This window comes from Sceloporus undulatus, unplaced genomic scaffold (assembly GCF_019175285.1).
Source record: "Sceloporus undulatus isolate JIND9_A2432 ecotype Alabama unplaced genomic scaffold, SceUnd_v1.1 scaffold_20, whole genome shotgun sequence".
Classification (NCBI taxonomy): domain Eukaryota; kingdom Metazoa; phylum Chordata; class Lepidosauria; order Squamata; family Phrynosomatidae; genus Sceloporus; species Sceloporus undulatus.
The window spans coordinates 1,220,310-1,364,488 of record NW_024802942.1 but is presented as its reverse complement, the minus strand read 5'-3'; the positions used below and the strand labels follow the sequence as shown (position 1 = coordinate 1,364,488).

The 144,179-nt window shown below is 41.2% G+C and overlaps 1 protein-coding gene across 7 annotated transcripts; it reads right to left on the bottom strand.

Annotated features, from left to right (window-relative positions):
• Nucleotides 1-32,193: 32,193 nt before the first annotated feature.
• Nucleotides 32,194-132,217, bottom strand: LOC121917492 (trophoblast glycoprotein-like). Of its 7 annotated transcripts, none has more exons than XR_006101043.1 (4): nt 130,511-131,481; nt 127,418-128,886; nt 121,397-121,456; nt 32,194-32,212 (listed from the first exon to the last, which is right to left on the bottom strand). XR_006101043.1 is itself a non-coding variant. In XM_042443507.1 (3 exons), exons 2-3 carry the CDS (start codon nt 128,542-128,544, stop codon nt 121,453-121,455), a joined length of 1,131 nt encoding a protein of 376 aa, XP_042299441.1. In that variant the 5' UTR covers nt 128,545-128,886; nt 130,511-131,480; the 3' UTR covers nt 118,105-121,452. The 7 variants fall into 7 exon arrangements, 2 of the variants coding, with proteins under 2 accessions (XP_042299441.1, XP_042299440.1); XR_006101042.1 differs by lacking the exon at nt 32,194-32,212 and adding an exon at nt 68,934-69,013; XR_006101044.1 differs by lacking the exon at nt 32,194-32,212 and adding an exon at nt 69,458-69,475.
• Between the last annotated feature and the right edge of the window lie 11,962 nt (nt 132,218-144,179).

The following is a 144,179-nucleotide window of genomic DNA, read 5'->3' as shown; positions in this document are numbered from 1 at the left end:
TGTGACCTAGACGTAGTCATCTTCTTCATCAAATACAGGGGATGTTCTAAAACATTCAGTTGATTTATATCTTGTTCTGTTGCTGAAGTCTTTGTTGCAGGAGAACATTTCATATCCCCCAAGTTGTGTGGTATTTCAGAAGGCAAAGAAACAAATGCTTCCACAATCAAAATGGAATAAATTACCTACCTTTCTGAGGAGCAAAAGGGGGTAGGGGTGGTGAGTTTCAAAGCAACAATGATTTTCAAACAGATATCTACATAAAATTATTGTTCATTTCTAATCTGGGATCAGATTGACTTTTATTGTCAATATGTCCTCATTGGGTTCTTTTTCTCCTTGCCTGAATGCATGCCATCGTGTGTGTGTGCATTTTCTTTCAAACAGAAATCAAAATAATAGAATGGCGATTTTTCCTTTGGTAATTTAAATAAATGCTTTTGCATTGAATTGAATCATGGAACAAAATGTCTTCTTCTTTTTACAGCTTTTTGTCGCAATGAGTTTATATTATGCCAGTCAAGTATGGCTGTTTCAAGAAATAAAGTTATCCCAGTGAGAGAGGGGCTTGGTTATGGCCAACAGGCCGATAAAGAATATACTGCATTTGGATACCCCAAGAAATGCAATTGCTGGGGCTACCATTTTCTCACAGCAACAGCTTAAGAGGGGATAGTTTATCCCTTTCATTGGAGGATTGCAAAACAGCAGCCAGGAAACACGATACCTTTCCCCTTGAGCTGTTTTTCTTCATTCGAAATATTTCTCAAATTTTGTTCTTTTTTCTTTGTAGGGCTACAGTGGAGTAATGGTATCTTTTTTCTACTTCAGACAAATAGAAGGTTAGAGGAGGAGATAGGGAAGTAGTATGTTCCACTTCTTCAGGATTTTTTTTAAAAATCATCCCCACTCTCTGTATTTCAGTTTTTCAAGGTTTGTTTGTTTGTTTGTTTATTGAGGGGGATAGAAAATGTAAACCAAGCACAGATCTCATAGTTGATTTGTAATTTGGTTCTTAGACTTCTAATGACAGACAGTCACTACTTAGAACATAGACGTTCAAAGCTAGGTCCAGTTTTCATCCAGACTAGAACTGAAAGAGGACTTGTTAATTAATACCAGAGCTGGCAATTGTATGGCCCTCCAGATATTGCTAGACTTTATGTCTCAGCAGCCCTACCCAGCATAGCCAATGGTGAGTAATGCTGGGAGGGGAAGTTTAACAACCACTTGGGGGCTTCCTGATTTTCACCCTTGGTTAACATTAATATAAATCTCATTTATTTCAATGGATAAACTGTAGTGGGGACTAAAATTGGATTTAGCTCTGTGTGTTTTTCAGTGGTTAACAGTGGGCACTGTGCTGAAATTCCCCTATTCTGTCTTCTGCTGCATTATCCTCAGGTTGAGCACCCTTTGCCTTTTCTGAGAAGACTGAGGCAAAGAAGGTGTTGAGTAATTCTGCCTTTTCTCTGTCTTCTGTTAGTATTTTGCCATCTTCTCCATGGAGTGACCCTACCGTTTCCTTCTTCTTCCTTTTGCTGCGGACATATCCAAAAAAGCCCTTTTTATTGTTCTTAACCTCTCTAGTAATCCTGAGTTCATTCTGTGCTTTAGCTTTTCTGACTTTACCCCTACATGTGCTTGTTATTTGTTTGAATTCCTCTTTGGTGACTTCCCCATTTTTCCATTTCTTATACACGTTCTGTTTAAAAGTTAGCTCAGTTGAAAGTTCCTTAGTCATCCATCCTGGTTTCTTGAGACACCTCCCATTTTTCTTCCTCATTGGAACTGTTTGAAACTGTGCCTTCAGTATCTCCCTTTTGAGAAACTCCCATCCGTCTTGAACTCCCTTTTCTTTTAGTATTTCTGACCATGGGATCACCCCCAGTATTTCTCTAAATTTACTAAAATCCACTCTCCTAAAATGTAGAAGGCGTGTCTGACTATGCCTGGCTTCTCTTTTCCATTGTATAACAAACTCCAGGAATACATGGTCACTTCCACCTAAGGATCCCACCCTTTGCACTCCATTAACTAGGTCATCCCTGTTGGTTAGGATCAGATCCAAAATAGCTGGCTGCTTCTTCCACCTTTTGGACAATGAAACTGTCTCCAAGGCAAATGAGGAATTTGCTAGACCTTGAGGATTTGGCTGAGTTTGACTTCCAGCAAATATCAGGATAGGTGAAGTCACCCATCACTACTCCATCTCTCCTTTCTGAGAGTGTGGTCATCTGTTCTAGAAAGGCATCATCCAATTCCTCTGTCTGACTTGGGGGTCTGTAGTAGACTCCCACAATAACATCCCTGTTGTTTCCCTCCCCTTTAATTTTTATGCAGATGCTCTCCACCTGGCTTCTAGGATCAATGTCCTGGATACCTTCACTGGTGTAAATAGGGATGCCATATCCCGCCTGTAGGCGGGGCAATCCCGCTTTGGGCAGTGCCGACCTGGTCCCGGTCCGGTTTAGCGCCAAAACCGTGACGGCACCACCCGCGGCCACCTCTGCCCCTGTGCACGCCGCGGGGGCCCCCAAGACCTCGCTGAGGCCTGGGAGCGCTCTCCGTGGTCGGAGCTCCGGCCGCGGAGACGCTCCCTTCCAGGCCCCAGCGAGGCCTTGGAGGCGGCTCCGTGATCGTGGAGTCCTCCAAGGCCTCGATGGGGCTTGGGAGGAGGAGGAGGCCGCTTGCCACCACGGCGATGGCTGCGATGATGGGCGCCCCCCGTGCCCCTTCCCGGCTTGAGAGGAGGCCGAGGCTTCCTCCCAAGCTGGGAAGGAGGACAAGGTTTTAAAATGTAGGACCTTTTTAAAAATTTCCTGGCCAGGAAATTTAAAAAAAAAAGTCCTACATTTTAAAACCTTGTCCTACATTTCCCCAGTTTGGAGGTCCTCAGTTATGGCAACCCTAGGTGTAAATGTCCCTGACATATAAGGCTATTCCTCCTCCTTTCCTGTTTGGCCTATTTCTCTTGAAAAGGTTATACTCTTCTATTCCTACATTCCAATCATGAAACTCATCCCACCAGGTTTCAGTGATGCCTATTATATCATATTTGCTTTGTTGTACTACGAGTTCAAGTTCAGCTTGCTTATTTCCCATACTCTGTGCATTAGTGTTGAGACATTTAAGACCATGTGTTCCCTTTACTGGCTGCCTATGCAAACATTTTTTTTCTCCCACTGTTGGGTCCTTGCACTGTTTGTCTTGTTCCCTCTATGTCAGTTTGGCTATTTTCTCCATCCCTGCTGTCTCCCTCCCCCACATAACTCAGTTTAAAGCCCTCCTGGTCAAATTCTTGAGACTACTGGCAAAAACGTTTCTGCCAACTGGCATGAGAGGCAACCCACCCCTTGCCAGAAGTCCTTCCCCATGGAACCTCAGTCCAGTCCAGGCCCAAGTAATCCTATCATTCCACTTTTTTCAGTTGCTTTTAAAATGCCCTACTTTCTTCTCTTCCTACTTTCTCCCCCATTTCCTCAGCTTATTTCAGTTGCTGCAAAGTGAGTTCAAATTTGCACTCAGTTAATTTAGCAATGGGGAGAGGAGAAGGTGGTATCTTTTCTGTAAACGCAGGTAATAGCAAATTATTGCAGCCTCTCCTAGTTTGTGTGTTCTTTCTCATTAATAACTCTTGACCACACTCTGATGTTGCTTGGCCACACGTATCCCAGTTTCATCTGCGAAATGCAAAGCTGAAAATGATTAGCTGTTCTCTAAACAACAGCTGTCTTGTCGCATAGCTATTGCATGCTTTTTGTGACATAGATGTTAACTGTAATTCACAAGCAAACAAGCATGGATTATGGAAAGAACTTTTAAAATGCTGTATTTTTACACAAGTTTAGAAGGTTTAAAATAAAAAGGGAAAGGAAGGCAAATGTTATATCCCTAATTACTTTGCAGGACCTAGAGTTCTCAAGCAGATGCTTTGGGAGTTTATGAACATAATTTATAATCCCAGGTAACTCTAGATCTGTCAGACTCACCTATGTCCAGTAAACAGAACAGATTGTTTCTTGGTGTGGGTGTAGGGAGTGAAAGAGCACTTCCCACACTATACACAGATGGGTAAGGGCAAGACAGAGACATAGAAAATGAAGTTAGAAATGCACAGACAGGTTTCCGTGAATGGCAGTCTAATAAAGAAGGCAATTCTCTAAACACCCTCTCTCCATTTTGCTTCTAATTACACCTAACTGCAAGGTTAGTGCTTCACATTAGGGGCACTTTAATTATTCTCTTCAGTGTTGACTTTCTACATTATGATCTCTTTACACACATTGGAGGAAGCAGACATTTAATTCACCAGATGGCATTCAGTAAATCTTGACAGTTACTCTCTGAAATGGAGCAGCAAGCACTGGCTGATGTTCTCCTTTTTTAAAGCTATAGTTTTGGAAGTGTTTTTGAAGAGAGGCAAAAATGATACAAAAAAGAAAGCCTGCCCTGGTGTCAGAAGGATGAAATAAATTGTAAAAGAAAAAAGAAAAAGAAAGAAAAAGAAAAGAAAAGAAAGGTTGATGTTTATAATTATGAGTAGTTTGTGGTCCAAACAGCAGTAGTGGGGGTGAGGCTTATCCTGCAACTGCTTGGACTTTTTGCCATTGGTGCTTGTATAACTAGAACAAGAGTGAGAGACTTTTGCTTCTCCAGATAATCCTGAAGCTCCAAGCAGAATTTTTGTTGTTGTTGTTGTTGTTTGCTTTGAAGCCATTTCTGACTTATGGAGACCCTAATGCAACCCAGTCACAGGGTTTTTGGGGCTGAGAGGGTGTGACTTGCCCAAGCACATTTCCATGAGCAAGTGGGGAATCAAACCTAGATCTTCGGAGTCCTAGTCCTACAATCAAAGCACTATGCCACACTGCTTCTCCTGGGCAGAATGGCCAGAATTAAAGGATTATTTTCCAGTGTCCATATAGTAGTAATGCTTGTATTAGGCTAACCAAAATGGGACAAAATTAATTGTACGGGATTATGGGGGGGTGGGTATTTGTAAGGGTTTATGGGATTTGTAGTACAAAATATCTACCATGGCGCTGCCTTTCTGCAGTGGTGGGACTGTGTTCTTTGTGAAGTAAGAGGCTATGCTGACAGTAGCAGTGTTGCTGGTAGGGTCTCCCATGTTAAGACAGGCTTTTGCTGAGAGGTCAGACTAAGGACCTTATGGTATGACATAACTCCTACTACAACAGTATAAAAAAATCCAGATTGCGATCTTTCCTTGTGCATCTTCATTCCATTCCATACAATGTCCAATTGCACCAAAATCTTATTGCACACAACAGCATTTGGGATTGCCCACCTACTCCTCCTCCAAGACATTGCCCCTGACCCTTTTCATTGTTTGGCACGCATGCACACACACACAGAGATCCTCCACCTTCATATAAATAAAGACAGTCTTACCTTCAAAAAGGTATTTTTTCCCATTGTTGTGGGAACTTCTTCATTGAGATTGATCACAGTTTACAGTACATAGTTGTGGGAATGGGATGGAATATAATACGATCCAGAAAAATGCATGACCCTCACCCTATATTTTCAAAGAGCTGCATAAGGTGATACAGGCCTTTCAGATCTTAACAGTGGTCAGTTAGTGTTGTTGTGTGAAAGCAGTAAATATGCTTATCAAAAGTCAGGATCTCAGATTATTTTTGTTACATGTGCAGTAGTGAGAACTCTTGTATTAATAAATGGCTATGAAGCTACTGTCTTTGTTCATATATCTGATAGTGGATTGAAATTTGGGAATATACTTCAGCTCAACTTTCTAGTTTTCTTTTGTAACCAAAGCAAACGCTGTTGGAGAATTTGAGAAAGGAAGCAGGAGACTGACTTACTGAATTTTGCAAATTCTTCAGACAACCAAAGAGGTAACTGTATTCATGGAAATTACCTATTGCCCAATATAGATGAAATAGACTACGTAATTGGAAGCAGAAGATAGAGATGCTCAATTGTCTTTGAAAAAACAAGACTAGGAGCAGATTGTGGCACAGTTCATGAAGTGCTGATACCAAAATTAGAGTACAGCTAAAGAAGAACATTAAACCAATCATCATGCTAAAATACAATCTGAAGATCATCCCTTTAGAATTAAAAAAACATATTAAAATATTTGCACCATTAAATCTAATTGACCGGGAACCAGATGAATTCTGGACCAAAGCCAGGGACATTGTCAGGGAGGGCTGCAAAAAGACACTGCCTGAAGTCAAAGAGAAAGAAAAGCTTCCCTGGATGACAGATGAAACTCTTCAAGCAGTTAAGGACAGAGGAGAAGCAAAAGTGAAATGTGACAGAAATAGGTTCAGAACACTTGAATGCAACTGTTCAGTGACTTATGCACAGGGAAAAAAGAACTATTGTAATAATCAGTGCAGAGTAATAGAAGATAACAACAACAACAACAACGGAATAATAAGAAATCCCTCCCACAAGATATGAGAAATAAAAGGCAAATTTAAATCAAGGATGGGGATACTATATGACCAGCAGGGAAACATATTTCATGATCAAGAAAAAAATACACTGAAGTACTATATAAAAGTGATGAAAGGATGACAGGTTTGAAGCATTTGAAGCTGAACCCACAATTTTAGAAAGTAAAGTGGAAGCTACACTCAGACCACTTGGGATAAATCAATCACCAAGAACAGAGGGCATACCAATAGAGCTGTTTCATGTTACAGAGACGGAATCCATTCAAATTCTAACCAAAATCTGCCAACAAATATATTATTATTATTATTATTATTATTATTATTATTATTATTATTAACCTTTATTTATAAAGCGCTGTAAATTTACACAGCGCTGTACATACAATCTTTTTAATTGGACGGTTCCCTGCCCTCAGGCTTACAATCTAAAAAATATGGAAAGTAAAATGATGGCACGCAGACTGGAAATGTGTAATATACAAATCTGCTTTGCAAGAAAGGGGACACCAGGAATTGCAACAACCACAGGATGATTCCATTAATATCCCATGTGAACAAAGTGATGTTCAAAATTTGGACCCAACTCATCTCATTCCATCACTCACTGAAAACCCAGAAATGGTCTGTGGATGGAAGTGAGCTGCTTAAAAGGTCAGGGTTTTTGGGTGGTGTAGTGGACAATTATGGCAACCCTTAGATTAAAAACAAGAGCCTTACATTTGGAAGCTATATTTTTCTTGCTGGCATTAGCACTTTTAGTATTGATGCACTGACACTCAAATTGTACAGTTCTTATTGGGGGTTTTTTAGGATGTAAAGAAAAGATCCCCAAAATGGCTAAAGCTGAGTTACTGTCTTGTTTTTCTTTTCCAGTCTAAATGAAGAAGCTTTATTCTGTTTAGTATTTTTTACATCACTGATTTTTTAAAGCAGAAAAATCTCTTGGGAATAATGTCTGATACCTGTTGATGCTGCAGCATTGGACAGATCCAGGCATTATGGAAAATGCATGGTTGTTGCTCAAAACAGCAGCTTCACAGTGTCTCCTTATTTCACCTTGAAACTATTATGTAAAACTGAGTACAAATTTCTGAATATCCATCTGATACAGTTGGAAAGAAACTTCTGCATACCCAGAACACAATGCTATTATGCATTTTATTTTATAAGGGAGCTTACCCCAAACCGGTGTCCCACAGATATGTTGGACTTTAAAGGCACCAGGTGGCTGAGGGGGGGGGGGCGCTATACCATAAGCTACTGGGGATGTAGGAAGAGAAACAAAGCTACATTTTCAGTGGGTCAAACTATATGATACACTTAACACTTTTAGAGAATCATAGAATAAAAGAGTTGGAAGAGACCTCAAGGGCCATCCAATCCAACCCCCTGCCATGCAGGAAATCCAAATCAAAGCATCCCCGACAGATGGCCATCCAGCCTCTGTTTAAAGACCTCCAAGGAGGGAGATTCCACTGTGCACTTCCAAGAGATGTTGTGTTCCTACTTGTCGTGAAGCCCTTACTTGTCAGTCGTTCTCCTAATTTGAGGTGGAATCTTTTTCCTGTAGCTTGCATCATGGTCGGGTCCTAGTCTGGAGCAGCGAATACCAAGGTTGCTCCCTCCCAATATGACATCCCTTCAAACTTTTAAACAGAGCTATCATATCACCCCTTAAACTTATCTTTCCGCTAAACACCCCCCAGCTCCCTAAGTCGTTCCTGTAGGGCTGCCTCCAACCCTTCACCTTTTCAGTTGCTCTCCTTTGGAATTGCTCCGTTTCTCCAATCTTTTTAAATTGTGGTGCCCAGAATGACCAATATTCCAGTGGGGCCTGACCAGGCAAAATATAGTGGCACTATTACTTCCCTTGATCTGACAACTATTACTCATGCTGTTTGGCTATATTCTCCATCCCCTGTGTCTCCCCTCCCCCACATAACTCACATAACTCCGATCAAATTCTTGAACTATTGGCCAAAACGTTTTCTTACCAACTGGCGTTCGAATGCAACCCCCTCCCTTGCCAGAAGTCGTTACTTCAGGAAACTCTGTCCATGATCCAATCCAAAGCATTCTTTCGCGGCATCCTCTCGGCGCCTAGTTATCCATCTGCTCTTTTCTTTCCTTTTTCTGGACCACTGCCTCGACGGGAGAAGATGAGGAGTGATTACCTGTGCATCCATCTCTTTCAACTCCTACAAAAGCCTCATAATCCCTTCTGAAGGCTGTGCTTGCAGTATCATTGTTCCCACTGAACCAAAAGAAAGGGCTAATGGTAGTAGGCTTGACAAGTTTGTCAGCCTCTCTGTCACATCCCGGATCTTGCCCCGGGAGACACGCACACCTCCCAAACCTCTTGTCAGGCCTTCAAACCATTGGTAGTCGCCTCTCAGCCAGGAGTCCCCCCATCATGACCACCACACGCCTCCTACCGGTTAGCAGAGTGTTCCCTCTGGTGGTACTCCCAGTGATCCCTGCTCTGTCCTTGACGTCTGTCCTTTGCCTGCTCTTCCTCATCACCTCTGATACAGGCAGAGATTTTCAAATAGCTCTGTATGTTTGCAATCTCCAGAACATCCCTGGTTTTCCTCGTGCTTGTGTGTGACTTTCCCCAACATATACTTTTGTAGTATGTGAAGTGCCTCCTCCTCCTCACAACCTCCTCTGGTGTTTCCGTCAGGACCATTGATCCTTCTTCGCTGGAAAACCTCTTGCTCCCTATGATGTGAAGTGTATTTACCTGGCCTCGCTTCTGTACTTTCACTTCTAAGAGGGCCCCCAACTTGCACTTAGTGAAGTGAGTTCTCCACCTCCCTAGGCAAAATACTAAACATCCCATCAGTGTGCAGGTGATGCAGCCGGGGCCTTCAGTTCCATACTGAAAAGCTTAAGGAGGCACTGAACCAAGACTGTGCGCTTCCCATGCTAAACACCAGTGTACAAACTCCTGGGGCCTCTGTTAAGAGCTCCTCAACTTGGATTCTCGTTATGTTACAGCACTTCGGCTACTAGCTCGTCAGAGCAAGTTTCTGATGCACTCCTTGAGCAAAGTTCCACAAAAGCCCCTTAGGAAAAAAGGGAAAGAAATGTGGTCGTGTACATTAAAGGAGCCCCCTCTAACAAGTTCTCAGGTCAACTTTTTTCTTTGTTCTCCAAACCCTTCTATAGAAGAAAAATTAAAATTCGCATGTCTTCTCATCATGAGGCGTGAAAGCGGTTACCCGCCTGTAATGATATTTCCAGTTATAACTCCGACAAGGAGCTATCGCGCTTGCCTTCCTCTAGCCCTCGGTGCGGACTGACAACTTTTTAAAACAGTTCTTATTATATGCCTCTTTCCCAGCCTAGAGGCTCCTCCCATACCGATTTTTTCCATGTTATCTCTCCCATAACCACTACAAACGACCGCATGTTAAAGCCCGATATGTGGTGCGAAAACATAACATGCTGTTCCATTACAGTTGTATTTCAACCCCTCTTAGATCTTCTAGTTTTGTCTCCAAGGGGACCGGCTGGTCTTCTTTGTCCTTGTGTGGTGAATCTAATTTTCTTAAACTTGGACTGCTGCTTGTGGGAGGAGCTAGACCCTAATTTGCCAACCAGCTTTTTCAGGCTTGGTTATACTTTCTCTCTACTGTGTGCTATGTTCCCTTTCGTTCTAATGTTCACTTTTTGATCAACTCCACAGTACGACGTCTGACTAGTGCCTTTTTCCATTAACCTTCTTGTGTAAACTGTTTTTGTTGGCCTCTTAAATAAAACATTTTTTCGAGCCTAAGCTTTTCTCAGACTATTTCATTTGTATTTTTGTTATGTTTCTCATCCCCTAAATCTCTTTGCTTATCATTCTGCCTCAGCTTTTCATCTTTCATATACCTTGGGGTAATTTTAATACTGTGTTTTCTTTCCCACTTCTAGGCTATCAAGGGATGTTTGACTAGTGAACCCTAGGTGACCCCCTCTGGCATCCCTTGTGGAATTTCATAATGAGGGCCAAGGCAAGACATTTGTCTTTCAAGTCAAAGAAACAAGACAGTTTTTCCTCCTCCCTTATTGCGATAAAGAAACAGTCTGGACGCAATTGAATCGTACTGGCAATGGGACATTGCTCCGCACACTGGACGGAAGCAAGCCGTTAGGGTACCCAAACACGCCATATTGGCACACAAGTTGAAAGTAAGTGAAGGTCTGGGGCCCTCATGGGGAACTCAAGCCTTTTACTGCCTCACATCTGCTTGATTTCCTACTTTGTTTAATTGATGGGCTGCCTCTTTCAAAACTGATGCCAGTTGCTCCATCACAGTGGTTCTTCCAACCTTTGTCTTCCAGATGTTTTGGAGTTCAGCTCCCATAATTCCTTCCACTGGCCAAGTGGGGCTGGGGCTTCTGGGCTCTGACATCCAAAACAAGTGCAGGACCAAAGATGGCAACCGTGCTCTGTCATAGTGTTCTTCATCACTAGTCCCTTAGCTTTCCTTTTATGCTCTCATAAATGTCTAGGGGAGCAAGTAAACCTCTTCCCACACTGTTCTGCTCACAGTGTTGCCTGTTGTCCTTGAGCAGTCGCACCCTGCCACAGGCAGCACCTTCAGGCTGCTCACAAATAAGTCTGGGCAGGGGGTGTGATTCCGCAAAGGATGATCTACTGATACAGGGCCCATGCGCCCCCCCTTCCAAAAGTGTGAGGAAAATGTTCTGAACAGGGCTAAGTCAGTGCTCTGTATCTCACGGCGTCAACATCCACAGTTTGAATATTTACAAATATAATAAATTCCAAAAGTAACCTTGATTTCTCATTTTATATAAAGGGCCACCTTTTTACTATTGTTAATGGAACTTGAGCATCCACTGATTTTGTATCTACCAGGGTCCTGGAACCCGCCAGCAGATACCCAAGAGCCCGGACCCTGTATCTCTTTTTCACCCACCCCCCCCCCCCCACCCCCCCCCCCCCCACCTTTCATCCCTTTCATGATGAATAATGAAAATTGATGAGGAGGAGGAAATAATCGCTGCCAGACCAATACCTCCACTGCAAACCCACACTAGCACCCTCCTGTGTTTTAATACACTGCTACTCTACAACTCTGGTCCTCTCAAGTGTTTTTGGAATTCAACTAACCAAAGGCCCTCAGCCCACTTGACCAATAGTCAGGAAATTCGTGGAGCTGAAGTCCCTATAAACATCCTGGAGGACCAAATTTCGAAAAAAGCCCATTTGCTTGTCCTGCACGGTACCAGCCAGGAGTTTATACAATAACAGAAAGAAATCCTTGAAAGGAATCAATTTTTCGTTTCTGGACTTGAGAAAGAATTAACTCAAAAATAATTATTTGAATAAATAGAATTTACAAATGCAATGAACTATTATTTTTGTAGCAGGTAAAATTTTTGGGGGCAAAGTTATTTTTTATTTTACATTAAATCACAGACATCTAATTTAACAGTTGCTTACAGTTCGTTCCCATGTTTGTTTCTAGTTGTCTTTCCTTTAAAACAAAATTCCCTGTCCCAAAGCAAGACCCTTTGGGTTACAAAATCAGACTCGTTCCTGACATACATAAGAGACTTTTGCTGTTTTGTTTGGATATTGGTACAAAGTCCCTAACCTAATTGGTCTTCCAATGCATCCCTTTCTTCTGAACCTAGTTACTTAACTAAAGTTTGAGATATAATCCTTTCTACTGGAGTCAAAAATCAATGAGCTAGATAAGGGCAAACCAAATAAAATGTTGGTGTGAGGTTGGTTTAAAAGACCTAGTATCCACATAATTTTATAAGCGGTCTCATGTTTGTTTTTGTGTTAATTGATCACGACAAGGTTTCTTGTTGTTGTTTTTTGATTAAGACATATGTCTTTTTTCAACTCAATTCCTTTGTTCACAGTCCATGTTTTTTAAAAAACAAGTAATTTTTTTAAAAAAAAGCTTTGTTTTTTTGAATTCATCTGCCTGGTAAACCATGATTCATGAGACAATTGCTTTCCCTCCCTGCGCTCCACCCCGGCCCCCTCCCCCCCCCCCGGCATCCGTCGTGTTTTAAAAAAAAAAAAAATCATCTTGCATAACAAGAACCAAATAACCCTTTTTTTATAGTTTTTATACAAATTCATGCCAATTTTAATGCTGGTTAATTTATTTATCTTCTATGTATTTTTATTTCACTAAATGAATGTACACAGGTGTGGTAAATAGGGAAATCTTTGTGCCAAGCCCACTGGAGAGCTTGCCGTTTGATGGTCCTCATGGAAGACCCTTTTTAGGACATTGTTAGAGACACATTTTGGTTTCTGGGTGTGAAAAGGGAAGGATTTTTTGGTTGTGTTGCCATGGCCTGTATCCCCCCACCCCAAAAATCGAGGTGTTTGGCCTGAGCATAGGATATATTATCTGAAGGGAGAAATTAATTGTGTATATGATTTGCCTCATCTATCTCTTTTGAAGAGAAAATTTAAAGATCTTTTGCCTTATACGCCTTGTTCAACACGGTGTCCCAGCAAAAGAGGCTCCTTTTTGGTTGTTGTTTGTTTTTTGTTGTTGTTGGGTGCCCTTTCAAGTAAATCCCATTTTCCTTGGTTTCTTTTCTGAAACGTTATGGCCAATCTAAGAAGAAAGAAAAAAAAAAGAAGAAAGAGAAGAGAAAGGAAAAAGGAAGAAAAAGAAAAAAAAAAAAAGGCCCCGGACCCTATAGTGGGGTTTTTCCTTGGGAAGAATTTATTCAAGAGGAGGCCCTTGCCAATTAATTGCCCTTCCCTCCCTTATTATTATTAGTAATCTTTATTTTATTGTTATTTCTCATGGGCCCTCATAGAGTGTGACTTGTCCAAGGTCCCCACTGTTGTTAGTTTCCACGGCTGAACAGGGGAGTCCAAGCCTTAAGTTCCTCCTCAAAACAACTATGGCCCAATGCTGTGCTGGTTCTAATAACAACCAAGAAGAAGAGCTCCTTAGGGTTTTTTCTCTATTTGGGTCATGCGCAAGAATCCCAAGTGTTATGAGGGAACAGCCAAATTGTCTAATAATTTGGAACCAAGAAGGATGTTGATTAATAGCAGTGGTTCCACTTAAAGAAATATTGTTTTAAGCTTTGGACGTTGTTCCCCCAAAAATTTATGTGTAGACAGGGTGAATAAATGGTTGCAAGTTATATTAATTTTATATTTATTAAAGGTAAAACATTAGCGTGTAAGCAGTTTAGACTAGGATGTCCTAGTCTAGCCATAATTGTCTTTTCACAGACATTCATGGTGCCTAGGAAGAGTTACTGTAATTTTTCCTGGCGTATAAGACTAACTTTTTATTTTTTTAAACCCAGGAAATCTTCTCCAAATCAGGGGTCGTCTTTTATATAAAAATTACGCCAGGGGATCAAGCCTGATTTATGGCAGGTGGGTGAAAAAACTTTTCCAAGCTGCACTGGGGTGAATTCTGTAGTCAACCCGTATAATGGTTTTGGGGGAAAGCTCAAAAAAACGGCCCGCGGGGGGGTCTGGAAAAAAGAGCGGTGGGTTTGCGCTACTACTCTAAACTGCCTCTGATAGTCTTGGAGACACGGAGGGCCTGAAAGCAGGCAGGGAAGAGCTTGTCCCAATCCAATCAAGCTTCGTATACAAACAAATTTTTCCCTCCCTGCTAAGTACTCTTTCCATGGTACAAAAAAAGCATTTGAAATATTAAAATTACCATATGGAAATCAACTGATGTTGTTTTTGTTAATTTTTTTTAATTTTTTAATTTTGTGTGTGTTGGGAAGACGGGGTAAGTCTTTATTTTAATAACGGCGAGGAAATCCCAAAACTATATTTTTAAAAGTAACCTGAAAAGGTGGGGTGGGGGTCGTCGCTTTTATTACGCCCAGTGCGTCAATATGGCGGAAAAATACGGGTAAAAGGAACATTTTTTTTCATACTTATTAGGCACATTTTCAGTTGTAAAAAGGGGAAAAGCACCGCCTTACAAAATTTTGTTAAAGTAACACGAGCACCGAATTGCTTCCCCATAATATCAATCTATTGAGGAAATTCATATAAAGCTGGTTTAATGCCGATAAGAAAAAAAAAGGTGAAGGAAAAGAAATAAAAAAGAGGGAAAAAAAAAATTTGGTTCGATGCCAATTCAGCGTTTTGATAGCATTTCAGATTTTTTTTTTTCAATACATTGTACTAATTCCAGCATGGCTTTGTAATAGTTTGTTTCAGAGAGTAATTTCCAGCTGCAATCTGTGCAGAAACTACTTCGCTAACGCTCCATCGTGAACAGGCCATTTCAGGCAGAGGTAATGGTAAATTTAAAAGTATTCCTCACACACATTTTAATAGGTGTTTGCCACAAGGTATAGAAAGGAAGGCGGTATATAATCTTTCCTTTGGGAACAATTAGGAAACTGGGCTCCTAAACCAGGGGCAGTCTGACCGATTTGTTATTAAATAGACATAATGTTTATTTCTGTTTTCCTCATCCCACTGAAAAACTTGAGAAAACAGGTTTTTGGCACAATAAGACAATGTAGGGAGGCCCCAAAATTGAACCAGTTCTGGCTGTGTGCCCAGGCCTTTCTAACTACATTTAGATGTATTTCTTCTACTTATTACATCTGAGGAATCCAGAAACCCCAGATAAGCGTTCTCCCCTGGAGAATTTCTAGCCTATGCCTAGATCTTTACTATAGCCTATATCTTGATTTTGATTTGCTGGCTCTGTGTTCAGTTTTAGAAGCAGATTTCAGTCATGCCAATGTCTTTTACATGCGACATGACTTATAATAATCTTTTTTAATTGTTTTAATTTATACTAAATACAGACCCCTCTTCCTCTCCTTTCCAATTACCATTCCATTTACTAAAACTACAACTGGTTGGCAAAGCATAATGAATTTTCCTTCCTATGACAGGAACCCATTGTCACATGGTCGATTTTCAAGATGCAAACTGGCCAGGGGTCAGCAGTAAATGTTGAGAAACAAGAGACTAAGGGGCAGGAAAAAACACAACATGGAGGATGAGAAGATGATGTCACTCTTGACACACCAACCCCCCTTACCCATCTCTGCTTGGGCCTGTTAGTAACACAGTTTTGGTGGTCCCTCCAATGTACCAAGGTCCGTTAGGAGGGAATTTTATTATTATTGTTTTTTAGCTTTCAACCCCAAATATTGCAAGAGGAGAGGCCCTGCTAACGAACGGCCCTTTGCCCAGAATCCTCTCCCGATATGTATACGGAGGTAGACCAGGGATCCCCAATAAATAAAGCTGAGACGGATATTAAATAACTAGGAATGCCTAATTTTAATTGAAACAGGGGGGGAAAACACATGATGGGTTTGCATACCACTCTCAACAGCACACACCTCAGGACTCAGGGAAAAATAGGGTCGGAAAATGGGAACAGATTTCAGGCCGTTACTAATGGAGAGCTTACCAGAAATGTAGTTCCCTTCCGGAAAAAAAGGGCGAATGGGGTGCCTGGACAGTTGAGACAAAGCCCCCCTGCTCCGAACGCTGGGAGTGAGAGAAATAGGCCGCTACAGGAACAGGGTCCTGACTGACGTGGATGTGGTAGACCTTGAAAATGGCCCGCGCCGAGCACCAAAGGTGGGACTTTTTTGTAAAGGCCCAAAATCTGGCCGGAGGCAAAAGAGGCCTGGCTTGGCCCGAAACAAAGGTGTTCTAAGATTTTTTCCCCTTTTTTCACCTGGGTGGCCTGCTTAGATAGTATAAAGGGCTTATTGCACTCGGAACAATAGGTTCGAGGAGGAGGTTTGAACAAAAGCTTTCAAGGGAAGGCATCCGTTTACTCCCTTAAACTCTTCCCCCCCAGCCCCTTTTGAGATAATCCCTTCCATAAATGCAGACTTTTTCCCGGACCCTCCCTGAGATGTTCATATGGTGTGCTGTCCCCTTAAGGGGAAGGGTGTAACGAATGTACCCCGAGCTCGCTTTGGCGCAAGTAATGGGAGGGAACAGGCTTGCTAGAGTTCCATCCCAGTGGGTTCATTAGGTTATCATGGATTTCCAAATTTTATATCGAGAGCATGGGTATCATCAACAGAGCCTGGGCCATCAAATGATAGCACAAACAGCATTTGGGTGGAAGAAAGTTTTTTTAATTGTGTTTTTTGTTGTTGTTTGCGTGCCTTTCAAGTGGTTTCCAACTTATGGCCAAACCCTAAGGGTGAATTGCTTGGCAAGATTTTTTTTAAGAGGGGGTTTGTTTGCCATTTGCCAAATGCTCCTGAGGCTGAGAGAATGTTGACGTTTGCCCCCAGGGTCACCGTCGTAGGTTTTGCCCAATGGTTTTTGAAGCCCCAGAATTTGGAACCCTGGGGCCCCTCAAGAGTATCCCAACACTCCAAACCTTTTACCAAGTTACAAACACCACAAAACACACAATTGGGCTCTCACACCGTTTTATAATAATGGATATATTTTTATATAACCGCACCCATTTTTGTTGGGTTACTGGGACCAGTAGTTATTACATTAGAACAAAGGAAAATAATAGTTTAATCCCAAAGTTAAGTGTTGCAAAAGTTGCCCTGTTTTTCCCCTTTGCGCCTTTTTCAATTGTCAGACCCATTTTCCCCCTAGCTAACACCTCCCTAGGAATTGTGAAGTCTTCTTCGGACCCAGAAATTAAAAAAAAAGTTTAATCAGAAAGAGGGCCATTTTTTAACAGTCGGGCCTCTTCTGTATATGACAGATTTTTAAATACACAGAATTCCAAAGCAACCAACAGTTTGGAATGTCCATTCAAAAAAAAGTATAATTTTTTTGTTTTTGTTCCAATATCAAACCTGGATTTGTTTCCATTGTTTTTTAATACGGGAACACCAAGAGAAAGACCATTTTGCTTATTCATTTATATTTAATGAGACAACCCGAGCATGCATGGGATTTTGTTATCCCCAACGGGTGATCTTTGGAACCAAAACCCCCAGCATATAACAAGGGTCCACTGTATAGTTAAGTTTTTTGGCTATTTTCAGTTTACCTTTTTATGTTAGGAAGAGGGAGATATAAATAATTTTAAATGTTTAAAAATGGCCATTTAAATTTAAGGCTAAGTCCCTCTGCTAAAAAACGTTACCAAAATCCAACAACTGATTTTTTGGTGCATTTTTCCCCAATCCCTCCCCCCTCCTTTCCTTGGTCCTTACTTCAAACATTGGAGAGAAAAGAAATAGCGGTGGGTTTTTGTGAAACCAACGCCTGTTTCTCGTCCCAACCTCCAAAAAACTCTTATGTTTGTTGTCCCATGTTTCTTTTTCTGACACTCAAATACTTCTCCTTGTCATCCCCGCAAAAATGAACAAGGACTGTTTGCAACAATCCCAAGAACACTAGCTTTGGTGAATAAAGAAAGTGGGCTTGGAAATCCTGTGGCGCGGTTACAAATGCAATAACTGACCACCAGTACAGAGATACATCAAGTGAATTCCTAGGCCCAACTCCCACCTCCCCCCCCCCAGCCCCACTTACACCAGGAAGCAGCCTACTGAGATTCAGTGGGGGCTGTTTTTCAATTGCCTGTTATCGGCCATAGTGGGAACCTAGTTTCCCCAAACTGCTCCCCCCATGAGGTGGATCTCTAGTGCACAGGCAAAGGGTAGCCCCCTATCAAAAAGTCCCCTCTTTGACCCAGCGGCTGCTCCATGTGAGGGGAGTGGAAATGGCAGTTAGCAATCAACAAGGGGAACAGATCAACATCACTATCACTGCTTCCCTAGTAAAATGGAAACTGGGGGGAATTTCCAATAGTTCCCCCACATGTCCAATCCCCAAAATAGGGGCTATGTAGGGATTGTGAAATGGCACACAGTTTTTATGCCATACCTATCTCCCCAGGGTTCATCACATTTCCCTTTTTTGCTTTTCCTTGTTCCCAGAGGGGTTTTTGCTGTGGGTGAAAGGGTGGGGTGAGAATGTCAGTCAAATGCGTCCCCATGGTAAACAGGGGAAACAGATCCATTGATCACAGGTTGGGCTGCTTGTTTCGGTAAATATAGGGGAATTTGGGGGACTTTCATGGTCCACTTACGTGGGTCCCCTAAACTAGGGAAATATGTTTTGTTGTTGTTGTTGTTGTGTTGTGTTGTTGTGGTTGTTGTGTGTGCCTTTAAGAAGGAAGTTGTTTCCAAACTGGTGGCAAACCCCTATCCCTCAGAAGCGTTTTCTTGGCAAGATTAATGTTACAGAGGTGTTGCTTTGTTTGCTTTTTGCCCTTCCCTCTTGAGGTAAGAGAGTGTTTTAACTCACCTAAGTGAGGTTCTATGGCCAGAAAGGGATTTGAACCCTGGCACCAGAGGGCCTAGCCGTGAAAATATCAAAAAAAAAAACCATTATACATCAAAACCATTGCCATCAGGCTGGCTTGTCGGGAATTTGTAATGGGTTGTGAATTAATCCAGATAGTTTACAAAATATGAAACTAATGAAACTCTAGTGTGGTTGCAATTTTGTAATTCCCGCAGGATTCTAGCTAAATAAGACATTCAAACTTCTGTTATGAATAATGCTTTTTTTTTTAGCTGCATCTATTTTTAAAAAACTTTTGTATGCCTTGAGTCCCAGAGTGCCAAAAAGATGCAAAATGAATTGATGATGATAATGGTTTTAATTAGAAATTAAGTTTTTTGTTTGTAACCCCATTAAATTAGGAGAATTTCCCATCTCAATTGCTTCAATTAATTGTAATTTTGGTCCTATTGGTGCCCTGTAGGAAAAAGGTCTGGATACAGCTTTTTGGAAGGTTTTCAAAGGATGGAGAATTCCTAAGGATCAAAGCATCAACAACTCAAGTAAAAGGGAGCTTCCAATTTTTGTGCAAAAATGAAAGCTGGTGGTGGGGTTGTGTGGTTAGAAGAGTGGCTGGACCATGATTTTTTTTGAAGTTCCAGGTCTCATTTCCCAATGAAAACGTGGCCTTTGGGTTGACCTGGGAGAGTCTTTCTAATCCAAGTGTGTAAAACCATAATCAAATTACCTTGTGGAACTATAACTATAACGCAAAAACTCCCAGAATGCAAACCCATTTAGCATGGTCAATGATGTGCATAAAACTTGGAGGTGAAGGGAGCGTGTGGGAGGTTATAGTTTCAAAAAGGGAACGTTTTCTAAAACTTGTTTCCAAGTTTCTGAAGTCTTTGAGCTAGTTCCACAACAGTGTTTGTAAAAGTGAGGAGATATAAAAGAGAAAGATATATCTTAAAATTCTAATTTCAAGTAAGCACAACACCATGCATAATTTTAAAACAGAGCAATTATAATAATTCCCTTTTCAATCAAACTGAGATCCTAATTTTACAGCGGAAAATAGATTAGGAACAGTTTTCCGAATAATTTTTTCCTGTTTGTTATATCTTTAAAGCGAGATTGGCCATGTTAAATTGCATGAAGCTGGTTTAAGGAGAATATTATGGTTCTTTTCTTTCTCTGAATTTATTCTCCCAATGAATAACCCTTTGAGAAGGTAGGTCAATGTGAAAAGTTAGCTAACTGGCCCATCGTCCCACCCTTGGTCAGTTTGAACAGCTTACTGGAGATTTAGTTTGGAAAATGAAAAACTCGCCAGGTTCCCTTAAAACCCCATAAGACATTATAGCTACTGTTTTCCTTCAAAAAACATGGATAGTAAAGGTAACCCAAACTGTGGGCAAAAAGAATTGTCCTTGCTGGGATATTACCCCATTTTTTTAGTTCTACTTTTCCCTGTTAGAGTTACTTTTGTAGGAGTTTTGAGAATTTCCAACTAATAATGAAAATATTGGTTTACAATAATATGGAGGCTTGTTAGTGGTTCCTTTCAGCAAAGTCCCTTGCAAACATGTTCTTATGGACACAATCAAGAGAGAATGAACCAGTTTCAGAAAGACTGGGGATGTAGAAAAAAGTGTCTCAATGTTTGGGTTTTTTTTCATAGGGTGTCCCACAAATTCCCACCTGTCAAAACAATCCGTTGGCTTTCAACCTTTGTGAAATTGGGGCAAAAAAAGCAAAAACAAGTCCATAGGACGTGAACCAAATTGAAAACATGGAGGATAGAAAGGCAAAGGGACAGTCCAGAAATAATATCATTTTCTTTTCCTCTGAAGAGTTTACCAGTTTGGAGATGGGTACATGAACCACCGTTGGTTGGCTTTTGTCTAATCTTAAAAAATAATTCAAAAGAGGCGCATGTTCACCTTCCAGAGCCAGAAATCTTCCAAAAACCATGGAATCCAGATACTGAAATGGCATGTGAGTGCAAGAAACACTAATGGTGGTGCCCACCCAGGGGTTTATTTTCATTTTTAAAGCACATTTTAAATTTAATTTAATTAACTTGAAATATATCCCATATTTTTGTTTACCTTTTAGTAAAACATAATTTGGTTCATGAGTTTTGCAACTTAACAGCTTTATAGATTTGCAATTTGATTGAGTCCAAAGTTTGAGGGTTGGAGGGAAGTACTTCGGGTGAAATAGAAGAGAAGGTCCTTGGCCCCCCTCCCTATGTTGTGGTGCTTTCTCCCCTTTCACAGGCAAAGGAAAAATGAGGTAGACTAGTCCCTCGGGAACACTCGGAAGTGGTACCATGGCAGCAGGTTTTGCTTTAGGAGCCCAGTGGGGGCTGTGGTTTTAAAAAAACAAAACTGAAGATGAAGCAATTCTCAGAGTGGTCCAACTCCTGATATATTTACATTGTATAAAAATGCACTTTTGACAACTCACTTTAACTAAACCTGATTGAAACTGCCATTGCCCCCCAATCCTAAAGAAACAGTGGGATGTTGTAGTTTTTTTCGCCGGGGCAGCCAGCAATCTTTTGGCAAAAGAGGATAAAGACCAGGTTAAAATTGCAAATACAAGGAATCCCATTAGGCGGAGGCCTACAGCACTTAAATGGGGTTCAAACTGCATTATTTTCTTACAGTGTAGATGCCACCCTCTGACAACAAATAAGGAATCTTGGAAAGATATGCTTATTTTTTACCTACATTCATTTTTCCAGAAGGTCCCAAAACAAGCAGCTTCTGCAAACCTTTTTCCAGTTGAAGGCCCATCAGCATACAAGAATTCATGTGGGAAGCCAGTTGCTAGTGTGGACAAAAATAACTTGGGGATACTTCATTTTTATTGTTTTCCAAGGTACCCTTGGGGAAAGAACAGTTTCCTGGAACCTCCTTTTTTTCCCATAATTTGACTATCTGTTTGGTTCACTGGTTCCCAGAAATGTCCCCCGTAAGCAGGCGATTCTAGCATTTGCTTCCCCGCCCACTGTTTTTAAAATAAATGCCAGTCCTTTCCTTTCCACTTGTTTCACTAATTAAAGGCCTGTTATGAAGAAGTATGGACCTGTGGCCCTTTTTTGTGGGAGGCTCCTATTTCCCCCCAACAAGATTTTTGAAGTAAGGAATGGTGCAGTGTTTTTATAAATAGTGTTTGTGAATCATTCTCCCCCCCCCTTTGTTTTTTTTTTAACACATGTAGGAAAAAAAGTCCCTGACTTGTTCAAGGCCCAACTTCACGTCCGAGCTATCATGTATCATTGTCATTACAACAACTAAAAAACAAGAAACCAAGTTCCCAGAAACCTTTTCCATTAACCCGGAGATCCATTGGCCCCCTGGAAGACTTGTCCAGTTATTTTAAAATGATGACCAATAAATGCAGTGATGGCCCGAAACCTAATGACACCGGTGGTCCCATGCTGACCACGCGTAGCCATTTTGGGTGACCACGCGGCGCGCCCCCCCAGGGGACAAACCCCCTTTTGGGGGGCCCCTCCGCACCCACTTGCCTGGTTCCCCCCCCCCAGAAATTGGGGCATTTGTCCCGGGCCCCAGCCCTGCCCGGGCCGGGGCAAAAACTCATGCAGCCATTAATACCGCCGGCTGGCTAACACGGCTGGCCGGCCACACCCCGCCCTCCTCCCTCCCTCCCTCCCTCCTCCTTGGCCGCGCGACCCCCTCGTTGCCTCCCACATTCGCCTCCTCCCCCCGCCGCCTCCCCAGCGCGCTTGCTGGTGCAGCCCGCGTCACTATGCCTGGGCCAAGGCTGGCAGCCCAACGCGCTCCTTCCCCCCTGCGCGGCCCCTGTTGGCTGCGCGCTGTGCCGCCGTGAGGGGCTTAAGAGGGGCAAGCCCCGCTCGACCTTCCCTAAGCCTTCTGGCCATGGCAGACCGAGTAAAAAAAGGGCGGCCCAGTTTCCAGCCCCAGTCCTGCATGGCCAGTGGTCAGGAGCCCTTGGAGGAAGGAAGGCGTAGGCAAAGGAGTAAGAGAAGGAAAGGAGGAGGCAAGGAGGAGGAATAGGCCTCTTGGGGCCCAAGGGGGAGGGAAAAGGTTTTTTTTTTTTTAATTTTTTTTAAATTTATACAACCCCAGCCTGGGTATTTTAATTTTTATTTTTAATTTTATTTTTTAATAGATACAACCCAGCACTTGGTTAGTTTTTATTTTTATTTTTATTTTATTTTTTTGTTTTATTAAATAACAAGTGTCCTCCCCTTGTTTGAACCATGTCTAAGAAAACATGCATTTATATTAACATTTTTTAAAAAAGCATTATTTTTTTTGGCGGTGCCGCCATTTTTTTCAAAAAAATGTTTGTCCTGACATTTTGTAAATTAGGTTTTTTTTTTTTTTTTTTTTTTGTCGAAGGGAACACACCAACGCCGAGTTTTTATGATGATGCTCAATTTGTGTGCCAAGCATTTTTTGACACAGTAGGCCAAGGGAAACCAAAATGCAAAAGGGCCCATCACTGACAATAAGGATGCAAATTCTGCCAGTGTTAACTTGGATTCAGAGGTTTGGGAAAGTTATTTTTTTTTATATTAATAAATCCCTGAAAATTCCCACGCCAACATCAAAACACTACTGCTACGCTGGGTTGACAGATTCTGGGAGATGCAGTTGCAAAAGTTAACTGGTCCATGCAGGTGATAAATATGGATTTCCTAATGGTAAGGGGTGTAGGAAATTAATTTGACCCTGATTTATTTTCCAGATTTAATAATCAGGAAAAATTAGTTTCTCCAAGATTTTTTCAATTCCCCAATTAACTTATTAGAAGTGTTTGTTTAAAAAGTAACGCTGGTGCGCTCAATTACAGCAATGGAGAAGTAACTTGGTTAACATTTTGCCTTTGGTTACTCTGTTAGTAACTTTTCTATTAAGTTTTGTTATTTTTTCAAGGGGAGATAAATAAAAACCTTAGGATTTATTTTAAAAAATGGCACAAAACCAGAGAAATTCATCTGAATATCTTTAAAATGGTCTTTTAAAGTAATTAGACACTGTTATTCATTCCATCAAGAAAATAACCCTTCTTTTTGCCTTGCTCTCATAATATTAAAAAGTAACTAGTTACAAGTATTGTAATGAAATCACTTTGTCATATCCAAGCTCTGAACTAATCTTGTAATTTGTGTAAGCAAATCACTAACCAAAAAAATTGTAACATTTCTGATGATTGTTGAATGTTATTTGTCAAGTATATGTGGACTGCAATTCCAGAAATTTATTAGGGAATACATCTAATTGAATTTAGTTTATGCTGCAGCTTCTTTCTTTCAGTTAGTCTCAAATGTGCTACAAGATCCCTTTGCATACTGATATTGCAGACTAACATGGTTATGTCTCTGAATTCTCTCCACACTGAATTGTGGTGTTACTTTAGAATATAAGGTAAAACTGGTTAATTTGTGACATATATATCCATCACTGCACTTTCCCTCTCCCCTAATGAATATTGCTGGCATGTAAGATTCCCAGCTCTCAGCCCCTGGATGTTCTTCTTCAGTCCTCAGGCTGTAGGGAGGGAAGGAATCACTGGGTGAGAGCAGTGACTTGAAAAGTGTAAGTATGTGTATGTGTAAGTAAACACATGCATATGCTGGCACTGATGCAGAGACTGCTTTGGAATGATTGTTGTGGAGTTTCCAGGAGGCCCATTTGGCCCCTTTCTCCATCCTCCCCGAACACCAGCAGGGATCATCCCTACATCTCAGAGTTTCAACCTACAAATTTCACAACCCATTATGCTCCTGACTTAGCATCCCTATCTTCCAAACATTATTTAAGTGGTTTTGTGTCACACTGCTTTCAGTACTGTGGTTTTGCTTTCTGCTTACTTCTTGGGAAAAGTTTCCAGGATTTTTTTACTGATTTGCAAAATATGAGATAAAGATTCATTGGGTGGCTAGGGAGCAATCGTTTTTGTACTTTAGCAGGGTTTCATGCTATGCTGCTTGCTTTGACCAGGTGCAAGAAAAAGTCACTTCATTATGGTGGCGTTCTTTCGAGTTTTGGGTCCCACCCTTTACTAATGTGCTTCCAATTAATGGTAAGAGCAGCTAAGATACTGAAAATCTCCTTAATCTTAAAAACAAAGGCCTGCAATTACTCTTTCTGTCTTCTCCACCTGCTCCCCTCCCAACTTGCATTCTTTGTTTAAGGTTCATTGCCAGAAAGGGATTTTATGTCCTATAATATTTTAAGAAAACTCATTTCCCCCTCCATAATGGAACTTTTAAAATAACACACCCGGAACCATGCGTGTGAGGTAATCTATTATAGAACTACTTCCATAGAGTTTTCCAACCAGAACACTGGAGCCACAATCTAGTTCTATTAATATATTTTTAAAAGAAACAACAGCAACAACAACAACAACAACAACTACAACAACTACAGGACTGGTGAGACTGGAGAAGAAACAGCCCTTGTCCTTTTTGTTTTTTAACACATCATTTCTTTGCTTCTTACTTTAGAATAATTCAGTCAAACTTTCCTTGTTGACATGGTCATATTCTTTGTTCTAATCTAGGTGGCCTTTTCAAGATAGAAACAAAGTAAAGATTTTAAAGGTTAAAATCTACATCCATATAAATAACACCTGGTTCCATGGGAGCAGAAGCTATTAAGAGACACATGCCCGTATGGCACAGGTTTTTGAGTCCACCAAGAATATTTGGTACTAGAGACTTCACAAGAAATCTAGGCATACTTTCAACCATTGGTAGCTTATGGACTGGGAGGGGTGATGGTGCTCCCCCAGAAATAGGGGTTCTCTTGTTTTCAGTTCACAAGCCATCACAACTTTCAAGACTATTACCGGTATCCTGTTAGTGTCAAACAGATGTGTGAATCACCCTACACACATGGGACAAATTATTTTTCATTGTGCAATGAGCGTTTTCTACTAAGACTGCTAGAAGTGTTGTGCATTAAATTAGGAGTTTTAAAGTATGCGTCCATTGCTTTTAATATGTACTGGTTTTACATATATAGTTTTTAAATTGGTGTTATGTGTTTTAAACTGGTGTTGTGTGTCTAATCTGTTGTTGTATTTTAATCTCTTGTTGTTCCTCAATCCATAAGGAGAGGCAGGTAAGAAATAACAACAACAATGGTAGCAAAGTTGTACATGAGGACCGGCCCATTTTTTTACATGTGTTGTGGAATACTGCTGTTCTGCTTGGAGGTTGTATAAAGATGGCATAGCATATCTCCATAAATGGATATTTACACCACACTGAGAGGAAGGTGAATTGCAGCCTCTAATTCAGGGGTAGGCAACCTTTTTGAGCCGGGGGCCGGGTTGCTGTCCCTCAGACAACTGGGGGGCCGAAGCCAAAAAATAAATAATTAAATAATTTTTTTTAAAAAAAATAAATATATAAATAAACCAGGACAAATGTAGGACAAAATTTTCAAATGGAAGACACTTTTTTAAAAAAAAATGGAGGTCACGCGAAAAAATTTGCTGATTTTTAAAAAAATTGTAAAATAAATGCATGGTTTCTGAGGCTTCTATAGACAATTGCCCCCCAAAGGCCCCGGCGGCAATCGGCGGCAGGACTGGGCTGGGGCCGGTTCCAAGGCCTCGCCGGGCCGCATCCGGCCCGCGGGCCGCAGGTTGCCTACCCCTGCTCTAATTGCACCAAGAAATTTTAGGTGGGTTACAGACCACCGCCGCCACTTGCTCCATGAGGGAGCCGTAGCAGCCACACCACGCGGTTCCCGCGCAGAGCAAAAAAGGAGCTCCAAAATGGAGCTCCTTCTTGTGGCGCCTCTATGATGTCGTGAGGCGCCGCTGGCGCATTCGCGACGTCATAGGCGGCGCGACACGTCTGGATGCTATGCGTCCGATATGTAAACATGGCGGCCCCCATGTGGAAGGGGCGCTGCCATGTTGTATGTATGGAATAGGTACTAGGGTTAGGGGGGTGCGGAAGCACCGCCCCTTCCTAACCCTAATACGTATTCCATATGTATTTTTTGGCGGTCTGTAACCCGCCAGTGTAAATTGATGTTAAAACACACAACCTTACATGCCAAGATATTTAAAACACTAAATATCATGGCTGTGGCTTAATAGTATATACCCTTAATAGTACAGTGGGAACCTTCCATATCCACAGATTCTTTATCCATGGATTCAACCATCCAAACTTTGATTTTGCCATTTTATATAATGGACACCCTTTTACTAAGCCATTGCATATTAGCGAGGAGCTTCCTGGAACCAAATCCTAGTGGGTACCAAAGATCCACTGTACAGTGCTTGTGGAATCTAAATGAATATACCTTCCACATAGGGTTTGGAATTGGCTTGCATCCCTATCAACCTCAGCCTGATTTATAGGTCTGGCCAAAGACATTGTCCTACCAGAGATGGATCAGCAAATGGCACCTCCCCTAAGTCAAGTGTATGCAAATTTGTTGGCAAATTTGAGGTGGACGATCCCAAAAACGCCTCTCCCCTTCCTTAAGCAGTAAAAATTCAGAATGCCTGAGGTATGGATATAGTATTCCACTGATACATCTGATAAACTAGATTGGAATCAATGAAAATTCATGGTAAAACAGGAAAAAAAGGTGCTACACGTCTCCTTATTATTGCTCTTCCCTTGTTCTTATACTTGTTTGTCCCAGTTTTACTGAAAATAGACCAAGAGCTCTGTTCCCAATTGGATGGTAATACATTTGGCAATCACATGAGATGAGAGATTCAAGTCTCCTGAGCCACAGTTTCTCATGGAAACCTTAAGCAAGTCACTATCTCTCACCATCTGTCCTATGGGGAATAATATTTATGGGGATGCTTTAGGGACTGTTGAGATAATGGAAGCAAGTGCTTTGAACACAGAAAGGGCACAACACAAATGTGAAGGAGGATTAAATAGTTGTCCCACATTCCTGTTACTGCTCATAAATACATTGCTCAGTAGATTTTTCTTTGAGGCACTTTGAGTTTGTGTCTCCCAAGGAGAAATCCAGAGAAGTCAAGAGAAGAAAGTTGCCGATAATACTTGTTCTCTGCAAAGTAATATCTTGACAATTTAAATCATAAGGTGAATGTTCAAAAGACAAGAGCCCTATTCAGGCAATTTCCTCATACTGTATGTAAGATCTAGGTGGCTTAGTAGTTAAGTTGCCAGTTCTGACGATCAGAAGATTGGAACATTGGCAGCTTGAGGCCCAAGTGCTGCATGATGGGGTGAGCTCTCAACACTAGTCCCAGCTTCTGCCAACCTAGCAGTTCAAAAGCATGCAAATGCAAGGAGATAGATAGGTACCACTTCTCAGTGGGAAGGTAACAGCGTTTGGTGCAGTCATGCTGGCCACATGACCACCAAAGCAGTCCTCGGACAACGCTGGCTCTTTGGATAAGAAACGTAGATGAGCACTGCCCGCTACAGTCGGTGACGACTAGACATTCATGTCAAGGGACTAACTTTACCTTTATCTTTAAGATCTACAAATGATTAGCAGTGTGTGTGTGTTTGTGTGAATCTTGATCTTCCAGAGTTAAGAAATCTTAGGCATGAGTCTCCTTGAATAAAGGAGAATCTTTTCACCCAACATTTACCTTTCAGTATAGAAAAGGATGAGAATAGGATAGGGGAGAATGAATGTGTATACAAGGGGAATATAACAGAAGCACTAAGCCTGTAGACAGTCTCCATCCCCAGCAACTTTCTAGGTGAAAGCATCCTCCCCCAGCAAAACATATTAATAAAAAAACCAAAAACAAAATGGAAGTTCAAATTAGAATCTTTGACCCTCACATGGCCAAATGAAGAAAGCTATTAAATGGCCAACACAGCTACCCCTGCATTTTAAGGAAAGGACATTCAATGAAAAGACTTTAAAGATATTCCCTCAAATCTTTCTTGAAAAACAAGGGGGGGAAACAAACAAAAAAATTACCTGTCTACTAATGGAAAGGTTGTTTCTATGTAGCATAGCAGGTGTTTTTTTTAAAAAAAGTTTCCTTCTATATTCCTTTCAGTTATTGGTTATCTGTTCTGAATCCTATTTAGAGATCTCAGTAGGCTTTTAAATCATGTATAATTGTACACAGGCCTCAGGGCAAGGCACATTTTTCTGTCTTATATCATTTCTTTTATTACTATTATGTACTGTTGGTTTCAGTTTTATTCTCCTGCCACAGGGGAAAGTTGTAGAGGGTATGACTGGTTGAAACATAATGAGCAATATAACTATAAATACACACCTTTTCTTGGTATTCTGAGACTTGTTCTTTTTTGTTTGTTTCTTTTATATTCGGGAGGAATTCTGCCAGTTTTGGTTAGTTTCTCCCCATAAATATATTAGTCAGCACTTGGTGTCAAACTTTTGTTGTCAGAACTGTTCTCCTGATGAACTTTAAAAAAAATCTGTGTCTTAAACCACTACCTTCCTGTTATTAGTTCTGTTGACTGGATATTCTCTCCTAGGAGCTTTCCCTATTTCCTGCTTGTGACCAGAAGTGTACCTTCGGTGTATCTACTAATGTGGCAAATATTGTCACATCAATTGCAATTTGACCCATAAATTCATGCCAAATTGACTTTATGGGGCAATCCAGCTTTGAAAATTGGTAAGGACTCATTGGTAAAGAACAGTGTCTATTCAAGAAAGTTTTTTAAGCCAGCAAATTGTTGAAGATGTATTACTGTTAATGCTTCCTTAATGCATATATTTTGGAATTGTCCCATAATAGCTATATGTCAGGAGGAAATAGTCATGTAAGTAAATTTTGTTTCAGAAAGTTATTTGATATTCAGGAACTTGGCATGCTCTTTGGAATTATTTACCTATTTCTTGGAAATTAACTAACAGCCAACTGAAGTGGATTTTTTGTGCCCTTTTGGTTGGTAAAAGTTTGATGATTGGGAATTTAATTTTTCTCCACCTGTGACCCAATGAATAGAAGAGTTAACAACACTTGCAACATCTCAAATGACGTATGGACAGAATTTACAAATAGACTTAGACATTTGGTCAGCTGCTATAGAAATTTACAATGAATGTGGTCATTTTTCCTTCTTTTGTGTTTTTATTTTCCTACTTTTGTTATACTAGAGCATTATTGTATATAACCAAGATCCCTTTTGAATGTAAATGAACATTTTTTAAAAAGGCACATTCAGAGCTTGGGAAAGTTGCTTCTTGAACTACAGTTGCCAGAAACCACAGGCAGCATGCTGGCTAAGAGATTGTGTGAAAGTAAAATGTCCATCCTCTGATATTCATCCTGTAACTGGATTAGTGTTGTTTTGTGTCTTTAAATCATTTCTGACATGTGGCAACCCTAAGATGAACCCCTGCTGGTGTGTTCTCAGCAGAATTTATTCAGGGGAGGTTTGCTATTGCTTTCCTTTGATGCTGAGAGAATATGCCTTGCCCAAGGTCACCCAGTGTATTTCTATGACTGAGTGGGGATTCGAACCCTGGTCTTCCACATACCTAGTCCACCATTCAAACCCATACACCACCCTTGACCCACTCTGTGACTGGTTGCTTTACCAAACTATATCTGATTTTATTTAATCGGTATTCTAAATTTCTCCCAGTATCGCATGACACGTGGTTTACAAACATAGATCAGAAACATAGATTAAAACATGATTCAGCTGAACACAATTAAAAATTGTTAACAGTTAAACATTTTGTTTTTTCATTGTTGTGATTCCTGCATGCATCCTACATTTCAGGGCTGCCATTAACCACAGCAATACAAATTTTCTAGCAGTTTCTAATTGTTTCTTCTTCTTTTCACAGAAATTGTACATCTCACAGGATTTTGAAATTTTACTGTTTCAGGACCCCTTCCCCCAAGTTATAGAATAAACAAGATGTGTGCATGAATGATCAACACTAGCCATTGAGTGATAGCTTTTCAGTTGTATATTGCTGAGCATATAAATATGCCTCAACACTAGACTTGTTTTTTATCTGGATAATTTCCAAAGAGCAATACAAACACATTAGTCACTATGCCATATTTTTACAGTCCATTAAACAACATAAATTTCATCAGGAACTACTTTACACTAATAACCCCAATTATTTCCTTTAAGATAAAAATTGCTGAACTAACATTAACAGGACTGCTTGCCAATATGAGAGAAAGTGGGGAAAAAGGACCATTCCAGGTCAATAAAAACAAATGTTGGTTGAGCTAAATAAATAAAACTCCTTCTTGTGGGTTCATTTTGTCATGGTCTATCTACAATTTGATGCAACTGTAGAACTGGGGTGCACTTAGAAATAATGATAAGACAGCGTTCAGTATGGTAAAGTGGATGTGAGGAAGCTTTGGAATCAGGGAACTATCTGGTTCCAATTTTAATTCAGCTGTTCCTTGACTGGGTGAACTTAAGCCAAGCCTCTTCCTATGAATGGCTACTGACCAACTAGAAAAGTCAGCAAAGCCCATTGAATCTTAGCAGATCCTATGCTGGTGGAGCATTAAATCCACTTGTAGCATTAGTCTGACCAAAAGAAGCTATCTAAGGTATTGAAACTATGTTGGAGCTAGTGTTCAGCTTCTAGGGATGAATTCATCACCACACAGACATGGAAGTCCCCAGCCACCACTGCCTTTGCTTACCCTTCTGCTTATGCACATGCATGCACACACACCCACTAGTTAGAAGAGAAAGCAAATTCCAGAGGGTCATTACAGAAAGGATTGTGCCTGTCTCTTCCACTTTCCTTTCCAAGGACAGGGCAGTGGCATTTGGGGTGAAGAAAGGGCCTATCATCTCCTTCTGGGCTTTATGAATACTGAGGGGTTTTATGAAATTAGGTTACAGATTCCTATCTCAGACTTATGAAACCCAAACTATCACTGTTTTTTTAAAAAGCAAACTAACATGCTGTGTGAAGCTGAAGGCTTTCATGGCTAACATCCATAGTTTTTTGTGGGTTTTTCAGGCTATGTGGCCATGTTCTGGAAGAGTTTATTCCTGACGTTTCTTCAGCATCTATGGTTGGTATCTTCAGAGAATGCGGGCATGAAAGAGAGTGGGGTATATATGAGGGGGTATCCAAAAGCTTTATTATCACCATGAAATAAAAAACATACAATAATCACTTGCAGTGGACAAAGTTAGTTCTTCTCCACGTAGTCTCTCTGCAGAGTAAAACATTTTTGCCAGCGTTTCTTCACCTGTTTCAAGTATTCTTTGTAGAAGTCGTCCACTTTGCTCGAAAACCACTGTTCCACTTCGAAAATGACATCTTCTCTGTCGTCAAATCACCGACCATGAAGTGGTTTCTTCATCTCAGGAAAGAGGAAGAGGTCGCTTGGTGCAAGATCAGGTGAATAAGGTGGATGCTGCAAAAGTTCATAGCCTAACTGGTGGGGGCAACAATGGATGCTTGGGCCGTATGGACGGGTGCATTGTCAGCCAGGAGATGGACGCCTTTGCTGATCATTCCACAACGTTTTGTTCATCATGCAGGTTGATGTCTTCTACAGCCTGTGGAAAGAAAAGTACTTTAGATAAAGATTTGATATTTGCACAAGTATGCATGGTAATAACACTGATTATGCACAAAAAGTTTCATGTAAATATCTCTATAACTTCTTTATGATAATTAAAATTTTTGGATACCCCCCTGTCTGGGTAGGGAGGAGTGGTTTCCATGTTGATTTCCAAACTAAAATGTTGTCACTGCTGTGACTAGACAGCCAGAATATGTCTATTTATTATATATCTGGAGTATTTATACCACGCTTTTCAGCCACAAAGGCTACAAATGGTTAATCTGACCATTTCTGGCCCTCAGGCTTACGATCTAAATAAGACAGGACACACAAGAAAAGGGGCATGGCAGTCCAAAGAGGGATTAGGACCAGCAGAAACTGCCTCTTCTTCTCTCCCTCTGAGTCCAAGGCAGTGGCAGTTGGAGTGGAGGGAGGGCCTTTCATCTACTTCTGAGCCTAGTCATAGTAAAGTTGTACCTGCCTCTTATTCTCTCCCTCTGAGATCAAAGACGTGATAGTTGGATGGAGGAAGGGACTTTCATCTACTTCTGACTGTAGTCATGATGGAGCTGTGCCTGCCTCTTCTCTCCATCTGAGGCCAGGGCAGTGGCATTTGGGGTGGAGGGAGAGTCTTTCATCTGCTTCTGGGCAATATGAATACTGAGGGCTTTATAAAATTAGCTTGCAGGTTCCTATCACAGCCTTAAGAATCCCAAATTGTTACTTTTTCCAGCAAACTAACATGCCTCCTCCACTGCCACATCTTCTCATGAATTCTGAGAGTTGTGGTCTAAAGAAGTTATCTTTTCCAAGCTCTACACCAAATTAAGTTCTCCCTCCCCCTTTTCTAAATCAGAAGAAGAAGAGCCCTGGTGGCGCAGTGGTTAAATGCCTGTACTGCAGCCACTTACTCACAAATCACAAGGTTGTGAGTCCAATACCAGCCAGGGATTCAGGCTCAACTCAGGCTTGCATCACTCCAAGGTTGCTAAAATGAGTGCTTGTTGGGGGCAATTAGTTTACACATTGTAAACCGCTTAGAGAGTACTTAAGTGCACTGACAAGTGGTATAGAAATGTACTTGCTATTGCTTGCTATTTCTATAGTGGAACAAAGGGAGACAAAGGAAAAAATTATGAGTGGGTTTCAGTGTGTGAAAGGACCATGAGGTCAGTTCTGTGGCAGTGAAAACAAGGTTTTGATCTGGGCATATGCTCAGCTAGAGGCAACATTATTGGCAATTGTAAGGTAACCAGTTCAAGTTATTTTGCACCCAAGTCCAGTTGTGGACTTCTCAATTCTACAACAAGCCAACCAACACATAATGTAGATTCTGTATGCCTTGGATCTGCTCACACCTGGTTTAGACTTTGTGGGATGTCAATGGCAGCTAGTGCCTTCCATCTCTATGGAACAATGTGCTGGAAAACTTGAAATGAGGTATCTAAGGTGGTGGGTCAGAAATATGTTCAGCACCCTGGATAGCTCCTTTGTAATCTTCCTTAAAATACTGGCCACCACTGTGGGAGTTAAAATAAAGCTAGTCATTTAGGAGCTAGCAGACATCATGCATACATGCTGTGGTCTTTCTCCTATTGCAATTTTGTTTTCTGCTGAATGTTTACAGTTTAAGAAGTTTGGACTTAGATGATTCACATCATGGCCTTGATTCAACATCATATCAGTGTAGTGTGGACCAATGCTATACTAAGCCATGTATCCTCCCTCTAACTTACTGAAAAGCCCTTGAAGCTGACCTGCATGCCCATTCTGTGCTTCACAACAAACAAGCAGGAGCAGAGAAGCATCCAGTTGCATCACCAAAGCCAGATGCACAATGATCACAGCTGAATTGAGACTTCTGGAGGACTTTGGTGCTTCTTAACCCCAGTATTATCATTTTACATCTGGCTATGAGGTCTTAGAGCCAGTCACTTCTCTGATCTTGCCTGCTGTCTGTGAAGCCTGGAGTGATACTGAAGGGCAGCTCCATACACTTATTAATAAGTTGGGGGAAAACTGGGTACTGTGAAGGGAGGAAGGGACTACCAGACTCTGCAGAAACAAACAAACAAACAAACAAACAAAGGACATACACACATAAGGGACACTGTGTATGTGTCTATGTGGTGGGCAAGAGTGAGTTGCAAAGGGTGATGTTGATGAAGAAATGAATGAGGGCTAGGGGTATTGTGGATGGGGGTAGGGAAACAAGTGAGATATGTTTCTTCTACCTGTTTTAAATAGAAATGTAGCTCTGCAGCCCTTGTTACTGTGGAAGACAGTGGCCGCTGGTGGCTTCCATGTTAGGGGTGTGGATACTTTTAAATGAGCTATCTAAGGTACTGAATCTATTTTGGCTATAGGGTTCAAGTTGAAGTGTGCAATAAAACCCAGAACAAAATCTCTGCATTCCTGACATTGATGCCATCACCTTCCACTGGTAGAGGAATGAGAATAGTTACCTTCCACCAGCAAAAAAGAATTGTCCCCTCTGAAATCAATTCCTTGGTTCTGCATCAATGACTGAGGGAGCATCAAAAGGTGCCTTGAAAAGAGCCCTACAAAGATTTGGCACTGGCCCTGAGCCTATCATTCTCTTCTGCTTTGCTGGTTTGGGCAGAGGATGGTAAAATATTTGGATTACTTTGCCTAACTGGGGGAATGCTGGAAATTATAGTCCCCAGAAGTATTTTTCTGTGCCCTATATTTTCTCATTCTCTCTCTCTCTCTCTCGCTACAGATTCACAATTACAAAAGACACACAGAGTTAAGGACAAAACCTGCACACAGCTTTCCCTCCTAAGGATTGGAGAAGAGTTACAAAATGCTGGATTCAGCAAAAGAAAAAGAAAAAGAACAAGAGAAAGCAGCAAGGAAGATTATTTGTTTTACCAGCCTCTTTGGTAAATGAATGGATTGTTACCATTTGATTTCTAATCTAACCTCATTTTCTTTGCTTCCAGCTGCACATGCAAAAGCATGGTTCTTTCTCAGGAAGGTGAAATAAAATACTTGAGACCACTGAGCCCAGACATTAAAAACCTTTGAAGCAGAAACAGTGTTTTCATTGCGCAAAGGGGTCAGCCCAGTGAGCCTGACCAAGAGCCTTTCGGGCCCCACATGCAATGGAAGTAAATAATAGCAACAATCCCAGAGATGTGAGGGGCTTGTGGAGTTAATGGAGCAGGAAAGTGGCATGCTTAGATTGAATTGAGAAAGACAGAGAAGAGAGAGAGAGAATGGTTGTGCTTTTGTGTGTGAAGGAGGCATCTAGATTTTCTTGGTGGAATGGGATAACAAGAAAATAAAAACTCCAGGAATTGATGTTATCTTTAAGGTGGACACAGCAGCCCTATTATCCACAGTCCATGATGCTCCTCCCTTTCCCATTCAGTCTTCTGTGTTGGGAGGACATAGAGTTTGCTTGACCATTGGTATTGCTGAAAGGCCAGTTTGGGAAATGATAGGCAAAAGTGTTAATCTGAATCCTCCAAAGTAACATATTTTGTGGCATAGTAGTGTGAAGTGTGACAAGATAGGAATGAGGTGAACATTGAAAGTGGATCTGTAAAAAGCAGGTCTGGCCAAAGACATTTTCCTGCCCAAGATATGTGGCTAGTGCCCAAACCTTGCCCTAATTCCACATGCAGAAGCTGAACAGACGAGCATTTCAGTCTTACTTGAGCACTAGTGGTGTGATAAGATTCTCCATCGTATTTGAGGGCACAGACTAATTTACAGGATGAATGGCAGGCTCCATCCCACAACAAATAATTCCTGCTTTCAGCACCCACTGCCTGAGGCAGTAGAATCATGCTGCCTAATGATGGGCTGTGGCATCACTAGGGGTGTGTGGTGTGTGTGGACTGCACCAGGTGACACCCTAAGGGGGGGGTGACACCACTGCTCCTAAAACATCTACTTTTTGGCAGAAATGGGCTGTTCACCTGCTTCCCTTTAAAATGCTTTAAAAGATGATGGGAGTGGGTAATGCTCTGCGTGAGGAGAAAGGAGAGGCCATTGTATTTTTTATTCAAATTTCAAAATTTTAAAATTTAATTTTGTAAAAAATTGAAATTTTATTTTTTAAATTTTTTTAAAAAATTCTTTAAAAATCACATTTTAACCAAATCTTCACTATGCCTATGTAAATACTTTAGGTTGTGAATATGATATTGTAATTTGAAGGTACAATTTTAATTTTGCTAGTTGTTTATCACAATTATTAGCACTGAGTGCTATATGGGAGTTGCAATTTATGAGTGACATTAGTGCAAAAAAGGATTGCTAAGGATTCCGTATGGTGTGAAATGGGAAGAGGTCAGGGGTGTGTGTGACACCATCAGTTACCACACCGGGTGACACCAACTCTAGGGATGCCATGTTAAGGGTTAAAAGCCAACTAACACGAAATGTTTAGATGTGTGGTGACCATGAGCAGTCAGCACCCGGAGGACAAAGCTGATGAGCTACAGCTGCTGATCATAGCAACAAGGTCATTCTACTGCCTGCGTGCAGGAAGCCTGAAGATGAACATGCGTCTGTTTAGACAAGGGGACAGTTTTCTGTGTGGGACAGGAAGAGGCTGAGTTTGTAGGACCACATGGCATTGTGTCTATATAAACTCAGGGACTTCCGGTAATTGTTGTGGGTTTTTGAGAGAGGAGTGGATTGTGAGTTCTGTATATTAAAAGTTGCGTTGGTTATTTGGTTTGCGCTTTATAAATAAAGATAAGCACTTTTGGGAGCTTGTCTTGTCTGGTCGTTTATCAGCAGAAGCCTGGAAGTAAAAGCTGGACAGTTCCCGGTGTCCTGTATTCCATCATTCCTGGAAGACATCCTTCTGCTGTTATCTTCGCTGAGGGCTGTGAACATGCTTCAAAGATTTGTCAAATACTCTGCTATATTCTGACAATGGTTATTGCCAGCAGTTGTTGACATGCCAGTGCTGTTGGACCAGGTCTCTTTAAAAGTATGTCATATTACAAGGATATCATCTACTTGTTTGATCTCAAAAAACTTGTCAGACTCAAAAGTGGGTTCATTCAGACATCCATACCCACCAATTATCTGATTAATCCTCTGTCATGCCACTTTTTCAGCTGCTTTAAAAAAATCTGTCCTTCTCCCGCTTACCCCCTTTGTCCTCAGCTTACTTCAAGTGGTGCAAAATGAGGTCAGAATACAAAAGTAATTTGCACTCATTTAACTCATTCAGGGTGGGTAGGTGAAATCTTCTCTGTAGACTCAGACAAAAGCCTGGGTGTTCTTCCTCATTAAAAACTTTCTCTATCTTGTCCACATTCTGATGTTGCTTAGAGGCATGTGTCCTTGTTTTCTTCTGAGAAATGTTGGTGCATATGGATATCTCATGCCAAATTACAATCGATGCTCAAGAAAACAGGTTTGAATCATTCATTTGTCATTAGGAAAGTTTTGTTCAAGAATTTAGAAAACTACTAATGAATTGCAAAGAACCCATATTGCAAAGCATTGTCTACCTGTCTGCCTTACCAGCTAAAGATTTACCACATACCCGAAGCCAGCTATTTTCATCTTGAATTAAAATTCAGTTAAAAACTCACAATCATGTTACATACAATGCTCACAGCTGGTGGAACATGAAGAGAAAAAGATATCTTTAAAAAACAAACCTTACATACCTGGTATACCGAAGATTATTCCACAGTCCTGATATTGCTGAGGAGCAGACCCATATTGGTTTCACTACCCAACACAACTCGTTGGCTATGATGTGAACAACATACCCCAGAAAAATCACAATGATATGAGGGGCTGATAAAGGGAGAGATATTTATTAAGATAACATTTTGCAGCTGTATATATGCAATCTGTTGTATGTGAAGTTCAAAAAAAGAGAATATATAACATGACAACAATTATACATTGCCTCTGTATTGTCACTTGCATTTTGTGTGGAAAAAATTATCCCACTTAATGTTTTGAGAATGCATGTAAAGTGACCTTCATTCAGTGGCAGGCATTTCAGATGCCAGTGAAAGGATTATCTCTCTCCCATAGGGATCAGTGAGTAATTTTCCTTGGTGTAGCATAAAGTTTTTCCAGGCCAAATTGTCTCCTCCTTACTCAGTAAGTCAAATTTGCAAATTTCTCCCTAAGAGATCACATTAAGTGGGAAATTAGCGTGCCTGATAGTGAGAGGGTGAGACAGGCTACTGCAAATATGACTTGACTTTCTAAATTTAGGGCTTGTTTGTATCCGTTTTAAAATGACTTCTAGAAGTCTGGAGCACATGCCATATTATTAAAATCAGAACATTTTAAAAACTGAAATTGAATGATCTCATTAAGACCTTAGTCATGTCCTATTTTAATATGTATTGGATTTCTTTTTCCATTTGGAGTGATATTTTACTGTGTAAAATTAGTCTTCTCAGCCTTTTCCCTGCAGCCAGATGATGAGAGTGAATTGTACAAAAAAAGGAAACAATACTAGGAACAATTCATTACTGTCATGTCTCTCAGTGGCCTAATAAGTAAGAGTGGTAAAGTGACTTTTAATGGGAGAGTTAGTGAGCCAGAGAGTGAAAGAGATTGTACACATGATCTTTGCACATGTCGTTGTAACAACCCACAGTAATTTAAGATTACAGCTTTTGTAATGTTGAAGGCAGCACTGTTATTACAGCACATAGAAATCTTATTTTAAGATTGTTAAAATAAAACCTTTGTGTTAAGGTATATGGTGAATAACCCCATGAATTGCCAGGGTCCTGATGACTTACCAACAGGGATCCAGGACCCAAAGTGGAGTCTGCTTCTGCTCTTTGAAAATCTTTGTTCTGTTGTCGGGTGGAGAACATTTGTCTCCACTGCCGAATGTTTTAAAGGCTAGCTGGGAGTTTAAGACTATGGATTTTATCACACGCACCTTTAAACCACTGTAAAAGTTGGAAAATAGCACCTTTGGCAATACCTACCTCACAATGTTATCCCTATCTCATTGCTGCCTTGTCCTCAAAGCATTGTTAGAGCACACCTCACCACTGATGGGGACAACCCATTAATAAGTTCCCAGTCATGCTGGTATATCCTTCCCCAATTCAACAGTTTTCAAAGACTAATGCTCCATATTTGGTTTCCTTTAAAAGAGAGAGTTTTGTAAAACTATAGCATCCTTGGAATATTTTATTTATTTACACATGTTAGGGAATAACATAATTGGAAGACAAACAACAAAAATGGTGCAAGGCTGCCAATTTCCCATCTCTAGAGTGCATTTCAAGGCACCTTCACCTGGATTACAGTTCTCTCTCTGTGTGTCTTCCAAATGATAACCATTTTTAATGGTTAGTGGTTACACTGCCCTGAGATGCTGAATTTAGGGAAATTCATTTTTCCCTATAACTTTCAACCCACAGAATTTAGAGTTGTAGCATTCTGAGTACTGGTCACACATGACTGGGGATTCTGGAATATGTAGTAGAATAAGTAACTTTGAAAACCTTTGAATAAACTGTGATTCTCATACCTGCAAAAATACAGTATACAAGCCAGTCTTGTGGCTCGTCACTTTTTATAGTTAAGTGAATAGCCTGCATACAAGAAACTAAAACCAAAATCACTACACATGTATAACAACAACAAGAACAATAATTACTTCTATCCCACCTTTTCCCCAGATTGGGACTCAATTAAAAAGGAATCTATTCAGTGGGATGAATGAGATGGTGCCTCCTGGACATGCATCCTGGATATGCTTCATGTTGTCATTATGTCTCTTGGCACACCATGGGGGCCTCATGCACTGGATTAGTGCACACAGCAGTCATTCAGGGCTCTTTTCCAAAAGGGGAGTTCTGACTCACCAGGGCTGTTGCAAGATATTTTGCTGCCTGAGGCAAAGAACAGGAGCCCCTTTCCCTCCATTCTAGATGGAGAAATGAATTGGGTCCTTAGCACATGAGGGCTTTTGCAGCTCAGATCCAGAGTCACTGCGGGTCCAGCCATGCGTATTCACATTGTAACGTGATGTATTATCAGACATGATTGCTTTCTATGGGGGGGTCGTTTTGAGGCGGATCCACAGTCAATTCAGAGTGACTCCTGCCACCTGTCCCATCATCCCCTGCCTGCTCCTTCACCCTGATCTTGCTCCCCAGTGACTCCTGCGACCTGTCCCATCATCCCCTGCCTCCTCCTTCACCCCAATGAAGGATGACAGCTAAGGAGGGGGCAGAGAAGGATGACAGCATCCCAAGCCCCACTGAGCATGCACAAGGGTGCCAATTCGGATTGTTGAATCCCTCTGGTGTGGTAATACAATGTGCACTCGCTCCGCTTTGCCCAAGTAGAGACCACAATTTCATTCCTCAGGTATGATAATACATCACGTGAATTGCCTTGGATCCGAAGTGACTCTGCTCCCCCCTCGCTTTGAATTGGAGCTTCTGTTTCACATGTGATAAGGCCCTTGGAGTGACGTCTTAATTTTAAATCAACTGTGGTGAATGGGCATTTCCTCTACCACACTTGAGAGTGTTAAGCTATTACAGTAAGTGGGCTCAGGGAGGGGCAAGGCAAGCAGGGTTATCTCACCCCTCTGAATTAGGAGTGCCAAGCCAGGACTATCACAAGCCCTCAGACTTCAAAACTAAAACCTGAGTCCTATGTCACACGGGACGGCCCTTGTGATGTCCCTAAGCATGATACATCAACTACATTACACAGAGCAACAACACCAAGTACTCATGCACACTTGGACTATTCTGGCCAGTCCCTGGAGTATTCTGACACCAATTCTCCCAAATAACCCATTACCCTTTGGCTCTCTTCTCCACTGATGACATGCAACTGCTTTCCCACAGTCCCTGTTCATCTTCCATTTCACATCTGCTAATAGAGGTATAGCCAGATGATCCTGTGATTCCCCTGCCCCATGGTTGTGGGAGGAGGAGGAGGTTTTAATGGCTGTATGAAATGTCTGGGGAAGAGTTTTGGTTGCTGTGGTCGAGGTAGGGAATCCCAGTCTTGGGAGCTATCAAAAATAGGCAGGTGTGAGGTTAACTGAACTTACAGGGCGGCATCCAGTGTCCACCAATCTTTCCAAGGTGCAAATAATAATAATAATAATAATAATAATAATAATAATATCACATTGACAAGTCTTGTGGAATTATCAATATTATTATGATAACATTAAAAAAAAATCAAAGCAGAAACCCAACACCAACCCAACCAAAACAAAAAGCAAAAACTAATACTCTGTATTCCTTAGTATTCTGTTTGTTCTTTTGGGTCTCCTCCCTTCTAATGTTATTTTAATGTCTCACATCTTACATAAAATTTGTTGGTGTTTATGAAGCTTCTTGTATTTTATCTTGTGTGTACGTGCCTTCAAGTTGCTGTTGACTTATGGCGACCTCCTGAATTCCATAGGGTTTTCTTAGGCAAGGAATATTCAGTCTTACCAGTTCCTTCCTCTGAGAAATAGTCTACAGCATCTGGTATTCACTGGCATTCTCCTAACCAAGTATGAACTAGAGCTGACCCTTCTTAGCTTCCAAGGTCAGATGGGAGCTGGTGACTTTAAGGCATTTAGGTTTACTGGGGTAAAATTCCAAATTTTGAGGATTTTTCTCCCCCTGTTTGTAGGCTTCTTAATGTTGCTGAATGTGAACAAAGCATGTGAACAAGGAACATGTGCACGTGTGTTGCAGTGTCATACACTAAGCATGCAAATTATGCTCATACACCACTATACAGCTTTGTTTCCTACTTGGAGAAATAGAAATAATTGAGTAGAGGCCATATGGCACACACAACTGTGACTATGAACAGAGATGAATGGCCAGAGGGGCACATAACTCATGTCCAGAGGACTGTAATATGCATTAATGTGCTTAATGGTCACATAAATGTGTCTTAATGTGCTTAATGGCCACTACTTCCTGACTGCACTGTGGAGCTCTTTAGGGTTCTCACTAACATCAAGTATTCAGTGGCTGGTCGGCATGGTCAGCAAGTGTGTTGTTATCATAATGTGGCTAGCAAGCAAAGTTCCACATCCCCTTCAGTTTGGTATGTGTGTATGGAGTGGGGGGAGGTCTTTATTATGTCACCCAGAGATGGCACCCTGAGATTGTACAGTCCTAGGAGAGCTGGGAATTGTAAAGGTAATAGAGGTCAGTGGTGTGGATGTGGAGAACTGCTAAAGAATGTGGCACTGAACTGTACAAGGAACTCAAATTTTATTTAATTCTCACTGGAACCCCTGCTTTATCCCCCATGCTGAGCTTATGCTAGACAATATCCATGTGTTCCAGGCCCATTCCTACAGCCATTTATGTTATTTATTGTATATTTTATTTAAAATATTTATATCCCACCCCACATCATAAAATCTCCAGTTAGCCTACACAATTTAAAATTAGAACAATAACAATTTCAAGCCATAAAAATAATCTCAACATTCTAAAAGCATATTAAACAACAGCATCATTTGAAAAGCTAAAGTTAAAGTTAACATAATTTAATACTGTATGTGTGTATGTATGTGTGTGTGTGTACACACACACACACACACACACACACACACACACAGAGAGAGAGAGAGAGAGAGAGATTTGAATGAAATCAGTATGTCCCAAAGGTATTTATTACAAAGACAAGTTTTAATTTAGGACTGGAATGAAACTCATGTTGGCCAAAATTGGCCCTCCAAGGACAGCATATACCACAATTGGCTTGCCCTGGCAATGAGGTCTAGAAGCATGCCTTGGCAAATTTGCTTCTCAGACATCAAGTTCTGAAGCAGATTCCATGCTTGGATGCCATGCTTGGACAGTGACTTTGGAGATGCATGGAATATAACTATTTCATCTCTATTTTGATCTGTTGAAAAGACATATGAGTGGTGCTTGGATAATAAACAAAAAGAAATACAATTATTTCTCAGCAGCAGGTAGTGGCTTGATTTGATATATTGTATATTGTGTCCATGAAATTTCCCTGACATAAATTTAATTGCTAATCTCTCTCTAATTAGATTAAGGTGTGCTTCATTTTATCACAGCCATGCCTCCTGGGGTCTTTGGAAGAGAACAGCAGCACTAAAGCTATTGCTATAATAGCCAGCATTTTCAGAAGATATCACTCCGACACACAGATGCTAGTGTATATAGGCCATTTATTTTGTGAACAGCTAAAGGGAGGGGGATATGTTCATTTGGAAATAATCAACAATACACTCTGCTAAGAATTATATGCAGGGAAAGCAACATTGATACTTTTCAGCACTTTGGTGGAAATGTCACATCTTTCCCTCTGTTTTCACTTGGGATTCTGGAAGGCAAAATATTGAAAACTATTCTGAAAACTTCAGTTACTGCACAGAATTGCTCTTGTCAGCTTTTTCTCCTCTCTCTCTCTCAGGACAGGCATATCATTTTATCAAAGTAGAAACTGAATGTGAAATGAATGGAGGCAGAGTGCTTTGAGAAGGTATCAGAAGTAGAAAAATGTTTTCAGTAGTGAAAACAATGCCCTTGGTTGCACTGGCCAAGATACTTCAAGGGCTTCTCAGAGAATCTTGCCCCCAGACTTGTCCCAACCTGCCCTCTCTACTTGTCCTCTATTCTTGTGCCAAGGTTGCTGTCTGCATCTACCACTGCCACAGGTTGGTCACTTCAGAGCTCAGAACAAGGCACCCAGCAATGATCATGTTAGCACACCCTGCATACCCCACACTATATTGTGATGTCCCCATATTTCAAATTCCATATCTGGAGACAGCATGCTTTTGAGACATCAATGATTTTTCAGGAATATTAGGTCAGGTTCCCAGGAGAAAAGGAGCATCCAAATAATGGGACAATCAAATTGAGATGGGTATACTAAGTCCGCCTTCCTTTCCTCACGTTATCTGCATTTCCTCTTGCACCTTGAGACCAAAGGATCTCCTTGTACCCCAAACAGTAAGCCAACCTCCCTGCCTACCCACTGTTGTGTTCCCAGCCAAGCTTCTCTGTCCATCCAACCTGGGGATGTCCTGATCCATCTGCTGTTTTTGTCACAGTAAAATTAAAACCACCAAGCAGTCCAGAAACCCATTGCTCATTCCTGAGAAAGCCATGAGGTCTTTGTCACAGTGCTTGAGATCATTAAGTACACCCGCACAGGCTAGTCATCAGGTATAAGTATGGGTCTCAGAAACCTGGCTTTTGCATGCTCACAGTACACAAACAGTTGTCCCATATATGCAGCTATGCTGCCCTCAAACCTTCCAGTCTGAGCCATTCCAGCTTTCCATGGTCTACTCATCAGACAGGTAATTATTACTCCCTGAAAACCCACCAAACGCTACTATCCTGTTTCCATATTTTCATATTTCCATTTGGGTTAACTCTGGATGTGGTATCTGTGTGGATTGCTATTGTGTATGTGTGATTGCAGTCTGGATTTATTTCTTAATAAAACTCTTTTAATTCACCCCAAATCCTAGAGCTCTCTTAATCATTACTGGTATAAACAGGTACCAACAGTCCTAAAGGTTACCCAGCCTCTTGCAAAGCCAATTTCCCCAACATTTGAGGTAATGCTGATAGTTGGTGGGGACTCCCAGTCCTTTCCGCCTTTCTTTGGGTAACAATAATTGACCTCAGAGTGAGTGACTGGTGACGGTGGACACACAGGATGGTTCAGTTGGATGCATGTGCAGACATCTGTCCTAGTATGGGAACAGAGGGCTCTGTTCTTACTGGACTTAGAGGTAAATTTTTAAAATTTGTGTTAAGGGTGTTATACCCTGGTTCTAGTGCAGAATGTGGTGGACATTTGTCCAGACTGCGTGCATCAGAACCAGGGTATGGGCCATATGTTGTTCATGGCCCATGCAGACAAGGCCAATGAGACCATTTATGTAGAGTGCATCCACATTGTACAAATAATGTAGTCTGACACCCCTTTAACTGTCATAGTGCCCTCCACTTTTATTTGGGATTTATTTGGAAATCCTGGGATTTGTAGTTTTGTGTGGCACCAGCACTCTTTGGCAGAGAAAGCTAAAGAACTTTAAAAATTATCTGCGATGTCAATCTGCATTATTTCTACAAAATAGATGCACCCATAGCCTTACAGCAAGACTACAAGGTTTTACTGAATACAGAGCAGTTAGGAATTTGTAATCCTAGGTTACAAAACCATAACTGCAATATAGAATGCCAGCCAATATTAGCAGTTTTTAAAAGAGAGGTCTTGTAATATATGTGTGTTCTCCTCTGTTCACATGTTTTTGCAAACTGGATGTGCTCTCTGTCTGTCTTTTTAATTCCCAGTCTAGCAGTGCACATCTTAATCTTGCAAGCCATTTACATGTCAAAATAGAAGGAAGAACATATACCAGCCACCCAGGTCACTGCTGTTAAAAGAAACAGTAAATGCTGTGTAATCTTGTATATCAAATCTTTCAACAGTTAGCAGAGCTTTTTCTTAGCCTGATTTACTCTTTTTCTCACAAGCATAGCCATGTTATACCGAAGACTATAAACAATTGAGTTTCTTTATTCCTTTACTGATCTTAGTTGTAGAAGAGGCTTGACAACTGTGCCAATGGCCAGTTTTCACCCCTGTGCTCCCAAGGAGACCACACTGGCATGTTTCCAGAGACTTGGAAGTGATGCAACATTTTTTCCTGGTGTATATTTAGATAATATCTGGCCACTTGGTGTTTTTGATTTCAGCTGCCAGAAACCTCAGCTATCTTGAACAAGTTGAGCATTGGAAGTCCAAAAGACCTGATGCATCCTAGGAAACCCCAGTAAGTCCCTGGGGCACCCCCAATTTAATATTTTACAAGGTCATTTTTTTGCTTCTGATGATCAAAATCAGGCCAAAATTGCTGCAAAATGTGGTAATTTTGCTCCCTTACCTTCCCTGTCCCCCCTAAAAGCAGCCAAACATGCCCCCCAACTGAAACTGAAACTGATATTGTTACACTTCTGTTTTTAGCGGTGTGGTGTAGTCTATCAGTCATTAAAGGTGTATGAGCATGTATGCAGTAAACTGTTCCTTCCTCTGGTATAATTGCCTAGACTGGTTGTAAGAATTTCAACAAAATACTACACTATATAGTCAGCCTTCCATATCCATGGATTCTTTATTTAACCATCCACTACTTGAATATATTTTAAAAATACATAAATTCCAAAAAGGAAACCCCAATTTTGCTATTTCATATATGGGACACTATTTCACTATGCCATTGTCTAAAATGAGACCTGAGCATCCATGGATTTTGGCATCCACGGGCGATCCTGGAACCAAACCCTAGCAGATGCCAAGGGCCCACTGTACTACAATCTTGATTGCTGCACTATAATTGTTAAGGAACCGTAGACATATTCTCAAAGCAAAGATGGCAAGGGAAGTGCTACACAAATGCAAAGGATTAGAGGTTTATGCTTGGATCACTATCATACCTGGAATTGCTGTAGCTGTCTCCAGGTGTTGTCCATTTCACATTTTATATTCTCTAACTTTTTCAATTTGGCAGGACAATCCAGATTAAATCTCTGTTGCTCCATTTATTCAGCTGCTATTATAATGACCCAGTTTCTCTCTCTTCCTCCCACTATCCCTCTTTGTCTTCAGATTAGTTGTTGCAAATGAACACATTATTATTATTATTATTATTATTATTATTATTATTATTATTATTTCCTGCCTTTCTTCAAATATAGGGACTCAAGGCATACTTAACTCTGCAGGGGATGGGATAGAGGAGAGGAGGTGTTGGCATCCTGTAGCCTTCCTTGTAGTCTCAGGCAAAAGCAAACTCCTGCAGCCTTTCCCAGTTTGTGTATGCATCCTCATTAATAGCCTCTGTCATCTTTTGATATCATTCTGATATTGGTTGGCCACATTTGTCCCAGTTTTCATTTGTGGAATATTGGAATGTATGACACTCATGTTTCTTTGCATGGCTGAGAGGCAATCACATAGGAAAAATAAGCAGTTCTCTCTGTATGTGAAACAGCCAACCTTTGGGAGGAAGAGGAGAAGGAGAACAGGGGAAGAGGGGAGGATTTGTTACTTAAATTTTGCCCATTAATAATTAATAAATCTCTTCTCCTTCTTGTTTCAGAGGTTGCTATTACCAGAGATGAAGCCAAATGCACAAGCAGCTGTGGTGGCCAAAAATTTCAACATGGAATGTGCTGCTGACGGGGAGTGAAAAGGCTGAGGCTGGTGGAGTACAGCTCTGCCACCCAAACTACAAAACATGGAAACAGCTACAAGGAACCTTTAAGGAATGGTTTCCTTTTTAGGCAAATTATTAGTGACCACAAGAGAGAAAAAGTGATTAGATGAAAGAAAGTTGCAGAGTTCCAGCTGTAGTTGAGGGATGGATTTAACTCACTATTGCAGCCAGGGAAAGGTAGAATTCCTTGTTCAATTCCACATATGGGCTAGAAAATAAGGTTGTAACTTTGCTTTGGCTTGTCTTCCGTCATGCACTGTGCCCAGGGGAGCTCTCTCTCTCTCTCTCTCTTCAGGACCTTTCTGTTACTCTACATTAGACATAACAGATATGTGAAATCGAAGACTTTCATGGCCGGCATCCATAGGTTTTTGCGGGTTTTTCGGACTATGTGTGTTCTAGAAGAGTTTCTTCCTGACGTTTTGCCGGCATGTGTGGCTGGCATCTTCAGAGACTGCTGGCATTGAAATGAGATATGTTTCCAAAATTTCTGCCATCACAGATCAACCAGGAAGAGCTGAGTTCAAGTCTCACTCAAGCCATGTCTTCATAGCTAAGCTGCTCATAGAATACAGCTCAGTCACAACTGAAAAGGAATAAATAGGCTGAGAGGCAGTGGTGGACCAAGGTCACCCAATGGGTTTAAGGACTGAGCTTAGAGTTGGAACAAAAGACCTAGCCACTCTCTCATGCCAGCTACTGTGGAGGATATATGCATGTTGTCCCTGGGGTCCAAGTTAATTCCGCCATTAAAACCAATGGGTAATCAGAATTAGAATAACTTGCATCTCCTGGGATGTTCATGAAAGTACTGAAGCTGTAAATATATCCAAAAATCTGAGGCCAGACAGTGAATGCATCATCTGCGCTCTGGATGATTTTGTCTGGGTAAAAAGCAGCAGCTTCTGTCAATAAACTATGTCTATATGGCATAATCTATAATGAAATGAAAGAAGAAAATATGGTAGTGAAAAAAAATGGCTCCTTTCTTGAGAAACAAGATATATTGATTCTTCTAAATGCAGGTGATGAATTTTCATTTAACTTTAATGAAAAAGCTTTGTAAAGACATGCTTTTTTCTGTTCAGGTATAGTACAAGATGACATGGGTTAGTAAAGTTTAAAGGATACTGAGAAATATTTCTTTTATACCCTCAATGCACTTTTTAATTGTTTTTCTTCAGATACTAGAAATAATTTTTAAAAGTCTTCTCAGATTACCATTAACTTCAAAACCATTCTGATGGAAAATATTATAATTACTTTCCCCCTGTAGCAGTGATAATCATAAGGTCCTTAAGAAGTGGTGTTTTAGCAGCAGGTGCATATGTAATATAATAGATAGTATGATTTCATCACACACAGGAGGGAGTGGAAACATATGTCAGTTGCTTCCCAAGTGACAAGGGAACAGAACCTGTCAATTGCAGTGGCTGATTCCTGGTAAATGGGGATTGGGGTGGCTGGCTGGGTGGGCTGGGATTTGCTGCATACAGAAGTTAAAATTAGAGTACCTCCCACCCCTACAAACAATTAGTCATTAAAACCTGCTTAAGCATAAAGGGTTTTTTTTACTTCATATTAAAATGTATTAAAATAATCAATGGTGGTGTGTTGCTGTTATTTCCTTTCAAGTCATTTCTGATTTATGACAATCCTAAAGTGAACCTATCATGGGGGTTTTCTTGGCAAGTTTCATCAGAGGGGGATTGCCATTGCAATCTCTTGAGGCAGAGAGAATGTGACTTGCCCAAGGTGACCCAGCGGGTTTCCATGGCTGAGCTGGAATTCAAACCTTGGTCTCCAAGTGTCCTATCCCAACACTCAATTATTACACCACACACATACTTTAAAATCATTTATTTAAAAATCATCTGGGTGGACCTTCTGGAGAGACTGGTCCTTCTTGCTCTTTTAAACTCATTTATCCAGCTGATGGATCTCCTCTGTCAGGCCATTCCACAATCTAGGGGAGGCTGACAAAAATGTCATCTGGGTAACCGATGTCAGTCTAGTTTTGAGTGACTGAAGTAAATGTCCCTCAGAAGACCTGAAGGTACAGGTTGGATTATACAGGAGAAGGTGGTCCTATAGGTAACTTGCATCCAAACCATTTAGTGCTTTCAAGGTGATAGTCACTTTGTACCTTGCCCAGAAACTATTAGTCAGAATAGACCATTGAAGTAATTGTTGAATGATGAGTCTCATTGATTCAGCTGATCTTTTCAAGCTGAAATTAACAATAGGATTCAGACCTAGACCTGATGGGACTTGCTGTTCAACAATGTCTGGGTGACCATATGATCCCCTCCCGTGAGGTAGCTCTTAAGGTTTAATTTCATATTACTCGATGAAAGAAATTTTGTAGCTTTTTTAACAGCTGGAAGATAATAATCAAATCTATTACATTTTATCAGCCTGTGAATCTCAGGTTATATGACTGTAGTGGCACTTAACTATACTTGGAAGCAGAAAGAATGGAGCAGGGGGTGGCCAATGTGACATAACTAATACAAATTATACAGCTGAAAAGATTAATAGGCAGTTTGCTTAAAAGCTGCAGAAAATGTAAGCAAAGAGAATTCTGATGGAGAGAGCACTTGGTTTATGATCTCAGCATGTCTTTCTGTTTCATATCCAGTTGATATATCAATGTTAACAGTATGCTTTTGGGATTCTTTTAAAAAGGATGTGGTAAAAGAGCATTATGGAATCTTCAAGAAATAATGCATATAGAACGGTACTTAATTTAACCCATGAGATGTAACAGCAGTTGTAGTTAGCTGTCTTTGAGTCAACCCCGACTCATGGCGACCCTTTGGATTGGACAGCTCCAGTCTCCCCTATCTTCCACTGCTCTACTTAGGCCTTGCAGATTGAGGCCCATGATTTCCCTGATTGAGTGCAGCCACCTGGCGTGCAGTCTTCCTCTTTTTCTACTACCTTCCACCTTCTCTAGCATTATTTTTAAATTCCAACACAGATGTTGGAGATCTGTTTGTGTCCCTACTCACAAATGCACAGACTAAAAGTTGAGGGACTTTCCCATGTGGCTGCAAAGAATACTAGCTGGGTGACACCTCTGGTCCCCAAATGTCTGCCTTTTGCCACAAATAGAATAATAGAACCATGGAATCATAGAATCATAGAGTTAGAAGAGATTCCAAGGGCCATCCAGTCCAACCCCATTCTGCCATGCAGGAAATCACAAAGCATCTTTTGGTTGGCCAATAAAGGTGTCACTGATGGATTTTTGTTTGTATTTGTTAAATGGCCAACACAGCTACCCCTGAATATTTTCTATATAGGAATTATGATTTACAAGTAACATTATTACAAAACAATACACACACACACACACACAAAGGATATTGCATGGTGTTATATAGGAAGAGGTAAATGCAGGGATGACACTGCACCGGCTGATGACAAGCCTCACAACACCACTAATGCCTGTCCCTTGAAGGAAAATTGGAAACAGACAGAAGATCACTTCCAGTTTTGTGGGGGGAAACCCATTTTGTCCCCTCTCTTCTTTTTTTCATTGAGGTAAGATGTACAGGGGCACACCTTGTTTTAGAGGAGAATTATACACCTTAAAGGAGTGATTCTCCCTTTTTTGAAAAAAAGACGGGACTTTTGTTGAGCTCTAGAGTTTACAAGATTTCTTGTATGTAGCCTGAAGGATACCACCCTTATAGTGAAGTCCAGTGTTCAGTTTCCTGGGTTTTCTCTGAACTCCTTTCTGGAGTGACTGGAGAATTTAAAAACAGGCAACAAAATGAACTGGCATAAAGTCAATAGGCTCACACATGTCTCTACCACACATACACCAGTCCTGTGTATCTATGTGCCCTTACCTTATTTTCCCATCACAGTCATGTAAAATGATCTTATATGACTTTCCAACAGGAGCCATATCCACCCATTAGAGTAAGTAATAGCAGGGAAACTTTCCCAGAACTCTTTTGTCATGTGAATAGTAGACTAGTTTAAAAATAAAGTGGAAGGGGTGGGGGAAGGGCCTGGATGTAGTCAATCCCCTTCATAGGCAGCCATTTATAATAGACAATGTTAGTCTGAGAGGTGTTATTCAGTAGAATGAATTAACTTTGGTCTCACTTTTGCAGTTATCTTGTGCTTGCTCGTACTTGAAAGATGGCACATCCTTTTGACTTCCTGCACACCTTTAGCTCTGCTCATCAAACTGGTTGATTTATTAAAATGAAAGGTAGGGAAGGAATGTGCTTGTTTTGTTTCATGCTTCTGCTGACCTTCGACAGATTTCTGAATTTCTTCTCTCCCTAGACTGAGGAACTAATTGTTTTGGGATAGTTTTTCTTGCTCGACTGAGATCTTTTCTTGCTCCCTGGGTTCCCCAGTGACATCATTACATAGCTCTTACAGCCAACCGTTTCCAAAGGGATTGCTGTGGGCTTGCAGAAAGGAGCATAAATCCAAAACAAAACACACCAAGTGTCATCTTCAAATAGAAGCAAGGCATAGGTGAGTGGCCTGCTCTTATTATACTGTAAGAGGACATGTTGTTGTTTAAGAGCATCTTTAGGTTGTAAAGAGGTAGCATCCCAGTAATAAACATTGATGGTATTGCAGTCTTGCTAAAGATGAATGCATTTAACCTAAGACAAGAAACAAGCCTTTTAGACTATGGTAAGGCAAAGAAGAAATCTGGGAAGAACTTCTTAACTACTGTGGCAGTCTTGTCAAAAGTTACATAACTATGTATTGTATCACCCTCATTGGTACATATGCATGAACATTTCAGGTTGCAAGTCTACCTACGCTTACCTGAAAATAGGTCTCAGTTGGACTTATTCCTGAGCAGCTATGTTTAGGGGGTTATTCACAATGTAAAAATAATCCAGGACGAATCCAGGTTAAATCTCCATTATTCACACATATCCCGAATATGCACCTAATTAAGTGTGTGTGTGTGTGGGGGGGGGGGACTGCCAAAGAAACAGTTAATCCAAGATAATTGGGGTTTTCCTCAAGTTTTTTTTTAAAAAGATCTAGTAGTGTGAATAGCCAATGCAAATAGACCCGAATAGACCTGGGATAAAACACCAAATGGCTTGAATGTGTTCCGAATGCATTTGCATTGTTGACTCCATCTTCATTTGAATGCTTGCAATGGAATTTGCAGAGATGCACAGTGATGTGGTTCCACAGTGTGAATAACAAACCCAGAATGTGTGAGTGGGATGATTTGCATCGTAGTGCTAAAAAAACGACGTCTTAATGATTCCTAGGATTGCATTGGTGGGACAGTTACAATTGTGGCAATAATGTAGCAATTATGACTATGTGGGGATTGTGAATACATCTCAGTTATGGATGCATAACTTCCTTTCTTATTTCCTAAGAGAATGAGTCTTGTGGGCACTGTGGCTCAGCAAACATGTATCCTGTGCACAGATAATCTTCGAACAGTCTTTAGTGTAACTGTTACTGTGAGAGTTTTGTTCTCTTTTTAATTCCAATTCACAAGTCCTGGGAGACAACATGTAGAGCTGTGTGGTGCACTTCCCTTCATGTTTCTGACAGGATCATATAATCAACCAAATCTACAGGGGAAAAGAATTCACATGTTAATTTTTGGATAACAGTGTCCAGAAAGCTGCCTGGCTGTGATATAGTGCAAAAGAGTAAGTTATTCAAGCTCCTGAATTTGACATGGTCATATCTGTCCAGTGACAATTGCAAAGTCCCCATGATATGGCTTTTGGCCCTGAATGATTTTATTACAAATCATTGATTTAATTATCAGCCTTGTAGTTCCGTGTGCAGAAACTGTTGGCTTAAAGTGAACTTAAAGGTCAGACTGGCATACACGGGAATGCAGTAAATTGTACATAAAAGCATTATGCAAAAGCATTTGTGTTTTGCCTGGTGGATCTCTCCCCCCCCCCCCTCTCTTAATCCAGCCATTGATTAATGCTTGAGCTTTCCAAAACCCATTTGGAATCAACTGGGCTTTTCTTTCATTCTTGTGGCTTGAGGTAGCCCAGCCAAAACTGCAAATACTGGCAAGCAGACGGGAGAGAAAAGTTCAAAATATCAGACTAGGATTGAGATGCTGACTATGTGAATCACATGAGAAAACTTCAAGTACACAATGTTTCATCGAGCCCACAAAGAAACCTTTCAGATCTTGCTTTCGAGATGGGTGATGCAGCTGATCTGAATGCAGGGAGCCAGAAAAAACAAATCCTGATATCTGTCACACTGACAACATTCTGTGTGACAACAACATCTATTGCCTAAGAAGATTCTTCTTTCACGAAGAGATCAGAAACACAACAATGAGACAGATTCTTGCAGAGATCCTATCATAAGCTAGTTCCAGAAGGTGGCTAGGTTTGGCATTTGCCAGGGCCCCAAGAGTAGCAGAGACTTCTCCCTAATAGTGCAATGCTACATGAGGATACCATGGTCCACAAGTGTCACCTTGCCCATTTGGCACAGAGTATCCTGAAAGACCAAATGCCTTCTATGAACATTTGCAACTCTTCCAGGCCCTATGGGAACAGTGAGGGCACCAAAGCCTGCTACCAGCACATGTTATATCCCAAAGTATATATAATGGGCATGACCATTGTCACCCCAAAAAAAAAAATTGTTAAGACTGACTATGGTGGAAAAAGTATTCACAATTAATTGTTGCCAGGTTTTGGGGTGCGGGGAGGCAGTTTCTTGGCAGCTGGGAACCCCCTGTTAGGAAGAATAATAGATTGGGAAAAATCCTGCACAATTTTCTTCTGGTATCCAACATCCCAAAGTGTTGTACAGTAATCATTCTTTAATGAAAAACACACGTTGTTTATACAAAAGCCCCTTTTCTGCACAGAAAATATGTTAAACAGAAGGGTATGCTGGTATATGTCACCAACACAAATCTGACCATAATATAACTTATTTATATCTGTGTTAGAATCATACAATCATAGAGTTGGAAGAGACCACAAGGGCCATCCAGTCCAAGATGATTTAAATGCTGTTTAATTTACTACAATGTTCCACCTTTTAGTCAGGAAGCAGATTTTTTTTAAAAAAATTAATTATTGCCTATGGGACCTGGAATGAAGATAGGTCTAATGGTTTTAAATTACAGGAAGGTAGATTTCAATTGAACATTAGAAGGAACATCTTGAGTGGTCACCGGGACAGCTATTGGTGACCACACTACTCCTATTTCAAAATCTCTTCACTGGCTGAATATTAGTTTCTGGGCACAGTACAAGGTGTTGGTTATGACCTTTAAAGCCCTACATGGCTTGGGTCCAACCTATTTGAGGGATCACCTCCTTCCATACAATCCTCCCTGCACATTTAGGTCCTCTGGGAAAAACCTTCTTCAACCAATAAAGACCAGGTTGGTAGCAGTGACTCTGGGGATCTTCTTGTCAGCTGTTCCCAAATTGTGGAACTGCCTGTCAGAGGAGATCTGGAGCATCACTAATCTTGACAGCTTTAAAAGGGCTGTCAAGACAGATTTTTTTCTGACAGGCCTTCCCTGAATAATCCACCCGGTCTTCCGTGGTCTTCCATGAATACAGACTATTATGAAGATCACACAAACTGCCCACCCCATGATCTATGACTGGCTTGGTGCTTGATTATTTTAATTATTTTAACTGTTTTAATTGTTTATGATATTTTATTATGGTATAGTTGCAGGGGGGGAAGGGAAGTGATATTATGTATTGTAATATGTACTGTATTTTATATTGTACTTTATTTGTTATTGTAAACTACCTCAATCCCAAGGGAGAGATGGCATATAAATAAAAATTATTTATTATTATTATTATTATTATTATTATTGACAGTGAGAACGGTTTCAAAAATGAAACCAGTTATCTATTGTGATGGTGTGGTGTCCGTCTCTGGGCATCTTCAAAAGGAGGATGAACCGCTACCTGCTGAGGATGCTTCAGATCCTGCACTGAAGAATATAGAGCCATGTCTTTATTAATTATAAGGATAACGGATTATAAGGATCTGCAATGAGCAACAGCTTGTATGACATTGTTAACTCTTCTCCGAAGAAGAGAACTGAACTAACTCTTTTCATTTTCCTCCTCCCCAATCCCCCCCAATACAGAATGAGAAGCAAATCTGATTTTTGAAGGTATCTTAATTCTAGATCTCTTATAAGGTTGAGCTACATCCCTGTTCCCTTGCTATATTCAGGAAGGAAACAACAGTGTTGAAGTTAGGATGCCAGGATGTATGCACCCCTGATACTGTGTGCCCAGGCATGTCTTAGTCCCAACATCCATACACCAAATGTGGAAGTGTAGTGCATGTCTTCTGTGCTCAGTTTGTGCAGGGACGTAGCTAGAATTTTAGGAAGGGGGGGGGGGTCCAGACTAAATGCCACCATTATAATGGGGCTTGAGTGCGGCATCGCAGCAGCACACACCATTCATTTTTCTAATGGAAGGGGGGAGGTCCGGACCCCAAGAACCCCCCCTCCCCGGCTATGTCCCTGGTTTGTGGGTGTTTAGGATGGGAACTGGCCCAGGTTCTGTTCTTTCTTTTTGTTTTGCATACATGAATAGGACAGTAACTTAGCTTTTAATGAGAACAAGAATCAACAACCATCCAGAGATGAAATGTGCTTTCTTTCAGCTTTGTGGGGGGATACCAGAGAAAAGACATTTATAGCACCAGTGTTTTAACTAAGAGTAGTATAGATTCAGACTCTCACTGTGGTGCTCATAAACTTCAAAAAGACAGCACCTTCCATCCAAAGTGCAAGTAAATAACGTGTTTGCTGCACTGAATGTAGCTAGTGTTGATTGAATATGAAGATACAATTTTTTTGTTTTTTGATAGCGCCACTGTGTTTTGACAGTATAGACTTAATGTGACATCCATTATATAGAAGCTTGCAGATACAGGAGTCTAGCATAGCAGGCAATCTATATTTTATCCTTTAGGGAGAAAGGAAACCAATGCTTGCAGGACTGAGAGTACCTAATTGATCATTCAGCTTGTTTTGCAGTCCCTGTAGCATTGCTCAGTGTCTGCTAGTGCACAGTGCCTATATTGACCTTCTTTAAAGGGGGGTGGAGTGGGGACAGACTACATGGCAAACAATTAATCAGTTTGTCCTTATTGTTTCACTTCTTCAATAGATCATACATATGCCCTGGTGTTTTATTTCAAATTTTCATGTGTGTGTATGTGTGCACGTGTATGTTGAAGTGTTGCAGACTGAAGAAGTTTTGCAGAGTGGAAATATGAGGTCAGAACTGCATCCAGAAATCTATCATTTTTGATTTCTGCATTTGTTTAGAGGGCACCAAATTCAGGAGGGTATCAAATACAAGAGAGGAAAGGGAAAGGTCATTTCCAGGTGCAAAGAAATATACTAACTGAGCACAACATCTTTCATATCCCTTCTTCAAAAGCACCACTAGGTACAATGAACTTGAGTTTTTGACCTTGAAAGCTAACTCTGTCACAAACACGCAGGTAAGCAAACCATTAAAGAAAGCATTTGAAAAATGTTGTGCTCAATAAGTACATCTTGGTGCACCTAGCTTCCTTTCCACTTTCCCACTTCTTCTCATTTTTGCATGTTCCCATTAAGGCTTTAGAGCAGAGATAGCCAACACATACCCTTTAGTTTACATGTTCTTTTATGTGTGTGTGCGCGCATGTGTCTTCTGTTACTGTTTCGGATTTTAATGCAGCATTGCTGAATTGCTGCAGCATACCTTCCAATCATCCTGATTTGACAGGGACAGTCTGAATCCATAATCTCTGTCATTCCACGTTTTCAGCTGCTTTTAAAATGTCCCAGTTTCTCTCTCTTCTCCCACTTTTCTCCTTCTGCTTATATCAATTGATGCAAACTGAGTTAAAAAAGAAAAGCAGTTTCACTCAGCAGTGGGGAGTGGAAACGAGCGGAGTAGGTTCAGGAAAAGGTAACCTGCTGCAGCCTCTCCTTGCTTATTTGCTTTAGAACCGTTATAACTTTTTAGGCAAACTGTTTTCATTGTTCTTTTAAAACTGTATTTCCTGAGAGAGCATCATGTCAGCTTCATGTCCTTTATTAAAAAAAACATATCCATATCAATATCTTAAGAGTACTTCCACATCATCATGCTTTTTTCATTCTAAGCTGTTTCATTATGGTTAAAGTTCTGCCATATACTTTTTTTTTCATTGGTGGCATTCCATATAGGTCTTCTTAGCTACTTAATTTCACAATCAGTGGTCAATATTTTTGTTTTAAACTCTCATATTTAAGTTTGCCTGCAATAACTGAATTCCAGGTGTCCAGTAGGTAACTGAGGCTGCATCTGCACTGCAGAAATAATCCGGTTTGACACCACTTTAACTGCCATAGCTCCATGCTATGGAATTCTGGGAATTGTAGTTTGTTGTGGCACCAGAACACTCTGACAGGGGAGACTAAATAGCTCATAAAACTACAGTTGCCAGAATTCCATTGCATGGAGCCATGACATCTAAAGTGGTGTCAAATCAGATTATTTCTGCAGTGTGGGTGCAGCCTGAGATAGACCATCATCCATTTACTGTATATTGAACATTATACAGTAGTATGCAAGATTAGCAGTGAATATGTTTTGAAAAAGGTAACTCCAAACCTGCTCTCCTCAGATATCATATGGACAACACAGATCATTTATTCATTTGATTGATTGATGTACTGCATGTCATTAAACCTCTCTGGATGCTTTACAAAAGGAAGATGCTCATATATAAAGTATAATAAATAGCATATTAAACCAAAAGTTGAGCCAACACGGTGTGGTGATTTGAGTGTTGGATTAGGACTCTGGGAGACCAGGGTTCAAATGCCTGCTTGGCCTTGGAAACCCACTGGATGACTGTGAGCAAGTCATACTCTCTCAGCTTCAGAGGAAGGCAATGGCAAGCCCCCTGTGAACAAATGTCAAATAAACCTGAAGATGGTAATGAACTGAAGGAAAACAATGATGACAGTGTGTGTCTATAGGTACCGTTCCTGCAGAAATTGCCACTGTTCATAGGGATGCACTCCCATTGACTCATATTGTTCTTATCCCAAGACCTTTGCAAAGCTATGAACTATGTTTCAAGAAGTTTCCTTTTATTTTATTTATTAAAAGATTGGTAGGCATATCCCTCCTCATTTAGGAAGACCACCTCTAAGTCATACTGTCTCAGCCTCAGGGGCAGGAATGCCAACCACCCCCTGAACAAATCTTGCCAGGAAAACTCCAGGATAAGGTGACATCCCATTTGAAGCAGAGCATGGCTAATGAGCACATGTCCTCCCACATTCAACAGATGAAATCTCAGTATGGTCAATATGGGAAAATGTGTTAATGGGAAAGAACAGACAATCTAGGGAGAAAGTTTTCCTTTCTACTGAGTTCATTGAGTGCAACTACTTTTGCACTTTGAACTCAGTTTGCAACAGTCCAAGTAAGCTGAGGACAAAGTGAGGAAGTGGGAGGAGGAGAGAAAAATGGAAATTTTTAAAGCAGCTGAAAAGGTTAAGATGGCAGAGGATTAATTGGGACAGTCTGCGTGAGTGTGATTTGCCCACGGTCACCCAGTGGGTTTACATGGCTGAGCCAGGATTCGAACCCTGGTCTCCAGAGTCATGGTCCAACACCCAAACCACCATACCACCCAGAATAGAAGACTATTTATATCTGAAGCAGGAAAGATTAACCCCATAACCAACAAGTTCCCACTGTGTTGACTTCTTCCAGCTCTTGCTCTCCAGCACTCACCCAGACTATCTGCCAGAACAGACTGGTCTTTAATGCTCTTTTAAATTCAGACAGCATATTCAGCTGTTGAATCTCTTCCAGCAGGTCACTGCATAATCTAGGGGCAGCTGAAGACAATTGCCAGCCTAGTCCTGGCTGACTGGAGTAAATGTCCCACCGAGGACCTGAGTGAATGGGGCAGATTATTTGGGAGGAAGCAATCCCAAACCACATGTGAAATAATCAATAAAATATTTGATTTTTATTAAAAATAGAGAGAGAGAACTCTTCATCTTAAACTCTTTTGTTTCAATGACTATAGTGTAAACCAAAAGCAGAAAAGCAAGTCAGCTCCAAATCTGTAGGGTAGTGAATTGGCTAGCTCCTGCCCAAACATAATATTGGCTGTTGTGGTGGTGGTGTTCCTTCAAATTGTTTCCAACTTATGGTAACCCTAAGGTGATCCTATCATGGGATTTTCTTGACAAGTTTTTTCAGAAAGGGAGTTGCCATTGCTGTCCTCTGAGGTTGAAAGTGTGATTTGCCCGGGATCACCGAGTAGCTTTCCATGGCTGAGCTGAGAATTTGTCCCTGGATTTCAGAGCTGTAGTCCAGATCTCATATCACTATCAATGTTGACTCTCTTAACATTGGCTGTACCCTTGCCATATTTGATGCCTCTACAGTTACAGCTTATATGGTTATTATTGATTATACCAGCATATTTGCTAGGAAGGTTTAGAGTCAAATGCAAGCATTCTCTATGGTGGCGGCCACTGTGGTGGGATACAGAAAGGAAGCAAGGGGGAGGGACAATAAGAAGGAAACAAGAGAAAAACAGCACAAAGTACATAGGCCCTGTACATACTGGCACTTTGTGCTAGCCTGAGGGTGGAGTCAGGGCATTGCATCCAGATGACGCACAGCCTTAACAATGCCACCAGGGTGCCAAGATGCCACGCACCACTCCAGACGATATAAGGTGTCATGACGTCCCTCTCGTGGTGCATCCAGATGACATAGTGCCGAAGGGGCGCCATATAGCTATTCTTTTTGCAGCTCCTTTTTGCACCCTCGAGAGGCCAGGTTGGAGCCGTGGCAGGAGATTGCTATAGCCACAATCTGGCTGAAGAAAGAGCGGCTACATGCCACCCCTTCAGGGCTGTTTGTACAGCACCTTTGTCTCATAAGCAGAGCCTACAGTAGTCTCCTTAGTCTCATAAGCAGAGCCTAAATTTATTTATATATCATATAACTTTTTAATACTATATACATTATAATACTGGAATAAATGGTACAGTTTTTCCAGTAGAAAGTTCAGTATGAAAAGTGGTCTTACCTAGCAATGTTCTGAAAATCTCTTTTTAAAATCAGGATTTGAAATCAATCCGTAAATCCTGAGATGACATTTGTTCTGAGATTGTGATTCATTGGTGCATCGTACTGAACGATCCTTCCATTCACACTTGGGAAATCATTTAATTGCTGGGCTGGATATTGCCTACAGGTTAGATTTATGGGGTGTTCGTTCTTCTTTTCCAGTCTCCCTCTCCCTCTCAGCTACCTAGTTCAGTTCTTTATCAAATCTTCTTATAAGTGAAAATGTAATTGTTGATGACGGTGCTCAACAGGATACTGTTAGGCCCATCAAAAAATTCTATCCATCATTCTACCACTTGGGAGTACTAAGCCTATTACCAGAGAATTCAGCTCTTGTTATATTTTAAGTGTGTATTTGAAAAATAGGCTATTAAAATAATGGATGAGCTCTGTAGAATGTTCACCTTTGCATTCAAATCTAGGTGTGCTAAAAAAAGAGAGAGGTTTCCAAATGAGGATAACGGTGCACAATTAAAGTATTATGAATTTGATTAATCCTTTTCAGGCTTATTTTTAGAATTTATTCATTAAGCTGCAGCATTGAATAAGATGCAAAGGGCTAATCTCTTTGTATTAAATAGCCTTTTGTCAAAGAAAAAAATGTATTCAGGGAAATTAATTATAGCATTATTGAACTTTGGACCAAAGTTATATTCCACCCATCACAAGAAATACTTAGGTATACCTCCTACTAATATCTGTGTGCATATAGCAAATGACAAATCTTGATTTTCAATTTTTTTAATCATCCGGCAGTTTTTGTTCCCCCTAATAACAGTAGCATTATTTTTTAGTTTCTAGAAATCAAAGCATTGATTGCACATAGATAATGAAGAGGTATTTGATAATTCCCAATATTCTTTATGATAGGAATAGCATTTGCAAAGATACATTTGGATTACAGCTCCCAGAATCATTAGTTATAACTCCCTAGAGAGTCAGAATTGTGTAGTACAGTGCGCCCGCGCCATACGCGGGCATGTTTACGCGGTTTGAGAATACGCGCTCAAGCCGTGGGACGCACGTGGGGCGGAAGGGGCGGTGTGTCCCATTCAATTGCATGAAAGGGTTACTGTGAGCCATAATGATTAGGCATTTAAACAGGAAGTGACATCAAAAAGATAGTCAACAAGTGCTGTAAAGTACTGTAGAATGCCACCAGTTTATGTAGACCTTGTGAACCCCTAGATACTTTTAACATAAACCTCTTCCAAGTCAGGTGTCAATCCTCAGGCAGGGTGGCTGGATTCTTTGTGACATAGAGAGAGAGGCAAGGTCTAGTGGCTTCACGGAGCCTTTGCTAGAGTAGTGACGAGCATTTTACCTCAGAGAGGGTTGTGACTAGTGTAGATGGTGTCCATGTATATATTGTTGTACACAGTGGAACTCCTTCTAAGAATAAAAGCCTCATCTGAGGCTGTTTTCCCAGCTCACAAGCTGCTGACTACAGTCACGAAGGGGGAAAATATGGTGCCAAATGTTGGCATGTTGCCTCATTCACTGCACAACATCAAAAGCATTTTAACATGCTCAACCATGGAAGCCCATTGGCTGACCTTTGGCAAGTCACATTCTTTCAGCCTCAGATGAGACAAAGACAAAGCTCCTCTGAATAAATCTTGTCAAGAAAGCCCAATGAAAGGTTTGTGTTATGTGTGTATGTGACTTCAGGTCTCCTGTCCACGTATGGTAACCTCATGGATTTCGTTGGGATTTCACAGGCAAAGAATACTCAGAGGTGGTTTTGTACTGGGTTTTATTTGGCCCCTGCAATGGTTTTTTGGCCACTGCATCACACTGTTGATTTATGTAGACCTTGTGAACCCCTAGATCCTTTTAACATGAACCTCTTCTAAGTCAGGTGTCAATTCTCCTATGTCTGTACACTTCACTTTTCCTGGCTAGATGTTGGACCTAAGGAAATATGTACATCACAATCCCACACATAGTTGTTCAGCTTTCCTACTCTGCCTTCCAGAAACCAACCAAAGATCTTAGCCACCTCTCCAGAGGGATGACTCTCACAGTAGACTTCCTTGTGGGGGAATATAACACCTGCCTTCAGTTGTGTCATGAGGGCTTATTAGAAATTACTGCAGTGCTTTCCTACCTTGCAACAGGGTTTGCATTGCCCGGTTCAATAGTTCATGAGAGTTTATCACATGGGATGATTTTCTCTTAATTTCGAATGAAAAGAAAGTGGGGCCAGAACGCATTCACGTGAATTCACTAGTTCTGCGAATGTACATGAATTCAAATTGCCCAAAAATAGCTTGCCATTGCCCGAAATTGTGTGTGGTAGTCTATGGTTGTGTTTGGATTGCCATTGGATTATGCTTCCAATTTCCCTTGTCTGATAAACTTCATGGTGTCAGCCCCCCTTTGACCTCCTCCCATACCACACCATACAGAATCCTTAGTAATGTTTTTGTATTAATGGTCTTCATAAATTGGTATGCCTGTACATCACTGAATGTAATGGTAATCATTGTGAGAAAAAAACCTAACAAAATTAAAATTATACATTTAAATTACAATATCATACACACAGCCTCAATGTATTAACATGTACATAGGAGTTTATCACATGCGAGGGCTCCCGTCATTCTCCTGTTGCCCAAAGTCACCAAACTGTAACGGGAGCCTCCCGGTGAGATCACTCAGGCGCTACGTTTCCGTTTTTGTCATGAAAGTGTCAGCATAATTGTTAGAAAAAGGGTCCTTTTTTAAAATAATGGATCAAATCATTATTAAAAAAGGGCCCCTTTCCTAACAACTACGAAAATGCTTCCATGACTAAAATGGAAGCATTCCACTTTAATAGCGCCAGGCGCGATCCCACCAGGAGGCTCCCGTCGCAGTTTGGTGACGTTTGGGTGACAGAAGCATGATGGGAGCCCTCACGTGTGATAAACTCCATGGTTTCACGTGGTTAAAGAGAAAAGTTGGTAAGATGTGATGATCTTAAAGAAAATTTTAAAAGAATTTAAACAATTATTTTAAAAAAATTAATTGCTTTAAAATAAATACATTTAATTAAAAAACAGCAACTGGGGCCTCTCCTCCCTCCTGCCACTGAGTCTTGCCTCACTCACACCACCTGTTCAGCATTTTAAAGGGATGCAGATGAACATCACAGCCCAATTCTGCCAAAAAGCAGATGTCTGGGGAGCAGTGTCACCCTCTCTTATGGTGGCACCTAGTCCATCTGCACCCCCAAAATCCCCTAGTGATGCCCCTTCCTCCCTTTCAGAAGACTAGGAAAGATAATGGCAGGGGAAAACCCACACTAAACCAAAGATACTGTCTTTTATATCTCAGCAAGCAGTGTGCACCTGCCAGGATTCCAAAGAGCAAAGACCAGGCAGGGCATGCACACAGCTAATGCCTTTCCTTTCTGCCACCTAACCCGCCATTTGGACCAGGCCTACCACCATCACTCAGGTGGAGAGGTGCAATGGAAAGGTTTTTAACAAGCTCAGCCTCATAATAAACTCATAAGTTTTCCACTGTACTCCATCCTTTCACTGCTCTAATGCAGTTGCATGGAAGCTAATAAAGAAAAATAAAGATTATGATAATAAACATTGCTCTGTTCTGTGCAGTGGTAAATGGCTATTAAACATATTTAAGGAAAGCCACTATTTGAGATGGTGAATTGATGGAGAATATACATAACTCTGTCTGTCTGTCTGTCTGTCTGTCTGTCTGTCTGTCTCTCTCTCTCTCTCTCTCTCTCTCTCACTTTAAGAAGCTAATGCTTAACTTCTATGTGAACACCAGCTCTTTTTTGTTCTGATCTCAATAAGCTTGAAAAGCACTGTATTCATTTTAATTTGCTTATTTAAAAAGCTGCAGTGAGTGTTTACAGTAGCCATGGTGACAGATATATCAAAATAATCCTACAGTTTTGCTCTTCTTCATACTACCCTAATGGACATAACAGGGATAGCTGAGCCCTCTTGTGTTATAAATTATACTAATTTCTTTTCTTAAAGGAATGTGTGGCAAATATTTTGGACACCCAGCTGTAAAAAGATGTGCATTGTTAACCTGATAATGAGAAAACTGGTCCTGAAACGTATTTAGGTGACAGAGATGCTGTAATTGTAGTTGAAATTGTTTCTTGGATTTACATGCTGTGTGATTACCTGAGGCAACTGGGATTTCTATGGTAAGCAGGTTGAGCCCAAGATATTTACTGTATATACTCAAGTATAAGTTTTAATATTGAATAAGTTGTTTATCATTTTTCTCTTTGTAAACTGAATTTAATTATTGTACTATAGTTTAAGTATTTATTTCAAATCTCTTTTAGATAAGTGTAAGATAAGATGATGTCAGATGTTATTATATGAATCAGCAAAAGTTTGTCCTCAAGGAAAATTGGCTTCCCTGGCTCAGAACCTTGCAATGCAATTTAGTGCATGCCTCCCCAGAGGTAATTTAGTGGGACTAAGGCTGTACCGGCAAAGCAGAAAAAATCCAGTTTGACACCACTTTAACTGTTGTGGCACAATGCTATGGAATCCTGGGATTTATAGTTTGGTGGGCACCAGAGCTATTGAACAGAAAAGGCTATATAAATGAAGCATATAAATAAATAAAACAAAAATGGTGTCTATGTGTCCATAAAGTGGAAGTTAGCCCTTCCTGGTTGGAGGGAAGAGAAAGGCAATCTTGGTGCCCTCATCCAAGCATGGCCTCGGCATACTTTGTCCCCAGTCCCCAGAGAGAAGCCAAGTGTCTACACTGCAAAGGCAGTTCAATTTGGCTTATTTCCTCTAGGCTAAATGAGAGGGAGGGGATTTGGGGCCTCAGTGGCCTAACACCAGGATGAATTGGCTTGGAGAGAGCCTGCCTCATGGTGAATGACCAGCATCGCCAAGAGGCTGTAAGGATGACAAGGAAACATGCCAGATGGTCTTCCAAAGTCTTCTTCGTGAAGTGGTGCCTCAGTGTCCCCAATACTTCAGTCCTCAGGCTGAGACCCAGCCGAGTTTGATGGATGGATACTCCTCTCATTCTCCCAGTTTTCTTCCTCTCCTGCTCCACACCAAAAGCACCCAGAGCCAAAGGTTGTGGTGGATGAATGCCCTCAAAGCTGGACTCCCAGGAGAAGCTTCTCACTGTGTGTGTCCTCCTCTCTTCAAGGAAGCAGCCACTTCTGGAAACAGGAGCTTCATGGAATTGAGGATCCTTTTGGGCAAACCCCACTGCTGTTGCAGCTTCATCCTTTGGATGTGAAACCCCAGACAACTGTAGGTATCCTGAGGTAAAAACAAGACTTCCTGCTGCAACGCTTGGAGGCACGTCCTGGCGGGAAATATTGCATGAAAGATGTGAGAGAACTCTGGACAGTTCTGGGCAAACCCCACTCATGCTGCAGTCTCTTCTTGCTCACATGCTGTTCCAAAAACTCTGGGTCCTGAAGGTGGAGAAAGGGGATCACCATGTGAAAGAACTCAAAAGGTGCCCTGTTGTGCTGGAGGGGCTTGGAGTGTGGCCCAGGAGCCATTGCACTCAGAGCCTCCACATAACGTTGCCCCCCCCCCCCCGAAGGAACTCAGGTAGCAATGCTGCATGCACACCACCATCCTCGTAGCCTCCTCTGCAGGCACAAATGGAAGGAAGGGTGTTCAGTGCTGCAGGGGCCTGGAGCCAGAGAGAGGAACCTTGGGCAGAGGCTTTTAACTAAAAACTGCCTCCGTTACAATGTTTTAAACAGTTGTTGGCAATTTAATCACTTATTGTTGTTGGCTTTTTCTGGAAATGGGTTTTGAGCTGTCTTTCTGGAAGAAAGCAAAATATTCCCCCAAATTTAAATTACTCCTTCAAAAATACCCCCAATGTGGGGAGGAGGGGTTGCAGATTTGCCCTGTTCTCCCCTCCAGCCAATTCAGGTCCAAGAAAGTTCTCTTCCTTTAACAGTAAGTAATGTGGACATTATAGTCTGGTCCACTTTCAGTCATAGAAAAAAAATTCCTCACCTGGGGCTAAAATGGCCTGGGAGAGGGCAAAATCTGCTGAAAATGCCCCCAAGCCTGCTAAGGGGCATTTTGAACAAAACTATTTGAAAGCATCTGCAGATGAGGAGCAGTCCTCTGGACATTTGGGGCCAGGGAGATCATTACCTTGTCCAGGGGCTGCAGTCTTCTGTTGCCCCCCAGCTCTTATTTGATGAACCTGCCACAAAGAAAGAAGAAAGGGAGGGAAATGCCTAGTCGTGAAGCAAATAATGGAATAGGTGGCGGGATGGGGCTGGCACTCTGCTCTTGACCCTTACAGCAGCCACATGGCAAGGAGGAGAGGCTGCAACAGTTTCCTTTTGCTTACTGGGTCTCTGGACTGTAATAAAGAATTGTTTGATTGCTTTTGCCTGAACCAACTGGGAAGGGCAAGACTCCATTCCTCTCCTCTCCTCCCTGCCAAATCAGCTGAGTGGAAAATGCTTTTACTCATTTGAACTCAGTTTGGAGCAACTGAAATAAGCGCAGGACAAAAGAGCGAAAGTGAGAAGAGGAGAGAGAAACTGGGACATTTTAGAAGCAATGGAAAATTAATTGGTACTGTCCCTGCCAAATTGGGACAGTTGGAGGGTGTGTCATTGCCACATAAGAAACCTCTTTAGGGGCTTTGTTCCCAACGGAGGGTGGGTGAAGAGACCATGAAGTGTGAAGGGGAGAATGGGAGGTCTTCTTAGCTCCTTTCAGTGTTAACCAATGGCTGGGATTCAGAACCCTGGACAGTGAATTTAAAGCCCTAATCTAGATTTAGATCTACTAGTTCACTGAAATCCATTTTACAGAATTTCCAGCCACACCCAGGCAGGGTTTGGTGAGCCAGAGTAAAGCCATCTTTGATAGTGCTCTTACATTCATGTCCCCTCCTCTTCCTTTCATGTCTCCTCCTCCACCTCAAATCTTAAGACAAGGAGAACATGTTTTGCAAGAGGTGGCTGTGGGAAGGTATTGGGTGTCCCCAAACATTGCAAATGTCTCTCGTCTGGCTCTCTTCCCAGAGACTAGTTCTACAGACCCCTATTGTTGAAAACTGCAACTCCTTGCTCTTCTGTTCTTTCGTCTGATCAGTATATGGACTGTAACCTTGTTGATGACCAATTGAAAACTGGCAGGACCATGCTTGGGATGTAATATTTACCTCTAATTAAACTCTTTCCTTGGCTGGTTCAGGGTCCACCCACAATATCATGTCCCCAAGGGGAACACCATAGACTGGGGTTCCAGCCTGAAATGGCAAAATCCAGGAGAAAAATATTCTTTCAGTGAAGTATATCAACTATGTCTTTATATGAAAAATTATGCTTTGCCTGCACTCCACTTATTTCTCCTGTGTAGTTTTAACTACTTTTGTTAGTACCACACCGAGATAATAAATGGTTTGCAGGCTACAGTCTTTATGTGAAAAATACTGAATGCACAAGGGCATTTTGAAAACTTTGTTGGGTGGTGGTGGTGGCAAGGGTAGTGAAAGCAAATGACTCTTCCAAAGGACCTTGTCCTTTAGGTGCTTTTTATGTTCTCTAAATGATGACAAAGTACAAAGGTTTTCTTCACTGGGAATTAATTAATTTGATTAATTAAAATGAGCTAATATTTTAGAACCAACTGAATTCATGTTATCACAGTGGAGCAGATTTCAAAATAGTAACATCCAGACAGTCTTTCTTCCAGACTTAAAGGGTTTATCAATAGGCCAGTATGACATTAACGGCAATGCTGACCTACTTAGAAGACATAAAATGTATAAGATGGGCACTTCTCTTTCACAGAAGGAAAACTGGAAGGAATGATTCAGGAACAAGCAGAAGCAGAAAACAGAGCACTGCTTGCTCCTTGTATAGTTTTTCACTTGCTGGAGCAGCTTATTTTCTTTCAGTCAGTCTTAGAATTGAATGAGTGAGTAGTTCAATATGGATATACTCCACTGTGGGCAGCACATGAATGATGCATAATGTAGCCAAAGTACATTTTTAAAAGCAAAGCTTTCAAACTACAACACTATTTTTAAAAACAAAAAACAAGGTACTGATTGCACTAAATGAATTCATGTTGATTTCCTCTTTGCTTATTTTTCCTGTCAAAATATATCAGAGTTGTCGTCTTTAAAAATTAGTTGGTGTAAACTGGAGCTTTCAGCATGAATATTTCCCATTGATTTGTTGGGTGATCACAGGGTAGAATATGTCTTTATGACATGACCAGCTGGAATTCTTAAAACTTCAGTCTTCTTATGGAAAAACCATCATGCGCCTGTATTCTGACCAACTCTTCCTGTAATTTGTCTATAAGTTCTTTACTGTGATATCTGAGCCCATCAGGGGATGATGTTGTGGCTTATGCCTTCCCAATAAGCCAGAGAAAGAAGCCATGGTTGTTTTGTTCTATAGAAGAAACAGGATAGGTTTTGTGAATGTCGGGCTTCAGTAGTTAAAACTCAGCAAATCTTTATTCAGTAACTATAGGTCCACATGAGGGACATTCATTGTCAGAACTAAACAGCAAGTGTTAAAATTGCCTAATTAAAACACACATAATTTCAAAATATTGGTGGGCTGGTATTTCATTTGTTACCTACTCAAAATACTCTGGTTCTCTCCTTTCCAAGACTGTTTTCTTCTCCATCTTCTCCCTAGCCAAACAACCTTGGATGTTTCAGTCCATTCCTGCCACCTCTATTTTATTATCCTGCCACCAGTGCAATAACCATTAACTTACATTGTTATGCTGCATCACCGTAGCTCAGTCTGCCCCTAATTCATGGCAGTGAATGCAAAAGCAGCACCTGACAGGTTCAGACATCACACAAATCAGTCTTCAATTAATCCTTCACTCTCCTTGTGACCCTGTGTTGGTAGTGGTGATAGAGGGACAAATAGATATGATTTCTAAAACATTGTAAAAGAAGCAGAAACTATAGTGCCACCAAAAAAAGAAAAGAAAAAGCAAACCCACAGCAAGAAACTGGAAACATGTCTCATGAAGCTTGGAGGATGGTTGTTTTATTACTAAATAAAAGCCTGACATGTTTCAGCCTGTACAAACTCTTAAGGCCATCAATAGTGAGTTGAACTGAGACAATGGTTTCCAGGCACACACCACACATCATATTTTTTTTTAAGGCTACTTAACACCCCAGCCCCATAGGGCTAGTAGAAGGGCCAGGTATCATTCTGTGAGCTTGGAACTAGAGAATTGATCCCAAACTCTCTCTGTTATTGGTGATTATGAGGAACAGCAACAGGAGCAACAGTGTTAGTGCAGAGAAAGTGCAGAAGACCTTGAAAGATTCAACATATAGAATAGCTCCTGTCAATCCTCAGAGAAGAGGTGTAGTGGTGGTAGGGGAGTTCTTGTTGAGTGGGACAGAAGCAATAGTTTGTGGGCCTAAAAAAACTTTCAACCTCCATTCACATGTTTTCATTTGTCCAGTAAATGGTCTGAGAGTTTCTAGTCCAGAAATGTCTGAGGTTAGATTCTAAATAGGTATCTACAGGCCAAGGGCAATGAATAAATATAAATATAATAAAGATTTATGCAACGTTACATTATATCTTGTCATTCTCTAGATTTGTGAGTTGCTCTTTAATGTTTTTATATAACATCAAACAATGGGATAGCACTAAAGCAGGGTACCATGTGTTTTGGGGGGATTGGATTTATTTGTTTGATACTTAGAATTGTATTTGATTCTGTGTATGTGGCTTCAAGTCACAACCTCATGGATTGTATGTGGCCTCAAGTCGCAACCGGAAGTAGTTTTGCCAGTTCCTTCCGCTGAATTATAGTCTACAGCACCTGGTATCCATTGACGCTCTCCCATCCAAGTACTAATCAGTGCTGACTCTACTTAGCTTTTAAGATCAGATAGGAGCTGGGGCCTTTGGGGTGTTTAGGCCCTCAGGGGTGTACTTATATTTTGACTAGATTCCTCTTGATTTAAAGAGCTCTTTTTGAGCATGTATGAGCCAATTTAACTAAACAAAAATTTCCATCAGAGCCATCAGGTTCTGAGTTAAGAGGGCCATTGGCCATATTGCTCGAGGATGATGGGATCTGTAGCCCAATGCATCTGGTAAGCACCAGATTAGGGAAGTCTGCTCTACAACAATGCTTTCAGCATTTTTGCATGTATTTTAGATAACATCTACTTGCCCTGTATTTTTCTTCTTCTTTATTCACTTCAGCTATTTTTGTACTGTGTAAGACTGCTCAGTGATGCACACAATGGTTATTTATTGTTTTGTTTAGGGAACTTTGCATTCCAAATCAAGACAATGTTTTTGCTTCACCAGTTCTCTCTAATTGCTACCAAAATTTGCCTTTCTCTCTTTTTTATAGCCAAAGTTCACAACAATTTACATGCCCTTGCTCAGAAACACTTAGATTGACACATCTAAACACAGGGTAAGAAATGCACACTATTGTTCATATAATCCACCTCTCTTCCTCAGTGAGTCAAGAAGTATTTTAGAATCTCTGTTCAAAACAGAAAGAATAACTTAAGGCACACCCTCTGCTAAAGTTTTTATTTGCTTATTCATCTGCTCCTGCTGTTTTCCTCCTTGCAATGCAGCAGTGAAAATCATGTAATAATTCAAACCAGAGTTTGGAAGTATTATTTGTGGACTACAACTCCCAGAAACCCCCAGCCAGCATTACTAGTTGTATGCTAGTTGGAGGATTCAGTGCATTAAAGTCCAAAGAGTAACTGTGTCAAGTAAACTCGGGATAGGTTGGCCAGATATGCAAGTGGACAGAAATCCTGGCTTTTTAACAGTTATGTAGGAGATTTTTCTGAGTGCAGTCAAAAAGTAACTTTTCCAGACTCTGTTCTCAAAGTCTACAGTCAGCCCTCCATATCCTCGAATTCTTTATCTATGGATTCAACCATCCACAGCTTGAAAATATTAAAGTGTGTGTGTGTGTATATCCCCCCAAAGGCAAACCTTGATTATGCTGTTTTATTTAAGGAGTTTAGTGCATAGAGGGAAAAAAGCAACTTACTGCTGCCAAATTCAATTCTCATTCAGGCTGCATCTGGGTATTATCAGACGCATTTTGCTGCCGACACTGCCGGCCGGGTGCAGCCCGGATAATGTCCGGCTAGAATCCAAGCTCAGCCGGCCTCTTTTCAAAACTGGGAAGCTCTCAGCTTTGCAAATCAGCCAGCTGAGCCTAGATTCTATCCGGAAGTTATCCAGGCTGTACCACGCTGGTGGCGTCAGTAGCAAAATGCTTCTGATAATACCTGGATGCAGCCCAAATTAGAATTGAATTCGGCAGCGGTAAGTCTCTTTTTCAAGATGTGCGCTTAGGGTTGCCATATCCCAGTTTTACCCGGGAAAATCCTGGGTTTGTGGCCCTGGGAGCATCCCAGCCCAGTTTTGGCCATTTGTCCTGGGCCCCTAGGGGCCCGGGCACTACTGCGCCTCTGTGGTGCTTGCCGAAGGCCCACAGCTCATCTTCCTCTAGGCTTCTCCATAGGAGAAGCTGCAGTGTCTCCAACTGCCCACAAAGGGCAGTGTCTGGCCCAGAGGAGGAGGAGCCCAGGTAGCCCTGGGCAGGGCTGTGGGGCGTCGGGGAGTTTGGGGACGCCATTTGCTACGTATTTAGCGCGGCAGCGGTGGTGGGGGAAAGAGAGAGGCCTGTGTAGGCCTCTCTCCTTTGGCAGGGGGCTTCCCTCCCCTCTTCGGCTCCGCCGGCTGCCTGGGACAAAGCCGAGGGGGAGAAGGAAGCCTTGCCACGATGAGGCTGCCTCCCCTTCTTTGGCTCCTGCCGCAGCATGAAGCCGGAGAAGGGAAGGGACCTTCGCTGAGGTGAGGCTGCCTCCCCTTCTTCAGCCTCGGCTGCAGCATGAAGCCGGAGAAGGGAAGGGATCTTTGCCGAGGCCAGGCTGCCTCCCCTTCTTCGGCTCCTGCCGCAGCATGAAGCCGGAGAAGGGAAGGAACCTTCGCTGAGGCGAGGCTGCCTCCCCTTCTTCGGCTCCTGCCACAGCATGAAGCCGGAGAAGGGAAGGGAGCCTTGCCTGTTCCCCTCTTCCTCCACTTGTTCTTCTTCCTCTCTTCCTCCTCTTCTTCTTCCTCCTCCTCCTCCTCTTCTTCCTCCTTCTTCCTCCTCTTGTTCTTCCCCTCTTCCTCCTTCCTCCTCCTCCTCTTCCCCTCTTCCTCCTTCTTCCTCCCCTTCTTCCATTTCTTCCCATCTTCCTCCTTCTTCCTCCTTCCTCCTCCTCGTCTTCCTCCTTCCTCCTCCTCGTCTTCTTCTTCCCTCTTCCTCTTCTTCCTCCTCTTCTTCTTCCCCTCCTCTTGTTCTTCCTCTCCTCCTCCTGTTCTTCCCCTCTTCCTCCTCTTCTTCTTCCCCTCCTCCTATTTTTATCTTCTTTTTCCTAGTTTTCTTCTTTCGCCTCCTTTTCTTCTTTCTCGTTCTCATTCATTTTTCTCCTCCCCCTTCTTCCTCCTCTGTTGTTTTTGTTGTGTACCTTCAGCTCCTTTCCAACTTATGAGGACCCAGTGAAATGCCCAAATGTGCTTCATGTGTGTTTTGGAATGGAGTGGGGTGGCTTGGCCAGAAAGGAAAGTACATTTCTGCCATCTGTCTAGGAATAATGGCAAAATGTCCTCCATTTTGATCATGCCTAAGAAACATGCATTTATATTAACATTTAAAAAAAAATCATCAAATTTTTCACGTGTCCTCCATTTTAAAAACATGTCCTACATTTGAAAATGTTGTCCCACATTTGTCCCGGTTTGGAGGTCCTAACTTATGGCAACCCTATGTGCGCTAAACTCCTGAGGGACACCACTTTACTATGTTAATGTACTTCATAGGACTTGAGCATCCACAGATTTTGGTATCCACATAGGGTCCTGGAACCACCCCCCAGCAGATACCATGGATGTGCTATACTTTGAAACATTACATTCTATTTTAGAATTTACCCCCCCCCAACCTCTTATGAAACTGCCTTGATTGTATGATTTGAACTTCATGATTCTATAACTAAAGGGCTGAACAGATTGCCCCTAAGTGATGGCCTGCGGCTGCCTCTTTCTTCACTGGATCAGGGCCGAAGCACATAGTTGCCCTTTGAGCCACGGAAAGGGTGACATTGCCTCCAGTACTGTAGCTTTTTGGGACTCCTTTGGTGTTGCATCATCTGGATGCAGCGCCAGTGGAGTACTGTGATGCTGCCCTCCATGCGGTGGGGCACGCGGCATCATGCTGGCATAGAGGCAAGGTGGGGGCATGCGTCATATGGACGCCATGCCCCCACTCTGCCCCGATGCCAGTCTTTATTGCCGGTCTGCACAGCCTCTGAGTTGACAAGTGTGAGAGGCTAGGAGAACTTCCCCAGAAAAAGGTTTTATCCACAAATACCCTCAGACAGTTTTGGCATAATTTTGGGGTCCCCAGACCAATTTAGGACCAGGAGAGGTCTTTTTCTTAAAAAACAAAACAAAACAAAAACAAAAAACACACTTCCTGTTCACTTTTTGTTTAGAAAAAACACCTCTTCTGGACTTAAAATGTCCCCGGGGAGGCCTAAAATATTATTTGGGGACACTGAGGTCATGTTGAGGGGAAAGGATGTTTGGCTCCAGCGGCCCCCGAGGACCACTAAAAGAGTCTTAGGAGCCAGTTCTGGACTGACTACACTTTGCCCACCCCTGTTCTATTAAGCTACTTATAAAATCCCTAAGTATCATGTTATTTTATATTTGGCTGCAAGTGATAATGTATAAAAGCTTTTTGCAATATCCTATACATTCATAGAAAGATTAAAACAAAAACTAATTAGGATCTAGCTACTGAAGGGAGATATTCACAAGCTCATCTATTTCCCTTGATTTTTTTCTGAACTCTTTATATGCATGCCAGTTTATTCAGCTATATTAATGAGCACAGGGATCTTTTGATTTCTTCAAAAATCCTATATGATAATACACACACACACACACACACACACACACACACACACACACACACCAGTGCTTTCCAACATCAAGCAAAAATGCATCTGCTTAATACAGTAGCATGCCAGTAATGAAATGCTTATTACTTTATTGCTTTATAGCATCAGTATTCAGTATCAGATGGTAGTTTTAGCTTTCTTTCTACACCAAAAGGCCTTCACTTTAAAAAAATAAACACACACAGACTATACCCCAATAGAACACATAGGTACATATCTCCCTCCCACTGTCCTGATTTGATAGGGACAGGCCCAATTCATCCTCTCTTCTCCCACTTTTTCAGCAGCTTTTAAAATTCCCAGTTTGTCTCTTTTCCTTCCACTTTTCCACTTTGTCCTCCACTTCCTTCAATTGTTACAGACTGATTTTAGAATGCAAAAGTACTTCTCACTCAGTTAATTTTCAGGTTGCTGCCACACTGCAGAATTAATGCAGTTTGACACCACTTTAATTGCCATGGCACCATCCTATGGAATCCTGGGATTTGTATTTTGCTGCAGCACCAGATGTCTCTGAAAGAGAAGGCTACATATCTCATAAAACTACAGATCTGATAATTTCATAGCATTGAGTCATGACAGCTAAAGTGGTGTCAAACTGTATTAATTCTCCATCTAGATGCAATTTCAAGGGACCCAAGTAGGACCAGGCAAAAGCAAAATGGTCCAGCCTCTCCAAGCTTTGCCATCTTGACTACACTCTGATATAACACATGTCCTGGTTTTCATCTGTAAAATGATGGAAGATTATGCCTTTAAAAAAATTGATTTGCTTTATTAAACACTACCATTGCTGGGTATCACCAATAGACCTGCAGAATGCAGCAACTGTCTATTTTCTCCAGTCTCTAGGCAACCTTAATCTATGCAGTATAATGTCCAAGAACAGTAAACAGTGTTGTAGTTCATCCATTCACACAAGAGAGAGGCCCCAGTGAAAAGCAAAGGGACTCCCATGAGAGAGAAAATAATGAAGCTTATCTTGATGAATCAACAAAGAGGGCCTGCTAAACCCAGGAGAGGAGGAGGTGTTTTCAAAGGAGAGTTTTCAGCCTATGCTCTGAAGATTTCTAAGGCCCATACACAAATCTCTGAGTCATAAATCCTGTTTATGTGTGTAAGAGAGGGAAGGAGAGCGAGCATCAAACCCATGAGTAATTGTTATTGTGAACTATCAGCATACACAGTGATACTAAATGGCCAGCTTCATAACTGAATTGACCTCCTCTCTCCCTTTTAATTATAAAATTAGAATATGACAGGTATCCTGCTGTTTAGTCCCTGCTAGCGTACACCTATTGAATCAATTGTTGAATAGTGAATCAACACAAAGTTAAATCTAATCAATTTGGTGGGTCTGCTGAAGTCATGACTATCAATAGGATTTAGGATTTAACAATAATCATAGGATTTAATCATAGAATTTAGGCCTATAAGTGTAGGGTTGCCATAGTGCCGGACCTCGAAACCGGGGAAAATGTAGGACAAAATTTTCAAATGTAGGACACACAAAAAGTGTGTCCTACATTTGAAAATTTTGTCCTACATTTTACCGCGATCGCGGCGGGGAGCGGAGGCCAAGCGGCAAGGGAAAGCCTCCACTTAAGGAGGCTTTCCCTCCCCGCCTGGGCCCCGCCACGATCGGAGGCCAGGATCGGGGCCTCGCCTCGTTCCTGGCCCCCTCAGGGACCAGGAAGGAGGGGGGAGGCCGGCGACGATCGCCCCGGCCTCGCCTCCTTCTTGGCCCCCGCGGAGGCCAGGAAGGAGGGAGGAGGCTGCAGGGAGGCGGGGAGGTTGGCGCGGCTGCGCCCAAGAGGCGCCGCCTCCCTGCAGCCTCCTTCACCTCAGGCCTCGCTGCACTCCTCTTCCTCCGCGCGGCCATGCGTGGGGGAGGAGGAGGAGGGCAGCGAGGCCCCAGGGTTGCCCAGCAACCCCGTTGCAACCGGGCTTTTCCCGGTTTTTGGCTGCACCCGTGCCGTGACCGGGCAGGTGCAGCCAAAACCGGGAAAAACCCGGTTGCAACCGGGTTATGGCAACCCTATATAAGTGTTATGGCTTCTCAGTGGGTATTCCTATTTGGAAAGCTTTATGCTAAAATGGCAGGATATAAGTGTTAGATAAAAATACGTAAAGAATCTTAGCTTTGATTTCAAACAAATTAAGAGAAACCTGTTGTCTATTTACCTTTTTCTTACAGGCAAATACTTCACAATCACATCTTAAAATTGGTGCCATGAAACTGACCCAGCAGACATTTATCTTTTCATCATATCCATATTTTTCTGAATTCATCAGTGTTGCCTCGAAGACATTCCCCAGAATGTTTTACCAAAATCCAAAATCCCTGGAATTCCCCAATATTTATTATTATTATTCAGTCAAAATCCCCAGAAAGAAATTAATTAAATTCCCCAGATTCTGGGGAATTCCCTGGAAATTGGCAACACTCCAGCTGTCCTGAATTGGCAAGGACAGTCCCAATTAACTTTCTGCTGTCCCACTTATTCAACTGTGTTTAAAATGTTCCAGTTTCTATCTCTTTCTCCCCCTTTGCCCTCAGCTTGCTTCAGTTGCTGCAAACTGAGTTTGAAGTGCCTAGGTAATTTGTACTCAAACAGCTCAGCAGCTAGAAAGTTGAGGAGGGAAAGGAAGCTTGTCCTTCCTAGTAGGCTACATCAACAATAAACTAGCTTGTGTGCTTTTCCTCAATAATATCAGATCCCTTTGCATACCGTATATAAGTCGAGAAATTTTTGCCCCAAAATTGCCCCTAAAACTTATAGAAGACTTATAGAAGGGTCAGTGGATCAGCAGTACTTAGAATGGTCCTAAAGAAAGTAAGCCTGGTGCCCCTATCTCCATTGAACATCAATTCCTTTGCCCCTCCAGTCGGTTTTGCAAGCCTTGGCTTCCTAGCGGAAAAACTCCCAGTTTAAAAGCACTTGCATATATCTCTGCTCTGTTTTGCAAAAATCTCTCTGTTTAAGTACAATTGCTTCTGTTTTGCAAGACCTGGCTTCCTAAGGAAAAAACTTCTCCATTTAAATCCAATTACTTCTCTTTTGCTCCCTTTTGCAAGACCTGGCTTCCTAAGGAAAAACCTCTCCATTTAAATCCACTTGCTTCACTTTTGCTCCCTTTTGCAAGACCTGACTTCCTATGGAAACAACTTTCCATTTAAATCCACTTGCTTCCTTTCTGAATCTGATGTTAAGCCTCCAGCACCTGGGGATTGATTGGGAGTGGTCTGGAGAAGGAGAAGGAGGGACGGAAGTAGTATTTCCCCCTTTCCATCCTTCCTTATAGCCCCCTAAATTTTACCCTCAACTTATCCACGGGTCATATCAAAACCCAGGATTTTGACCCTGAAACCTTCCCTCAACTTATACATGAGGTCAACTTGTACATAAGTATATATGGTAATGTTGCAAAACTGAGAACTTGTCACACCAGTCAACCACAGCGACAGAACAGACCAGGGGGGACCCAGATCAGATGAGAACACAAACAGTTTGTTTATTTGTCCAAGAAAAGCCGGCCACCTCAGAAGGAATTCACATTCCAACAGAAATTCTGAGGCCTCGAGGGAAAAAAATGGCTATCTTTTATAGGAGAACAGACAAAGTTGATCCTCTAATACATTTCATTGGTCATAGCAAAATTTAAACATACAAGATTTCCTACAATCAAGGAACAGATACAAGCATATATTAAAATATAATTAAGGCACATTTTTCCCTTATCTGTTCTGATGTTACCCAGGCCTCCTTGTACCAGAGAAGCTACATCTCTTATCTGTAAGTTATCATGGTTTCAAATCAGCTGCAGACACCTTGATGAACAAATGTCCTTCAAAGTATCAACCTGTATTCTAACACTCTTCTCTGCAAGTCCTCCCCATCATTCTTTTGTAGGGGCCTCAATTCCAAATTCCTTTCTATGTGCCCACTTTGGTTCACTATGGCCTGGTACAGACGGGCCCGAAAGGGCGGGCTGGGGCTGCCTTTCATTGCTGCACTGCAGTGCCGCAGCAACTAAATTGTGCAGTGTTGCTGTGCAGCAAAAAAAAAGGAGCGCTAAAAAGCGGCTCCTTTTTGCACCACTGCAAGCAGCCTGCAGCGGCGTGAACAAGTCGCTGCTGCACTGCTCCATTTGGAGGCAGCACAGCAGCGACATCATTACTGCACACAGTATCTATATGGTGCTGCGCAGCGATGGCGCCCTAGTCACATGCTAGGGTTGTGGGGCATGTGGGCAATCCGCCCCAAGGCAACCCTAGCACATGACGAGGGCGTCATTCAGGGGCCCGTCTGTACCGGGTGTATATTTTTCTACATTTATTTCATGTATATAAACTTTATTTATTTCATGTATATGAATATGGATTATTGAATTCTAACTGCCACAGTAATAAGGAATCTTGAAAAGTATAATTTGGAGAAGTACTTAGAATTCTCAAGGTACTCTGAAAAGAAATGGTTGAGGATTACAGTAGTGTAGTTTCATTTTGTTGTGTAGACAGTCTGGGTACCCAAATTTTAGTTCATGGAAGGGGACTAGAACCCTAACAGAGAATTCTATATACCATGCCAAACAACAAATCCCAAGATTCCATAGGATGGATTCATGTCAGTTAAAATGGTATGAAACTGCTATAACTGTTCAATCTAACCAGGGAGTTGTAGTCCAAAAAGTTTTTTAATGCTGTGATTTCCTGTGTTTAACCCTTCCGGGCTGCTTTGCTTCAGACTCCCCTCCCTATTTCTGCTTGAATTCATACCAGTGTTCTGGCATATATTTTGTCAAAGAAAAGCAGTAGGCTGAGCACTTCCTTTGTTTCCTTCCTTTCTCTGATGCAAATTGCCAGAGGCATCATGCAAATTGGGAAAGGGCCAGTGAGGCATTATTACGCATGGATCCTAGATACAGGTGCTTGCTCTGGATTGACTCTGACATGGAAGAAATTAGTGCTTCTTAAATCACTCTCTCTTTCTCTCTTTTTGAAGCCAGTCAAGCATTTGGATGTTCTCAGTGCCAGACCTTCCCAATCTTCCAAACAGTCTTCTCTCTTGCTCTTGTAAGACTTACTGGGCAGTGATGGTGGCAGAGGGAGCCACCATTAGGTCATGTGAAACAGACAATTCAGATTTGGGTTTGTGATGAAATTGCACCAAATTGTTAGTCTACTGAATATTCCATTTTTTTCTGCCAGAGATGGTGAGAGCTACTTGTGGGGTTGTCAGTTTCTTATGCCACAGTAATTTGACTGAATTTGAGGACTTTGCTGTTGATGTGTGCCTTCAAGTTGTTTCCAATTTATGACAACCCTAAGGCGAACCTATCACAGGGTTTTCTTGGCAAGATTTGTTCAGAGGAGGTTTGTCATTGCTGCCTCCGGGGCTGAGACTGGTGACTTGCCCAAGGTCACCCTTCATGGCTGATCTGGGAATTGAACCCTGTTTCCCAGAGTTGTCATCCAATGTTCAAACCACTACACCACACAGGCCATTGGCTTTGAAGACTATGCTCCCTTATTTATTTGTGAAGGTGGTGTATGGTGGCACTTTTTAGTCCACCTCAGGCAACAAAATATCTTGGGCTGGCCCTGGAAGCAGCAGTATGTGAGCAGAGGAACTATGGAAATGTTGTCCCTCTGTTTTTCCTCCCTCTTTACTTTAATTTAGAAATGATCTGAATGAGAAACAAAGATCAACTTCTAGATTGGTGAGGTACAGGAGAAATGCTTAGGATTTAGGTGATGGGAATACTGGCAGGGAGGCACTCCAGGAATCAGGGGCTGCTGTGACACTGAAGAATTAATGCACTTTGAGACCACTTTAACGGTCATGGCTTTATCCTATGGAATCCTAAGATTTGTAGTTTGGTGAGGAACCACCACAGCTCTCTGACAGAGACTGCTATATATCCAACAGAACTATACATCCCAGAATTCCATAGCATTGAGCTATGGCAGTTAAAGCAGTGCCCAACTGCATTATTTCTGGAGTGCAGATGCAGATGTTTGAAGTGAAATGTAGTCTTCTCTGTGCTGGATTTTAATCTAAACTGAAAAATATTATTGGGGATCCCAAAGCCTGCCTTTTAAACTTTACAAGGCCCTGGCTCTCAGTCTGATCTTAGTGAGCTTTTCTCAGCAGCCCAAGTAGTTAGCACATAATACGCAGTGGAAGTAACCTTTCTTTCAAAAGAGGGTCATGCGAAAGCTGTATTGTGCATTAGTACAGCGATAACTTTGACGGTGAGTTTTATGAAATATTTAGACACTACCAAATGTTAAACAAACAAAACAAATGCCATTAATAGTACTTTCCTTCCAGTAATAACTTTTGACTCTAGCTACAGAATCAGTGGTTTGCAGTGCTGCTATTGTGGTATTGTTGTCTGAGGACATGGGGCTGTTCATCATAAAACACTTAAACTTCTCCCTTGTTTCTGATCAACCTAGTGCGTGTTTGTCCCTGTCTTTCTAGTTGTCAGGCTCTTGAAATAGTATGTGAAGAGCCTGGCATTTACACCACTGTGGATGAAGGGAAACCAAGCTTGTGCTGGCAGCTTCTCTTCATACTTAATTAAATGGTTTCCTGTTTGAATTATGCCATTCTTGTATCTGTCCTGCAGTGGATTTCTTATAAGAACGTTTGAGACTATGCAGCCAGTTGTTAGATGTTGACTCTGGAATTTGCTTTGTATGCATTCCCAGGATGGGAGTTTTCATCTCATCCTTGGTAATCACTGATTCAAGTCTCATCTCAGTCATAGATCCATTTAGGTGGTTTTAGGCAAACTATTGTTTTTCAGCTGCAGCTCTTCTATACCACAATGTGCAGATAATTATATTGGGCTACCTCACAGGCTTGGTGTGTGAAGATTTCTAATAATTCTTGAAAAAGTCCTTAGAAGACTCAAATACATTGTATCAACTGTTCTTATACTGCAGGTGTAAGTAGGTAAGGTGGTCAAGGACTGCAAGCTGAAACATGTTAATAAATGGTGTGCATCACCTTAGAAAGGAACATGCTGTAACTTGTGAAAAGCCCTTCTTTTGATTTTATTTGGCTGATGTCATTGTTTTTTAAAAGAAACATAAGAGGAGCACAAGGAATTGCTAACAGTACTGGGCAGTCAAAAAATCACTGAAGGATTTGGATCATATTTTGGCACAAGAAGACCTACCATAGACTCAGATAAGAGTTCGGCTCTCTGAATATGCTGAATTGCATATATGGGAGTTAAAAAAAAATCTCCCCTGGCATTTTGTGGAGGAGATTTTCAAAGAAACAGACCAATACTTGGAACTCTCTGAATAATATCACTAAAAGGTGTCATGTGAGTAAAACCCAAAAGTACACTGCATATTACGGGGGTGGATTACTCTGACACTGACACTACAGTGTTTTGAACCTGTGTGGAATGAACATTGTGGGAAAGCATTCTAGCACATATTCAGAAGTGGAAGTGTGGAGGGAGTCTGGTGAGGGGAGGGGCCTCCAAGGTCCCAATTGCCCATCCCTGTTTTAACACCTTGGTACATTTTAGATGTGGGTGCTCCACAAAGTATGGAGTTCTGGATATGCAGATCAAGCTGTCCAAAGAAGGGTGAAAACTCTGGAAACCATGCCCTATGAGGAGTGGCTTAGGGTGCTTGATATGTTTAGCCTGGAGAAGAGAACGTTAAGGAGTGACACGATAACCATGTTTTAAAATGTGAAGGGATGTCATATTGAGGGCAATGGATGCAAACTACAGGAGAAGAGATTCCACCTAAACATTAGGAAGAACTTCCTGACAATAAGAGCTCTTTGACAGTGGAGAGTGGTGGAGTCTTCTTCTTTGGAGGTTTTTAAGCAGAGGCTGGATGGCCATCTGTGGGAGTGCTTTGATTGTGTACTGTATTCCTGCATGGCAGAATGGGGTTGGACTACCTTGATCTTTCAGAAGTTAGTTGTGACTATCTTCTTTTAGTGGATTTAATACTAGAGTTCTACACATGTCTATTCAGAAGTGTGCTTTACAGTACTGAGTTCAGTTGGAGTTATTCCTAGATACAGTAAATGTGCCTAGAATTACAACTTCACACTTAATTAATTTAGCTGGATTAGGTCATTGTCTATTTTTATTTGTATTACAGTAATAAGCAAAATGTTCAGGAAGAGGTGGCAGCCTCACAGCCTAATGGTAGGGCCAGCCTGGATTCCCATACTCTGAGAAAGTATCACTGAAAATACCTCTGTCCACTATTTATCCCCGTTTCCTTCCCTGCTCCCTCTTCCTGTTGTCTACCATATGTCAAATTTATGAATACAAGCTCCTCAGGGCAGGCACATAGCATGGAGGAAAAGTCAAAATGATTTGTAGATAATTCATCACAGTACTGAGATGGAATCCAATATGTGCCAAAAGAACCATTTGAAGAAAAGGGGGGAAATCCAGTAAAAAAATCCCCTGAGAAAAAGTTTGTGAGATGCTCTTGTAATATGCTGTTGTCAGATTGGTACAACCTATTTCCTTTTCCTCTCATATTTTAATTTTTGTACTAATGGCACATCTCATTGGTTTCTTTATTACTTCGTTCAATATCCTCACCGCATTATTAGGCATTAAATGGCTTTATTCTCCATTCTGCAAAATCTGTATTCAGTATATTTTCACAGATTTCCCTATAAGGATTCTTACAAGAGTTGCAGCAGCCACAGCATGAATCAAATTCTAGGTGATGTGCATGTTTATTTGCTTTGTGTAGTCAGTGGTTTCTATGGCTACTGCACATCTGCTTAATGCAGTTTGCCATGCATTTTTGCTAGCTGTCTCAGAGTAGATATTTAAAGCATATGCTGTACCCCTTTGACTAAGCACAGCAGCCTACCTGACATGAAACTAGTCTTGTTCCAAGCTGCATGTTCTGGAAAGTGAGTATTGAATACTCCAGGTGCTGTTTTTGTGCTTTGTGACAAATCCCGCTTTTTGTTAGTGTTCCTAGTCTGTCTTTTTTAGTAGATAAGCTTGAGTACACGTCCACTCTAGGGGCACTAAAAGATGAGGTTTATATTATATCATTACCCTGTTTCACTTACAGAATTTTACCATGTCTAGATGAAGTTGTCCAGTGGACATGCTGCTAGGGGATTTTGAGAGCTGAAGTCTCCCAAAAGTAACTTTTCCAAGCTTCCAAAGGGTATTCCTTTTGTAACCCTTCATTGTGTTGCACCACTTCCTCTGTCTTTTCTCTTAGCACAGTTAATCCATTGAAGGCAAAATGGAACAGCTTCAGGACACCTTTTAATTGTTAGTGCTAACAGCCTGTCCTTGAAGCACCCAGGGGCTCTATAGCAGGGCTAAAGCAATTCTTTCCCAGAATCAGCTGGAGGCAGAATGAATATGAAGCACTTAGTACTGCATTATGTCCCCCATAACAATCCAGGTGGTGCTCTAGTCCAGGAGCATATTCTCCCGGCTGATTCTCCAGATATTTTACTGCTCAGGGCAAAGTGACAAATGTCAAAATAAACAGCATCCAAGGTCACTCAGATTATTTTGCTCTTGAGGGAGGATAAACTCTGGAACTAAAATGAAAATAAAATTTAAAATCAGAGCGGGACCAAAAGAGGGGTGGAAAAGGAGTAATTGTTTGGCTATCTGGTGTGATTCTGCGGCTTAGGCAACAAACCACAGTTAAGATGAATCACAGTTCATTCTGACATGAGAGTATATTTACTGATTTTGAAAATTGAAATTATCTTCACTGGAATTCTATTGGATAGTTACATATTCATAACTGAGGAGATTACAGCACAACACTCTGGAGATGGTGTTGAAGTGGAATTATAACAAATCCTCCTGCTCCTTACTGCACGACACTGATGCTGATTAATTGTTAACCAGTTGCTCTATCCTTGTTATAATGCAACTTTGCATTCATGAGAGATATCTGTGACTGACCACCAATATCATTTCATTCAATTCACACAATTATGCATGTGTGGATTTCTTTAGTGCTATAGTGTCGAGATTGTGTTTCCTACATTGTGTGATAGTAGGTGTGACTTCAAATGCCCCCCCCACTTCAATAGTGTCACATGACTTTTGTTCTTTGTTCTCTGTGTCCAAGGAAGGGCACATGTACTGCAGTTGTGGGTGAATATTATTTAAAATTTTCATTTTGAAAAATTGAGATAGCTTTATGTTTTCCTTTCCATGGAGGCTTGGTGGAGTGTGGGCTGTGTGAAAAACAGATAATACACATATTTATCGAAAACCAAAGATAATGACAGAATTAACAGATAATGCAGAAAGAACTGTTTCTATACCATTATTGAAAACCTTGTAATCACATGAAAAGAATCATGTGAATACAATGCAAAAGCATGTTTGTGCAGTAATTTCCTGAAATGTACACATTTGTGACAGTTTTGTATTCATGATCCCTATATATCCACTTATTTAGGAGAGATATAGAGATTATGAAAGTCCCCCTATCCCCACTGGGCAGCAGCTACTGACATCAGTTGGGGAAAACTCTTCCCCTGTCAATTAGAAAGCAGCTGACTGATGGGTTCCCACCCCACCCACCTCCTTTGTCACTATCTCCACTGTGTCAGGGATCTTTTTCTGTCTGTCACAATGGAGATCACTCGCATGAGCAGGTGGGAACATTAGTCAGCAGATTCCCAATAAAAATGGAAACAGACCTCCTCTCAATCACACTGTTGAGTGGATGGGGAGGTGTTGGACCAGAATCCACTATGTAGCTATGTAACTACAGTACTGTGGTTATGGAGCAACATAGGGCATAGAGGATTTAGCTGTTATTTGTAGTACTGTACATTTATACCAAAGAAACATTGAATTAAGAGTGAATTTGGCCTTCATTTTCCATGTTTATGGAACAGAACACTGAAGGAACTGACTGAAGAAACTCCATCTAGTTTCTCAGCATTTGTTGTCATGCTGTTGAAGTTTTCTACAATTTGATTATGTTTTCCCCCCAATGAAGCACACTGCTGGTTAATGGCTTGTCTTGTTCAGAATGTGAATACATTATTTCTGGCTGGGATATTATGTTCTAACATTCTTTACTAACTCTCTTGAGCCCTTCATGAATCTGCAAAGCATACAGAAAAAAGATGATCCCATTAGGGACTACAGCTAGATTACAGAAAAACTAGTGCCATAAACAATATTAAAATCCAAAAGACTGGCTAGCAAGTAAATGTGATTTGCATGGGTAAGTGCACAAATATTTGATCACTATATTAATGACAGGTAGTGGCAACACCAAAATTAAATTGTTTCTTATGAATGTTAAAATCTCATTGTTTTTCAACACAGTTCTATGGTTACTCACAAGAAAACCCCACTACACTGAATGGGGCTTTTCCCTAGATAAGTGTGCATAGATTTGCTCTGTTAAACAACAAATTATTTATTTAAGATTAATTGTAACATTGCTAGGAATTAGTTTGACAGTTAAGGGTTGGCAGTACTATTCAGAAGCCAAGAACAGGATTTCAGCAGATTTAGTTTCATTGACTTCATTGCAGGCTGTTAGCGCAACTCATATTTTTTGTGGTTGCAATGGAATATGTTGCTTAGTTGTTTAAATATTTATGGAACAGTGCATAACAGAATAGTTACAACAACATCTTATATGACACAAATGTGGGCAGGACTGTCTCACTAGGCTTTAATTCAGTTACCATTCCTTTATAATGCCTGCAAACAAAATGTTATTTTGTTTTCGTGGAGGCAGCACATCATGCCATATCTAACCCCACTATTGGGCAGAGTGAAGTTGTCACGAAGGGCAGCAAATAGTTAATGGTTCTAATGTATTATCATTATACTTATACTGTCCCCAAAACTGAGAGGAACTTGTGATATTTTTTTCATGCCAGGTTCCAACATAATTTGACTAACCAAACTTGCTATCCACTTTGATTTAGGGTGGTGTTATTTACTGTGCTGTCTCAGGTGGCAAAATGTCCTGTTAAACAGAAGACTTCCCTGCGAAAAATACGAACTAGTATGCCTGTTTTCTTCTCCAGTTTGAATCATGTACTTGGAAAATTCTCCACGCAATTCTCTTTGGCAGTGCCAGTTAGCTGTTTCAAGTGTCGTGTGATGTGAAAGGTAGGAATCATTCAAGGTAACTCCTTTGTGTTTTCCTGGAAATAGTTTAGCATTGTCAGGAGGAGTGACAGTTGCTGCTATGCATTTGATGATGTGTTTATATCTTGCATGTCCAAGGATGGGTTCCACTACACATAGAGGAAACATCAGAACACCATATGCATTTGAGAGAAAAAATAGCCACTTGTGAATAGGGTTGACATACGCATGGGCCTGGATCCAGGCATCAGCCAACTTGGTGTTGATTGATGTTCCTACCACACTACCCAGCTGCCAGACCACTGGGAAGGTGAGTCTGGGCAGGTAGATGCCTTAGCACAATCCCCCTGCCAGCTGGGGGTGCCGGAAAAGAAACTGTCCAATTCTGGGCATTACTGTTTCGGCCCAGTACACCCTCAGTCCCCCAAATGTCATCAATGGACACATATAAAGATTTCCCAGATCCAGGACCCATGCCACTTGCATAAAAAGTGGCCTGGGGAGGGCCCTCCAATGCTCACTTTCTGCACCCCTCTGCAGCTGTAACCAGCAAAAACAGGTGGTCCAGAAGCATGGCCTGTAGGCCCCATCGGCTACCACCCACTTGGAAGCAAGTACCCCCCCCCCCCACCAAGTCCACATACAGATCTTGGTTCCCAGTGAGTCTTCTCCCTCCAAGAGGTCACTCAGCCTCTGATAAACTGCCAGCAGTGCTTAAATTCTTCATCCGCGATGCCTCCCAAAGTTGCCAGTCAAGGCCCCATATCCGGAATAAAGTCCCAGGTTGCTCCCAGATGACTTCTCCTCTCACATGTCCCACCAATCTTTTCTTTGAGATGAACGTTCATCAGGTCAATCAGGCTCTACATGGTAGTTCCTCTCTTTCTTCTTTCACACCCACTCTCCATACTGCTCTGCAACTAAATGGAAAAGGCCTTATCTGTTGTTCAATGAACTGTGGTCGGATATACCCCAAATATGCTCTAGACTTCCACCTGCCTATCTTCTTAGTTTTTATTTCATTTTATTTCATTTGGATTCCATATAAAATACAAAGTAGTATTAATCCTTATAAAATTGTAAAAAGAAAGAAGAAGAATAAGAAGAGAGAGAAAAAAGAAAAAAAGAGAAAAGAAAAATATTTTTTTATACTAATAAACTGTTTCCAATATATTCTTCAAAAAGGTAAATTCTTAGAGGAATTTTTTTTAAAAAAGCGAGTCTAAGACGTATCTTAAATCTGTGAGGCTCTGTTTCAACCTTCTGTCCATTATAGGTTAAAGCAATAGTCCTTTCTTAATATCAAATGTGTTTCCCCAAAATTGTATTAAGGGATACCATTCTTCTTTCCAGTCTTTTTCCAGCTTATTACTTATTAACCTTGTAAGTCTATCCATTTCTTTTAGTTCTTGCAATTTTATCATCCATTCTTCCAGGAGTAGTGGTTTGCTATTTTTCCAATTTCTTGCAATAACAAATCTTGTCGCTGTCACTATATATAATAGAACTCTCCAATATTTGTTTACAATTTCTTTATCCATATCTTCTTAGTTTTTTCCATGGGAACACTACAGACAGCTGCTGTAGTTGCCACCTCTATTCTGAAAGAGTGTTTTTCATATTCTGCTGCCTGGAGCCCTAACCACCTGAGAGCTAGTCTCAGCACTGCTACTAGCTGGAAATGCGTGAAGGGGGACTTGTCCTGGTGAACGAAGAGGGAGAAAGGCCTGGAAAGCTGCAAACCTCCATTAAATAATTCTTGCCATGAAAATCCCATATAAACTGGAAACAAATTGAAGCCAAACAAAAGCAGCTCACCTAGGAAATCAAAACCTGTCAAGTAGCTTAGATTATGGAAAGAAAGGAAGGAAGGTGGCGAAATTGATCATGACCAAATGGACAGGCAGGCATGACTTCTACTGTGTACAACACCCTGACAGAGTATATGATTGATCATTTTTTTCCATTTTGCTCTTAGGAGTACCTCATTTGTCATTTGCAAGCAGCACTGTGGCTCTTTTCCAGCAATTTAGAACCTTAATGTGGCAATAAGCCTGTCACTCACAGCTTCGCTATACTAGTAGGCTTCCTGGGAAGAAGCACATGAAACACTCCATTCTCTAGAGACTGGAAAGATAGCCTGTTTCTACACAGAAAGCAAAACACCCCTCTATCTGCTGCTAAATCTTTCCTTGGACCACAGCAGGTGCCCCCAATAGGACAGGGGCTGGAAATGTTTAATGCTGTTCTATTACAAATGAAAGAGGTCCTCTTAGTCATGCAGGGTTGGCAAATGTGCTATTTCTAGCTTTGCACACCATCTACTTTAAATGTAGTGGCTATAGAGCTGCCTCAGACCATTGTTGGAGCACAGTTGATAATAACTAGGTTGCTCATAGGCCATAACTCAGCCCAATTATTGTTCCATCTGCTGCTTGAAGAAAGAGTACAAATCAAAAGATTATTTCATTCTCTCCAGTCTTGATTGTACTAATATAGGACAGGTCAACCAACTAGGACGGAAAATACCAGTAGAATTTGTTCTGAAGGTCTACTATAACAGACTGCCTTTAAAATATTCAGGCACTATAGCTAGTAAGGGATGCAGCTGGTTACTTCTTGCCAGGGATACAAATGCCAAAATCAATGCCTTATTTCACAGGTTAGAAAAGTTACTTTTCTGGATTGCAACTCCCAGAATGACCCCTTCACCCAGAACGACAACTGGTTATGTTGCTTGTGGGATTCTGGAAGCTGTCTTACAAAAAAGTAAGCTTGGCTCTCAGTGACTGGAGTTTTGCTTCTGGGGACAATTTAAGTTAATGCTCTTTTAACTATGGAGGGCCAGGATGGTGTAGTGTTTGTGTGTTGCACTACGACTCTGGAGATTAGGGTTCAGTTCTCCACTTGAGTATAAAAACCCACTGCATGTCCTTGGGTGAGTCACACACTCTCAGCCTCAGAGGATGGCAATAGCAAACCTTCTCTGAGTAAACCTTGCCAAGAAAACCCTATGATAGGGTTGCCATAAGTAAAAAATGACTTGGAGGCCCACAACAACACTTAAATTGTCAATTTCTCTTAAAATTTCATTCTTGTTGTCTTATTTCCTTATTTCTACCTACTAAGAACTGGAAAGGATCCTATTCAAGATTTGTTGCCCTGGAGGGATAAACAGGTCAAGACATGAAGCAAGGTCTTCATTATTATTGTTGTTGTTGTCATCTTCGTCGTGTGCCTTCAAGTCATTTCTGACTTAGGATAACCCTAAGTTGAACCTATCAAGGGACTTTCTGGGGCTGAGAGTGAGTGACTTGCCCATGGTCACCCAGTGGGTTTTCATGGCTCAATGGGGAATAGAACTCTGACCTCCAGAGTCACTGGGCTTCATCACACGGGGAAAATTGGGTGGGTTAACCAGCGATTAACCCGTGAAAATTATGGATCGCGATTAAAGATTTTCACACACATCGCACTTAAAGAGACATTATCTTGAGAATAATGAGGGAATAACCAGGCAATAAACAGCAACAAACCATTCAAAGGATTTCTCCATGAATGATTTGTTGCTGTTTATTATTAGTTTATTCCAGGGATAATGGCACTCTAATGTCAATGTTGTGTGAAAATCTTAATGGGTAAACTGCTGACTAAGCCCTTGATTTTCCCCATGTGATAAAATCCACAGTCTTACACACAAACCACTATACCACACTGGCTCTCTCCTTTATTACTATGGCACCACAATTGTACAATTCCTTCCCAGAGAAGGGAAAATTTATTGTGGTGATCCATATGAAATGGTTCCTTGGAGACTGTGGGGCCTCTGCCCAATCCAAGATGGAGAGGGAAGCACCTCTTTTCTGCTCAGCCCAGAAGTCACACCTATCCACAGGTGATACCTTGTTTAAAACAATTGTCTGACTTAAGAAATCTGTGAGGGGTGGGGTTGAGGATTCTAATTGGTTTGTGATACGGATGCCTTTGTCCTTTAGGTCAGGTTGCTATGAAAGAGCCCATTAATGCACAAGGCCATTGGATGGTGAGATGTTGCTAGCTGGCAAAGCACCTGAGGTTAACATCTAATCTAAAGGAACAATTTCTCATAGTAAGTACTAGCCTGTTGTTTTCTACATGATGGACAAACAATTGAGATTCCCATCAAATTCAGGTAAGAAAAGTGATCAAAAGTCTTGAATGAATACGAGGGATGTCACTAGACCTCTTCATAGTTCCATAGATGCATGGCAGAGAATGCTGATTGTTTGTTTTTGACACCTCTCTTCTTTGGAGATTGGATTGTGCAGAGCAGCCTTTGTTGGATTGGTTTCCATTAGAGAAGGGTATCAAATGATTGTAAATGAAAATATCTTTATGTGCAAACGTACAGATTAAGAATCACTTGGCAAGCTCAGCCCTCTCACTCCAGCGTCAAGCCCTAGCACTCATCGTTTGGCAATCCCTTGTCTACTTAATAATCAGCAAAGGAATATTTGGATAACCCAGATCAGAGCTTGGAATCTACCTCTTGACCATGCTACATGGAGAATTTTGGGAACCGTAGTTCATAAAAGAAACATGTCCAAACTCTGCTTGAAACTCTTTGAATATTTCATTTTGTCAGGAAATACTCCATACTGAAGTTCCATAGATCCCTATTCAGGGAAGTAAAACACAAGAGCTGAAGATTCTTTGTTCTAGCCGATGTGGACTCTGATACATTATGTAACAATGACAAAGCTGCAAACACTTTTAATATACGAGTATACTCACCAGGAAACCAAGAGTTGGCCATACCTCCCTGTGATGTAGATTCAGTGGCAAACCTAGACTTTCTTTCACTAATGGGATGAAGTTTCATTGGATTCAGAACAATAATACAGCTAGCGTCCCCTACACCACAGTATCAGGGGCAGGGTTTTTTGCTCAGTGGTACAGCACCCAATTTGCATGCCAAAGATCTTAGTTTCAATTTGTGGCATCTTCAGATATGTATGTTTCTGTGTTGGGATCCCAAATCCTAAAGGAGGATTAGAAATCATGTATTCCTCCATATGTTGTTGGACTTCATCTCTAGCCAACATAATCCATGGCGAGAGAAGCTGAGAATTGTGGTGAAGGGCTATATGACTCCTGTCCCTGCCCTAGAAAGTTAGCCAGTCAGTGTAGACAATCCTGAGCTTAGATGGATCAGTATAAGAAGTATCTTTGTGTCCATCCTGCCATCTGATCAGAAGTATGGGAACTAGGTTTCAAAGTAGGCTAGATTGTTTTCAAACAAACATAGGCATTTTTCTTGTTGTTTTTGCCCCATTTTAAATGTTTTTTTCTTGCAGTTTGGATCTGGGTAGAGGTCCATTTTGTTGCAGTTTTGCAGATGTTTGCAACCAAGATCTTTGGGGGGAGGGGTGATAGATGTAGGTCTGCTGCTGCACTTTCTCATCCCTAAAGACACAAGCAAGATCACTGAGTGCCACCAGTTCATGTTTCAACCGTGACTCACAAAGGCTAACAATTCATCATGGGTTCCTTTGCAGCCCTATTTTTGGTCTGTTTTCAGCACACAGCCTCCGTGAAGAATCCCAGGTGTTCTCAGTCTGAACAAAGTGAGCGTGCAAGGATTGCCCTGAACAGAGCAAACATGCTCATTAAAAACAATTTCTGGGAAGGGGCAAAGACAACTTATGGTTTCAGCTTCTCTTTTCTATAACCTCAATACACCTGAGAATGATGAATATTAAATCACCAAGGATACTAAGGGTGAACCACAGGCAAGCTAAGGAATTATGGATGATGTTAATTGTGTACTTGAAACAGCCTTCCTAAATTTCATTAGTCACAACAGATATTTCACAGGCAGATTCTGTGTACCAGCTGATAGGACAATTGCATTTATCAATGACTGCTAATTAATCAAATAAATGTTAATATTAAACATTTGCATCATTGTTAGATTGCCATGTTTCAGTTAAATGAAAACACTTCCAGTGTATAACAATCTGTGTTGCTTTATCACCTGCTAGGGTGATTAAATGCAAAACATGACAGTGTTTCTATAAACACTATACACCTTGTCATCTGGAAGTCATGCAACAGTAACACAGACAGACAGACATGCACAAAGTGTGACTGATAAGATACCCTTTTCTATATAGTGATTAATATACTGCTTTATAGAAACCCTGAAGAACCGGGAAATGTATAGATGCAATAATTTTTGAAGTAATTCTTCTCATTACATGCTACAGTGTTTGAAAAATAACCTGTTGCCTTTCACTCATTACAGTGGTGAAAACAAGTAGCTCATGACACTGCTCTGCTTGTTACTTTTCTATGACTTTTTTGAATGGGGGACTCTTAGAATTGGTAAGAAAATTGCATAAAACTCCAAAAAAAGTCCTATAAAATGCCCTTTAAAAGTAATGTTTGATAGTTACTAGGGACTTTTACTCATTATATTAATAAAGTAATCTTGCTCTTACTCATTATGATGTTTGAAATTTGGCTTTATTATCCCTTGCTACAGTAATTCATTACTTCCAAGTTGTGAAAACCTTCATTCTCTCTCTCACGCCCATTCTTTTTTGCATCTTGTCATTCTGTTGCACCATCTTTATATATTTTTTTTCATAGCCTTGCCCTATAACAGTTGGGTAATGAAAGAGATTCTCACCATGGAACAGCAGGTAGTTTCTTGTATAAAATGAAAAAAAAGGATTGAAAGTACGGGTTTTGCTATTTTTAATAAATACAAGGGGAGATTCATTGCTTTATGTCCCTCAGATGTCATTCTAGATAAACTCTATAGGCCTGGAGTGGGCAACTGCACAATTGTGAGGTAACCCACCCACCCCTTCCAGGCAGGGCACATAGACTTTCTCTTAGGAAGCAGAAATGATGACATGAAAATTTTGGTTTCATTTTTGGCTGCAAGTCAGACACTTTTGTTTATTGGCCCAAGAGGGTGGTAAAGAGTCAACTGCCACATTTGCAGTCAGGTTTTTTTTGACAAAAAGGAAAATTTCCCCTAAATTAAAAGGGTGTTTGTGTCCTGGAAGACTTGAAGGGATGTGGAGAAGGGGAAAGGGAGATGAAGCTAACAAGGCTATCTCGAAGCAGAGCTTGGGGAAAGATACTTTCTTGAATGTTACTGGCTATGCTAGGGGCAACAGGAATACTGAGGAGCTGTAGCCCACAATCTCTGAACAGTGTGACTAGAGAGGGTCAGAGTTGGTGGCTGCCACTGCCACCAATTAGCACAACCACAGAGGGCCAGAGCAGGACTACCACCGTCCAACAGCACAACAACAGGGGGACAGAGTAGGGGTGAAGAGAAGGCTAGCTGGAGATTTGCTACATTGGCCACTGCCAAACAGCATAACCACAGAGGATCAGAGCAGGGCAGGCAAGGAGGCTGGCCAGGGACTTACTACTACCACCAAACAGTGTGGCCATAGAGGGCCAGAGTAGGCCTGGCAGGGAGGCTGGTCAGAGACTCATCACTGCCCTTGCTGAATTGCCTCCCACACTGCTCCCGACTCTGGGCCACCAAGGCAGGACAATCACCAGAGGGACTGAGCAGGTTATAGAGGAAGGACAATAGATTCAGACCATCACAGCTTGGAGAGCATGAGGTAACCGGGCAAAAAATGGGGAAAGAGAATGGATTTGAGAGGAGGGAAACTGAGGAGGCTAAGAAGAGAGGAAAGCAAGACTGAGAGAAGAAAGGAAGAAACCAAGGGAGGCTTATAAAGAAAGGATCTGGAGTGTTTCCTAAGGTGGCAACTACTGGGCAGCAGCAGTAGTGGTGGGTGACACTGGTGGAGGCTCAAGTGACACCATAGCTATTTGTGTTTGCACTGTGCAGAGGGAGACAAAGATGAACATCCTTGCAGTAACTTTGCACCATGAAAATCTCAGTGTGAGACAATCTAAGGCTGAACAAGAAAGAGAGGCAGAAATGAAACAGAGAACTAAAGGGGTTGAACAGAGGGCAAGTACAAACAGAGATATGGCCAAGGGCTCACTAGAACTAAATAAAATGAGAAATTATACAGCATACACATTTAAAAATGAAAAGAAAGTCTGGAGTTGTGCTACACAAGTTATGGGTACATAGAATGTGAGAAGCATGAGTCAAGGGAGACTAGACATAAAAAGGGAAATGGAGTGTGTAAACAGCAATACTAGGAGTGAGTGAACTAAAATGGACAGTAAAGGGGCATTTTGAATTGGATAACTATACAGCATTCTACTCAGCAAATAAAAAAAAGGAGAAGGAACGGAGTAGCATTAACAGTGACAAAGCAAAATCAGTCAAGGGATATAACATTAAGTCTGACCAAATCATGTCAATAAGGCTTCAGAGAAAGCCAACAAGCACCACAATAATCCAACTATATGCGCCAACCACAGAAGCAGAGGAAGAAGAAATTGAGAATTTCTACAATGGAGTCCAGGAAGAAATTGACAACATACCCAAACAGAACTACTTGATAATTGTAGGGGACTGCAATGCCAAAGTAGGAAACAGAACAGGATCAAAAATAGTAGCAAGAACTGAAGGTTTCCTTCATCAAGAAATGAAGCAGGAGAATGACTGATAAAGTTCTGTAAGGCCAACAATCTATTCATTGCACATACCTTCTTCTTCATATAACTGGAGCGGTGACTGGACATCATAGGATGACTGACACAAAACTCAAAAAGTTTATATAATAGAGAACAGAAGATGGATAAGCTCCATTTATGCAGCAAAAATTATACCAGGTGCAGACTGTTGCACAGACCATGAACTACTAATATCCAAAATAAGAATAAAGCTGAAGAGGCATACCAAATCAATAGTCATGCCAAAATATGATCTGGAAAACATTCCAACAGAACTTAAAGAACATGTGAAAAACAGATATGAACTATTAAGGCCCGAGGCATATGGGCGGGAAGCAGCGTGCCGGAGCTGATTCTAGGGTTCGGGAGCGTGCACCAACCACACACTCCTGAACCCTAGCACGTAACAGTGGCGCCATGATGGTGTCCTCCTGTCCACACGGGGACCACCATCATGACATAAGCAATGTGCAGCGTATAGACTTTGCTGCACACCGCTTACGTTGCTGATGCGCCACAGTGCGCCAATGACGCACTTGTGACGTCTGCTGTGTGGACTTAAAAGAACTCGGTTTTTCTGGGTTCTTTTTGGTGCAGAGAGACGCAGCACAGTTTGGCTGCTGCCACATCCCTCAGTAACAAAAACGGGCGGCTCCAGCCCACCCTTTTGGGGCAGTCTCTTTTGCCCCTCAATCTAGTTTATTATTAGTTGACTGGGAATGACAATCATTAGAAAATACAATGATACTAGAAAATGTAGAGAACAATAGAAAAAGAGGGAGACAACATGTCATGTAGTTGAACTCAATGAGGTCACAGGCCAGAGTTTGCATGACCTGAGCAGAGAGCTTGAGGATAGAGGGGCTTGGAGGTGTCTCACTCATTGGGTTGCCATGAGTCATGGTCAACTTGGAGGCAGTTAACAAGAGCAACAAAGAAGGGGGTACACATCCCCCACTCCTGCCCTGTGTGTGTATAGGGTTATGCTTCCCCACCCTTGTCCCAAGCTAAAAAACTCTTTGAAATTACTGTAACTGTGAAAATCCTACAAGTGATGCGTTGGATGCTTTCAGAGATCTCTCCTTTTGATGGCTGTTAGTTTTGTGTTTCATACCACTTATGAAACTTCAATAAATATATATTTCCAAAGAAAACACAAATTACATAATAATAATAATAATAATAATAATAATAATAGGATTAATTTATATGCCACCCAATCACTGGGAATCTGGGCGGTTTACAACAGAGTGGATAACAGACGGTTCCCTGCCCTCAGGCTCACAATCTAAAAAAAAGTTGTTGTTGTTGTTGTGTGCCTTCAAGTAATTTTTGATTTATGGCAACCCTAAAGCTACCTATCATGGTTTTCTTGGAAAGTTTCTTCAGAGGGGGTTTGCCATTGTCTTTCTCTGAGACTGAGAGAGTGTGACTTGCCCAGGTTCAGCCAGTAGTTTCCATGGCTGAGCAGGGATTTGAACTGTGCTCGCCAGAGTCATAGTCCAATGCTCACATCACTGCACCACACTGGCTCCTCTTACATTGTCACTTGTGTGATTTTTAAAAATGCTCCAAATATACATAAAGCATGTATGGGAGTGGGGTCATAGAATGATCAAAATTTACTTGTACAACATAGAGAACAGTAAAAAACAACATCAACCAAAAATGAAAATAAGTCAAAAAGAACAATTTACAGATTGAAATGACATCAGCCTGCTGTATTTTCTGTTATTGCTGATCACACAACATTTCCCAATGTTGTTATAATTGTTGACAATAATTACCGTCATTATTGGTTCTTAATAATTCCCACTGGTAAGTGCAAGCAATATCAATCATACTCTCAAAATAACGGTGCCAAAACATTCAAGTATATGTGGCTGAAAGGATAAAATTAACCAAAGCTGAAGAAAGTGATGATGCCTAAATAATTTTCTGAAGGGTATGAAGTAACATTGAAGGAGAAGGCCTGGGTCTAGGACTAGACTGTATTCTGTTATCTGACCAGGCCATTCCTAATGAGGGATGGAAAATCATTGTCTGCTAGGAATGCATTTTGTATCTATTTGCCAAGACAAGAACTGAGACTAGTGGCCTGACTAGGAGAGTGTGTTGAAAATCTCCCTTGGGAACCGCTTCTAGGAGTAGCTGATAGCTTCTATGTGAGTGATATGACTCTTTGATTTACTCCAGACTTTAAAGGAGGTGCCCAAGTTAATGAACCCTATTTCCAGCAGCTTTAAATTCTTTAATAAAAACCAGAGTGAATTCACTGCACCACAGACAAGGGATGAATTTGTTCTGTAGAATTAATGCAGTTTGACACTGTTTTAACTGTTGTGGCTGCATCATATGGAATTCTGGCATTTGTAGCTTGTTGTGGCACCAGAGCACTTTAACAGCTAAATATCTTGCAAAACAACAAATCCCAGAATTCTATAGCACTGAGCCATGGCAGTTAAAGCAGTGTCAAAATGCATCATTTCTGCAGTGCAGATGCAGCCTAGGAAAGCTCTAGCAGTCTTTGCTTCCCGTTGTTTGAGAAGTTCAAAACAATGGGTTGAATTACAACGTCGTGGTGCTAAGAGTAAAGATACTGAAATCAATGGGACTTCAGTTAGTCATCATAACTGTCTCATTGATTTCAGTGGGTCTGCTGTAAGTATAATCAAATCTGGAGCCAACCCATGCTATTTATACTTCTCCAGCCCCAACCCTGGAAGTTTCAAATATTTATAAAGATAGGAACTGTACAGACCAGCACTTTATGCCAATTTGTACTTGCGGTGAGGGTCGAGCATCCACACATTCCGAACCCTCACTGCACCACCCAGGCGCCATCTTGGTGTGCACCCATACACACAGGGCGCACCATGATGACGTCCCTCGGGTGCAGCACCCAAATGGCAGGGAGTGGATTGTTGTGACGGCGTGTGGTTGCTGCGACAATGATCCGGGTCTCAAAGGGGCGGCGTTTAGCCACTCGTCTATAGAGGCCCATAGTGCGCAGAATGAACTGCTCTCCTGGGGACTGCAAAAGTTACTTTTTGGGACTATGAATCTCAGAATCCCCTAGCCATCATGGCCACTGGCCATAGTAGCTGGAAGATTCCGGAAGTTGTAGGCCCCAAAACAAACTTTCCTAAGCTCTTCAATAATCCCCTTGATTTCCTAGTTCTTGTTTCCCTCATGTTCACATGATACATTTCTTACTCCCCCAGCACCAGCTGCAAAATGCAGAAGCTGAAATGGACTCCCTGGAAGCTTGTCTTCAAAGGAAAGCTACTGAAGTTTCATATTGCATCTGAGAACATTCTGTTGTTTACTCAGGGGGCTGCGTCCATGTTGCATGATATTTGGAGTGTTGTGTGTACTACCTGCCTGCATTCTCATTTTACTGCCTTCATCAGCTAAACACCCTATGCACTATCTATAAAGTTATGAATGTTAATGAAGTCAATTAATACTGTACTAGAACCATGGGTGCTTTCAGCTATGCTGACTTTACTACAACCAGCCTTTCCTGGGCATAATATGCCATCTTCTGCTAAGCCTTAAGGAGTGTATCATATTTCATCCTGAAAGCTCTCTAATGGGTTTGTATTTAAATAACTCAAATTAATACCCTAGTATTCATGTACTTGTTTGCGAATGTATTACTGTTATGCAGCCTCTAGAGTTTCTTCTGTACAAAGATGCCCAGATAAAATATCTCTCATGTGGAACAAGGTGGTGCCTTCTCAAATAGCGTTTTATTGCCTGAAAACATCATGGGATTGGTATAGAAAACCTATTTGAAAAGATAGTGTACATCCGTGGGAAACATAGGCTAAATGGTAGGTTTCCCCCACAGTCTCTTTAACAATTAAAGTCCTTGGTAGGAATTGTCAAAGCAGAAAGCTCATACAAGTTTCTCCCAAACAATTCTGTTTGGATAATCGAAACAGAAGCATTGACAAACTCCAGGTGAAATTGCTGTTAATCCCATTTTTCACCAGTTAGGAACATGCTTGTCACTGTATGATCAATCCATCTTGGACCATTATGGCCTGGCACTAGGAGACGCATAGAAGGCATTTAGGAAGATATGTCTAAGAAGTAAATTTACAAGAAGCAATAGTTATTTAACCTTAATCTCACCTTTCTTCCAAGGATCTTATTTTTTAAAGCTTCATTGTTGTAGAGGATAGGATTTCTTTTTAAAGGGAGGAAACCACTGTTGCATCATGTGGAAACGGTTAATCCTTCTCTCTCAGCAACAATCCTATCTGAAAATTTTCCCCTGCATGGCCATTAAGTTGAAAAATAAACACTACCCATTGCTGACAATGGGCACTCAGGGCATCCAGGCATTCTCCCAGCCTGGTACCAATTAGACCCAAATCTGCTTAGTTTTCGGACAGTTTTTGATTCCTTCAGACCATGCCTCATCCCCACATAACAGTCTGGATTTCAGGGCCTACATAAAAAAGGGTCTCTTCTGCATGTGTTAGCAATCTTTGCATGCCTGTGCTTGCTGATTGCCAGTTTGCATATTTGTAGATTCATGGTTTGTTTTGTTTTCCCACACATGCTGTCTTCCTGCACCACTCCTTCATCATAGCCATTTTCTCTTTTCTCTTTACTTACAATACTTGTTAAAATACATGGTCTAATTTAAAAAAAAAAAAAGGGGTGTAGATTGTAAAAGGGAGAAGAGAACCTAAATTTAAGAGAAAATGCAGTGCCACACAAGAAGAAGGCACTCTATACAAAACCAGTGAGAAAGTTTCCATTATACATTTGTTGCATTAAAAAAAAAAACTGGCTAATTTCTTTCTCTGCTAGAAACTGTGTTGGGACACTACTGGTTATTCAGCTTCTCCTTTACTAGTTTGATTGCTCTGCTGGAGAGATTCAGTACTATCTCATACAATTTCCCAGTATCTTTTCTGTCTGTGAAGCCCTAGAGATGATCAGCAACCATTTTTCTTTGAACCCTCAAATGAATCCTGTTCCTTCCTTCCCCTCCTCTGTTGTGTTAAACTGTAGACTATAACTCCTTGGAGATAAGGACTTCACATCTTGTTCCTAATTTGTTAAGCATCACATGTGCTCGTGATGCCACATGAATTAAACTGTCAATCAGTGTCTTTGTATAGTTGTAATCTCCTTGTGTTTTCCCTCTGCTTCTTCCCTCTATTTTTTTTTTTAAACCAAGGAAAATCCATTTACACGGAAATGATTAGGTAGCAGCACTGTGATGTGGCTGAGCTGGATAGAAAAATATGTCACTGAGACACAGTGTGAGAAGTTGCCCCTGGAGAAGGTAGACGGTGGGCTGAGGATTCCCCTTCTGTCTCTAGATTTCTGGTTCCTCATTGCCTTTCATAGCCAGCTATCAGACAGAAAAGTTCAAGCCAACATGATCTCTAGCTGGGTGGAGAAGCTGATTAGAAGTTGGAGATGTCTGATTAGATCAAATTGCAAACCTGTTAACATCATAATTTGAGCATTTAGGAAACAAGAATACCACAGGCTCTACTCTGTAGATTTTCATCTAAGTAGGGTAGTCTGGGAATATTTCAGTAGTAACTATAAAATAAGGATAGGGTAATGAGGAACACTGCATCACTTGGTAAGCCTCAGGGCCTGCTCCTCCAGATCAGAGAAAGATGGACACCTCACAGGCAGATTTTTTGGGGATCAGCACATGTTATACCTTTTGGCTATGTACTTGTTTTTATTTAATTTCTGTTACCAGGGCAAGACAGAAATGCTTATGGGGTTCTCCCATTCATATACCAAAATAAAGCAGTTATACCATGTGTTTGACATGGTTGTGTACTGGAGGTATCACAATGATCCAAGATACTGAAAATGTTTATACCTTGAGGTTGTAAAAACTCCCAGACAGTTTCCTCCCAAAGCTCTTCCAGCATCATATTGGCTTATAGGGGATAACAACAGTTGTCTCTATCTAATATGTGTTTTTCTATTCAGGTCTAAGTGGCCCTTAGTACCAAATGAGATATTATACCTCTCTTTTGCCTATATTACTTCTGTTTTCCACTACTACTTCTGAGTAGAATGCCTCCTTTTTGTGGGCTGTGAGACCTCATTGTTTCTTGCTCTGAGGTCCCCCCTCCCCATTCTCCTGAGCCTTCAACCTTTCCTAGGCATTGTTCTATGAACCAGCATCCTTTTTCTTCCATTTGTCACAACATCCAGCTTTCAGAGTTCTTCCTTAGCCCTCCTTCACTGTAATACTCTTTGAGTTTGCTAAATTTCAAGTGGCCACTTCCCATACCGAGTTGTTCCAGTGAAATGAACTCTATTTGTTCCTATCTACAGGTTTATATGATATCACAGGAGCAACTGAAGAGAGCTTAAAGTTGAAAAGCATCATTCAGTGTGTGTTAAACCTCTGTATTTCCCCTGCCTGAAGTCCTGTTCAATTTCTTTACAATAAACTATACCACTGCTTGTTCCCTTCTCCTGTGCACACATCAGTTTTCATCCTGAAGTGGAGAACATTTTAATACAAGGTTGTTGTTGTTGTTGTGTTCCTTCAAGTCATTTTTGACTTGCAGTGTTAGTAAGAAGACAGGAAACACAGCATGGGTAGGTTTTTTGTTTGTTTGTTTTGGTACTACTAGCAGTAATAGTAATACACGTTGAGGTGTATATGAAACATAAATGAATTATGTGTTTAGACTTGGGTCCCATCTCCAAGATAGCTCATTGTGTACATATATGCAAATACAGGTAGTCCAAAATCCAAAATAAATAAAGAAATAAATAAATAAATCCAAAACCCAAAACACTTCTGGTCCCAAGCATTTTGGATAAGGAAGATTAAACCTGTAGTCGTTTCAGCATTATCCACAGTTCAGTGGCAACAGGTACAACTTCTGGTTTCTAAATCTAAATTGCAATATCCTGTTAATGACAGTCTTCTTAGTCTCCTTTCCCCACTGTATTTAGCCAATACCTACATTTTGCAAGTGTTATCAGATAGGAGAATAAGAGATCAAGAGACAGTGGGTTAAACTGACTGCAAAGCATATTGACCTTTTACTTATTTAATAAACTTGCCCTTTTACCATGGAATCATAGGGTGCGAAATGGATAAAATAATATAACCAATGTAGACAATTCCAAATTAAAAATTAATATATAATTTGAATAGGACAAAACATATCAACAGTTCAAAACAGCTACAGAAGACTTGGGAACCATCAGTCCACAGAAGCTTCATCTTATTATTAGGATTCTGCTTCAGTTTATTGGGCTGTGTGTGTGTGTGTGTGTGTGTGTGTATTCTTACAAGACATGCACAGTGAGACTTTTTTTTTACTGCTCAAGGTACAGTCTCATTCCACTTGAAGGTCCATTTTCTCCAAATAGCAAAATTCAGGGGGATATAACAATGTCCCCAAACAACAAAAATTCAGTGTGTTCAGTGCTAGTCCCATTCCTTTTAAGTTTTCCACCCTCCATACATTTTGTCCGTTGAACTAAATCCTGGTGTCTTCAAAAGATTGATGATACCACCGTCTTCTACATGCATGCTTCAGTTGTTGTTGTTGTATTTATGTACATCCTGCCTTTCTACCAAAATTGGGACTCAAAGGGGGCTTACAATTTTTTAAAAAATACATTAAAACATACAAAAAAAATTAACATTGAAATGGGATTAAACTATTGACAATATTAAAATGATTTAAAACTATATTTGAAACATCTACACTCAAAAAGGCTGTTGCCAATTTGTGTTACATAAGGGCTGGCATTTAAGAACGACTTCTCTGTTAATACAAACAATGCAAAGTCTTGCGCTGAATACAAACATTTCAAAGTACACCACCTCCCTTTCTGATCCCTTCCTCCTTCCAAATTCTGAAAGGCTATGGTACTTGAAAGCTTAGCTACTTTTTGACAGGGGCTGATATATTACCAATATTCCTGTCTTCTATTTGGAGTGTATTTATAACCAAAGACCACAAGTAGTTATTAGTCGTCATTGTAAGTACTGTAGAACATGGCAAGGAATATTTATTCAGGACAAGTCAGTAATTGTATTAGCCTTGTACTAGCTGTACCTAAGCAAAATTTGTTTAAGGACAGAAAATAAGTTTCCAAAGTTGAGCTGCATCATTTGGTGTAAAAGAGAGTGTGCATGGACTTATGTTATTATGTTCTAGGTGTTCTGCAGCAGTCTGGGCACTGGCTAAAATTATGAGTACTTGTCTCCATTTCTGGATTAATCAATTCTAGAACTTTCACAACTGAATTGTCTAAAGATGGAGGGGGGAATAAAGATTTGTGTCTTTTGGCCCCACTCCAATCTCCATTTGCCATTCAAACCTGTGATCCTATGCACATAGCGGTTGTATCCTTGGTAAAGTTGAAGGCAATAGAAAAAATGAAGACTGTGTGGCTGGACAGACCGCCTCAAAAGGGGTGGAGCTGCCCGTTTTTGTTTCTGAGGGATGCTGCAGCAGCCAAACTGCGTGGTGCCCCTTCGCACCTAAAAGAACCTGGAAAAAACGGGTTCTTTTAAGTCTGAGCAGTGGATGTCACGAGTGTGCCATTGGCGCACTATGATGCATCAGTGATGTAAGTGTCGTGCAGAGACATCTGTATCTGTGTGTTGCTTATGTCATGATGGCGGCCCCTGCAGTTATGTCCTAGGGTTTGGGAAGCGTGTGGTTGGTGTGTGCTCCTGAACCCTACAATTGGTGCCCGCACGCCGCTTCCCACTCGTATGTCTTGGGCCTATTACAGATGGATAGAGCCAGTCAAGGGAGCCACAACCCTGAATTTGCAAGATCTAAGCAGAGTTTTAATAACAGGGGCTTCATCCATACTGCAGAAATAATCCAGTTTGACACCACTTTAACTGCCATGGCTCAGTGTTATAGAATTCTGTGGATGGTAGCTTTGTGAGACACTTAGCCTTCTCTGTCAGGTTGCTCTGGTGCCACAACAAACTACAGTTCTCAGGATACCATAAGATGGAGCCATGGTATTTCAACTATGTCAAACTGGATTATTTCTACAGTACGGATGCTGCCAGGATCTCTTGGAGGGCTCTCATTCATAGGATTGAAAAGGTGGTGTGATGGCAAACAACAGGAACAAAGTTCTCTCAAGCCCATGGGATCTGGGGGTAGAGTTTTGAAAATCAGCATTTGATCCCCAGGTATTGGTAACCATTTAAGATCATTGTCTTCCCCCATAATTTGAATTTCTGTTTTGTAGTCCAGATGGAATTTTCCATTCTCACCTTTTTGTTTGTTAGGCACCTCATGGAGCCTGCTAGGACTCAAACAGAGGTGAAACGCTCTTTTAAACCAGGAGCAGGTTTACATTTCTTATTTCCAGCTATTCTGGTTTGAGTTGCTGGGACTCACACAGCAGTACCATTTGCAGGGACACATAATTCCCACCATAATTCTTGAACAGTAAAGTCTCTCCCCCACCCCACCCCATTGTATAGAACTGTTATGTAATGAGTTGACATTACTCAGCAGCTAGCCAAAGAATATTGGGGTAGTTCATGAATTTCAACCCCCCCTTCTTTCTCAGTAAATTAATGCAAAATAGTGGGGTAGAGTTGTCTCAAAGAAAATACCAGCAGCCATATGCTGAGGCACCCCTTTGGACAGAACATGAGGCATTTATGCATAAAATGGCAGGAGTTTTACAGACAGTTGTTTTGAAACTCACAGCTATTGGAAGATTTGACGCAGGAGTTCCTTTTGCATGGAGAGCACAGACGTTCCTTTTAAGGCTAGTGAGTATTTTTGGAAAGGCTAGCATCTAATAGCAGCCATATTAAGGATACATGAGTATTATAGAGAAAGGAAGGGGTGAGAGGAAAACACACACACACACACAAATGTGTTCTGCTAAAGATTGCCAACAGCTGCCTGAGGTGAAACTGCAGACAGACAATGTTTCTTTGTTTTCCCCATGGAGAGAGAATGGAAGGAATAAATGTGAATGGGTATCATAGATTGTTAGTGACATTTTCATTGGAGCTATATTAAATATCTAATTGGGCAATAGGTGTGGCTTGAGGAAAATTAAACACTTGAGAATGAAATAAACCAGCAATTTCTGTAAGAACCTGCTCCATCTTCTTTGCAATCCTTAACCTTAACCAGCTGGTTCCCCAGTGATTACAAGTTTACAAAAAAGTTTTAAATTATTTTCATCTCCCTGGCCCATTCTTTTAATAGCAAATGCCTTGACTTTCCTTCAGCTAACCTGAGTATTGTTTATGGAACATCAGACAGGCAAAAAAGAAAGGCAAACCCAGTGGATCAGTCAATTGCAATTTGAACCTTTTCATCATACTCCTAGCCACAAGTGAAAAACAGTAGCAAAGTAAATGGTCCATACATGATTGATAGAATTACCGTTGTCTGTACTGCTGTTGCTCCTATCCAACACCATTTGAAACAAATACCACATAAATCCTTTACTCCAGCTCAAAGTGAGAGAATCCAGATCTCAAAAAATGTTAATGAAATAATAGGGCTTTGATTGGTTTAGGGGGCTTTGGAGAGGTAAGAGAAGCAAACTGCTGTTGTTTGGGCCGATTTTAGTTAAATTGGGAGGGGGGAGGAATCACCTGAAAACTGGCTTGCAAAAATAGTAATGGTGTGGGTATGTCAGCCCACACTTTGCCCACCCCTGTAATAAGGCATCATTAGAGGGGTGGCGTGAGTGCTTCACCAATCTCCAAATCCCACAATTCTGTAGGATAAGTCATGGCAGTAAAAGTGGTGTCAAACTGCTTTAATTCTGCAGGGTGGCTACATGCTCATAAGGCAATCTTTTGTCCCTGGTTAATGGTATGTCTGGCCCTTGGCGTATGTCCACTGCATGTTGCAGATAGTTGCTTTTCCTTTGTGTTTTATTTTATGATTTGCAGAAAACATAAATGTGTACACCTGCAACAAATATGATTCTCCAGTAATAGGGCTAACTGGCCTTCAATGAAACTCAAAGGAAGAACAGATTATGTATCTGACAGGCTGATTTGCCTGTATGGAAACAGATCTGAAGGAAAACAGATGTGGAAGTGACAGCTCTCTTTTGCATAAGAAATCTCTACACTTCTTTATCTTCTGTCTCCAGTATGGTACATTTTAATATCTACTTCCTAATGCCCAACTAGGACTACATTTAATGGATAATTAGATTGTCTCTCATGTCCAGCGTAGATCAAATAAACTTAAAAATGATTTGAAATCCATTAAAATTAATTCACATACTCCTTAACTCAAATATTAATACTATCACTGTATACCTTTTTTTCATTATTGTGAATGCTATAAAAGGAGGAACTGCATCATTAGAAGTAACACAATGCAGGGTTGAATGATGAAAATATGGAGAGAAAAGAAAAACCTTGATTATACATTTGGCAATATTTCCATCACTGGTGGGCAAGTTCTCAGTGGGGATGGGCATATTGGATCTCTCCTATTTATAGAAATTGACACACGACTGCCTTTGCCACAGGGAGTTGGTAGCTGCCACTGAAAAGCCAATCACTGACTCAAATGTCATTAAAATTTGGCAGCAGCCATGGTGGTTTCCTATTGTGTAGGAGGGTGCTACCTACTTACGCTATATTGCTCTGCAGGCAGGCAGGATAGAACATCTGCTTCTCTTCTAGAAGTGGAAGGAAGTAAGGAGCCATTTTGGTTTCCCTGTCAGCTTTCTGCAGCCTGCTTCTGTTGGCGAAAGTGGCAACAAGGATGGACATCAAAGAACATAAAAAGTTACTGTACTCCCCTAGCCACTGCATATAGTCCTTGGCCCACGCATTGTTCAGTGCTTCCTTAGACAGCGGAGCAGCCCAAGCTGTTTAAAACAGTAGAAGGAGAGCTTGGAAAATGTTAAGTATGTCCCAAAATAACATTTCCACCTTTGATTAAATTCAATCATCACACTTTTGTATAAATGTAGCAGCAGTTCACCATTTAAAAAAGAACCACCCCGGATATTGAAAATGTGAGTTTCTAGGAAAGCAGTTGATAGCTTTCACTTATTATACATGATCATGCGTGAGGTGTATGTTTTGTCATGAGGGCACAAGGAACTGGAGTATGTCAGTGACTGCTCCTGGGATGAAGTGCATGCTTATCAACAAGTTGCTTTGGACTGGTTTTGAATTGTTGAATTTATCTAAATAATGTGAAATAAGGGGTAATGAATGAACAAATAACATGAATTGCCTAAATAACGTGAAATAAAGGGTAACGAATTAACAAATAACATGAAACAAGGCATAACCACGGGAACAGGAAGCAAGCCCCATGGGAAATGTAAAAAGGTCACGATCCAATTCTGCATTCACTGCGCATATGCAGGGATGCTAATTCAAATTCTCTACTACAAAGGGTTCGTACTCATATGATAATTTCTTTAGCATCCGCACTGCTTTGGCTTTGGGATGGGCACTGTGTTCTTCTGTGGTGTGATAACCATCCACATACCTGTGTTCATTTCTGAATTGGCCCTACTTTCTTTTCTTTTGAAATTGAGAGATGTCCTTAGTAAAGATGAGCACCACCTCCTATGGTCGTACATGATGACAACCTTGTCAATGGGGAATACCTTTACCTTTATCCTAAACAATGTCCCTTTATTTTTAAAGGGGCATTGTTTACAAATATCTCTTGCTGGAGACTGAAGATATAAGAACATCATCCAGGTGCACATGCAAGAAATGACTTTGTAGATATCTGGAATCTGCTTGCTGATTTTCTTATAGCAGCTTTGCTTTGAATGGCCCAAAGTACAAACTGCTGACTCCATCAGTCTCATTGACTTTGTCACAGCATGATTGTCACCATCATCCAACTTCAAATGGCAACTCTATACAGTGTGCCCATGTCATACTTGGGTGTGCCATACGTGACTTTCATCTTACATTGAAAGCTGTGCACCAGAAAAGGCCATGGTGAAGGCGCCCATGGCACACACACCACGCTGCACTGCTTCTACAAGCCCCATTGTTTTCAGGGGGCTTGAGCATTCGTGGAATTTCCCTTATGGGGGGGCGGGTCTGGAAAGATCCCCTGTGTAAGGGAAGGGTGGAAAGTATACACTGACTAGCATCAATGACTTACAAGTATGTAGATATAGGACTGTACTTCTAAACAGAGCATTTATTTCCATCTGAATGTGAATTTATTTCCGTTCACTATACTATTAGCAGAAAAGAGCAAAGAGTTGGAATGACAACTGAGGATTCTTGGAAAGTCCTGAACAATTTATTCAGATACACAGTCATGTTAGTCTGGAATATCAGTATGCAAAGGGATCTTGAGACTAATTGAGCAAAAAATGTATTATAAGCTTTCATAGAGAAGGTAGACCAAGTCTATGAAAACTCATGCTACAATGTCTTTTGGTCACTAAGTCTCAAAGGTGCTGCAAGATTCCTTTGCATACAATCATTTATTCACTTTACCATGGGAAAATGAGGTGTAGATTTTTCTCCTGCTTAGAAAGGCATTTTATCATTGGTATTACTTTTTGGACTGAATTTCCATGAAGTCTTGCTCAAAGACATCTTTTCTTTGTATGTGGTAATGCACTGTTTTTCTGTTTGCAGGTTAACTAAAGCAGCAGTGAGATAGCTGATTTCATAGTTAAATGAGAAAGCTCTGAGTGATAGTCTCTAAAACGAATATAGCTTGAAGCATATTCATTCTATAAATAGTTTCACAGAAAGCAAATGCAATATAGCATAATATAGTAGCAACTGTCATAAAAGCATTGAAAGGTGAATCAGACTAGTGCAAAGGTGTATGCCATGGTGGCTAGTCCAGACCTATTGCTTCTTTTTATAGCCACAAACCTGGATGTATCTGAAAAGGATGGTTCCGACTGCATGAAAAATCTATTACAAAATCCCATGAACATCTTGGAATTATGAACATAAATCCAAGATGTTATAACCTTTTAAACCCCATGTACATATGATAGGAACACTATTTCCCATCTTTCCCTCTGTGTAATTTAAGATGCCCTAGATTGAGTTGGGAAACTGCTGAAGTAGGGGCATTCCATCCCCTCATTACTCCCAAGTATCCATATTGGATCTTGTGTCACTTCTGTTTCTGGGTAGTGGTCAAAATATGGATAAATTTATGTTATGAGGACCAAGGAGACCCAAACTATTATCGGTGTTGGTTTGGGTGGTTTTTGATAAATTTTTGGTTGAACTTTTTTGGCCACAAAAATTATTAATGAGAAGAAAGCGAGGGACCTTGGGTGCCACAAAATGGAGTCCCAGGGGGTGTCATATGGTCCATGAACTGCACTTTCCCCTCTCTGCTGTGGCTACGCTGGGTTTTCTAGCTCATGGCTGTGATGCTAGTATGTAAACAAAATGCATGACCAGGGATGAACATTCAGTTGTAGACATCAACACCTACATCTCTACGCATTCCAGGCTCTTCTCCTTCCCCTCATCTCGTGACTCAGGCTTGTGTTATCTACATACCTTGAGGAATCATCTGGAGGACGCTTCCAATGTTAGGTTTTCAGTCTGGAAGCTGGCCAAGCCATATCTTTCATCAGCTGGCAAATGCTTCTTTCCTTTCTGTAGCTTTTTCATAATTTTGATATTTTCTTTCATTTGCTGATAAGTTGTTTGTTTCAGAATATTCCAGTATATTCTGCTGTTGCTTCAGTGGTATTGGCTGCTAAATTGATTTTAATCATCTTTTTTTAGTGTTACATTTCATTGCTTTTATTGTACACCACTTTAATTCCTTCTTCAATAGAATAGTGACAAGTAACTTTGGAGGAAATAAAGAAATAAATGTAGAAACACAGATTTCTCTCATCTTCTAGATTACAAAAACTGTTTAAAGAAGCCCTATCAAAATGTCAGATCTTTTTGATGCTGGCACATTCTTTAAGCAATATCCACCTAGCAATCTATTTTGTTCCTAACAGATGCAACTATCCCTATGAGCTTGCCTTCTGAAATCCTAACTTAATCCATCCTTTTCCCATTATGCAGTGAAAGTTTCAGATGAAGGCATTTTTATCTGCTTTTTGAATTTATGTTATCCATAATAATATTACATTGACTGTAAAATAAACTCTTTGAGATTTCATATTCCCCCCCCCCCCCATCTACATTTCCATTCTATTTTAACCACCCCAGGAGGTTATTCAGACAGTGAAAATATACTGGGATGAATCTGGGTTGAATCTCTGTTGTTCACTTGCATCCTGAATCTGGGTTGAATATGTTGTGTGCCTTGAAATTATTTCTGACTTATAGTGACCCTAAGGCATTCACATCTCATGGGGTTTTCTTGGCAAGTTTCTTCAGAGTTTGCCATTGCCGTTCTCTGAGGCAGGTTTCTGTGGCCAAGACAAGATTTGAACCCTGGTCTCCCAGCGTCCTAGTCCAATGCTCAAACAACTACACTGCACTGGGTCTCAGAGTGCACCCAACTAATTTTTTTTTGAGGAGGCTGCCAAAAATACCACTTAACCTGGGATAAACCATACCATTTCACACCCGAGTTTTTAAAAAAGATTCACATCTTCAGCAGTGTGAACGACTGGTGTGAATAGACCTGGGATTAACCTCTGTATGCCTGGAACCCATTTCAAATACATTCACATTGTTGACTCCATCTTTATTTGAGTGCTGGCACATGTGAGCAACTGAGCTTCCAGAGATGTGCAGAGATGCGGTTCTATAGTGCGAATAACAAACCCAGAATGTGTGAGTGAGGTTATGCACATGGTTCCACTAAAAAAGAAAAGGATTCGTGATTGACCCCTGAGTTCAGATAGAGCACAAAGGACAGCAACTAAAATTGATTTTGGGACAAATTTTAGATATAGTTCAAACTCATTTATTTGAATTGCTCAGGGGAACATAAAAACAACTGCATTTATTAGATGATGAATGAAGACTTTATACATGACTATGAGTAGAAAGAGCACACAATAAAACCCACCCAGCTTTGATGCCATGACTGGGCACCCCAGTCTGATCTCAGAGGAGTGATTTGTGCCGCTAGTGCCACTGGTGGGCAATACAGTATGATGCCATGTAAACAGCCACTCAGTGTCACCCCGGAGTTTCCAGATTTTCTGAGAAGATCGGGAGTAAATGGTGAGTTTTTAAAACTGCGGTTTTAGGGAGGGATGACCCAGATTCTCTGTGAGACTGGATTTTCCACATGAAGACAGTCCACATTCAGATTGGGCTTTTGACCATGTAGACAAGATGACATGAGAGTGGGGGGAAACTAGATTATTAGGCTCATGTAGACAAACCCAGAGTGTGACTTGCTTAAGGTCAAGACAGTGGGTTTGCATGAGCAAGCAGACATTTGAACCCTGGTCTTCAGAGTCATAGTCCAGCATCCAACCACTCCACCACACTAAGGCCCTTTACAGACTGGCCTGAAAGACTGGCCCGGGGGCAGAGTCAGGGCACAGCACCCTCACGAGGCATGCCTGACTCTGCCCCCCAGGGTGCCCTGATGTTGTGTGCTGATCCAGACAGCGCACAGTATCATGGCACACCTCCGGCACTGTGTTGATGACACACTGCTGAAGGAGCACCATATAGCCACACTGCCAAGGCTATGGCGTCCTTTCGAGGGTGCAAAAAGGAGCTGCTTTTTGCGGATCCTTTTTGTGCCCTACAAGATTGGATCAGGGTCGCGGTGTGAGGTTGCTGCGGCCCCGATCCAGCTAGGAAAGAGGCGGCTGGAGGCTGCCCCTTCAGGGCTGTTTGTACAGCCCCTTACTCTCTTTAATTCTATACAGTTTAATTTCATGCTAAACATACATTTTGGGGTGTTTTTCCATCTGTTTTTACTTGTATTTCCTTTTGTAAGTCACTTCAAGTCCTAGCTTGTGGGAAATGGCAGGGTGAAAATAAACATAAGGATACAAGAAGTACAGGTCAATAAAACAGTGTTATAATGTTGTTATTATAATTATATTTAAAAAGACCACACCATGGTGAGAGAAACAAAGGATGGAAAGGAGAAGTCCATTTGGGGAAGCTATAGAATCCCTGTTACAATGTTGTGACCACGAAAAACAGCCAGCTCTCCTATCTGACAGAATGAGGTCACTGTTTCAGGCAGCACAGTTTGGGGGGGGGGGGGCAGCAGTGACAACCCTCATTGTCACTATGGAAGGAGGCTTCAACTACCTGTCCAGTCAGCTTCTGCACATGGGATGGAGGTACTGACACCTTCTATGGTCAACTTCCATTGGATGCAATTCATTTCAATAGGGTTCGCTATAATCTGCAGTTTTACATTTCCATGATGAGCCTGGGAATGTATCCCCTGTAGATATGGGGGTCATATTGTAGTTTTCCTTCCCCTATTATCTTATCATTTCCTACTTGACACAGCTACTTCATCCCTTGCAACTCTGCTATAATCGCTAAACAACTCATTTCTATATACACAAATACCTCTTTTTTTTTTTTTATCCCAACCACCTTATTGAACAAATATTTTAAAGTGCCTGGGCAAGATTTTTTAATTATTATTATTTGGGCCAAAACTCTGAACAATCTAGGATAACTAATGTATTAAGAAAATATAAGTTTAGGAAAATGTTAACATGTTCAGTGATATAAAAAGAAGCATTAAAATAGCTATAAAGCTTCTACTGCCATTCTTTCCAAATGTCAAGGGGATTCCTATCTTGGGTTGAATATTCTCATTATCTTGATCATTCGTAGGAAAACTAAGCTGCTCTTTCCTGACATTCTCTGGCAGAAGGTCAGGAGAGTGTCCATCAAAAAATCAGTGAATAAGCTTAGCCAGGCTGTCTGACCTTGAGTAATGCTGCACTTGTAAACAGAACAATATTACCTGAAAGTGAAATAACACCAACAGACCCTCTCATCCAAGTTTTTAAAGCTTAACCTACAAGAAGCACTGCCACGGAAAGAACAGAAACAATGGCCCCATTCCCACTGGCTTATAACGTGGATCAAGATTCGAATTAGGGGTGCATCGTTCCCATCTGAGCACGCGTTTGATCCTCATTGCACCTATTTCTTTCCCATAGGAATTCGGATCTGATCCCCATGTATTTGATTTTTCCTTGGAAAACCCAAATCAGTGGTGGATAAACTGATTTAAAAAGAGTGCACATTTTTAGAGGGTTTTCCTGTGCCTCCTGAGTCTGATTTGGGACAAATGAATGGGAACGACAAGGGTGTCTGATTCAGGAACTTGGGGATGGGAGGAGCAGTGCTCAAGGGGCTGGCCTGGGGGTGTCACTCGCTCGTTCTCTTTCCTGCATAACCAGTGCCATTTTCTCCCTTTTGCATAGTCTTTCTCCCGATGGAGTGGGAAGCAGGGTAAGGTGATCACGCTACATTGACCTCCAAATGCAGTAACCACATTACCCCCCTGCAACCTCCCCCCTGCTCCACATTCATTGAACACCATTTTTAACTATTATTTTTTCTTTTTTTCTTTTTTGCCTCTGCCTCACTGCCTGAGCAGCAGATCGACTTTGCATTACATGCCTGCTTGATCGCCCCCCCCCTCAGACAGCCCAGGGAGCAATGGGGGAGGCAAAGGGATTTGGGGGGGAATAGAAGCTCCTTCTCTCTTTCCCAGAGGGACTATGGGAAGACGCAGAAGAGCCTGGGATGCAAAGGGATTTGGGGTGAATAGAGGCTCCTTCTCTCTTCCAGAGGGACTCTGGGAAAAACACAGAAGAGCCTGGGATGCAAAGGGATTTGGGGTGAATAGAGGCTCCCTTTTCCCTTTCTCAGAGGGGAAAAGCGCCTAAGTGACTGATTGGTTCTGACGTCAAGTGCTTAGGCGCTTGATGGACAGCTGCTTTAAAAAAAAAAAGAGGTTCCGGAAGGGCAATGGTATTGGGGAGCAAAATAATCCGCTTCAAATTATCATGGGGAAAATACCAATGGGAACAAAAACAGGGGTAATAAAACCTGGGTCTGTTTGCACCCGTTTTTAATGGGAACGATGGCTCAGATTCGATTACGACTTGGAAAAAAAATCCGAGCCAGAATCGCAGCAATATTCGTAGCGTTATATACCATGTGGGAATGGGGCCAATGTTTCGCAAACAAGAGCAGTGCCTGAAATGTGTAGATTTTGTAAATATCAAGGGCATAACACGTTGGTTTTGCAGAGGAATGATGCAGCATACAACAACACTTTTTAGAAGTGCATTGAGTAAACATTTCTCTATGGTGGTCATTAATTGAGGACTGTATGGCCATTTTCAGTACTTGCCAGCCCTGCGTGGGTTGTATTGCACCACCATGGCTGTTATTTGGTGGAGGCATTTTAAAGCCAAAAACAAACAAACAAAAAAACCAAAAACCAACACCCTATTTCAAGGTGGTTTCTCACCTCCAGAACAATGTTTTGAAGCAAAAGCTGCACCCCAAAGTGAACTTCTTTTGTGTGTGATAAAATGTTTTGTTGGTCTTGTGTACATTCAAGTCATTTCTCACTTATGGTGACCACAAAGTGAACCCACCACGGGTTTTTCTTGGCAAGATTTGTTCAGATGGGGTTTACCTTTCTGGGGCTGAGAGAGTATGACTTACCCAGTGGGCTTCCATGGCCAAGTAAGGATTCAAGCCCTGGTGTCAAGTCCTAGTCCAGTACTCAAATCACTACACCACATTGGTTTGGGGTACCGGGGATTTTAAGGTCTTGGTGATCATCCCACTTCCAGCAGTGAGTGACGCTGTGACAATTCAAAGCAGGATCTCTGTCACAAACACTTTTTGCAGCCTTTTTTGCTCATGGGAGAGGGTTGGAAGCATTCTCTTTCTTGAAGACTGGGAGCTGAACAGATCTCCTTTGCTGATCTGACTATTGGTTGTTAAGGTGGGCCAGAGGGTCAGGCCAGGAGTACTTACTTACATATGCATAACTACATATGTATGTGCAACTAAGTGAATCTCTTAGTAGCTGAAGTAAAACACAAGTTTTGATTTTTTCTGTGATCTGTGAATATTCATCTATAAGATTTTTTTAAAGGTATAAATAAAGGGCAGCACTGTGCTCCAGGTAAACACACATTGACTGAAGAACAAAAGTGATGGGGTGTGTGCTTAAAACAAAAGCAACCATTAGCACACATATGATATTTCCCTTTTTCTTTTGCTCTGTTGAGAGAACATTGGTAAATCAAAATGTAAACAGCTTCCAATTTACCTGTAGGCCATGACTATGGGTAATTCAATAGAATGAAAAGAAAAAAAATCTATAGGGACTAGGGGCAATTATCTCTTGGTTAATGCCACAAATCCACAATGTGCACACTAATCTTCAAGGGATTAGATGTTTCATAAAGGAGAGAACTAATTACATGCAGCTAAACAGAGTGACTGGAAGGTTGGTTTACAATGTAAACTGCAAATTTGGCTTCCTGACATTAAATACTTATTTCAGTGGGATTTCCTTTTACAGAATGGTTGCCATCTAATGAGTCCCTTTATGCATGTAGACAGCCTGGTGAGGGCACCACTGGGATCCTGTTAACACAATACATAGCAAATAAAAAATAAAAAAAACCCATAATCCAATATGAGCAGGAAAATTGTTGAGGAAGAGGGTGGCAAAGCCACACTGAGCATAAGAATCCCTTTCTTTCTCTTTTTCAGGATTGCAGTCAATCCCTCACAATCATTGTCCAATGTTGTGTAATGCAAGTCAGCATGTAGTCAGAGCAGGAGATTAAATTAACCATAACTAACCATAAGACTCACCAGATAACCCTGAGTCAGCCTCACTCTTCCTGTGGCCAGCCAGCCTTAGCATAAATACAAACCAGCATTGTTGTGGTGAATCTGACAGTTGTGCAATCAATTGCACATTGTGTGCCGTGGCCTTGATTTCATCCACTGCACAGAAGTCAGTGACATTCCCAGCTACCACATCCAGACTGAGAGAGATGGCTGTGTGTGCTTGCAGAATGGTTGGCTGTACTAAGGGAATGGACTCTGAAACCTCAGCGAAAGCATGACTGCTTGTGATAGCACAATGCCTCAACAGGATTCCTGCCCATCCCTCTCAGTGTTGTTGTACCTCGCAGGGTTGTTGAAAGTGTCTGAAAGAGAGGAAAGGAACTCCTTGTGCTGTTTTGAGACCCTTGGTAAACAGCTAGTATAAACATAATAAATAAATAAATAAATAAATACATCTCTTAGGCTGTAAAGATCACAGAACCTGCCATGTTTGCTAGCCATACACTTGTTATATGCTTTGTAATACTGGTCAATCGGTGTCCTACACAAATGGTAAGGCTGGGTGGAAGGATTGTTTATCATTTTTGGCACTGGATAATGAGCCAATGTGTGCAGCCATGAGCTATTATCAGTTCTGTGAGGATGCCTGGTATCAGTGGAAAAGGAGGGATAGTCCTGGAAAATGGAATATTTTGGTTTGTGGACAAATCGTATGTAAGCCCCCCCCCCCCCCCCCCCAAAATGGAATTGCTATGAGTTTTTAATAGACTAACTGAAAATGCTTCAGTCCTGTCAACATCATTATACTGTGATTAACTCAGCCAGTACGTGACATAAGCCCTGAGTGCACAGGTCAGGATACTCTGGGGCAGCCTGGAGTATCCTGGCCCTGTAGCCACCCTGATCTCCCATTACCTGATCCTCTGTTCCCACACTGCAATGTCTGTCTAGACAGGTGTCCTGCTGAGAGCCGCCTGGTGCATCTGCTGCCATTGCACGTCATTCACTTCTGAAGTCAGAACAGAGTGTCCAGCAATGATCACATGGCCCACAGTAGTGGCAGACACAGAGGACACCCATGCGGACAATTGTCACAGTGCAAGAACAGAGGGCTCCAATCTTCCCAGAAGATCAACAGGCAAGTTTTAAAATGTGGTTTAAGGCTATTAAATCCCGGTTCTAGAGTGGAACATGTCAGATGTTGTCCAGACTGCTTGCATTATCCAAACAGGATGACACCAGAACAAGGAGTGAAGGACAGGGATAGGCCTTTTGGCCCATCAAGACAAGGTCCCATGCATAAGAATTCTGATATATTTGTAGACCTGCTCCAGAATAGAAGTGAACAGGGAAGCCCAAAAGTCTAGGTTTGGGGGAGAAGTGGGGAACATTTAATCCTCTACATATGTCAGCCTACGACACCCATCAGCTCCAAACAACATGGCCAATTGTAAGCTGTTGTGGTAATTGCAGTCCAAAACATTTGGTGGGCCAGTGTCTCCACTTCTGGTGGAGAGAGGAAGAGGTTCCATGCTTCTCTGGGGCATCTTTGGGACAGGGCTGGGTTTTGTTTCATTTTATTAAAAAAAAAAATAAAGCATTTAAAAATTTTAAAAACGTAGGAAAAAATAAACGACACCCATTTAGCCACTTGCTAATTTATGTCAAAAAATTTATTCCACCAATCTCTATACAAAATTATCTGCAACCATTTATGTAAACATGCATCACAATTAACATTTTATTTACATTGCTAAAACATATTTGATTCAAAACTCCAGTCCACCATAATCCACAAGGGGCTGACTTGACCATGCCATGGATGTGAACTGAAAGAATAGCTGGGCAGATCTATGGCATTTCAGCTTGTTTCCATTAACATCATCTCACACATTTTAGCTATTTGTTATGTGTACCTACATACTAATACTTATTATTATTATTATTATTATTATTATTATTATTATTATTATATATTGCATGCTTAAGTGTTTCTCAATGAATGCTATGTAAACTTTTAAGAATCTTTTAAGACTATATTGGCATTAGCTATAACATCTGGAGTTTTCAGACATTCAGCATATATTGCATGCATCATTTCTAAAGGAGTGCAAAGACTGAAAAAAAGACAATCATTTCCCAAGTATATGATCAATTCATCCCATCTTTGCAACATGTGAAGAAGGTTCTGGGTGCAAGCCACAAGGTCATTCTCCTGAGCAAACACTTTAAAAAAAACAAGAGCTGTGGAAGAACTATAATAATCTGTGTCCACAGATCCCATGGACTCCTGAGGAATTGTGCCTGTTCATTCAGTGATTAACCAATAATTACCAAGATTTTAATTATATTTTTTTCACTAAATAGTACATCTGAAGACTGCAACTCAAGATAACAAATTAGAGAACTTGAACCAAATGCTTCTAATGTTAGGAACACAAGAGTCCTGCTAGAACAGATCCTAAGGCCTATCTCAAGGGTGGAATCTGTATGGGGCCTTCCAGATTTTGTTGGACTATAGATGCCATGATCTTTCATTATTGGCTACCCTGACTACAGCTGATAGGAATATCAGTCCAACATCTTGAGGCCCACAAGATCCCCACTCCCAGGTTATATAGTCCAGTATTCTGTTTCTCAGTCCTGATCAAAAGTTTCTGGGAAGCCCACAAACAGACATGAGGGCAATAGATCTCTCCCACTGCATGTTACTGCTGATCCTGAAAGGAGACCTGCTCCAGTTGGTCATGACTCACAGGCATTGGATCTTATCTTTCTAGCTGTCATGGCTCATAGTCATTGCCAATCTTATCTTCCATGAGTCTTTTGCTTGTGATTCAAGAGGTACCTGTACAATTTCTATGGAACCACAGGAGGCTAGCATGGCAGACTTGTGTGCAGATTGCAACACAATTGGGAAAAGAACAAGCACAACAATAATTTGGATCCAGGTTTAGTAATACCTAGACACACTGAAATCAATGGGATATCAGTTAAGTCCACGGCTAACTTAACCTCCTTTACATTCAGTGTGTCTAAGCGTCACCAGTCTACATCCAAACCAATTCTTAAACACTGAATATTTCTGTCAGGTAGGCTGCAATCTAGTGCACATCTACTTAGAAGTAAGTCCCATTGAATAATAAGCCCACATAGGGTTGCACAAAATTAAGAATTAATGATTTTTCTCATCCAAATGTGTTGAAAGGTTGTTAGATGGGAGCACAGCAGTAAAACCTTGACTTATAGCACTTTTTCTAGAATTTGCTTTTAAAGGTGGGTGCATTTCAAAACAATTGCCAGAATCATATTGGGACCTTATGTCATCTGCAGGGACTAGAATTGTGCACTTGCATGATGTAATATCCATACGGAGTAGAGGGCTGCTGTTATGTTACTACATAGCAGAGCTGGCAAAGTGCCCAATGCACATACGTGCATGATGCACATTATTATGTGATGTGATCGTGCCATGATTTGCATTGCACACTGATGCACATCATGCTGAGATGAATATTGAACATCAGGTGCTCGTGGTGGTGTTCTGCTATGCATCTTCATAATTCAGCAAAGGGGTTTCTTAGTGCCTCTGCTACATAGCTAGGCATAAGTAAAGTTACATAATGTAACAAGTCTTATAGGATTCCAGTGAATAGCTGATCATAAAAAGCCTGTTCCTCATACTGGCATTTTTCTATACCAAGCCAAAGACCCAGCCTGGTTTTATTTGCACAAACATTCACAAAAATGTCTACACAAAAATATAGGGTGTGTGTGTGTGTGTGTGTGTTTGTGCTTTGAAGTCCTGAATTGGGAAACATCTTTCAGTGGTTGAACATATTTTTAACAGGGTATCTCAGTGGGTCAAGATTCCCTCTCATTGAGGTGAGAATATTTGTGAGCATACTTGTCTTGGATAATCAATGTGGCCACTGAAGACATAACTCCTTCTTGAAAGCCTTCCAACATTGTCTTTATGCTGCAAAATTCAGTTTCTAAATGCCACACAAAGGCTTCTGTTTCTGAAAGCCTAGTGTCAGTCTACAGTACATCTGACCTATCCAGAAGACAGTTTAAAGCACTTCCTAGGTTCTGGTACACCTGCTGCTCTTATTGTCTGTATACATTAAATTCATGTATTTGCAGACATATGAACAGAGAGCGAGTGAGAGAGAGAGAGAGACAGCACATTAAACCTGGCACTCCAACTCAAATACAGACAAGGTTTCTGAAGTTGAAATACAAACTATAGAAAATCACTGACTAGACCACAACAATGGATAACCAAAAACAAGATAATCTGTACATAGCTAATTTGGATTTTGAGGCAATTTGGAGTTTGAGTTAGATGATGAATAGTAACAGGAGCGAATATTAGACAATGGAACTGAACCAGAGGAGGGATATATAAAAGATACTGATGGAAGAAGATCTCATTTTGATTTGCCTGTTAGCACAAAAACACTCTAGTTCACATACTGGTGGCACTGTCATAACCAGGCTGGGAGATCAACCCTTCTTCAGACTGAAAAGGCTGCTCTTGCATCTCAGCAGGACACTTTCTTTGGCACCCGCTACTCACAAAATTCATACCTACGTGCTTCTGAAACAATCTTATTCCCATGTCTACACTGATTGCTTGGTCAGAAGTATTGAAAAGGCAAGGCAGTCTGTTACAGGGGAAAACAAAGAACAGAACCCTTCCCAGAGGTTAGAAAAGTTATTTTAGACACCAGCTCTACAAATCCTGCAGCAATCATGGCCATGCTGGTTGGTGGATCTGGATAGCTGTAGTCTAGAAAAGTAAACTTCCAAATTCAGACCCTTCATGTTGTCTCCCAAACCCTGGGCTGTGCTCTCTTTCTCCACTGCTTTCAGCAACATTATTCTCAATTCTCAACGTTACATTCCTCACTTGTATTGTTTTACCATTCAGTCTTCAGTAAATGGAGATATGTTATAACTTCTAACAGTTGAATGAAAAACATAAGTAAAACAAAAACAAAAGCAGAGTTTTCTTTTATTCTGTGCCAAAGCTCAGAGATATTACAAATGCATCCACTACACAGTAGGTCACACAATAGGTCAGTGACAGTGGCAGGTTATTGTGTCAATCAAGTAATAATTGTTTCAGTCAAGCAGGTTAGAGTCCTCATTGCTGACAAGGACACTGTCAAGGGCTCCTTTGTGAAAACAATAACAACAGCAGCAGTAACAACACAGTCCAGTCTTGCTTCTGTGCTGTACAAAAAGGAACTCAGAAGCATGGGCTTGAAAATGTACTCTTACCCAATCTTATTTTCCTTCCTCACATGCACAGAGATGTTGCCGTAGCTTGAGAGCGTTCAACTGCCAAAGAAAGAAAAAAAGAAAGAAAATAAGTTAGATTATGATCCCACCACCAGCTTTGACTGAGTCCCTTAAATGTCATGACTTAAGAGGAAATTAAAACAAAACGTATAAACATCTAGCAGCAGCCAAGCCAACTGCTTATCCAGTTTGTTGGCAATGGATCAGGGACAAACGGGGCTGGGGGTGAGGATCAGATGTTGAGCAGGAGATTTAAAAAATAAACAGAGAACTTTCATAATGCGAGCTCATAATGAGATCTTATTAAGAGCCTACTGACATGAGGGTTTTATCTCTCTAAGGGGTAGAATGATGTAGGAAGACCCAGGCAGCAAGGAAACTACAAGAAAGCTGTAAGTAAAACAAAGATGTGGATATAACAGCCAGAACCCTGTTGGTGGACTATGCCAGGTGGTGGAAGGAGGAAAGAGAAGTAAGGCATTGGAGGAAGATGTAGGTTGTTCAGAGCCAGCAGATTTTGTCTGCTTTCCATTTCTCACCTGGAGCCTGGAAGAAGTGCATAAGGCTCCAGATGATTGCTGCATCTAAATGCAGTTTTCTAAAAATCAGTATATGCTAGAACAGCCATCTATAATCCAATAAACCTAACAATAACTATGTGGGTTCAATTAGTACTTTAGGAAATAAATAAACCAGAATCATAGGGGAGCGACTCACAGGCAGCAATCAAATTACAGATTAATAAGCCTGGAGAAGGGCTGTTACTCCATGAAACAACAGATATTTTTCCAGCAAAAAGATTCTGAGTCCAATGGCTATCAATCCCAGGATTGGGGAAAATCTAGTACGAATTTTTGGAGAGAGTGTTATCTATGTGGACAATATATACCAATTAACTTGCTATAAAGCAACTACAGTGGGACCTTGGTATCCACTGGGGGTTGGTTTCATGACCCACCCATCCCTGGGGATACCAAAATCTGTGGATGCTCAAGTCCTATTAAATACATAGTGTAGTAAAATGGTGCCCCTATATAAAATGGCAAAAGCAAGGTTTGCTTTTGGGAATTTATAATTTTAAAAATATTTTCAAGCCATGGATGTTGAACCTGTGGATAAAAAAAATCATGGATGCAGAGGTCCAATTGTGCCAGTCTCTGCTATCCTTCTCCTCCTGTCTCCTATAAGATGAACAGGAGAAGCCACAATGTGGCTAAAAGTGGGCAGCGGAATCAGCACAGGACTTGTCAGTTTTTATTTAATGGCACCCCTTCTTTTCCCACCATCACTGGAGTAAAACCTCCTCGTCTAAGGGGCCATATGATAACTGTTTTCAAACTTTCAAGTATCTATATAGAAAAGGGAAGAAAAATGTTTTGTTTTGGAGAAGGCTCCTGATGGCCCAATACAAATGGAATTGCCATCTACAACAACAGGGTGTGCTCTCCTATTGTGAATCAATTCTGCGCAAGAATATCTGTTAATGCCGTGAAAACAGAACAAGGCAAAGTCACAACTTTTCACTTTGTTTGCAGTGTCCTAAGAATTACTGGTATGGCCAGCTCCCTCCCCCCAGCATTAGATCTTCACCTTTGAGTTTATGTCGAGACTATATTTTAAAGCACAGCAGGCAGAGGACTGCCATACTTCCTTTGCTAACTGTAGGATGTCACTTGATCTGTTATCCAAGCAAAAAAACTCAAAAGTGCGAATCTCAAGAAAACAGCCCACAAGTGCAAGTCTGATCACAGCAGATTTAATTAATTTAATGTAAAGAGCTGGTAAACATTTAGCAAAAAATACAGAATGATTGTTAAATACCTTAAATTGCCCTGAAGAACTGCAGGCTATTCATATACCTGGTTGCCACTGTTGGTCACTAATGCTGCAAAACTATGAATATGGAATCTAGTCCTGTCCTATCACAACTCACTCTAAGAGTGAACATATATTAAGAACAGCGAACTAGGAATTCTGATGCTATGCATAATCAGCAGTGCTTTTGTATATGACAACTCCAAATTAACTAATTAATCTGATTTCATTAAGTTGTTTTATCTGAACCAAGTGGTAAGGAGATCCCCCCAAAAGACTTTTTTTTAAAAATCTCCTTTGCTAATTTGACATTACACACCCTATAAACCTCTCTAGGCTTTGTCACCTGTCAGAGAAACATTCACCATGTCACAACATGCTGAACAGCTACATCATTGGAAAAAGCAAACACCAGGTGGGTGGGTGGGGGGACCCCAGAGACATAAATAAAGAGTTATAACTGTATTTTGAGAGAAAACTATGTACAACTTTTTCAGGAATTATACACTGTATATTGTCATTTTGTTTCACAATAAGATAACAAAGCACTGTATGACACTCTGTAAAATATATACTAAGCTCTATAAAATATTAGTCTAACTATTATTTGTCAAAATCCTCTGCATAGAATACAGTAAACAAATTCATCACATGTTATGAGATGCACAGCAAAACAAAAGATAGGACCTTGTTCTGGCAAAGAAGTGAACAGCTCTTTAATGAAACAAACACGTTGGGGCATTTCAAAAGACTATTCTTTTTTCAGTCTGGCAGGTATTGGGAAATTAACAAAATTTATTCATTAGAAAGTATAAATTTGCTGATACATTTAATGAAAGACTATTTAGTTTAAATCACATATGAATATTATGGCATACAACACTATTCAAAGCCTTCATTCAGCAAGGAGATGTTTCACTGTATTTGTTTTTAACATCTGCTCATAGTTGCATTTGTTTGCCTGGTAGATGTTTTACATAGGACAATCTAAACTTTACATTGCAGTATTGCTTAGGAAAGCAAACTCTGGAACCGAGAGCCAGTTGCTTTTGAGTGCTTTCTGGAAATGAAAACATCAGCACAGGTATTAATCAAGAAGCACAACAAAACAGTCCAGTATTTTCAGACACCTTATAAAGCTGCTAATATTGTCAACAATTGCACTATTAGTAACCTTATTTTTAACTGAGCCTGACTGTTCTGAAACATTAAATGGCTCATATAGTATACTAGTATCAAGGAGGCTACGGACCTGAACCTGCAGGATCTAATCAGAGCAGTTAAGAACAGGGGAGCCTGGAGATGTCTCATTTACAGGGTTGTCATGAGTGAAGGCTGGCTCGAGAGCAGTTAACAACAACATTTATACTAGAATCAGAACAAAGTAATGACTGCAAAATAAGCATATCTTTAAAACTAAAACATACCTGTAGCACAGACCCTATTTTCCCTTGATCCCTAAAATATGGTGTTGATCTTAAAATATAAATTTGCAAGTTAGTCAAAGCAGAAAGTTAGCTTCATCTAAAATGAGATGGGGAAGCTTTATGGCCAATGAAAATGATAGCAGCTGTAAAGTTGTGGTCTTACAGAAGTTTGAAAGATGAACATTAGATGACAAACTCTATGCACAGTTACACAGGAACAGTGCCACTGGGGTACTGGAACGTATTTTCACATAAACATGCATTGTTAAGTTGGTACAGTAAGTTATACATGTTTTATCGGACAGCGAAACCAAGAATCGGACCTACTATGCAGCTTACTAAAAAACTGATAAAGCATCTCGGTTTAAACTGGACCTCTATTAGAATTCTGTTAAGAGCAGATTGGCATCACAGTTTAGGCATTCCAATAGGTTTAGAAGAACAATATATTTACTAGATATCTTGTGCCATCACAATGTCCTCAACAAAGTACAGTGTGAGATTGTGATTTTCAGAAATTTTTCTTTATAAAATTGCATAACACAAGACATGTGCAGCTGTAGCCATGCACAGGTTAATAGCAGAAAACACACTCACATGTTTATCTATATGATATCATATCCCAAGTAGACCTGATATCTCTATTCACATCATTGCATTTACTTACAAAATATGAAAACTTGGCTTCTCAAGGGTCTCTTTAGATTAACATTCAGATTACAAACAGTCGCCCCTCCAAAGAAACCAAAGCACATTTACTCACAACTTTGGCCTCACATTCATCTGCATCAGATGAGGCAGTGTAGTGGATTTTTAACTGGGCTATTTCAGATTTCATGTTGTGAGGCAGATTCACAAGCTGAATGCTCAAAGTTGAAAATAAAGTTATAAAAAAACTCCTTTGCCCCCAAAGATAGAAAACTGAAATGTTGAGGGTTATGCTAGACTAGAACCATTCTTCCCAATATGACAGCTTTGTTTATGGGGGCTTATAGGAGCATGTTCATTCATGTGAGCCTCCCACCTCATTATGAAACTGGAGCAACCCTACTTTACCACCTCATCTGCTGCTTGAGAAAACTAAGGCCAAGGATACACTGACAGAACTTGCTAGTCAGATTGAAGTTCAAAGCACACTTTATTTGTAAGCAAGCCACCATACTGAATTGGATTTATTTCCAAGAAAACATGGATAGAGTTAAGCCATATCTATACTTATAACGCAGCATATCAGTGCAATGCATCAATTGTGATGAAGGATAAACACATTTTAAGGCAAGCTGACTTCAACAGGAGGGAATTAATCATTTGCCTAATTCTCTCCCACTACAATGCATGGAACTTTAAGATTATGTAACTAGGAGTAAGACCTATTGAAATCACTGGAACTTACTTTTGAGTAAATATACCCAGGATTGCACTGCATAAATGTTTAACTTTGGACAGAGCATGCCCATTACTTGGCAGTAAAGGCCACCAATAGCACTATCTATTTTAAAAATAGTCAACTGAGAACTATTGCAGCAATTTAAAAGATCCTCACTTAATGGCATTGTTAAGAAAAGAATATGAAAAATTACATTGTATAAGGAAGGAGACAGTAATTCACATGCAGCTTAATAAACAATTGCAAATGAGAATAGCGTTTTATCTTTACAGTCTCTCTGAGAGATAATCTACATCGGTAAAGATGCTTTCAAGCAAACATCTCAATAAATGAAGTATTTGGCATTTGCCAAAAGTTTTGTACAGAGAAAATGAGTTTATCACATTAGCAACTGCAATATATTAATTCCATATTGTGCTTCATTTTCAGATTAGAATATTGAAATAGCAAACTTCAGTGAAACAGACACTCATGTAAGAACATTTATTGAATTATTTAGCAGTTCAAACTCAGTTCATATGAAGTTATACGGGTTCATTTTTCCTTTTGCATTTTTTAAAATTCCTGTTTTCATGTAAATTGCAAGTGCTTATACCTTTTACCAACAGTAAAAAACTGTACTGAAATCTTCAGTTTCTCCCTACATTGTGTAAAATCATCAAATATTTGCATGCTTGCATTTTAACTTTTTTTTCTACAAAGAAAAACCTTTTTTTTAAAAGGTGAGTTCTCAATACATATGCAGTCTACAGAAGTTTTTGCAGCACCAAAAAACCCAAACTGGTACTGATGGATGAAACATTTCTCCTCCTCAAAATGTGAGGCAGTCTTTGTTATACGGTACTTGTTAATATGCATGCCTTCAAGATTTAAAAACATTAGCAGGAAGAGGATACAAACACCCTCTTTATTATTATTTTCTTAGATGTGAGAAATCGCCAAGCAAGAACCGGCAGCAACTTGCAAAGCAAACAGGCAGGGAGACAGACACAAAATGGAGATTTCTTTCCTTCTTTTCTTTTTTAGTTTTTTAAAAACTTAACTTTTTACCATGCACAATTGACTGTGGGCAATAATAATCATAATCATAATTGCAACAACAACAACAACAACAACAGCAACAACAACAACAAGGTGTGAATTTTGTGACACAGGTAGGCATAATTCTCTGCACAGCACAGATAAGTCTGTGATGTCTCTAAGGTGTGACAAGGGGTAGCAAGCATGTGGGGGTTGAGGGAATAAAGCTAAGAGTCTACATCTCATGCATTGCTATTGTGCGCTGTGGCTGCCTTTCCCCATAGAAAGCTTCTTCAGACATCTGAATTGGAGCCAAGGTGTGTCAGCCTGGGATCGGCGTTGATCTCATACCTGTAGTGATATCCCTCCATGTGGTCTCTACAGGCATCCCTGATATTGTACATCCACTTTTTGATCCCTTTTCGGTTCAAGTATAAAACCAGGAGGAAAATGGCACCAATGAGGGCTAAAACTATGCCAAGGAAGACGTAAGAAGTCTGCAGCTGAGCCTGGTCATCCATTGGCTCGGGGCAGCTCAGGCCTGAGAAATCAAGGCTCACCAAGGAGCTATTCTCCATCTCCTCAGGAGAAGAGCACTTGAGAGACGCTTTGGCCTCCACCTGGTCACTTTCCTTCAACCAGTTCACCATGTCCTCGATGTTGCAGTCACAGACCCAGGTGTTGTGGCTGAGGTTAAGGCTGGAGAGCCAGGGGAGGCTGCGGAGCTGCACAAGGGTGCTGTTCCTCAGGCACTTGAGGGAGTTGTCTCCAAGGTTGAAATTCTGCAGCTGGCGGAGACCCCAGAAAGAGACGTTATGCAAGCCCACCAGGGAGTTGTTGTGCAGGTCCAGCTGCCGCAGGTTGGGCAGCATGGAGAAGATGCCTGCTGGCAAGTAAACCAGGTTGTTATCAGACAGGTACAGGTGGGTCAAGTTCAGGAAGGTCCCCCTCTGGAGCAGCTCAGCAATGGCTGCCACCCTGCTGTTATTGTAGAGGGAGTTACGCAGATTTAGCTCCTCCAAAGGGCTGCTGCTGCCATTGCCAAAGGCTTCAGGACTGATCCAGATGAGAGTGTTGTCACTCAGGTCCAGGCGCTTCAGGCTGGACAGTCCAGCAAAAGCCTCTGCATCCACTTGCTCCAGCTGATTACCGCTCAGGTTGACGCTGCTGAGCTCCAGCCGGAGCTCGGAGAGGAAGGTGCCAGATGCGAGGTGCCGGATGTGGTTGCCAGTGAGAAAGAGGTTCTGGACGTAGTGAGGCAGGTTTGGTGGGACCTCTGTCAGGTTCTTATTGATGCACTTCACTGTCTTGGCTGCCTCAGAGCACTCGCAAGGCTCGGGGCAACCAACAGGCTGTTGAGTCAAAACCCAGCCTGAGAAGATGAGCAGGAGCAAGAGGAGCAGTTCAAGCCACCAGGCTCCTTTCCTTTCCCCAATTGGCGTAGGGGGTGCAGAGCCCCAAAAAGAGCACCCCAGCATCACCGCCTTTCCCAGGAGATGCCCTCACACTGTTGTTTCTTCTGCCAGGTGCTCTCTCTTGTTTCCTGGATGAGCTGTGATGCTGGCACCTGTGTCAAGCTGTGGAGGAATGCCTGGAAAGAAGGGTTCGCTTCTGGGTACATTCAATGCCCTTGGGAAAAGGAAGGTGCCAAGGAAGCCCTTCCCTTCCTTCCTGGCACAGAACACCATAAGATGGTGGCAGCAGTAGCACCGGAGTGCAGATCCGAACCCCTCCCAGAGTGTCCAAAGCGCTTCCTACTTGTGTTTTTCCTCCACTGGGGATCTTGATAGCTTTATTTTCCTTCTCAAGTCCAGCCACCTCTGAAAGGAGAAGAAAAGAAGGAGGATGGAAGCCACAGAAACAATTCACACCACGTCCTAAGAAAACCAGTCTTCTCAGACTTCCTCCTCCTCTGAACACAAGTTTGTGATCCTCAAAGCCATTCCTCTCACCCTGAGGGCACGTCTGCCAAGCCAAAAAAGCCAGCCCACTCTCCTCAAGTAGAAGAACTGAGCTGTCCATCTCAGAACACAGTTTGTGCATGGCTTTGCTTTGATCAGACTCTGTATTGTGTCCCATGCTTGTCACTGGATAGCAGTGATCATGCTGCCTGAGAAATAAGTCTGTCTGGATTGTCTTTCTTTTCCTGCCTTGCAAAATAGGTCAGATCAATTTCTATCAGCCTATCAACATTTGATGAACTTCTCCTGAAGTCTGAATTTTCCCTTCCTTTCTCTTTTTTTCCTCTCTCTTTCAAGAAGAGTAAGAGAACTTTGTCCAAAAAGAATGCATTTGTGTACAAAAACAATGTTTGTTTTCTAGATTTTGGAGACAAAAATGACTGCCAGGCATCTCTCTGTCTCTTGCTGAAACACAACACTGTGACCTTCCTTGAATCCAGCATGGTAATTTTACACAGGTTGAGTCTCCCTTATCCAGAATTCGAAAATCCAAAATACTCAAATATCCAAAATTGTCCATATGGCTGGCTAAGGTAGTGGCATCTTTGCTTTCTGATGCTTCAGTGTACACAAATTTTGTTTCATTCACAAAATTATTAAATATTGTATTTAAAATTACCTTCAGGCTATGAGCACAAGGTGTAAAGCAAACACAAATGAATGTCATGTTTAAACTTGGGTCCCATCCCTAAGATGTCTCATTGTTGTGTGCCCTCATGTCGTTTGTGACTTATGGCAACTCTGTCATGGAGTTTTCTAGGGACTCGGAGCATGGGACCTGCCCATGGTCACGCAGTGGGTTTCCATGTCCGCATGGGGATGTGAACCCTGATCTCCAGTGTCGAAGTCCAATGCTCAAATCACTACACTATTCTGGATCATAATGTATACTGTATATACTCAACTATAAGTTAACCTCATGTATGAGTTGATGGCAGGTTTTGGGGCTAAAGTTATGGATTTTGATATGACCCACAGATAAGTTGAGGGTAAAACTTAGGGCCATGTAACAAAGGATTGAAAGGATAAAGCAAAGTAAAAAGCTGCCAAAGAACTTAGAAAACTCTAGCAAGCACAATTTTTTGTGTTCACACTCAAAGCTGGATGGATGAGAGAGGAGAGGTGGATTGGTGCTTCCAGGACAAATTACACACTTGCCTTTCACCAGGAGATGGTCCCTTTTTTAAAATAAGTGTTAAAGTACAGCACTTATATTGACCCATGGATAAGTTGACTCTGTTTTTGAGGTCAATTTTTACTAAAATTTCTAGACTTATACATGAGTATATACAATATGTGAATATATCATTATTTATATATAAATATTCAAAAACCTAGGGAAAAAAAGCCTTGAAATCCCAAACATTTCTGGTCCCAAGAATTTCAGATAAGGTAGACCTGCACATTTCACTTTACCAATGCCTCTTTCCTAATCATCCAACACCCACAAAAAACTATCTGCATCCAGACGTCAAGACCATACCTGTTTTGTACACCAGACTACACCATCCTTTGTTACCCTCAATCCCAAGGCATTTTAAAATCGTAGTTGCATGTCCAAATGGACGTCTAGCCCTGACTTTTGGGCAGCCAGCGGAGACAAATGGACACATACAGTTTGATCGGTCAAACTGCACACAATCTCCACTCAGTTCAGTGCCCTCTTCAAGTTACTGTTTGTTCAGAGGATGTTTGCCTTTACAAACACAACTGAGAGGCTCTCCCAAGGTCACCAAGTGGGTTTCCATGGCTGAGCGGAGATTCGAACCCAGGTCTCCAGAGTCATAGTCCAATGCTCAAATCACCACACCACCCTGAAAGACCCCCAACAACCCCCAAATATGTATCTTTTGCAATGCTACGGACATTTTAAAACACATTTGCAACTCTTCTGTCTTGGTTTCTTCCTTCTTCTTTTTACCCCCTTTTCTTTTGAAGGAATCCTGTTCAAGGCACCACCTGAAGGTCAGGATTGTATGTAGCAGAGAGGCTTCTACTTATGAACCTTTGGAACGGGAGGATGGAGACCCAGAAACCAGTTAAAGCCCTCTCTTTAACCAGTACAGAATGGGTCCCTCCAGCATTCTTTGATGCGGCGGGAAAAATGGACTAACTTCAGGAACTGCAAAAGGGAACTTTGAAAGAGTTTTCTCCATCGCAGGACGAAAAGATCAGGAAAGTTTTACTCCTGCAAAAATACTTTCCCCTCTTTCCTTCACTTTCCTGCCCAAAAAAAGAGCCCTGGTTTGTTGTTGCTGTTTGTTGTGTGCCTTCACCTCATTTCAGGCAAGGACTTCTCCTGGGGTTTACCTGGCCAGATTTGTTCAGAGGAGGTTTGCCCCTGCCTTCCCCTGAGGAGGAGGAGGCTGAGAGAGTGTGACCCGCCCAAGGGCACTCAGGGGCTTTCCGTGGCTGAGCAGGGAAGCCAGCCCTGGGCTCCAACACTCCAACCACTACCCCACACTGCCCTTTTCTTAGAAGGCAACTTATCCTGGGGGTTTTCTTGGCAGCATTGGTTCAGAGGGGCTTTGCTGAGTCTGCATCTCCTTGTGAGGAAACCCCCCCCTTGGAAAGATGCCCAGGAATAATAATAATAATAATAATAATAATATTTCACACCCGCCTCTCCCCATGGAAAGCACCACAAATATGCCACCCTTTTGGGGGTGTCCAGGGTCCTCCTTTTCCCGGACCGCCTGCCCTTCTCACCTTCCGCCCAGGAGGAGCTCCTCCACCAAGCCCTCTCTTGGGAGCCTGGCGAAGTTGGCACTCAGGCTGAACTTTCCTCCGAGTGTCTGTCAGTGTGGCAAGGTCCTCCCTCCTTTCTCCCCCTGGGAGGTCCTCCATTTGGGGCTGCCTGGTCCTCCTTTGGGGGGCTGAGGAGGAGTCCCCTGGCCGCCCTGGGGGAAGCAGGGAAGGGGACCTGGCCAAACGCAAAGCCCAGGACCCTCCTCGAGAAAGAAGGGCTGCTCCGGATGGAGGACCTTTGGGGATCCCTGCTGGAGAGAGAGAGAGAGAGAGAGAGAGAGAGAGAGAAGGGGGCCCCGGGGAGGGAGGGGGCCCTGCCTTACTTGGCTCTGGCTCTGGCTCCGCCGGGCGCGCCTCCTGCCTGGCTGCTTTCCTGCTGCCAACTCCAGCGCCCAAACTGAGCCACTGGCTCCCCAGGAGGAGGAGGAGGAGGAGGAAGGAGAAGAAGAAGAAAAAGAGAGAAAGAAGAAGAAGAGGATGTAGAAGAAGAAGAGGAGGAGGAAGAAGAAGAGGGCTAGGGAGAGGAAGAGAAGAAGGAGGAAGAAGAAGAAGAGAATCAAACCCTGGTCAACTGAGTTTATCACACGCCGGGACGGATCCCATGCAAAAATGGGATTGAAAAATCTGGGAGGAAAAACTGCCAAAGTGGGTTGATTTTCAGACACATTGGGCTTAATAAGCAACAACGGGACATTAACCTGGATGGAAAGTCAACAAAGCCCACTTCTTTTGACCTTCGGGATTTTCCAAACGTAAAAAGGACCTGGTTTTGTCTACTTTCCATTCAAGTTAATGTCGCATTATTGCTTTTTAACCTTACACTGTGTAAAAATCAACCCACTTTTGTTTTGTCCACTTTCTGTTCAGGTTAACTCATCTGAAAATCTACCCTCCTTTGTGGGTTTTTAACAGTTTAAATCCAGTTTCTGCACAGGATCTGTTCCACACAATAAACTCCTTTGCCCAGCACCAAAAGCACTCTCATCACCAGCTGCTTTCTCTCAGCCTCAAAGGTGCTACAAGACTTCTTTGTACTCTGATCTTCCAAATTAATCCATCTATGGAGATTATCAGATGGAGGGACATTGGGGAAGACAAAGTCATACTGCCAGCAAAGTTGCACAACCACACTGAAGATTTTCAGATGACATCACGCTTATCCAGGATTTAACCCATGAAGATCCAGGAATGCTCCAGCAACAAACCATTCCCGGGATTTCCAGAAGTATGCCTTTTACTCTCAGCTCCCCCCCCCCCCCCCCCCCCCCGTCTTTTATTTAAAATGGCAAAATCAAGGTTTGCTTGTTGAAATGTATATATTAATATTTTCAACCCGTGGATGATTGAATCTGTGGAATAAGAATCCATGGAATCAGAAGGCCAACTGTACACCAAAAAAAGCCTTATTTGTATAACTGAATTCTTACATTACTGGAAATAATACCAATAGTTACACAACTTTGTAGGAACAGGCCAGTGGATTTATACAAAATAAATAACCCTCTTTGGAAATAAAACAACATTTTTTTTTGAAACAAATGAATTTGATGCTCCATTAACAATACAAAAACATAAATTATATTGAGGTCTAATATCACTTATTTCAAAAAGTCACAAGTTCTGTACAATGATGTTCAAAAATCATATTCAGTCTTCATATAGATGTCGTCACAATTTTACTCAGATGTGGTCAGAGTGTGAGAACTTAACTCAGGAGTGTTCCAAGCTAAAACATCAACACAGCTCTCACTACACAACTCAATGCTTCTAGAGTTATATATGCTAATGGACTGGTTGTATTGTTTGTTTCTTCTCATGTGGATTGTTGTACAGACTGTCTTTCAGATCATTTCCTCCTCCAAATCATTTCCTGTGCCCTCTGTTCCTAAATCCAGGCCTTCCCTGTAGGCTTCTCTGTTACTTTAAAGTGTGTGTATATGTGCCTTCAAGTTGCTTGTTGACTCATTAATTTCAGAGGGTTTTCTTAAGCAAGGGATATTCAGAGGTGGTTTTGCCAGTTCATTGTATGCCGTCAAGGCAGTTCCAAATTAAGGCAATCCTATAAAATACAGCCTACAGCACCTAGTGTTCAGTGGCAGTCTCCCACCCAAGTATTAACCAGGGCTGATCCTGTTTAGCATCCAAGATCAGATAGGATCTGGCGCCCTTAGGGTATTTTGGCCTGCTTTAAAGTACTGAAGTATATTTTAATTTCCTTCTTTGGGAGATCTGTTTCTACCGCCTAGAAGCTACTGAGTAACAGTTTGGCCATATACTCATAGTGATCCAGCCACTTTATTTCATAACAGTGTTACAAAACAATTTTATCAACAAGAGTCCTTTAAAAAAATGCATTGCAATTGGCAGTTTACTGTAAAAGGAAACACTCTGAAGAGTGAGTCGGGTGTATGCTGGCTGACTGGGGTGACCTCTCCTTTTCAGCTGCCTATCTGTAATCATAGGCTGGATTCCTAGTTACACAAAAGCCCATTAATGCTGTCCTGTCAGGATCCTGGCCCACTGAGAATTAGCTCCGTACTGAGGCCCTTTGTGGTTGACATGGAACTGATGCCAGGGAACATCTGCGCTGGCAGATTGGGGACATAGCCTGGGTGGACTGCAGTGTTCTTCTCTTTTTAGGGCCCGTGGGGAACACTGAAAACCAAGCTACGAAGAACCAAGTCCTAAAGAAAGGTGACCAAGTGCAGCTTAGAGCAGGGGTAGGGAGAAGGGAGATTTGGGCCAGAGTTAGATAGATAGATAAATAGATAGCTAGATAAGATGGATAGAGAAAGATTTTGAGCTAGTGGCCATGCTGGTTTGGGGATTCTGGGAACTGTAGTTCTAAAAGGTAACTTTCCCAATCCCTGCTCTGGTTAATTTGCAGCAAATTAGCAAAGATTTTTGGACTGTCAATTGGTTGACAGTCACAATGGCTATAAAACACTCTTTTCTCTCACTTTAACCTAAATTAGGCTGTTAGAACCCCTGATCTGTTGATTCATTCTTTGGTTTATTTGTTTTTCTTTTTCTCAGTCATTTCTCAGTCAAGTATTGCTTACCAAATTCCCCAGTTAACTAGTGCCATTCCTTCTGCTGCAATTTTGTAAGTTTCTGCTAGTCACCGTTTTGCATCTGCTGCTCTCTAGCTGGTCAGTCGTGGAACTAGTAAAAACATACCGCATAGCCCACAAACCTGAAGTGTGTCTCACTTGGGTTTAGAGCACAGGAAACAACCCCCCCCCCCCAACAGCTGTGAAAAAATAGGTGTACCAAGCTACAACAACTAAGCCTTACATCTTCGGCACAGCTAATGATCACTTCCTTTCTATGTGGTTACTATATGCTTATGTTTACTTTGTCCCAACTGGAAGCCCTGCTACTATGTCAGTCCACAGCACAGCTTTCACAGGGTGACCAGATGCCCTAACAGTAAAGAAGGACAAGGCACTGTAAAATACCGCATTCAAGAAAAATGTAGGAATTCACAAAATAAAAGCTAAAAATAATAAGCATACTGATTTGGAAGATAAAGACTGCGGATTCAGTGAAGAAGAAAATTATTAAGGTTTATGATCTTTCGTCTCTCTGCTGACAAGCCTGGTTATACACCCTGGCAGTACATCCATTGACTTAGTTGAAGCACACAGATACATCAAATACAGAAGAGCACAACACTGTAGTCTTTAAAAAGTCAACAAAGCAAGGTGAAAAAAAGACAATAGAGCCAAAAGGTGCCAAGTGTCTGGAAAGAAATGTGTAGACATATTTCCAATAGCAGTTCTTCAGTTCCTCTTCGCATCGCACCAATAGATCAGAGCAGGCAGTGTGATACTCCTTGATCCCTACAAATGCTTTCTGGTCTTATTTGCTCCTACCTTGAGCAATTAGGACATTTGTTGTTGGTTTTAAACAATAAAAGTCCTCTGTCTTTAACACCTGGACATCCTTAAGGATAACCCTTTTATGCAATGAGAACAATTGAGAAATACACTTTTCGGAGAAATGGCTGTGTTAGTCCAATGTGCAAAAAAAATAAAAGTGTGTGTGTGTGTAGGAGTTATGTTTTCAACTTGTTTCCAACTTATGGAGACCTTAAAGCAGAACTATCCTGGAGTTTTCATGGCAAGATTTGTTCAGAGGTGGTTTGCCATTGCCTTTCCCTGAGGCTGAGAGCATGTGATTTCCCCAAGGTCACCCAGTGGGTTTCCATGGCTGAACTGGGAATTGAACCCTAGTGTCCAGGATCATAGTCCAACACGCAAACCACTACACTACATTGGCTCTCTGTAGGAATTAGTAGCACCTTTATCAATGCTGTATTTCAGCATGCACTCTCATGGCTTTCAGTCCACTTCTTCAGAATTAGAACTGACCTGAAGACTCAAGACAAGTGCATTTGAAGAAGTGAATGAAAGCCGTGAAAGCTCATACTGAAATAAAGCAGTTTTAAAAGTGCTTCTTTCTTTCTTTCTTTTTCCTCCTCCCTTCCCTTTTCCACAATTACATGCCCACCTTTACATTGCCTTCATAGCACATAATGCTGTGTTTGAATCTAAGATGTTGGGGACAAAAATAGTTTCTGTATCTATTTTCACAATTATGCTTTTTAAAACTTAAAGCTGAAATTAAAGTTTTCCTGATAATAGAAATCCTAATGACAATTTTGATATGGCCTATGAACTAAGGTTTTGATCCTGCACTACTGTTGTGCAAAAATTATTGTGTTATTATGCTTTGGTATTCATTTAATAGTATTTAATCATATGTTTTCCATTTCCATGCATTCTTGTATTTGCTATATTTTGCATAATTTCCAGTTATGCCTGTTATATTTTCTCAGAACATGGTTGGTTGTCTTCTGAAAAATGATGTACTTAGGTTTCTGTCTTCGGCTGTGCTAATGAGGGACCAATAAAAGATTTATTATCTATCTGAATCCACCAAATATCACTGTATGCTATTAAAACAGAAAACTATTTGCAAGTATTTTATGAGATTTGCCATATATTTTATGAATAACTAAATGCTGCTGTGCATAGCACTGATCAACTGCATTTTTTCAGTGTAGAGGTTTCCATCCCCCTCCATCAGGGACAGCTCATATAATTATTATTTACTGTATACAATTGAAGTTACTCTGATAGTGCTACAGTATTCTACAAATGCATATTCTGAAGTAAGTCCCATTGAATTTAATGGGACTTGCTTCCAAGTAAATGTACATAGGATTCATTAAACATGTTCACTGTTCTTGACATGGTTTGAAATATAGCGCTTACATATATCATGAGAAGGGGATTTTAGTGCATTTCAGCAAAACAACCAAACTTGTATCCAGTTGGGTCTCCCTGGAAGATTGAATTTCTCCTCCCAGCTGCACCCTCTGCTTCTTCAGATCTGCTTCAAGAGTCAGAATATATTTGGAGGGAGCATGGGGGATCTGAGGTGCTGAGAGGGAGAGCAAGTCCCATTGCATGAGTGGAAAGCCCACTCATTATGATGAACGTCACTCTTTGAGCCAGGGAGTGGGAATTGTCAGTCCTCTAGATGCTGTTGAACTGCAACTCCCAACATTCCCTACCACTGGCATTGCTGACTAGGGCTGCTGGGGCTTATTCAACAATATCTGGAAGGTCACATGATTCCCTGCCAATATACAAAGTTTAGCATAAAATAGTACAAAATAATCAGTACTGGTTTTAATAATAGTATAAGCCACCTTGATTCCCATTATTGAGGTAAAGGTGGGCTATAAATGAATAAAATGATAATGACAGCAGTTGTAACAACTGCTTCATGTATATAATTTCTGATTTTTTGTTTTGTCATAGGTAACTATGGCCCGGTACATACCGGCCTTTCAGGTGCCCTCGTCACATGAGAGGGTTACCTGGGGGCGGCAGAGCATGACGAGGGCGTAACAATGGTGGCGCCCTGTATACTTGGGCGCTGCCATTGTTGCGTAAGTGCTGCATGGTCATGCAACACTTATGTAATGAGTGCACCAGTGGCGGCTGAGGCTTCCCTCCGGCGGAAAAACAGGCACTGGCAGGCTGCCCTTTTCGGGCGGTCTGTACCATGCCGATTATTTCTTATTTTGCCTTCTCTCCTGGTCTAATGAGATGTTTGGAGACAGCTGACTTTATACACTCACTTGAACCTTGTAGGACTCTGTTCAGAAAATCCCACATCACTACTCACTGTATGTTAGGGGGAAAGGGCACATCCCCACAGATCGCTGCCCCTCTTTGTGTGGTAGGACAAGCTGCAAGATGCTTCCTAATTAATTACTTAATAGTACTCATTGCATAGCTTTAATCTGGGGACACTGAATCCAAAGTTGGGAAAGGAGAACAGATTTTAGCCCAGGATGAGCCCAACTGTTGGACTTCAACTCCCATCTGCCTTAGCCAGTGACTGCCAATGACAGGAGTTGATGAAAGTTGCTATCTTAAAATATCTGGAGGACTACATACTCCCCTATCACTGCCCTTTGCAGTTATTGATTATGATCTTGTTATTGTTGTTGATGATGATATGTGCCTTTAAGTCATTTCTGGCTTATGGCAACCCTAAGGTGAACCTATCATGAGCTTTTTCTTGTCAAGATTTGTTCAGAGAGAGTTTGTCTTCATTTGGGACTGAAAGAGCATGACACATCCAAGTTTACCAGTGGGTTTCCATGGCTGAGCGAAGATTTGAACCTTGGTCTCCAGAATCATAGTCCAACACACATTATACCACACTGGCTCTCAGACTGTCCAGTTGCCATCTCCAATTTTTAACCTATTATTTCCTTTCTATGGTGAAGTAGTTAATATTATCTTAGGAAAAATTCTCTTTTTATACTTATACCAAACTCATAGGTGAACCTTCCTAATACAGCAGGTATCTGCTGGGGTTTAGTTCCAGGACCACCCATGGATACCAACATATATGGATGCTCAAGACCCATTATATACAATAGGGTAGCAAAATGGTGATGCTTATATAAAATGACAAAATCTAGGTTTGCTTTTTGGATTTTTGGGGGAGAATATTTTTAAGCCATTGATTGTTGAATCCATGGGCACAGGATCTGTAGATATGGCGGGACAACTGTACAATGATTTTTAAATTCAGCATGTGCCTTATCTTTATCTTACCAATACTAACCATGCCAACCAAATCTTAAATTATGGTCTTCAAATTCGAAGAGTCTCACAGCTTTAAGCATTATCCATTCCTTCGACCATACAAAACAATAGGCCTCATAATACAATTTAACATTAGGGGCTCACAAGCCACCCCTTTCCTTAGCATCATGCAGTGTTGTAAATTTTATCCTGAGTTTCTTTGCTTGCCAGAAAAATCTGGAAATTTCTTTCTGCCATTGCACAAAAGGTAATCAAATTCTTATATGCAATAGGGTTTGTTTGAAGGAGGAATAAGAGTCTTGGCAAAACATTTACCTTTATTACTGCATTTCTACCCAATAGGGATAAATTTAATTTCCCCTATTTTCTAAGTCTCTTTTAATTTTTTACAGACTTTTTCATAGTTGTTTTGAAATAATAAAACTGTTATTCTTAGCAATTCTAATTCCCAAATATTTAACGGCCCTTTTCTACTTCAAAATTTGAAAAAAGCAGTTAGTTAATTGTTCTCTTCTGAAGCAATTTTGTTTTCACACAATGAATTTAAGTTCAGAACACATCCCAACCATCATCATCCCCCCTCAAAAAAGAGACTTCATTGATTCCAGAAGATTTTGTTTGATTATCATAACATCATTCACATAAGCTTTCATGTGTCTCTGATGAGACATTTCTGATTTTTGTAGGTATACGGTTCTCATAGGAGTTGTTAATGATAGTGAAAACATCACAGTGATTTCTTAACAATCATATTCCATCATTCTTTGCTGAAAGAAATAAAATAAACACATCTCTAGTACAGCGTCCTGTTTTTAAACCATTTCTCATTCTTTCACATAAACCTTAACATTAGAAAACTGCAACTAAATCCAGAGTATCATTACACTGATGTGAGAAGTTAACTATTGGGTGCCCAGAAAAGGTTTTTAATAGATGAGTACTATAGTTTCAAAAAAATCAGTATGGCTGGAATCCTGTATGGCAGTTGTGATTATGTAACCTACAGTTACACACTCATGACTGCTATGTATTCACAGTCTCTATGTAGACTCTAGTTTAGGGGCTACATAGGGATCACGAAAGCCCTCTAGTCCCAAATTACCAGACAGCAACCTCTGCAATAGATGCAGGTTTGTTCCCCTGTCGAAGTAGCTGGCTGATGGTTTTACTCTACCTTGCATAACTGATCTCCTGTGCAAGGGGGAGTTGTGACTGGGGTCTCGTTTCTGCCTGTCACACTGGAGATTGCTCATGCAAGATGATGAGAATAGCAGTCAGCAGCTTCCCAAGCAACAAGGCAACAGACCCCTGTTGATCCCAGTGACGGATGCCCAGTATGTGGGGATGGGGAGGCTCAGATTGGCAGTCACTGCATAGCTCTGGAACTACAGTGCTTGCGCATTCATAACTGTCTTGCAGGATTCCAGCCCTTGTTTTAAGTGGCTTTTTAATTCAGTATTGATTTAATATAATTTGTTTAATTCTGTTTAATAGAACTTTTTTTTTTGCGGTTTGTACCTCTTTGTAATGTCATTGAAAGCCTCATCAACCCCCAGTTTTGGGAGGAAGGTGGGGCAAAAGTTAAATAAATAAATAAATAAATTTTGACTCTGTAAGAAATTTCTAGTTGGGTTGCTATTATCCTACTAATTCTTTTGCAACTAAAACTTTGAAGACTCTTGGGGCCATTCTGGAGCAAAGGGACATCAAAACCAGATTACAACATGAAACTGCTGAACAGTTCATCAAGAGGTTTCACACTATCTGCTATTCTTTGAACATGAACAAAGTGTTTTCTGCTGCTCCAGAGAACAAGACCTGGAGCAATGGATTGAAACTAGAGGAAAAGATATTTCAGCTAAACATTAGGAAGAACTTCCTGACCTAATAGCTGTTTGACAGTGGAACATACTTCCTTGGAGAGTGGTGTTTCTTTGGAGGTTTTTAAGCAGAGGCTGGATGGCCATCTGTCGAGGGTGATGTTTAGGGATGATGGGGGAGCAATTTTTCTCTGTTTTGCCCCCAACCCTGACCTGTTTTCAAAGAGGGTCTTGAGATAGAGAAGAAAGTCAGGAAGGCATCTGAAGGAGACTGTGTTGTAATAATGGGTAATTTTAACCACCCTTAAATTTATTAGGTAAGTGTGTGCTCCCCTCAATAACACAGAAGTAAAGTTTCTAGATAGCCCAAGTGATGGTACCTTAAAACAATTGGTCATAAAACTGACTAGAGAAGAGGTGGACTTAATCCTAACTGGAATTGTCCAGGATGTGCTATAAGAAGTGGTTGTGGTTGAACCGGCTGGGAACAGTTTCAATTCAGATGTAAGTGAAAGAGTGCTGGAGAACTGCAACACAGCCTACTTGACTTTAGAAAATGAGAAACGGAACTGAAAGGAAAAGTCAAAATGTCAACTCTGTCCATGCTGTTTGGGTCCAGCTTAAAACCACATTAACAGAAGCTCAGCTAGAAGGCATACCAGGAAAGGAAGTCTGAAGTTCAAAAGGCCACCAGCATGGCTCACAAAGAGTGCAAAGGACCATGTTAGAGAGGGAGGGAAAGCTTTCAGAAACTGGACGTCTTGCCCTCATGAAGTGAACGCAAAGAAAATGCAAGGAGATGCTTAGAGATGTAAAAAAGGACATTGAGGAGCGTATTGTATTAGAACATTCAGAATTAAAGAATTCTTTGATATATGAAGAGCAGGAAGCCAACCTGTGAAACTGTTTGGCTTTTGAATGACAATGAAATCTGAGAAAGACAAGAGAGGATAGGAAAGTAGAATTCTTTTAATCTGTGTTCACTGGTAAAGGTAGAGGGCAAATACAAAATCTGACCTGATGTTTCCAGGAGAGGAGAAGAAGGAGATCCTCTCGCCTCTCTAATGGTGAAAAGGGAGCTCTAGACCAGGGGTAGGCAACCTTTTTGAGCCGGGGGCCAGATTGCTGTCCCTCAGACAACTGGGGGGCCGAAGCCAAAAAATAAATAATTAAATATTTTTTTAAAAAATATATTAAATATATAAATAAACCAGGACAAATGCAGGACAAAATTTTCAAATGGAAGACACTTTTTTTTAAAAAAAATGGAGGACATGCAGAAAAAAAATGCTGATTTTTTAAAAAATGTTAATATAAATGCATGTTTCTGAGGCTTCTATAGACAATTGCCCCCCAAAGGCCCCGGCGGCAATCGGCAGCATGACCGGGCCGGGGGCCGGTCCCAAGGCCTTGCCGGGCCGCATCCGGCCCGCGGGCCGCAGGTTGCCTACCCCTGCTCTAGACCATACCAGCAAATTACAAATAAATCACTGAGGTCTGGTGATATCCACCAAAGAATTCTATAAAAACTCAAATGTGAAATTCTAGTCAGATTAAAATATGTAACATATTTAAGCACATAAAGTACATCCCCAACATTGGCCTCTGTATCAGAGTAATGGAGAGTGAAAAATTCTACAGCAGTTTTAAAGAAATGTTCTGAGAAATTACAAACCAGATAGCATAATATCTTTTCTGGATAAACTGATGGAAAAATGCATTAAATGTACCATGTTTTATGGTAAGTAAGGCTCCTGAGAGGTTTAAGGGGTATCAGTGGCATCTCATTTACCCTCAAAAAGTGATCCAGAATCAAATCCAGGATTTTGAGATGCACATTGCATTAGAACATTCAGAACTAAGTCCACACCTAAATCATTCATAAGATTAAAATAAAATCATTTTTCTTCCATGACAATCTGAAGATGATTTGGTGCCAGATTTCTCCATGACTGTTTAATCACTTTGACAAACAATTCACCATCTTGAAATTTAGCTGGCTGAATGACATCCTGCAACAGCTACAGTCCTGTGGTTGTTACATGTACCTGTAACCTACACCCTTAAAAATGGCTGTGAACGCAGCTTTGTTCAATGAAGGAACACAACAGGGGTGGGAATTCTTCAGCTTGCAGGCTACATGCAGTCTGTACAGGTCCTTTTGTGTGGCTTCTGGAGCTCCTTTCATTGCAACTTTAAAAGCAACAACAAAGAACTCCTGCCCTAGGGAGGCCGGGATGACACCATCCCTGCTGTCCTTCCGGCAGCGGATAAAGACATTCTTGTGCTGGCAGGTCTTTGTGAACTGATAAGGACTGGATTTTTAATGTTGTGTAATGTTATAAATTTTAATGGTTTTTATTTTAATATGTTATATTTTAATTTATAACTGTTTTAACTCATAAAATTGTTTAACTATTTTTTAAATTTTAAATTTATATATTTTAATATTCTTGTGCTGTTTTTATTGTATTATTTTATACTTGTTGTTCGCCGCCTTGAGTCCCTATGTTCGGAGAAAGTCGGAATATAATAATAATAATAATAATAATAAAGAATTTCATTACTTGAAACATCTCAGAATGCTTTGTTTTATCCCCCCCCCCAAACTCTTCAAATACAATCACAAGTTCCCTTCTAGACAGTTCCAGTTTTACTGGAATCCTAGAAGTATGGCGTGTGGATGGGTGAGATGTGGGTTGGGTATGGCTCCAGACCATCCAGTGTTGCCCAGCCCTGGACTACACTATCAGAGTTCCACAGTGGTGAGCTTAGTGCCTCATACAGGATCAGCTATACCCAGGGGTGCATGAAGTTACCAGTGGTCCTCTGGGGCAAATAAATAAGTATGACCCTGAGTATATAGCATACGTGTCATATAAAACAGCTTTTCCAAACTAGCATCCACCAGATGCGTTGGACTATAACCATCCTGTGTGTTTGTGATATAGGAATGAACATGTTAATTAATTTGTCCTGCTGTTAATACACTATTTTTCTTGTATTTTGTCTAATTTCCTAGATTCCCCAGTGAAAACTGAGGTTAAAAAATAAATTATTTTGCAAATTTTGTCATTAGAATTCATTAGGGTAGGTGCCTTTCCCTCTGTCACATTCAATAAATAAGTTAGACCCGCTGCTTCAAGAGATGGCGGATTAGAATTGGAGGAAATGCCCCATGGGGCTTTGTTGTTAGGTGGGTTAGAAAGAGAAAAAGAACTGTCTGGAGCTCAGCTCAGAGCAATAGAAGAAACAACAACCAATGAACTGGAAAAAAGTAAGTCTTGAAATGGGATGGGAAAGGGATGGAGGAGTGATATGTTTGGACACCAGGGTCCCTTTTGGAACATCAGGACTTTAAGCTTTGGAAGGCAGTTGTCTCCCCTCCTCCTGGGGGGTGAGGGCTATATGAAAGGAAAGTGGAGACTTCTGAGTAGGAAAGTGT

Coding starts and splice junctions, on each gene's coding strand:
- LOC121917492 (XM_042443506.1), bottom strand. CDS start 128,544: ATGCTGGGGTGCTCTTTTTGGGGCTCTGCACCCCCTACGCCAATTGGG.